Source organism: Gossypium hirsutum, chromosome A13 (genome assembly GCF_007990345.1).
Source record: "Gossypium hirsutum isolate 1008001.06 chromosome A13, Gossypium_hirsutum_v2.1, whole genome shotgun sequence".
Taxonomy (NCBI): domain Eukaryota; kingdom Viridiplantae; phylum Streptophyta; class Magnoliopsida; order Malvales; family Malvaceae; genus Gossypium; species Gossypium hirsutum.
In genome coordinates, this window is record NC_053436.1 from 789,970 (window position 1) to 934,148 (window position 144,179).

General features: G+C 32.3%; 14 protein-coding genes, 2 long non-coding RNA genes and 4 pseudogenes across 22 annotated transcripts in view; 9 read left to right on the plus strand and 11 right to left on the minus strand.

Moving 5' to 3' along the window:
• Nucleotides 1–16,558: 16,558 nt before the first annotated feature.
• LOC107959344 (mini-chromosome maintenance complex-binding protein) lies at nt 16,559–21,460 on the plus strand. Its single transcript, XM_016895379.2, has 12 exons — nt 16,559–17,211; nt 17,366–17,482; nt 18,262–18,306; nt 18,977–19,093; nt 19,215–19,373; nt 19,625–19,699; nt 19,807–19,920; nt 20,004–20,206; nt 20,323–20,458; nt 20,596–20,823; nt 20,896–20,963; nt 21,065–21,460. Exons 1-12 carry the CDS (start codon nt 16,807–16,809, stop codon nt 21,177–21,179), a joined length of 1,782 nt encoding a protein of 593 aa, XP_016750868.1. The 5' UTR covers nt 16,559–16,806; the 3' UTR covers nt 21,180–21,460.
• A 3,330-nt stretch (nt 21,461–24,790) lies between these two features.
• Nucleotides 24,791–26,135, plus strand: LOC107959345 (uncharacterized). The gene is made up of 2 exons (XR_001700801.2): nt 24,791–25,536; nt 25,817–26,135. It is a non-coding gene; the product is annotated as an uncharacterized lncRNA (long non-coding RNA).
• A 3,644-nt stretch (nt 26,136–29,779) lies between these two features.
• Nucleotides 29,780–31,373, plus strand: LOC121212143 (tRNA (adenine(58)-N(1))-methyltransferase catalytic subunit TRMT61A-like; annotated as a pseudogene).
• A 3,846-nt stretch (nt 31,374–35,219) lies between these two features.
• LOC107959346 (WRKY DNA-binding transcription factor 70) lies at nt 35,220–37,604 on the minus strand. Its single transcript, XM_016895380.2, has 3 exons — nt 37,084–37,604; nt 36,895–36,996; nt 35,220–35,730 (listed from the first exon to the last, which is right to left on the minus strand). The coding sequence occupies exons 1-3, from the start codon at nt 37,437–37,439 to the stop codon at nt 35,271–35,273; spliced, it is 918 nt and encodes a 305-aa protein (XP_016750869.1). The 5' UTR covers nt 37,440–37,604; the 3' UTR covers nt 35,220–35,270.
• Nucleotides 37,605–41,698: 4,094 nt separating this feature from the next.
• Nucleotides 41,699–44,042, plus strand: LOC107959347 (uncharacterized). The gene is made up of 2 exons (XR_001700802.2): nt 41,699–42,046; nt 43,868–44,042. It is a non-coding gene; the product is annotated as an uncharacterized lncRNA (long non-coding RNA).
• Nucleotides 44,043–44,774: 732 nt separating this feature from the next.
• Nucleotides 44,775–47,779, minus strand: LOC107940468 (protein ENHANCED DISEASE RESISTANCE 4). The gene is made up of 3 exons (XM_016873897.2): nt 47,466–47,779; nt 46,966–47,157; nt 44,775–46,748 (listed from the first exon to the last, which is right to left on the minus strand). Exons 2-3 carry the CDS (start codon nt 47,084–47,086, stop codon nt 45,133–45,135), a joined length of 1,737 nt encoding a protein of 578 aa, XP_016729386.2. The 5' UTR covers nt 47,087–47,157; nt 47,466–47,779; the 3' UTR covers nt 44,775–45,132.
• A 7,153-nt stretch (nt 47,780–54,932) lies between these two features.
• Nucleotides 54,933–56,936, minus strand: LOC107919461 (uncharacterized). Its single transcript, XM_016848916.2, has one exon. The coding sequence runs from the start codon at nt 56,934–56,936 to the stop codon at nt 54,933–54,935; it is 2,004 nt and encodes a 667-aa protein (XP_016704405.2).
• Nucleotides 56,937–65,401: 8,465 nt separating this feature from the next.
• Nucleotides 65,402–70,515, minus strand: LOC107952381 (uncharacterized). The gene is made up of 2 exons (XM_016887642.1): nt 70,256–70,515; nt 65,402–66,557 (listed from the first exon to the last, which is right to left on the minus strand). Exons 1-2 carry the CDS (start codon nt 70,513–70,515, stop codon nt 65,402–65,404), a joined length of 1,416 nt encoding a protein of 471 aa, XP_016743131.1.
• A 12,763-nt stretch (nt 70,516–83,278) lies between these two features.
• Nucleotides 83,279–84,025, minus strand: LOC121212744 (uncharacterized). Its single transcript, XM_041086154.1, has one exon. The coding sequence runs from the start codon at nt 84,023–84,025 to the stop codon at nt 83,279–83,281; it is 747 nt and encodes a 248-aa protein (XP_040942088.1).
• A 904-nt stretch (nt 84,026–84,929) lies between these two features.
• LOC121212745 (uncharacterized) lies at nt 84,930–86,068 on the plus strand. Its single transcript, XM_041086155.1, has 2 exons — nt 84,930–85,150; nt 85,345–86,068. The coding sequence occupies exons 1-2, from the start codon at nt 84,930–84,932 to the stop codon at nt 86,066–86,068; spliced, it is 945 nt and encodes a 314-aa protein (XP_040942089.1).
• A 5,729-nt stretch (nt 86,069–91,797) lies between these two features.
• Nucleotides 91,798–93,892, minus strand: LOC121212746 (uncharacterized). The gene is made up of 3 exons (XM_041086156.1): nt 93,321–93,892; nt 92,196–92,701; nt 91,798–92,150 (listed from the first exon to the last, which is right to left on the minus strand). The coding sequence occupies exons 1-3, from the start codon at nt 93,890–93,892 to the stop codon at nt 91,798–91,800; spliced, it is 1,431 nt and encodes a 476-aa protein (XP_040942090.1).
• Nucleotides 93,893–100,064: 6,172 nt separating this feature from the next.
• On the minus strand, nt 100,065–103,605 carry LOC107920149 (protein NETWORKED 4B). 2 transcript variants are annotated; one of them, XM_041084396.1, is made up of 3 exons: nt 103,420–103,605; nt 102,071–102,185; nt 100,065–101,687 (listed from the first exon to the last, which is right to left on the minus strand). In XM_041084396.1, the coding sequence occupies exons 2-3, from the start codon at nt 102,165–102,167 to the stop codon at nt 100,318–100,320; spliced, it is 1,467 nt and encodes a 488-aa protein (XP_040940330.1). In that variant the 5' UTR covers nt 102,168–102,185; nt 103,420–103,605; the 3' UTR covers nt 100,065–100,317. The 2 variants fall into 2 exon arrangements, with proteins under 2 accessions (XP_040940330.1, XP_040940329.1); XM_041084395.1 differs by lacking the exon at nt 103,420–103,605 and adding an exon at nt 103,146–103,371.
• A 4,701-nt stretch (nt 103,606–108,306) lies between these two features.
• Nucleotides 108,307–110,385, minus strand: LOC121212144 (cytochrome b-c1 complex subunit 8). The gene is made up of 2 exons (XM_041084397.1): nt 110,045–110,385; nt 108,307–108,576 (listed from the first exon to the last, which is right to left on the minus strand). The coding sequence occupies exons 1-2, from the start codon at nt 110,212–110,214 to the stop codon at nt 108,528–108,530; spliced, it is 219 nt and encodes a 72-aa protein (XP_040940331.1). The 5' UTR covers nt 110,215–110,385; the 3' UTR covers nt 108,307–108,527.
• A 2,444-nt stretch (nt 110,386–112,829) lies between these two features.
• Nucleotides 112,830–114,740, plus strand: LOC121212145 (G-type lectin S-receptor-like serine/threonine-protein kinase SD2-5; annotated as a pseudogene).
• LOC107920828 (uncharacterized) lies at nt 114,194–115,042 on the minus strand. The gene is made up of 2 exons (XM_016850695.2): nt 114,795–115,042; nt 114,194–114,707 (listed from the first exon to the last, which is right to left on the minus strand). The coding sequence occupies exons 1-2, from the start codon at nt 114,936–114,938 to the stop codon at nt 114,264–114,266; spliced, it is 588 nt and encodes a 195-aa protein (XP_016706184.2). The 5' UTR covers nt 114,939–115,042; the 3' UTR covers nt 114,194–114,263.
• Nucleotides 115,043–116,911: 1,869 nt separating this feature from the next.
• LOC121212747 (quinone oxidoreductase-like protein 2 homolog) lies at nt 116,912–118,921 on the minus strand (annotated as a pseudogene).
• A 1,758-nt stretch (nt 118,922–120,679) lies between these two features.
• LOC121212147 (quinone oxidoreductase-like protein 2 homolog) lies at nt 120,680–123,693 on the minus strand (annotated as a pseudogene).
• Nucleotides 123,694–123,969: 276 nt separating this feature from the next.
• LOC121212146 (uncharacterized hydrolase YugF) lies at nt 123,970–127,121 on the plus strand. 2 transcript variants are annotated; one of them, XM_041084398.1, is made up of 6 exons: nt 123,970–124,238; nt 125,213–125,690; nt 125,768–126,080; nt 126,165–126,263; nt 126,378–126,498; nt 126,609–127,121. In XM_041084398.1, the coding sequence occupies exons 1-6, from the start codon at nt 124,034–124,036 to the stop codon at nt 126,797–126,799; spliced, it is 1,407 nt and encodes a 468-aa protein (XP_040940332.1). In that variant the 5' UTR covers nt 123,970–124,033; the 3' UTR covers nt 126,800–127,121. The 2 variants fall into 2 exon arrangements, with proteins under 2 accessions (XP_040940332.1, XP_040940333.1); XM_041084399.1 differs by having other exon boundaries at nt 126,642–127,121.
• A 2,211-nt stretch (nt 127,122–129,332) lies between these two features.
• Nucleotides 129,333–132,796, plus strand: LOC107920317 (uncharacterized). Of its 2 annotated transcripts, XM_016849971.2 has the most exons (8): nt 129,333–129,975; nt 130,822–130,969; nt 131,074–131,224; nt 131,357–131,482; nt 131,582–131,662; nt 131,766–131,958; nt 132,033–132,303; nt 132,379–132,796. In XM_016849971.2, exons 1-8 carry the CDS (start codon nt 129,778–129,780, stop codon nt 132,633–132,635), a joined length of 1,425 nt encoding a protein of 474 aa, XP_016705460.2. In that variant the 5' UTR covers nt 129,333–129,777; the 3' UTR covers nt 132,636–132,796. The 2 variants fall into 2 exon arrangements, with proteins under 2 accessions (XP_016705460.2, XP_016705459.2); XM_016849970.2 differs by having other exon boundaries at nt 132,033–132,796.
• Nucleotides 132,797–141,964: 9,168 nt separating this feature from the next.
• Nucleotides 141,965–144,179, plus strand: part of LOC107919974 (uncharacterized) — a 5,786-nt gene continuing 3,571 nt past the window's right edge. For 2 of the 4 annotated variants that reach the window (XM_016849429.2, XM_016849430.2), the window contains exons 1-9: nt 141,965–142,084; nt 142,212–142,310; nt 142,584–142,784; nt 142,876–142,987; nt 143,069–143,102; nt 143,418–143,455; nt 143,590–143,627; nt 143,729–143,881; nt 144,058–144,179. The exon at nt 144,058–144,179 is cut by the window's right edge and continues 2,397 nt beyond it. In XM_016849429.2, the coding sequence (XP_016704918.2) occupies nt 142,249–142,310; nt 142,584–142,784; nt 142,876–142,987; nt 143,069–143,102; nt 143,418–143,455; nt 143,590–143,627; nt 143,729–143,881; nt 144,058–144,179 (760 nt within the window). In that variant the 5' untranslated portion in view covers nt 141,965–142,084; nt 142,212–142,248. Of the gene's footprint in view, nt 142,085–142,107; nt 142,311–142,583; nt 142,785–142,875; nt 142,988–143,068; nt 143,103–143,417; nt 143,456–143,589; nt 143,628–143,728; nt 143,882–144,057 lie in introns of those variants that run through there. The other 2 variants (XM_016849431.2, XM_041084400.1) reach the window with 2 other exon arrangements.

Sequence of the window (144,179 nt, forward strand, 5' to 3'; positions counted from 1 at the left end):
ATAAAAGTATATTACAAAAGTATAAAACGATTTAGTCGGGCTCGAGTCTTGACTGTTGAAGCTCAAGCTTGAATCATATTTTAAACAAGCTTAACTTTTTTACCCAAGTCCATTTTTCAAGCCTTGTACTTTTACTTAAACCTTCCCATATTTCAGGTGGGCTTTTGGGCTTGAGCAAATAACCCGACCCATGAATAGATTTAAGTAAGACTCATCAACCATAGGCTTTGAAGTCGGATTATTCGTCCAAGTCCAAAGATTGACTTAATACTTGAAATGATTTAGATAAAAATACTAGAATTGAAATTGTATTTGGACAAAGAAATATTATTCTTGTTTAAAATATGAGTTAGCTTCAGGCTCCAATATTTAAAGCCTAAATATATTAGAAATTTATAATGTAATATATTAGAAATTTGACAAAAAAAAGATAAAATTACTAAATACTAATAAAAATAATAGGAAGGGTCTAAACACTTTACTGAGTTTATACATATAAGTGACTTTAGCAAAATTTGAGAAACACATTATTGAGCTTGAAAAACTGAACTAAATATAATCGATTCAATCCATGAGTACCTCTACTGAATCATAATCTAAAGCTTGTTAATCAAAACAATGTCGTTTTTAGGTCCAACTTCATTAAAGTTTTTATTTATTTATTTATTTATTGATACAATATTAGGGGTAAGAGATAGGGATAAAACAGTTTGAATCCGTACAAAATAAGTGTCTGACAATAATTTTAACCACCATTCTATATAAATTAAGACGAAATTTTTATTTATTTAAATATTTAAAAGAATATTTACTTCATGAATAATTTGAAAAACTCCTTCATACATTTAGGTAAGTGATCTTTTGGTTTAAATTGAGAACTTTTTAAGTAATTTAAAAGCCTTCACATACATCATCACTAATTAAATCTAGAGATGACAATGAAGCGAGATGGGCTGGATGTTGTTAAATTCATCATCTCTTCATAGTTGGTATGTTCTATTCCATCACTTGCCTCGCTTAATTACGAATGTATAATTTTGAAAACCACTATCACACTCTATTACTGTTGGATGCATCCGTCCTCACCTCACACCACTTTTCTTCAATTTATTTTTTGCTACTTTTTATCTTTAATATTTTTTAAAGTCAAGTAAAATTTAAACATAATTATCTTTAAAAAATTAAATATAAAATATACAAAATTTTTCTATAATACATTATGTTAGCAAAAAAGGGCATTGCTGAGAGCAGAAACAACAAAACGAAATTAGTGCCTAAGTTGGTGGGCACTTCTCCAAGCACTAAATGAGAAACAAAAAACACGCTGAATATAAAAAGATGATTATGCAATTCGGTTTTCCTATATCTACGGAGCCTAGCTCAGTAAGAAATATGTACTCTCTTCAACAATTATAAAGTGAACTTACTCAATGGCACAAACCATGATTGTTTCCCTTACCTTTGCACTTTAAAGATAAAGTACTCTCACCACTGTGTACATCGAAGTAATACAATATAATAATAACATATAAGATAAATATGGACTCTTGGCAACTCAACATCAAAATCACAATCCATAACCCTCCCCAACCTATAGATAGGAGGATGATACGCTTTAACGCACTCGAACTCACGTCCTCTTGTATTGGTAATAATACCCATACCAATCGAACTAATACACAATCGACTGATTTTATTATCTTTGATTAAATCAAGAATTTGTTGATTAATTTAAAGTTAACTACAAATAGAAAATGCAAACACAGGACAAACAAAATGAAGAAAAAAAATAGGACATTGGATAAGCTTACCACCAACCTTATTAAATATCCAGTCACTGTCACGGCTAAAACTGTGTAATAAGATAGATGGGCAAGAAATTGGAAATAAGCCTTTGACATTAACGCGGCCTTTTTTTTTTCTTCATTCAAACTACTCTGTTGTCAAAAGATAAAACAGAGGAGCAACCAAAATTGAAAAATACAGCAAGCAAGTTAAGGACACAATCCCACTAACTAACAAAAGCCCCGAGAGATCACCACCAAGCTTCAAACAATTCTGCCCGATTAACACCTGCCATCGCTAAGGAGAAAGTCATATCATTACTATTCTTATCCGCCAAAGAGAAAACGACAAATCCAGCCTTAAGCATAGCAATTTCAATTTTTGAAAAAATTGCATGAAGCGACCAAGGTCTCAAAACCTTATTAACACACCACGAAAACACCACCAATGATCCTAGCGTAGTTTTAATTTTATAAATAAAAAATCTAAGGAAATAATTCTAGAAAAAAAAATCAAAATCCAGTGTAATAATGATAAGAAATTATTACCAGTTAAAAAAATCTTTGGAGTCGTTTGCTACATCATAGTCAACCATCTAAAAAAGCACTTAGCCACAACATACAAGAATTAATGAGAAGCTTGTGTAAAATCCAAAACAATCAATCTTATCAATACCTTTTCTTTATTTTTTTGGTCGAAATCAAGGTGTCCACTGCCGATAGTAATGACTAATCCCCTTGCCATAGGTGCTCTCCAAAGAGGTATCTGGTTAGTTATGAAATGTGCTCTATTCTCATGGGTAGGGATTGAATCCCAACATCATGGTTAAGAGATGAGGTAAGCAACCACCACATCATAACTTATAGTTTATTAATATACATTTTCAAGACGTTTAATGTAAACTAAAAATTCTTTTCCCATCTTTTTTTTCTGTATTGATTTTGAATTATTATTTTTCATTAAAACACTATCAAATTCAGTACTTGTCTCATTGCTTGATCTTTACATGAAATTTTAGAAACATCATATTGTATTTTTGAGAAACTGTGAACCTTGTTTTGTTAATCTGGGTTCACATCAAATTTTATTCCTGTACTTCTACTCATGGTTTATTTGTGGTTCTTTTTTCAGCTTCTTGTGCTTAAAAATGGGTTCTACAAAATTTCTTTTTAGGTGTTTGAGAATGGGGTATTAATGATTTGTCAGTATTGCTACTAGTTATGTATAAAGTTGTTTAAATTTGTGTGTTTAGCCGAAGGGTAGGGGAATCAATGGCATTTTATCATAATAATAAAAAAAAACTAAAAGTTTAATTAACAAAATAGGATGCATACAATATTTTAATGATCATTTTTGTACTTTACTCTTATTTTATCTTAATCCTTAACTTAAAGCCGTGATCCTAAACCCTAAATTAGAACATTCGATAAATGCTGAGAAAAACTATCTTCTCCACCATATTCAAGTTCAATCCTTTGTCGAGTCAAGGGTTTTGATTGAACTATAACTTCAACCAAAGTCGACAATAACTCTCCTAACTCAAATGTCTTTCATGAGAATAGACTTTCTCAAGCGTTGTAGCATCAACCAAGTAAGGAGACATCCTTTAGACAAACCTTAAGTAGGAAGGTTTAAGATGAACCATATTTACGGACAGTCTAGAATATTTCTTTATAGTTGAACAATGCTTCAACACATTTAAAAGATCATGGTCACGAAAGCCATCTAAATAAGGAGATTCAAAATTATCTTTGGTTGAAATTCGAGTTGGGTTGAAATCCTCGACCCAACAAGTGATTGTAGCCGAAATAGGTTAGAGGGAAAAATTGATGAGCATTTATCAAATATTTTAATTTAAGTTTTATGGAAATAAGTTAGGATTTAGGGTACAAAATGTATCGGTTTAGGGTTAAATTTAACATTCAAATTGAAGTTATTGCACTTGATGACCAATTGGGGACATACATTATTCACATACAATCAAATGGGTAGTTCTCAAATCTAAAAGAGATTCAAGACCTTGCTAAGAATATGGTTGATACAAAAAAGAACATTGTTTATCTTTTGGTATATGGCCTAATTAAGTTTCTATTGATTTTTCGAGTTGTCACAAGTGTGTAAAAGGTATTTTCTGCAATGAAAATTGTGAAAGATCGTTTGAGGAATTGGAACGAAGATTAATAAATGAATGATTGTTTTGTTACATGCGTCGAAAAATATTTTTTTAACAGCATTAACAAGACAAAGATAACCCAATAGTTTCAACGCATGAAAAAGCGTGATAGACAAAGAGTACGACTTATTGAAATTTATTTGATGTGCTTTTTCTTTTAGTGACCATTTTAACTGTCCTATATTTAATCATATTATACACTAGTTTATCAAGTGTTCTAAATGCAAAGGAATTTTTTTTTATATAATTCCTACTACTCATAATCTTCAAACTCTTAAACTAGAAGATAATATATGCTTGAGCGCTCTTGAACCCATGTAGATCAACGGTATGAAGTAAGGGTGTGCATTTTTCAATTTTAACCAAATTAGCTAAGCGAACCAAATTAGTTCAGTTAATCGATCATCCATTGAATCTAATTCGGACAAGATCGATTAAAATTTTTTAAATTTTCGATTGTCGGTTAATTCAATTCAAAATCAAAGAATTAGTCAAAATTATAAATAATATACTATAGGCCCAATATAATAGATAAGTCCAATACATCATATGAGCCTAAAATATATATAATGGGCTTAAAAAACTATTATGAAAACAAAAATCATTTGAAAAATAAAATAAAGCTAGAAGTAAACAAAAAGTAATATATATATATAATGTTAGTTAATTTCGAAAATTTCATTATATTTTAATGATAACACAATTTTTTTAATAGAGAAAAATTGATTTAGATGATGGATAATGGCGTTGGTCATTTGTTGTTATTTATTTGAATTGGTGGGTCAACGAGGAAGTCTATTCTTCACCTACCAAAACGGTGAGAAATACACCGACTTAAATTAAATTTCCTTAAATTATTTTCCAAAAGAAGTAAAGTATCAAAATAGTCATTTTTGTTTATTTCAAGTTACATTTTAATCACTTATGTTTGAAATGTTACGTTTTAGTGATTAACGTTATCGTTTTGTTGTAAAATGATCACTTTGCCGTTAAGATCAGTTACCTCCAAAATGGCAGTGCGACACCCTAATACTTGAACTAGAAAAAAAAAAGAACTCTTGGTCTCCTTTTTCTTTTAGCTTTCATTTTCATTTTAACAGAGAAAACCATCCATTTTCATAGTCAACAAATTGTTGAATCGAAACAGTAGAAATCAAATTGAATGTTCTATCAACCAATTGGATTTTTATTCAAAATGGAAGAACAAAAAATTGATTTAATGGAGGGTCCAGGTATGGATTACATTAAGCAATTGGGTTAAGATATTATGGGTTTTCTTTTTGCAAAAAGGTGTTCCATCTTTTCATGTTTTTCTGTATGCGCCGTGACAGACAAAAATGACATACTTCATCTTTGTTTATTTGTGTATTGTGGGCAACCACAATAAAAAACATGTATAAAGGCTGGTGTGTCCATTTTTTCTTCTTCTCTTTCGTTCTTCTATTCTTTAATAGTAACAAAAAAAAACCAATTGTTGCTTCTTTTTAAACCGGAAAAAATTGAGTTTTAGGGTAAAATTTTGTATTCTATTTTTATAATTTTTTTTAATTTTTCTCATCTCAGTTGGACATCCATATTGGCATTTAAAATCCATTTTAGCTGTCATGTCAATCTATCGTTTGGAAAATAATAGATCTTAGCGACAGAGTGATCATTTCATAACAAAACGATAACATAAGTGACTAAAATATAACCCGAGATAAACAAAAGTAAGTATTTTAATAATTTACTCGAAAAGAAAATCAAATTTCGTTAAATTATTAATAATTATAATGAGTCAAGCCTCACTATTAATGCCTCTAATTCGCTGCATTAAAGCTCACAAGACTTCCTACTTACTGGTTAATTTTAAAGCTTTCCTCTTTGCATGTCTTCGACGTACCCCATTTATATACTTTCATAAATAAAAACGTACCATCGTACCCATTATTTATATATCTATATATAAAAGGAAGGTGGTGCTCGTCGTCTTCGTCTTCGTCTTCGTCTTCGTACACGTGTTGGATTCTAATTTTTTTATTATTATAAAATAATAGTAAAACTTCAGTTTGATTACTTTTTTATGCTTATATTTGAGATTTAATTTTTATATTTTAATTTGACATAATTAATATATGAATATTTGTAGTACAAGTGCAAAGGTTGAATCAATTGTAATAAAGCTATAAGAGGATATCATCCGCACATGGACCGAATTTTAAGATGCTAAATATTAATTATTCAATTTTATCTAATCTAGATCAAGAAATTTGAATCTAATTACTACCAAAATTAACTAACATAGTATAAAGATTTTGTTAAACTAAAACAATGAAAATCTCTAAATTTCTCGATCAATTTTAAAATCTTGGAACTCTTACTTCATCTATTTTGGTTAATTAATTATCTCTCGTTCAATTGTTCAACCTATGTGATTACTAACGTAGGATTCAATGGTATTAACTAGACCCTTCTGGTATCTAAATTAATCCCTCGTCCTCTCTGACTATATTCCTATACTAGGCAAGTTGGGGAAGTCACTACAAACAAACCTATCAAGTTAATTAGGGCATCGGGTTTATTTCTATCTTAGCTGCAAATTAACTTGTTCATCGACGCTACTAAAATTAATCTTAATCTATTCAATCTAGATCCAAACCTTAATTTTCCCTTCTAAGATAAATCAAGATTATTAAATTAACACAACTTGGTGATCAAGTAAGCATATTAAACAAGCACAAGAATTAAATAATTATCAAAAATCGAAACAATTGAAGAGAAAATAATTAATCAACTAAAAAACGATCCATCATTGTTCCAAAAATAAAATAAAATTTAGTTCATAATGATTTGTAAAAGCAACACAAAAAGTTCTTCCAAGAAGGTTTTTTGTCACAAATTCATGAAGTGTCTTCGCTTCAAATTTTTGCGTTGTTATGGAGTTCTAAGGCGTAAGAGTGTCGAGGTTCAAACTTAAGGAGCCAATTTGGATGACATTGGTTAAATGTTGTCAAGAACTCTTCCCGATATATCTTCTATGAATTTCACAGATCCTCTTAAAATCGTGTCTGGACAAGGGCTATGCATCACCCGTTTCTTGTGGTGGTCAATTGTTCTAGCAAGGGCTCAACTTATATTTTATTAATTAATTATAAATATTATATTTATGATAACTTTTTAAGATTATTTACAAATATTATATTTAACACCTAGTCAAATAAATTACTATTGCATGTGTTTGAGCTTTAAACCAGGTAACCGAAAGGTGCAAAGCATTTGGATTAGAAATCCTGTGGGAGGCAAAAGCCATCTTTTAAGCTTAAGGGGATGAAATTAAAAAGATTAAGAAAAGCAAAAAGTGATTGAAGAAAAAAAAAAGATGGTGATCAATTGGGAAGAGACAAATAAACATATGGTAATGGTGAGTAGGTGATCCTATGGCCCATGCCTTTTGATAACTTTCTTGGTTATCATATTATAATATGCATGTATATATGTATGTGTGTGTTTCCTTTGATCTTATCCTTCAATTACCACCAACTTTTTCAAAGATTGCAATGAATTACTACTATAAATCTTATAATGGCCATGAAAAGGTTACTTCTAATCTTTCTTTAATTAATGGAATGGTAAAAATTTTGAATTTATTAATAAGTATATCGGAAGATGATATTGTTAGGAGGAGTGTAATCGTGAATTTCGAAAGAATTAATTTTCATAAACTGTAAAATAAACATGAAAGATATTTTGGTCATATAAAAAATTATTTTCAAATCTTCAGTTGACATCAGTTTTAGTTTCAATATCGGGATAATTCTTACTTCTTATCCCCAAGGGTGGCGGGAAGGGGTAGACAAGTGCCTTGGCCCCCTTAAAATTGGAAAATTGCATTTTTTACCTTTTAAATGTATAAAATTATAAGTTAGTAATGATAAAAATTACACTTTCACTTCCAAAAAATGTTAAGATTTTGATTTAATTATTTAAAAAGTTATAAAGGTATTAGCTAATACAATAATGAAATTGCTTTTACCTCTTATTAAAATTTATAACTTAATTCCGGCCCTCCAAAATTATTTTCTAACTTTGCTCGTGCTTATTCTTTTTAAAAAAACTTATAATAGATTTTTTTTTGCAATTTTTTAAATTCACAAACCTTCAGATTTTTTTGTATAATTAATATTTTAATAATCCAACCGTTGAATTTATCAATATAATCGTACTTATCATCCATTAAAATTTTTAAATCGATTCGATATTTTTATTATGTCAATCTAAAATACTGTATATATTAATATTTATTGAACGGTTAAATTTTTTTACATAAAGTAAACAATTAAAAAAATTGTTTACGCCAAATTTAATATGCATGATCTATATGAATGAAATATAAAATATAACAGTTGAATCATTAAAATATTAATCATACAAAAATATATAAAATGATATTTTTTGTTATTAAATATTAAATAACTAAATGAATATATCCAATTAACAAAGCAAAAGTTTAGAAGAATCAAAAATAAATATCAAAGCAGAAAGGACTTAGTGACCCTCAGAGAATCCACATGGCACTAAATTTTATTAAAAGTAGTCTAATTAATGTTTATAAGATTTGGTATTATTTTAGGGTTGAGATCTCTCTTTTTTTAATCCCTTACCTTTTTAAAGTTTTTAATTTACTATTTTTTTTAATATACTAACCACTACCATTCATATGTTATAAGATTCATCTTTAAATTATTTTTTAATAGATAAAAATCAGAAACAATTACAATATTATTCCAGTACCATCGTACATAAACCGATCATCTAATCGTAAATGCTCCACGATCGTTTTTGGGGGTTCCTAGAATATTATCGGTTCATAAGGGAAAGCTTATTCATCATTCTAGCCAATGTATGTGCAGCTACATTAACTTCTCTTGGAATCTGCTTTATGACCACCCTCCATTGCCTCTTTCAAAGCTCTTGGATTCTCAAGGTTAGGCCTCTGTACAATTAACCACCTAATTTTTATTAAATATTAATGAACAGAAAATAATAAACGAGAGCTTCACCTAATTTTTACTTGTGCAAATCAATTCGAAAAAGTTGATTTTTTTTTGTAATTTTAAGTTAATCTAATTGAGTTATTCTTTTTTTTAATAAATTCAAATAAGTAATTCGATTTTTCGAGTTCAAGTCAAGTTGAATTTTATAACTCTATTAATTCGAATAATTCCAATAATAAATTGATATAAATACTCTTTGAGTCCTTGATAGTTTCGAAAATGTGCAAATTGGCCCCTCTAAAAAATTACAAAAATTCAAAATTTTTATAAATTATTTTCCCAAAATTTTATAAATATATATATTCGAAAAATTACTAGAAAATCTTTAAAAATATATAAAAAGGCTAAATTATAATTTTTTTTAAAAATTCCAAACTGATAAATTTGAGGCCTTAAACAAGTAAATTATCAAATCAAGTTTATCAAACTAATTATCTTCTTTTTATTCTCTTATTTTATTTTAAAAGACTTTTCAAATACATATAGTATTTTATTTTATTCGACTCGATTCGAGTCTCATTTAACTCTACTTGATTGAGATAAAATAAGGTTTGAAATTTAATTTTTGTTATCATGCTAAATTTGTTTCTACTTTGGCATCCAAAATTAGCTAAAAATGTTTTTTTCTACTAAAAATATGGTAATTTGAATGAGGTTGCATGTGTATGTTACAAATGTGAGTGCTCTAAATCATAAATCATAACTTAGTTTACGGTCCTATAGAAAAAACATAGTTTATGTTTTCCCCCTTTTTAACTTTTGCTTAAATTATTCTTTGTCCTTTGTAAGATTTTCAACACAATGACTTTTTTTTTCTCCTACAATTTAGGCACTTACTTAGGAGTTAGCATTTGCCCATGTTGCCTTTATTTTATATTTCGCTTGTGATGTTTACAATTTTTTTATGCAATTACAGTATCAGAATGGGAAAGGATTGTTGAAACAATGATGCCACGTTTTAATGTCACATCAATATTTTTATCTTGGAAAAATTCAAATCCATATGAAAATCTTGAAATTCAGGATGAAATTATTGATATGGTATTAAACTATTGGAAAAAGATAATATCCATGTTTCATACATTCCTTTCTCTATTAGAATTTGAACTTTGATTCTTGAGGTGTCAACTAGAGAGCCCCATTCTCTACTTTGAAAAGTAATAACAAGTTGTCTACAATGAAGCATTTGAACTTTATGATTGAAATTTAAGTTGAATCAGGAAAATTCTATTAACAAGCAAGGTCGACGATAGGAGGGCTGACAAGGGCCTTGACCCTTTAAAATGAAAAATTACACGTTTAGCTTTTTAAAATTTATAAAATTACACGTTAGTTCATAGTAAAATTATACTTTTTCCCCAAAATGATAAATTTTTAATTTCATCCTTTAACAATTATAAAACTATAAGCTAATAGAACTGCTAAATTACATTTCAACCCTCATAAAAATATGTAACTTAAGTTCGACCCCCAAATATTTTTTTTGGCTTCATCTATATTAACATAGCCATATTGGAAGTCACTACTTCTACAAACTTAATCTTTTCACCTTTTACACATAATCCTCAAAACTTGTCAATGGAAATGAAGTGTTTTCAACTAAATAGCTAATCAAGTGATGAAGTTTCTAGTAGTTTGAATCATTCACTTGATTAGCTTTTTAAACCATTTCATTTTAGGTAAGTAGATGAGTTTAATTTTCTAAAGTTCTAATTGAAATCTTTGGGATTTTCCTTTTTCCTTTGGGACTCATTTTACATTTTCTTATCCTTTTCTTTTCTTTGCAAGTGGGAAGGCTCCACTTCTTGAATACTTTTGGAATGGATGTCATGAATGGAGACTTATGTTTGTAGTAATTGATTGCTTGCTTTTAACTTGTCAAAATTTTGGCTCTTTTTAGAAAATATCACATTGTTCTTTGTCTTTAATTGACTCTTACATATGGTGGTCCTTGACATTTTACAGCTACAATGCTAAGTTCTGTATATATTGTCATCTACATGAGGGATTAGATCTTCAAAAATTGTAGGTATCATGGTTAGGAAAGTATATCAATGAGTCTAGTTCATGCCTTGAATGAACAAATAATCAATTGCAAAGGCTTCAAACCTTTCTTTGTGTTATACTATACGTTGATAATGGTAGTAGGAATGATTGCATAGCAATAGGAAAGAAAAATAATAACACACGGATTTTACGTGAAAAACCTTTATCAGGAAAAACCATGAGCAGAGGAGGAGAAATACACTAATGTTGAAAAACAATCATATAAGAGGTTTTTTGCTACATACGTTTTAAGGGTTAAACAACTCTTTTATAATCTACATCTAATAGAAGAAGTATAGTTCTATACGAATTTAACTTGTGTGGCAAGGTCCCCACAGATCCCCAATACTTTTTTACCTATAAATACCTAGATTTTAGGTTGATCCCAAAATTTCAAAATTTCAAAATTTTCTAATTGGGTCCTCAAAGTATTAATATCATATCAACGAAGTTCTTCCATTAGCCTAGTCATTAGTTTAGATGTTTAATGCTAGCTCAAATTTGACATAGCGTATATTTAAAAACATGTAGGTCAAAATGGTAAGCAAACACATGAATAACTTGAATTTCACAAGTTTAAAAAGTAAACCTCCTAATTTTAATGGCATTGTCTTTGCTTTTAACACGTCTTGTTAAAGCTATCCATCTGATAAGTGATAACACACGTGTTTATAACTTGGTACACATGTTTCATAAATATTTCAAGTTGGATTTGAACTGGCATTTAGCACCCTAAACTGTCGTCTAGGCTAATAAAAAAACTTGATTGATATAATATTAATACTTTGAAGACTCAAGTACTAAATTTTGAAATTTAAGGACCAATTTAAAGTCTAAATAGGGACATCTGATGAAATTTTATTATTAATTTGTTCAAGTAAATGTGATAATATTGAAAGTATTATTCCATAAGAAGTTTATGCAATTGTGCTTTTAGTTTAATTTTTAATGAAAAAACTTCCTTAATTATGTGTTACAAAATAAGTGTTTTTGAATAAATGTTACTGTTATCCACAACAAAGGGACCAACCATATAATAAGGTTGCCAAATCTATACTACATATACAGCTTTGATGATTAAGGCAATATTTCCTGTCTTAAGTAGTATAATGTTTACATCTTTGACCATCAATCTTTCAAAAAAAGTCGTTAATTTTGTAATGAAAATATTTATTAAAATATTAAATTTTCAAATATAGTAGCCTGAATAGTAATTTACGTGTATTTTATGCTAATTATTTTTATTTTTTATTTGTATAAATTTTAAATTATTTGTTGACCTGACATAGAAGATAAATAGTGTCTACATATCAGCATGAAATACATGTGAACTCCCACGCGAGTTGCCATGCCAACTTTAGCTTTTAAAAAAATAAAGATTAAGGGTGAATTTGGATAGGTCGTGCGTTTTCCTGCTATTAGTTTAAAAATAACGATGACAGTGAAATTAGATACTGTAATGATATAAAATTAAGCTAAACACACTGTACAATTCAAACCCACCCTACATTAAAAAAATTATAAATGTTAAGAGTTAAATTTACAAGGAATAGGTTGTGCAACCATTTTGATAGGACTGAAAGGCAACCAAAATGAGACATTAGAGATAGAGATTATGATTAGCTTTGTCACGCCTGCAGCCAGTTTTATCCTATCTTGCCATGAATATCAGCTTTTACGCACCATATATATATATATAATGATGTTATCTATATAGCTTTTTGTTTTTAGTAATAGTTATATATCAAATTTGATATCTCTCTGAAGTTAAATTTTGAATAATTCATAATTAAAATGGTACTAAAACTGTTATTTTACCTTTAATTAAAGGAGTACCAAGATTACTGTTTACCCTTTTAACTATGCCTCTAGTCATTGATGGGAAGTATGGTGCTACTTGAGTTAGCTATAGTTCATGGGATCGGTTCAAACTCTTCAATTTATCATAGATTTTTTTTATTCAAACATTATGAAATGCTCTCACTCTATTAATTCGTTAAAATTCTTAATAAATTTAGAAGATAAAAACTCGATCGAGAACAATACCAAATTATTGAAAGTAGATTTACAAAATGAAATATGTCGAGTCATTTTTCTCGTGTGTTCTTGAGGTGCACTTATCATGTCATGGATGTGCTGTAGTCAAAAGACAACAAGCACTCATGAGTCATGATAGTAGGCATATGTAATATTTTCCTTCACATAAATTAAATACATATAATTTCACATTTACCAAAAATTTAAAAAATATAATAGGGTAAATTATACTTAATGTTACTAAACTGTTAGTAAACTTACATTTTAGTCATTCAATTTCAAAAATTATAAAATAGTTATTAAACCATTCAAAAGTTTTTATTCAATTCATTGAGTTGTTAAGTTTTATTAAAAAAAAAATCCATCGACAACTAGAAGAATATACCGTATACCCAAATCAATCTGGCTTTGGTTCACACATTCATTATGTTCAATGTTGTTTCATGAAAAGAAACTGGACTATAGAAGAGAAAATGAGGGAGAGCTTTCAATTGATGTAGGTGGTGCAAAACAAAAAAGGTTGACTTAAATGAAAACCTTCAAATAGTTTGGTGACCAATTTAAAACTTACTAATAATTTAATAACCATGAGTGTAATTTATCCAAAAACAAAAAAGCAAAAGTGATACAAATTTCAAATTGATCTTTTATCATTCCATACTCCGACCCTACTTCTTTTCATGAATTCAAAACAAATACTATTTTATAATCTTCATTAACCATAATCATGAACCTCTCCACCAAGCAATGGTGTGTGCTCCTTATAAAGTAACTGAGTTGGGTATATATATATATATCTCAACTTTCTTCAAAAGCTTGTGAAAATTATGGCGATGAAAGAGCACAAAAAACCCAGTTTTTTGCTGGGTTTTGCATTGTTATTGCTTCTATTGATGATGATGAGAAGCTCACAATCCATGGCAGATGCTGAGATGATGAAAGTGAAACCCACAAAAGCAAGAACAAGAAAGGTATTGGAGATGGAGCAAGATTACCCAGGTGAAGTGCCAAGCATCCCAAGTGATTATGATTACAATGATTTCTACAGAAGGCAAGGTGACGTTCCAAGCCCAGGAATTGGTCATTGATATATATATACACATATGTATGTATATGTAAAGGGTACTGCCATGCATGATTTTCTTCTAATTCATATATATGGTTTATTTATAGAATTTTGTTTTAATCATGTCATATCAGTGAAACATTAGAAAAATTTGAAGTGATATATATATATATATTAATGTGTATGTATAGGGATTATTGTAATTGAATATGCCTTTATGATGGATACATTTATGTGATTTGTGAGGGTGAATGGAATAAATTTGTGGTGAATAATGGGTTTATCTGATTTGTATTTTATACATATATTGTTAAACTATATCAACGGAAATCGAGAATGAGTGATGTATACTCTCCTCTGGGAGGATGATTAAGACCCTATTTTCGATCTTTTTTGTTCTAGTTCTTCACCCTTTCCCTCTTATTTCATTTCCGTTGATATCGTGTATCAACAATATCAATGATTTTTTATATATAGTTTGATTAAGTTAATCAACTCAAATCAAGCCTATTAAGTCCTTTTCCCGTTATTTCAATGGGTTGCTAAAAAAAATTAACCTAAAATTATGTGTATAACTTTTTTTTAATTTGTTAATATAAGTAAAAATATAAAAGCCCTTAATTGAAAAATAAGAGGAATTTTTTGGGAATATGAAAAAAGTTTAAAATTTACTATTAGTCCCTATATTTTACAAAAGTTGTGAATTTAGTCATTATATTTTTCGAATCTTGAAATTTTAGTCCTAACCCAAACAATTTTAGTTAAATTCATTTATTAGTATTGTACTATGTGTATAGTTGTAGATTTGGTTCATATTCTCTAATTGGATCATTCTAAGTCCTTATCCTTTTTGTATTATGAAATTTCAGTCTTGAACACAAATCACAGTCGTTAATCCATTAACTGAATTTTTAATAAGTAATATATAGAAATAATAAATTAACATAGCATTACACATGATAATAAATGTTTGGAGTGTCATATTTTAGAAATAACATGATTTAATGAATTTAATAGTTATCATTCGATAGGGACTGAAATTTCAAAAACTGGAAAGTACATAGATTGAAAATGATCAAATTAGATTGAAAATGATCAAATTAAAATATATGAATTAATTTTACAACTTTCGCAAAGTATAGGGACTAATATATGAATAAAGGGCAACTTTACCTTTTGTCTTTTGAGCGGCAAAAAGACAGTTCCTAAGGACTACAATGCGAAAGAAAATGAAAAGTTGGGTAGGATTTTGATTTGACTTTAGTGGGAATATAGTCAATATTATTGTAATATAGATTAACGGTTTTGATGTGAGTTCAAATCAATGTTACATCTCTGCACTTGGTTAGTTGTTGAGTTGTCCCTGGTTGATGTCAAATATTAATTATTTCATAAAGTAAAATAATTATGGAGGAAATTTATATTATGAGTTACATTGTATTTATTTTCTCTATTTGAAAAACGAGTAAATTAGTATATGTATATTAGATTATAAAGTAAATTAGTTTTTTGTTAAAAAAATTATCTATTTCTACTATTAAAAACCGGTCTTTGTATGTCGATATGAGGTAAACATGGTACGTCATGTCTAACTGTTTAGTTATTCCGTCAACCATACCAGTTTTTAACGGTAGAAATGAATGAAAATTTTAACTGAAAGGATTAGCGTGCTCTCTAATTTAATGTATAGGGACTATTTGCTTATTTTTTGAGTAAATGAGTTAAATGCAATCTGATTCCTACTAAAAGAGCTTCTATGATACTTTTACTTGAATTTACGTTGTTAGAAAAGATAGATTATAAAAAAAAATATAATATATTTTTATAATTTATATAATGAATAATTTAACATTTAATCTTTAAATTTGACATTTATAATAATTTTAGTATTTTTGTTTTTTTTATTTTAGCTATTTTATATAATTTCTAGCATTTCCGTCATATTTTAATATTTTAAAAACATGTATAATTTCTTGAGAATTTCTATATAATCCCTAAAAGACAATTAAGTTCTTCTAAAATAATTAAAAATTAATTAAGCCATTTACATCAACCGTGGTGTCATCATCTACCTACACTCGCCATGTCAACATTAATAGTTTGTCGGGAGTTTTAACTGAAATGACAATTTCAAGAGTTCAATTAATTATTATTTTCGAATTAAGAGTTCAGTTTAGAATTTATTTTCGAGCAGATAATATTCTAAAGACATAATAAAAGCTTTAAAGAAAATGTCTTCATAGTGGGCGTAAATTCAATTGTCAGCCTATTTTATTTTTAAATAATTAAATCAAAAATCTTGTAATAAATATGATACAATAAGTTTAAAAATTAATTGTTAAATCGAAATTTAATTTTTATATTTTATTAAAAAAATAATGATTTTTTAATCCAACCGATTCGAGGATGGCTTGATGATTTGGTTGTAAAAAGATTGTTGAAAATTAAACACAGTGGAATATCCACGAGCTCATCTTCCTTCTTCATTACGTGGGCCAAGCTCCACCAATATTTGGACTGTTATAAACATGGTTTCCCTCAGGCCCTCACTTGCCGAAATGGCGGGAAGAACTGGCGGGAAAACCCACCGACCTTCTCCCTTTTAACGCGGGAACTGAGAATCCCTCAAGCAAATCGGCCAATCAGAGGGAGTGAGAGATAGAGAGATGGGAGGTCCACCGTACGATTGCTTGGCGAATCCCCTAGGAGCCGTCCGATTAACATTCGAGAAGGCAATATGGTCAGAATCGGAGACTCCTCCGATCCATCCCTCCGCCTTTAACGGCAAAGATTGGGGTGCCCTTGAACTCTTCCGCCACTTCCTCTTCCAAGGATCAGGGCTTTCCCAGGTTCCCATCCTTAATCCCAAAACATTAAGATGGGTTCAACCCAACAGTCTTGTACGTTACCGTGGTATGATCCAAGACATGTTGGGAAATGAATTCTATGCCGGCGCTTATAAGGATGGGAATTTATGGCGGACCAACAAATTCATGGATGTTTCTCAATACCCAATGGGTTCCTCTCCTGATATGTGTATTTGGGAACGCCGCTTGCTCTACTGTGTTCCTGTTAGTTCTCTTCTACTTATAACTTTTTTAGGGTTTAGGGTTTTAGGGATTAGTGTTTCAATGTTGATCAGTTGGTGGAAAAATCATGGTTTAAAGTTGTTTTATACTCCATTGTTGCATTGTTCATTAGTTGTGATTTTATTCCTTTCTTCAGGTTCCAGGACAGAGTTCATGGACTGAACCTTCTAGTGAAATGGAACCTAATTGGTCATCTCAAACCAGGGAGAAGCGGCGTAGGATGGATGACGAAGATGATGATCCCATGGATTTGGTTGGTCTTGCTACCTCAACCATTTATATACATATATATATATATATTCTTTTCATTGTTTCTCATTGTTTTAACTTGTGTTACATGGACTTGGTTGTGAGTGTCGTGTTCAGGTATGTATATGGTCATTGACGAAGCAGGAAGTTATTTTTGGAGGTTCAAAATTAAATTATAAAATTTTAAAGGGGTCAAAGTACAATTTTATCTTTGTATATGCTTGTTATTTTAGAATTTAAGGGATTAAACTATAAATTTTTCATCTTTGGAGAAGGGGTAAAGTGTATTTTTACCAGTAAAGTAACTTATAATTTTAATGGTTCAAGTGACTAAAATAATAATTTTCCATTTGGGAGGAGGGTTCCTCCCCCCGCCCCCCCCCCTCAAGCACATGAATGGTTAGATTTTTCTAAGGTTTTCCATGTTCAGAAATCCTCGGAGTACATATCTCGATGTCAATGATTCGGACAATAGAGTCTAAGCAACATAGCTTGACACAATCATAAGAATAGGCTAGTTTCTATACTATGTGTTCTGAAAATGAGGTGATGATCTTGCCTATAATATGTGTTTGTTTTTGCCCTAAACTAGTTAGGGTTTTGGTTATATACTTGGTTAGGTGAAAATGTTTCTAGTGAAGGGTATGGTATGTTTAAGTAAAGTTGTTTGGTTAGAACATTTAGAACTCCTCAAGAACAATGCCTAGTTATTTGGTTCCTTTAGTACTGGGTTTTAATGTATTTGTAGTTTGCCTACCTAAACTTGGATGCTGTATATTTCAGGTTCCTGATGATGAGATTAAAAGCTCTCCAATTACCAAGAAGATGGTAAGAAACCCAAATATTTAGTTCCATTGTTATTGATATCCAATAAATACTTTAGCTTTTATGATTGAAGACTGTGGGATGATGTTTGATTTTTGGTTGATCATATGAGCTTAAAGATCACTGCATTCAACAGTATACTGCGTTGTCATTATTGTTGTAGTTGGAGCAGTATGTCTTCTTGGCCCGTTGCTAATTGCCATGGAAATTCACATGATTTTACTGAAGCCATTTCTTGAGAGGTTTAGGAGCATTCGAGAACGTTATCAAACCTTAGTGAATATTCCCTTATCTTACTTGTTTTTCACATTGTTACACAATTTGCTTTTAGGGATTTTTGCAATGTTGAAACATACAAATTTCTTTTATCGGAATTGAGTGACTGAAAGAAAATGGAATAGAATATTAGGTTTTGCCTTTTTGTCTGATGCTTGACATTAGTTTGTGACATCAGCATATTAAGTGTCTTTGAATTGGACTAAATTTGTGGCTTCAGTTACCACATTTAGTAAAACTAGAACCAGAGGCCGAATTTCACATTTCTCGAGAGTACGAGGAGTGTTTTGGAATTGTCAGTTGAATTTTGCTTCTTGTCCCTTTTCTTAATGTTATCTTGCATGCTATTTCAGAGGGAAGATTGTACTTACCAGATTTTTTTTCCATTTTTTTTTAGAGAGAAGATGGACTTCCTTCCCCTTCACAATCTATGGATGCTAAAACTACAAGCTCTTCTTCTATCACAAGTACATTTCAATCTGTTGACAAAGATAACCTTCCTTGCCTAGTCAAGGTAAACCACTTCATGTCATATTTTCCATTATACATCCAGATCTACCGAAATGGTCTGTAAATGAATGTTTTTATTCGTCCTTTTCAACCAAGTTTGATTATTTTCTGTTTCGATAATGCAGATATATGATTCTCCAGAATCAGAATTGAAGCTGAATGATGTTTTTGAATTTATTGGGGTCCTCACTTTTGATTCAGAGCTTGCAGTTGAGAAAGATGACAATGATGAGTTATCAAATAGTTTCTATGATGATGCCCTGGTCCATTTGCCCCCTAATAAGGTATTTATCTGCTCCTAGCTGTTAAATATTTGTGGCTTCATTATCGGCACAGATTGTTTTGGGATCAGTTAATTTTTTTTGGTAATGAAACTGAAGTTTTTTGGACGAATTTATTGCATAAAATGATTACTCAAATGACAATTGTTAGGATATTTGTATCTTGACATGCAGTACAAGTTAATGATGTCTTTTTGTAATAAATTGGTTTGATTTCTGGTCTTGTTCGGTCTTCCCACTTGTTCCTGTTGCAGGTCCCTCGCTTGCACTGTCTTATACATAGGAAGCTTGCAGTGCAGGACTTTCTGCCAGGTTCCCCAATCATAGAGGTAAATTATAGGAGAAATTTATCAATCATGCACTTTCCCTCACGCTGACTAGTTGTAGTTCAGTTGTCTATTGGTTTCTCATGTGCTTTTAATCTTCATTCTTACAGCCAAAGCCACATTTGGTGAAAGAGACAAGGGAAGCTCTGTTCAGGCATCTTACTGCTGTTCTTGGAAATGATGAGGTAGCTGCTCATTTTGTGTTGTTGCATCTTCTGTCCAAGGTAAAAATCTTATGTTTTGTTGAAAACTATTACTTTCAACTCCCATCTTAGATTGCGAGAAAGTGATAAGATTGGTTGTGCAGGTTCATGCTCGAGTAGATGATGTTGCAGTGGGGAAGTTGTCACTCAATCTAACAGGTTTAAACAAAGAAAGTGTATCTGTTTTTGGTACTCGACTTAGCGATACATTCAAAAACCTCCTACCATTCACGAATTGCATGCCTCTCACACTGGAATATCTGAACACTGCCTCGCTTGCCCCGAAAAAGGATTATCAAGCCAACAGGTATCCCTTTATTCATATCCCTACAACTAGGGAAAGTTATTGCCTGCAAGCATTAAGAAAGCAACTAGTAACCATCAAATTTTCAGTATTTATAATAGCTTCACTTTGTGTTTCAGATTGGTTCCTGGAGTTCTTCAGCTACCCGAAGGCTCACACTTGATGGTAGACGAGACCCAACTAGAATCAGGAAGCCTCAATTCTACTGGAATTGAGAATACAAAGTTGCTGAAAAATCTTATCGAGTTTCAAAAAGTAAGTTGCCACTTTGTTTATTGGAAAATGTGTGCATGTTAGGTTTTGATTTTGTTCTATATATTGGAAGTATACCAGAGTAATACTGGTCTGATCTCAGTTTGAAGTGACGCAAAATCAAAATATACGTGTTTCAGGTGGAGTATGACTTTCAGTACTATAAAGTGGAAATGGCAACGGATGTCCAGTTACTTATCTTCTCGGAGGGGAAATCTAATATTGTTCCTGCTGATGTTATTGTACCTTTTCAACCTTCTTGTCTTGAATCCACTGAAATTCCAGTTGCTGAGGCACTAGAAGCTTGGAGATGGTACTTGGCTACTGTTAGATCGTTACCACATTCCATTGGATCAGAAATACAGAAGGTATGACTTGGTTATGTGCATTTGTTGGCTGAACACTTGCATTACCCTTTCTTATGGATGTTTGGTTTGCAGGTGGTAGAAGATGATTTGGTTGCAGCAAGACAAACGGATAGGAGCTTGGGAAGTCGAGATTTTAGCAGGTAAGAAACAAAGCTTTGATCATGCTGTATTTGCAGCAGACATTATACGTTTTGATGTTGCATTGAACTTAGAATGAGTTGAATATATTTATGATATGTAGATGGTTGACAATGGCTCGGCTCATTTCGTCAAGTTTTGGAGAAACCAGTTTGTCAAAGGAACATTGGGAAATGGTAAAAGAAATGGAGAGGCTAAGGAGGGAGAGACTGAAGTAGAATCCAAAAGTCCACAAGATTTTGAAGCTTTGGTATTTGGTAAATGATTGTTGCCCCAAAGGGTGAAGAAAAAAGCAAAAAAACCAAAATAGCAAACATGGGGATTGTGATGTATGAATGTTGCCCATCACCACTCTTAAATATAATATATCATTGAATGTCTTATGTATTCTAATTGCTGCCAAAGTTGAACTCAAGTTCTTGTGGAAATACAATGCAATCCGAGTCTGAATCCAGTTCATTTTACTGGCAATTGCAGACAAGTGATTCCTTACCTGCAACATCAAAGACCATTTTTTTTTCATTGTTCTGTCCCTGTAATTTTTGCTTGGAACTGGTGCAACTCATTTTAAAAAAGACACCAAAAAGCAGGCAGCCAACATTTAAATCCCATTTTAATTCAGTAACGAGAGGGTCCACTGAAAGATAAAATTAAACATTGAATCTTTCAAATACTAAGACTAAGTTTATTATTACACTTAGGGACTCATGAAGAGACCTTGTCTTTCATAATTCATGGGAATGATAAAATAAATCTAGGAGAATCTAATGAAAAGAATTTAAGTTAGGTGAAATAATGAAGATTATTTAATCAATTTAATTTTTAAGTTAATTTTTTTAACGAATTAAATCAAGTGAAATAAATTTCGAATATAATCAAATTAATTAAATTTGTTCAAAATTAAATTATAATAACTTGAGCAAAATTAAATTAGAAAATCATATATATTTAAAAAATATCAAGTAAAATATTTCAAATTTTAATTTTAAAATTGAATAATTTAATTTAATTAACTCAAAAAAGAACCAATTTTTCATGCATAAGATGAGGTGATAAAAGGTTGGTTTTGTTTGAATTTGTGGCCTTCCTTTCATAGCTTTGCAGGTGCAGCCAACTATCCTCTTTACTTTTACAGATATTAGTGGGGTTTGCAAAAGCAGTGCCCTATTCTGTAGGTTACTTCTTGTCCAAGTTTGGGCTCTAATAATTCACCTCCACATGCAAATTGTTTCATCTTTTCAATTCTATCAATTTTGTTTTATACCAACAAGTCTGTGTCGTCGTTTGTCCTGTCTCACGTAAGATCAAATGCAATACGGATGGCTAAACAATCTGAATTCCATGGTTTTGATTTCATCAACCCCATTGGCATATATATATATATATTTCATCAATTTAGATATCATTTTTACCAATCGAGTCTTAGCTCGATTGGTATGAGTATTATTGTCAATATAGAAAGATATAGGTTTCAGTGCAATAAAGTACAGTATCCTCCTATTTATGAGTTTATTTTCCCTCTCTTCTCACCATCCAATCACCACCAAAATCCAATCACACAAGTTTCAAGTTTTTCCTCTACATAATCCATGGAAACCTGTTTAAGTTATTTTCCTTGTCGAAACCATCCCTCGATTTAAAAATTTTAAATCTAAAAAATGGGGGAAATCGACCTTTGAAAAACAAATGCATGGAGTCGCCACTGATCTTTTTGGTGTGATCGGATCACCTGAGAATGATGTTAGTTTAATAAAACATTTTTGGTCTACTAAAACAACGATTCTAGTCTACGAAAATATGAGAAAACGGGCTCGGGAGTCAGTTACGTATGAGGAAGGATTAGCGCCCTCATTAAGCCCAAAATTGGTACCGAATCGATTAAATACTGTTCTTATGTCTAAGATTTAAAAAAAGTTTTTGAAATGTGGTTCTTCTTTATAACGTTTGAGTAACCCGAGTTGGTTGCCAAAATCTTCTTGTTTCAATGTCCGAAAGTTTATAATTTGAAATTAACAAGAGGATGCCCAACTATTTGGTCCAAAAAATTGAAACCCAGCACAGTAGGGCACGATTCCTTGAACTTCCAAACATCGAACATTGCCTCACCTTAAAAAATATGAGTGAAATTCTAAAGAGATATTCGATTATTTTGGAGAAATGAAAAAGCGCAACCCAACACGATAGGGCTCGATTCTCAAATCGCCAAACATCGAACATCACCTTTATTTTGAAAGATTTTAGAAAATGTGAGTGAAATTCCGAAGGGATGTTCAATTGTCTCGAACCAATGAAAAAGCGCAACCCAGCACGATAGGGCACGATTCTCAAATCGCCAAACATTGAACATCGTCTTCGTTTCTAAGAAAATTTTTTTATAAACATGAGTGAAAATATAAAGGAATGTTCGATCGTTTTGAGCAAACGAGAAATCACAACCCAGCACGATAGGGCATGATTCTCGAATTGTCAAACGCCAAATATTGCCTTTGTTTTAAATAATTTTTAGAAGATATGAATGAAATTTTGAAGGGATAGTCGATTATTTTGAGCAAATGCGAAATTGCAACCCAACACGTTAGGGCACGATTCCGCGAATTGCCAAATATCGGATCTCATCTTCGTTTTGAAGAATTTTAAGAGACATGCGTGAAATTTCGAAGTGATATTCGATTATTCGAGCAAACGCGGAATTGCAACCCAACACGTTAGGGCACGATTCCGCGAATTGCCAAACATCGAATCCCGTCTTCGATTTGAATAATTTTTGAATGAATGATTATAAAGCTAGTTTAAGATGTATTAATTCGATTTGAAATAAGGCGAAGTTAATCATAAATCTTGGGTTTTAGAACCACATTTCAAAAATCGAGTGGAAAACAATGAACGGGGTAATATGTACATGCGAGATACAAAGCTTAACAAACGAAAATATTAATCAATTAGCAGAACAAGCAATTAAATATAATTAATCTAAGTTAACCTAATTTCAACCGCGATAATAATAATTGACATATCAACAGGATGAATACCACGTGATGATAATGTATATGCCACAATATAGAACAATCGACGAAATATATACAAAGCGGAATAGAATGCCAAAACATTAAATGATATTGGTTTTTAAAAGAAATGAGGATTGATAGTATGAAAATTTTAAAATATGTGTAAAACATATTACAAATAATAATAATAAAAATGTATAATATGATATAGTCTTTAAGAAACATAACGGTTCTACAAATTATGTGTATATATAAATAATTTTCAAAAATAACTATTTGTGAAAACACGGAAATACATGCATGCTTAAATGAATGTTTTTTAAAAAATAATTTTATATAATGGTTTCAAGAATGTGCTTATATATGTAATAAGGAAAACAACGTAAAATACATAAATTAAATAATATCTATCTAAATCAAACATAAGTATTAACATATACGCATATACATATAATAGAAATAATTTGAGAGATGCGTTTCGTAGGATTATATAAAATACGAGGAAAAATAATTGATAATAGTATATATACATATGAAATGGAACCAACTTTAGTACAAAATATACACGTACATAAACAAAATAGGCTAAAAACATACTAATGTGTGCAAAGTATATTTATTTTTTAATGAAAATATATCTAAGGTTTATATATATATATATATATATATGCACGCATGGATTTAAAAGAAAGAATATATGTGTTTAAAGGTAAGTACATGCGAATTTATAGATAATGTATATGCATTGTAATATATACATATGTACATACATAATAATATAAATGAAACCAATATTTAAAATGTACAAAACATAATACTAGGATTGCTACAAGAAACAGTTTACAAATAATAAAATAATGATTACCCAAGGTGGTTTAAAAATTAAAAAACAATTAATTACAGACATAAAGGACTAGGAATTAAGAGGGTTTAATCAAAATTAAACTAAACAAGAAGGGAAAATTAGGAAATAAAAACTACAATAACGGCAGAGACCCATATGTCGTGCGCGCGAATGGAGAGGGACTAAAACTGGGAATATGCCAAATCTCGAAGTGCTGCGTTTGAGCATGGACCCCATTGCAAATGAGCGCTAAAGACAAGTCTAAATTTAAAGAAATGAAACAAGAATGTGGGTTGATTTAAACAAGGCGCTAAAAAAAGGGGGACCGATATTGCAAATCGCCCTCAGTGACCAAACGCGCGGATCTAGACCGTGTGAGGGTCGGGTCATCGGGCCACAACTCCTCAAACACTGTCATTTTGAGACCATTAGTCTGGCCTAAACGGCGCCGTGCAGAGGTCCACTATAACTACCGAAACTAAACCCTAAGACACTAGCAACCATTCACAGAAAAAAAAAAAGGAAAGAACCTAGGGCGCTCTCTCAATTCTCCGCCGACCAACAGCCTTTCAAAGGTCTGTTCCTCTGCCCATCCTTTTGACTCATGTGAGAGTCAATCAAGGCCTCCTTGAGTCGAAGGGCTCATGAGCTTCGTTTGTAGCCCCGAATCGCCACTTAGCTTCAATCATGGTGAAACAAGCGTGGATTCAAGGGCCTCAAATGCAGGTGAGCGTCGTTTTCCATTTTTATTTACATTCAATCAAGAAAGGGGCAGATGGGAAGATAAGAGAGAAATAAGGGACGAAGATTGCGAGTAAATCACCTTCTTTTTCGTTTTCTATTGCTTCTGTTTGCGTAAATGCGCGTAACCCGTTACAAGCAATTCTCTTCAGGCTTTATAGCCGAGAGACAAAAGAGAAAAGAAAAGAAAAAAAAGAAAATGAAAAATCATTTCTTTGTTTTCTTGCACGTATTTGCTGTTGTGGTTTGTCCTTTTTTTTGGCAGGTACAGGTGTGCGCTGGCGTACGGGGCGTGCTGGCTGCTGAGACGCTGGTATCGTACGGAGGGCGGGCGTGGCACGACGTGGTTGCTGTTCGTGAAGGCTGCGGTGCGAGGACCCCTTTTGCCCTAGGGTTTGCCGAAGCTTAGCTTGGGTTTCGGGCTGTTTGGGTCTGTTCCAGTTATTGGGCCCTTATATTTGGGCTATGGGGCTACTGGTTTTTTTTTGTAATTGGACTAAAGTATTAGTAATAGAGTCATGCAATTGGACTTATGCTATGTAATTGGACTTTAAGTATTTAAGGGACTGTTATAATTTTATTTATTTTATGATTTTTTTGGTTTATCTGGGCCGGGCAAATTTGGCCCACTACATTCCTCTTCAACCTTTTTGAGTTATTTTCCTTTTCACTTCGGGTTCTTTATCGCTCTTGAAGTTTTTACCTGATCAAGAATGCAAAATTGATTTTTTTTATATTTGATGCACATGTTTATAGAAAATCTTGAACCCCAAGACAAAATCAATGTTTAAAATAAGATCTTTGAAAACCTTTTTCGAACATTACAAAAACTTGCAAAACAATCAAAAACTATCAGAACGAAAAAATAGAAACTATTAGAATATCAATCGGCTACACAATCTCAGAACAATCTCTGAACAAAAAATAGAAACTCAAAAAATCAACAAAAAATAGAAACAGTATATAAGAATACTAATCGACTACACAATCTCAGAAAAAAAAATAGAAAGTTGCATGCATGTTAAACTTTGGGGGTTTAGGGGATTTTAAGCTCAGTTTTTGAATGACAAAGGGAGGAGGCTCTGGTGATAGTGGCCTCACTTAGGTTTAACCCTTAAGCCGCGAGGAGGCCACCATCTCTATAGATTTGGTGATCCCTAAAAGAAGAGAAAATTTTGGCTATTTAGGTTTCCAATTTTTTCTTGAAAGAGAACAAAATAAAGATTTTTAAGGAGAAAAAAAAAAACAAAAAGTAGAGGATGGAGAAGAAATAAAATTTTCGAGTAGTTGCTGCTACTGTTGTTATCTTCATCACTAAGTAGCACCAGTTGTTGAGCGGCTACTGCCATGTCTGTACATTGGGAAAAATTTTTGGAGGGGGTAAGGATGAAAGAAGAATGGAAAATAAGAAAAGAAAAGAAAAAGTGGAAAAGGAAAAAGAGGAAAAAAAAACAAAAAAGAAGGCTAAATAGGATACCACGTAGTGGTGTGCGATTGGTCAGCGTTGCCACGTCAGCAAAAAAATTAACGCCACTAGTATTAGGTACCAAACTAGTGGATGGAAAAAGAGTTCAAGTACCAATCTAGGACAAAAAAAAACCATAAATTCTAATTTGTAAGAAATGGACAAGTTTGGGTACTAATTTTATATTAAACCCTTTCCAAAACGTATTCGAAAGTCATATAATTTCATCACATAAAGGATTCCTGAGCATAACATGCTCCACGGAAAATGTACTTTTACCCTACGGGGAATAGGAAAATTGTTAGAGAAAGCTCGTCCAACTAGACGCGCTTTCCTGCCATGTCAACAGGAAGGCCCCCTCAACAGGGCGAGCTTTCTCTAACAAATTTCCTATTCCTTAGTGTGAAAAGCCTGACGCTTCAAATAATTCAGATGCTTTAAACACGTTTAGAATATTTGATTTACGTTTGAAGTATTCTTGAGTCATCAGTGATGCGATATCGCTCCAAGCCGAACACATTTCATATATCATGCTGAGATGAGATCATTGCCTCCGAAACCTATCTTGGGAAAGTTGGTTTTGGGGTGATTTTACTTTCTACGATTAAAGGTGGAAGTATACGTGGAGGTCTCAATTGACGACCGTTATACAGTCATGGATCGGGGTATAACGGGGGAGATAGTTGACTGTCGTTATGCGGTCACGAGCTCAAACTTTTCGGATACTCGAAAATGTTGCCTTATAAATACCATACAGAAGTTTGAGGGCATGATCATATGGAAAAACTCTGGGGCTTCCCACTATAATCAGCGTAATTTTTTTCTCCATTTCCAAGCAGTCGGTACCTTTAACCTTTCTTCTTATTCTAAGGTCGGCATCGTGATGAACACAAGAGAACTCTTAAGCGGGGAGAGGCTATTGCAATATAGTAAAGGTGATGCTCGTTTCGGGCCTACGATGGTTGTTGTTATTGAACAACCTATTAATAACTACATTCGCTGTTGCACCAGCCCAATTCTAAACTCTATTATGTCGGAACAACTGCTTTCCTCCTAAGAGCCCTCTTGTGTCCACTTTAGTTTAGCCTTTGGATAAGAATGAAAGGTTAAAGATACCGACTACTTAGAAATTGAGAAAAAAATTACGTTGATTGCAACAGAATTCCCTAGAGTTTTTCCATATGCTTATGTCCTTAATCTTATGTACGATATTTATAATGCATCATTTGCAGGTAACCCAAAAACTTGAACTTTTAATTGCGTAACAACCGTCACCGGGCCCCAGGTTATACTTGAACCTGTGACCGTATCACGACTATCGATGGGACCTCCACCTAGACTTTGACCCTTGATCGTATCAAGCACTATTGCCCTCAAAACCAGACTTTTCGATGATGGATTTCTCAAGTGATGGTCCTACCCTGTTATGACAAATGAAATGCATGTGTTTTGAGACACGTTATCACATCCTCGACCCCTCAAAACTACTTAAGAAATTTTGTCATTTTAGTCAAAAACCTTAAATAATTTCAAAATACCCTAATCCCCCAAAACTCAAAACCTTGAAAAATAAATTAATCCTAACCTTAAAAATTAAAAAATCCTAACTCTAGAGAGAAAGCGCACCCAATTGGATGTACTTTCTCTTTCTATCTCTTAAAAATGATCCATTTTCTTAATTAAAGTTAAAAACAGCTTAAAAGCCTAATTAAAAAAAAGGATATATTTCTCTTATTTAGTCGAAATTCAGAGAAAAATATAAAACACTAAAAAAAAGGCCACAACAAATATATGGAGAAATAAAAATTCTCCCGCATATCAATTTATAAATTCAACATAGGCAAGTGGGAAACACACTGATCTGTGTAATCCAAACAGCCTTAAAGTGACAGTTGGATTCACCAAAAAAAAAAATGGTGACCATTGGAGATCTAAAAAATCTTCGATTTTGGGGTAGTAACGGGTAGGAGAAGAGCCTTGTTGGCCGTTTTCCTCAGTGATGTCTTTTCATATCCTACTTCCTAGTCAGTTCTCTCTCTCTCTCTCTCTCTCTCGATATTTACTGTCTTTCCACGTCCGACTTCTTCCCCATCAATCTAAAATTAAGTGCTCATTAAATATTTATCTTCCATTCATAAAAATTAGGTTTCATTAACCAAAAAATTGAAGAATTAGCTTTGAATTTCCACTTTAAAAGAATTAACCATAGAAGTTAATAACTTTTTGCAGGAAAAATTTATTGAATTAGTTTCAACTTTATTTAACTAATAAATATAATTTCAAAGCTCAAAAATCAGATCCACCATAACCAAAATATCAGGTTTGATGCAATTTAATCAATTAATAATATTAGTTCAAATTAAAAATTAAAAATAATAATTTTAAATATTCATTTCTCTTTATAATTCAAAATTTTAGGTTATTTTCTCTTTTATATTTTTAAATATAAATTTTATTAATTTTCTAACAATAAAATTATTTATAAATTTGCCTTAAAAATATATAGGTAATAACAAATTTGACATTTAATATTTACATTTTTTTTTAAATTAGTGTTAAATTGTTATTTTTAATAAAAATATTAAAATATTAAACATAACAATTTATATGTATTTTATATTAATTTTTATGATTTATATATATATTTGAATCAGTCAATTAGAAGCAAAAAATTTCACTATAGGCCAAAAACACGCACCCGGGACAATAGGAATAGAATTTTCGTGAGAGCAACTGAGAGTCACTTCAGGTACGAATCTTTACTACAACATTGTCTTTTCCTTTTCATGTCTTTTTTTAGTTTTCTGATCTATTCTTAGCTACTTCTATTTCAGTGGGTTTTTTTAGGGTTTTCAACTTTAGAACAAGTTTGTCTTTGCCTTTTTCATCTCTGTTTTAGTTTTCAGATCACTGCTTCCTTACTTAATTTTTCAGTGGGTTTTAGTGTCAGAACTCGGTCTGGTTCTTTTTGTTTTAGTGTCATTCATCTTACATTCTTTTCCTAATTATATATACATATATATTTTAATGAATTCAGGTCTTCCTGGTATTCTAGATGATAGTTTATTTTTAATAGAACTTTGGGTATGCGGTAAATATTTTTGTTTTGGGAGTAAATTTTGGTACAGAAATTGCATATTAGTCCAACATTATTGTGTATTCAATTGAATGTGTTTCCATCTTTTTAGTATGTTGCTTATGGATTCCTCGACGAAGATATCTTTCAATCGTTGCATTAGAGATGGAGATTTGATTATTGTATATGAGAGGCATGATGCTAAAAGCTGTTAAAGTGTGTGAGAATTCGGTTCTTCAAAATCGTTTCGGTGTATTTAAACATTCGGATTGGATCGGGAAGCCATTTGGTTCTAGTTTTCAGCAACAAAGGTGGATTCGTTTCCCTATTGGCTCCGACACCGGAGTTATGGACTTTGGTTCTAAGTCATAGGACTCTGATTCTTTATATTGCGGATATTAGCTTTGTGATTATGTACTTGGAAGTAGTTCCGGGTTGTTTGGTTCTTGAATCCGGGACCGGTAGTGGCTCATTAACAACATCGTTTGCAAGGGCTGTGGGCCTGTGGCTCCAACGGGACATGTGTATACCTTTGATTTCCATGAACAGAGGGTTGCCTCAGCTAGGTAAGTCTTAATGTTTATCATTTGCCAAAGTGCATTGTGATGAAATATGATATAGTAACTGCTTAGGTGGAACTTGAATTCTGGGTAGATTTCAGAAGTCTGTTTAGGTTGATGTATTCTTTGATCGACATTCTGTTGCTTTCATGGAACCTTGCTTAGGACTCATTTATGACGCATATTTTATCCCATTATATGGTTTCTGTTTGTCTAATTGATAATAGAAAGATCCAAGGATGGTTTTTTTTTTTCCTTTGATTCTTCTATGTGTTGGTTTGCGAAAGAAGGAATGTCGTACGATTTTTCACTCCTTCAACAGAGAGGATTTCGAGAGGACTGGAATAAGCACTTTAATCACTGTGGGAGTCCGAAATATTCAGGGTGAGGGATTTCCCGATCAGTTTTTTGGGTTGGCTGATTCCGTATTTTTGGACCTCCCGCAACCTTGGCTAGCCATTAGTTCAGCTCGAAACATGTTGAAACAAGATGGAACTCTGTGTTCCTTCTCACCGTGCATTGAACAAGTGCAACGTTCGTGTGAAATTCTTAGATCTGACTTTACAGGTAACATATTAGAAACGAGTTGTCCTATCTTGTTCAAGCAGTTTTTTGTTAAAGCATCATGAACTTTGCTTGTAATATGCACAGATAGGGTTTTATTGAACTTCCATTGTTAACCAAATAGGGTTTTATTGAACTTCCATTGTTAACTAAATAGGGTTTTGTTATATACACATGCATAATTGTGCCTACTGAAATGTGACAAGACAAAAAGTCTGCTGCAACTTTGGTGCAATCTACCACCATACATAGTTGTGAATTGTGATAGATACTTATACTGCAAAGCTTGTTGCAAAACAGGAAGGGCTGGAAGATGGCTTCAGGAAGGGCAAAATTGACTTGTTGATGAGTCTGTTGGCTTCAAACAAATGATAACTTGATTCGGAAATCCCTTAACAAAAATGATCTTTATTTAATTACATGAAATAGGAAAATAGTCATAGTTACAACACACACACCACTTCCATCAAATTCAAATGCATTCACAAAATTCCATTTCGAAATTCCTAAGCTTAATTCCAGTGCAAGAATACACATTCGAGATCATCACATCAGGCTTCGAGCAGTATTCAAACTCCATAAAATCCTTTCACATGGCCGAATCCAAGTTCGTAACATTGCTCGGCATCCCTGACATCTCTTCCTATGTTTCCCGCTTTACGATCGAAGTTGTCAGAGCCAGATTCGAACGTCGATCATTGTGTTGTTTGATCAGGGCCATGCAAGTTTCCCCACATTCGGAATCTGAAATGATCTAAGTAGTTCGTGCAAGTGTAGGCTCCGATGTAAGTGGTTTGATACATCTGGGAGCCATCATCTTCTAATCTTTGAACTTGTTTGGTGAGTGCATATAAAGTAACTCCTGTTTTTAATTGGACCAGAAGGAGTTAGTGAACTTCCTTTAATGTGGGATGTGCTTGGTCTTGAGTAATACATGTCACATGATATTTCCACATGCATTGAATTTTTGCCACTTTTCTATTTCTTTTCTTACTAAAAATTGTATCTTTCACTCCATTTATTTACTTACAAGACAAGATATATTGAGACTTTGTTTACAATCTGACAATTATGAGATATCTAAAAAAATTAATTTAAATTTTTTTTTTATAAAATTTTGAAACTTTAAATCTTAAAGCCTGGAGAGTTAATATTTAAACTATAAACTTTCTTAATAAGAAGGACAATTATTTGATATACGAGGGGTGAAATTTTTGATGAATTACAAGAAGAAAACAAAATCTTAACAACAACATGACTGGCACGACTCGAACTCAAGTCACACCTGGAACGGTGAGCACCCTAACCATCAGCCCAGCATATGAGGTTCAAGAGGTGAAATTTTTAATTCCACAAGTAATTTTAAAAATGAGTCATATGTCCTTAATTGATATTTAAAATAAATAATGAATTAAAACAACTTTACCATTAATATATCAAATAATAATACTTAAAAAATAGTAATAAATATATATAAAAAAGTCACTCATGATAACTTCTTTTTTAAACATTAATCTTATTATAAGTTCTTAACATATCCACTCTTTTGTGTCTTGAAGTGTTCTTGATGTGTATGTATAACAAGGAAAAAGTTTGAGACTGTTTATAGTCGTTGGGGATAATTTCTTGCCACTGTTGCCACTGGAAGCATTGTAGGTAGACTTGTATTGATACAACCCATAAGATGTATGGGTAGAAGTGGACTTGTATCGATACATTGCACATAATGTATAGGTAAAAGGTCCCCCAGAGTTTCACAATTTTTCTTACTGACTTAGTTGTACAGATACAACTAGATTAGGATATCGATATTACATCCTAGACTTATATAAAATAAGTTTAAAACATTTAAAAATATTTTGGATTGACTCAAAAGAATATAAATAAATTAAAGCACATTCAAAACATGTTTTTAAGTACTTTTACAGTTCTTTGAAATGCTTTAAAAATGTTTAACAAAATTTTCAATAATTATTTTCACCAAATGACTTAGGAAATATAAATAAAAATTTATTTTAAATATTGAATATCAAAAGCTTGGAACATCAAAACTAACAGCAACGTGCAACGCAATTGGCATATCTAATTGCTAAATTATACTCCGAACTCGAACACAAATCTATAATATGATAGCCATCCATATTCTCCAAATCTATCGTAATTCTATCAATGTGAAGTTACTCTAATCATTTCATAATAATTACTTGATTCCAATCTAATGAAAAAAACTTGACAACATAATATATTCATTGAACTCGAGATTTATAAATGTTGAGATATCCCTAAAAACACATTATTTTAAGGGGGACTTATGTTAATAAATAATAATAAATGGGTAAATTATACCTAATGTCACTAAGCTATTAGTAGGTTTACATTTTGATCACTTAACTTCAAAAAGTTACAAAATAATCATTAAATAAATTTTATTTAAATCATTGGGTTGTCAATGAAAATTTTCAAATAATGCAGTAGCATTTTCTAATTTTTGACATTAATTACTATATAAATTTACTAATAATTTCGCGAAATTCGCCTTTAAAAAAATTACTATTTTCAAATTAAAAAAAAAACCCAAAAATGTAATACAAATTCACGAACTCCCATGAGATGACATAGAAAAAGGTTGGTTCGTTTCCTTTAAACTTGTGGCTTGCCTTTCACAACCTTCAATAATTTCCTTATTCCCCCTTTTCGTACGTTTCCATTCCATAGCTTTTGTTTTAGAAAAAAACAAGTCAGGAAAGCACTATCCCATTCTTTGTGCTACTTTGTACAAGTTTGAGCATGCTTTGATTAGATTCGATTTAGGAAAATCTTTTATTTTAGGGTGGGGCTATTGCGAACATCCTTGGTTCCTCCCTGGGTCCACTCATATTTAAAGATAGCATCAGGCGGGTTAATAAGGGCATACTCTCTTAAAATAAAAAAATTATACTTTTAATCATTTGAAATTGATAAAATTATAAGTTAGTATATGATAAAATTATATTTTTACCTCAAATGATACAACTTTAATTTAATTAAATTTATAATTAACTCAAATTTTAAATATTAGAAATCCACGTTAATTTGAATGAATATTCATATCTTTTCACATATTTGATAAAATAATTTTAAACTTGGATGAATAAACCGATGTTTAAACTGGTCTAATTCTGCCATCCTCCATCAACATGCAAGCAATGTTTGATCTGTTCAGCTACTATATTGGTTTCTTATGAACAATTAATTTGTCTCTTGTCTTTGTCCCTTGCAACTTGTAATGCCAAATGAACACTGAATCAATGCATTTAGAACACCTCTGACCCACATCTTTTGTTTCTCCAGTAATTTTCTTGCACGTTAAAGTTTGAAAGTTAATGTTTGTCGGGCAGTTACAGCTTTAATTAAATTCAAGCATTTTTTAGGCTGTTCAAATCCACCGTGTGATGTTTCGATTGACAAATCTTTGGATTGCTTTTATCTTTTTAAGTTTGGTATATTTTTTTCTATTCAAAACTTAATTCGGTTGATATGAGTATTATTATTAATATAGAAGGATTTAGATTCGAGTACGTTGAAATGTATTACCCTTCTATATATGAATTGGAGAAGAATTATAAGTAGTTTTAGGCATTATTAAAAAAAATTAATATCATTTTTAATATCATCATAATAAAATTTTTAAAAGAAATTGTTGAGATAAAGTAAAAATCATGACTCACACGATGATAAAGTGATAAAAAGTCGTTAAATCAAGTGGTGGGGTACGGTCTTACACCTTATCAAGCACAAATGTTCATATTTCTTTGATAGGTGGTTGTGCACTAGGCACAAACAACCATTGCTTGAGATGAAGCTAAAAAATTGTTTTAAGAGGGACTAGAAATGACTGCATGCCTCCCCTCCCTTTGCTCGAGTTCTCATCAGAATTAGGAGACAAAACCCCAACTGAGGGCAAAATTGATTTGTTGATGAGTCTGTTGATTTCAAACAAACAACATTTTGAGTCGGAAATCCCTCAACAATAATGATCTTTATTTGATTACATGGAATATGAAAATAAGCATAGTTACAACACACACTCATCACTTCCATCAAATTCAAACCCATTCACAAAATCCATTTCGAAATTTCGAAACTTAATTCCAGTGCAAGAATACACATTCGAGATCATCACATCAGGCTCCGAGTAGCATTCAAACTCCATAAGATCCTTCCACATGGCTGAATCCAAGTCCGTAACATCGCTCGGCGTCCCAGACATCTCTTCCTTCGTTTCCCGCTTTATGACCGGAGTTGTTGGGGCCAAATTTGAAAGTCTATCATCGTGTTGTTTGATCGGGGCCATGCAAGTTCCTCTAGATTCAAAATTTGAAATAATCCGAGGACCCTTGAACGAGCGATTCGTGCAAGTGTGGGTTCCGATGTAAGTGGTTCGATGCATTTGGGAACCATCATCTTCTAATCTTTGAACTTGTTTGGTGGCTCGACAACCTTGATCATACTTGCGAGTGCATCTAAAGTAACTCCTGTTTTTAGTTGGAGCAGCAAGAGTTAGTGAACTTCCTTTAATGTGGGATGTGCTTTGTCTTGATTAAGACATGTCGCATGATATTTCCACAAGCATTGAGTTTTTGCCACTTTTCTATGTCTTTTCTCACTGAAAACTGTTTCTTTCACTCCATTTATTTACTTACAAGATAAGTTATATTGGGAATTTGTTTACAATCTCTAGAGTTACATACAATTATGAGATATCTAAAAAATTAATTTAATATTTTTTTATAAAATTTTGAAACTTTAAATCTTAAAACCTAAATAGTTAACATTTAAACTTTCTTATTAAGAAGGATAATTATATGATATACGAGAAGTGAATTTTTTGATGAATTACAAGAAGAGGATAAAGTCCTAACAACAGCGCTACTAGTGTGACTCGAATCCATGCTACACCTAGGGCGACGAACACCCTAATCATTAGGCCAACACACAGGGTTCGAGAGGTAAAATTTTTAATTCCAGAAGTGATCTTAAAAAGCAGCCATATGTCCTTAATTGATATTTAAAATAAATAATGAACTAAAACAATTTTACCATTAATATATCAAATAATAATCCTTAAAATAATAGTAGTAATAATGAAAAATATAAAAAAAAAATCACCCATGCTAATTTTTTTTTAACATTAATCTCATTAGAAATTCTTATCATATTTGTTATTTTTTTTATAAATGCTTAAAACTACTCATAATCTCTCCCCGGCCATAACTAGGAGGATAATATGCTGAAACACACTCAAACCCACATCCTCTTGATAACAATAACGATATCAATTAAATTAAAACTAAATCGACAATTTTTTAATCAATTTTTTTAGTTATATGTGTTGCAATGAAATCTCAAACTCCAAGAACGCAAATGATTTAAAAGAAAAAAATTTTATAAGTGATGTATTTATATTATCATAAATTAATAATAATAATTTTAAATATTATTAAAATAAATATCGTTATTACATTTTTTTTAAACAAACCACCCACTGTAACATTTTTTATTTACCCTCAAAGCATTAATTATAAATTTCATCATTACAAATCCTAACTTTTTAAACTGTCGGTGCATTTGTTTCATTAATTACAAAACAGGGAAATAAAATGAATAAAATAAAAATAAAAATAAAAATAATATATTACCTTGGGTGTTTCGAATTGAGGATCTCTTTTTGTCCATATTTCCTCCAACCATGACCATCTTGTGTTGTAGCTGAAACAACTGTCCATGCTTCTTCTGCCCTCCTGCAATAAGCCCCATTTCCATTACAATCCATGTAAGAAATTACAATCCAACATTTAAAAACATTAACAAAGGAAACTAATGTATACTTTCTCTTGTAACAGCCTCTCTTATCCTTAGGTCTCAGCCGGCGGCTCTCACTACAATCTTCAGACTTCACCAGTTGGTCATCGTTAGAACCTGTTTGGTTGTGGGAAGAAGAAACATTAACTGATGTTAACTCAGCAAGTGTTTGGTTGAAAGATGACAAGATCTTGTCTACAAGCTGTTCTTTAGTTGATGAGAGATGATGTTCAGTTTGTTGTTGTTGAGAAGGGTTGTTGTTGTTGTTGTGGAGAAGGATTTGCAGCTGGTTGGCAGAATCTTGGCCTTCAACAAGTTGTTTTATTACCTTTTTCTTCTTCTTGGTTGATAAATTTTCAGACCAAGCTGAAAGTGTACCCATGGTTTGGTTTTTTTTCTTGGTCTTTTTTGCTGCTATTAATGCAGTAAATATATGTGTTTATATATATATATATATGCAAGATATCACGAAAATGGAGATAAGGAAGGAAATGAAAGGGGAGGAAAATGTGAGGAATGAGGGCAGAAATTGATGAAAACTTACTTTAAATGGTGACAAAAATTAAAGGTGACGTTTATGCATGATGGAAGCATGATGTCAACATCTCCCCCACTTTTCTTTTGTTAATTTTGGTGTACGGATTTCTTAGGATAAAATTCGAGATTTCTTTTAATTGAATATTCAAAGTTAAAAAGATGATTCAATTATTTAAAATTTTGGACTTTTAAAATTATTGACTTATGGTCTTATATGTTCGTCTACATCAATTAAAAGTTTTTATTCAATTTTGAATGTTACGAACTTGTAAACCAAAATTTAAACAGTATTCTTCTCCAATTTTCGACATTGATCATCAGATCAACTTATATTTAAATTATATTTTTCTACTTGTAATTGAGTACTGATCAATCGTACCAATCATTAAATCGCCTTAGAGCTTGCTAGTTAGACTTAAAAAAATACTTAACAGTCTAATGACTTAATTAAATAAAAACTTTCACATAATTTAAAGACCATTTTGTAACTTTTTGAAGTTGAGTAACCAAAACGTAAATTTACTAATAATTTAGTGACTTTAGGTACAATTTATCTTTAATATTATAAGAACAAAATCAAATTAGTGCATAAACTATTAAATAAATTAATTTAATTTTTGTATTATTAAAACGAATCAAATAAGGTTAAGCTTCAATACAGTTAACATTTACTGTTTAAAAATTGTCATTTATTGTTTAACAGAGTTAATATTATTGAAAGGTTTTTTTTTTTATAATTCTGTGATTGAAATATTTTGTTTGGAGTTAAACTCAAAATTTAATAATAGAGAGACTAATTTAATTCGGTTTATATAATAGAAGAACTTGGCAGGTCCAAACCCGTTTTCAAGATCAACTCTCGACGACCTTTGAATCAAAATCAAATCAAATTCTCATATTTAATAACAAGTCTCAACGATCCATTGAAAGAAATCACATCCTTCCAATGTCAAGTATAAACGACCCTTGGATTGAAACTCAACCGAAGAGAAGAATCAAAAGAATTTTCTTTATAATCAAGAAATATCTAGAGATAATAATTTTGTTCAAAATTGATAAATGAAATTCGATGCTAAATCTCCAAGCCAATAATGCACAAAATTATAATATGAGTTTAAAAGCATAGTTTGCAAATATTATGGTACAATGGTAACGCGCATTATCTTTTCAAGGAGAGACATAGGTTTAAACTTTGAAGACAATATTGTTGAAAACAACGTGCTTGTTTTATGAGTCGAAGCCATCGTTTGACCATTAGAAAGAGCGAAGAAAAAAAGTATTTTATGTATGGAAATTTCAAGTTGGGTACCTTAGTTCTCAACTTATCAAAGATTCTTCCTTTATTTTCTATTTTAAAACCTTGTTGTAAGAAACTATTGTTGTTCCAAAGAGAAAAGAGGAAAGAAGACAGAAAGCGACCAATGAATGAAACTGGTCGTGCATCTCGTTGTTGTAAAATAAAAGCATCTCCAACTAATATTTTAATTATTTTTAAACATCAAATCGGAAGATATTTTTATTAAATTATATAATAATCTGAGCATCACATCAATGATTCAATATAAAATCGTGTTAACTATATAATAATATAATTAATTAATATCGCGATAATCTTTTTACTCAGTGATGAGAGTATTATATTATAATTTATTAAAAAAATTAATGAATTTAAGATCTTTTGAGGGATAGTACGTTCACCTGCGACTAGTACAAAAACAACAGTGATTGTCTAGAAAAAAAGCTAAACGCATAATTAAAAGACATCCTTAGTTTAAATTGTTATATATATATATAAAAATGGAAATGTCAACCCTAACTAGCTGTAATAACATATTATCCATGACTATTATTAGTCATAATCACTATTGTAAAACAGTAGATGGATTAGATCTTGAGGAAATCAATTATTTAATTAATTTTTAAGAGAATTATTTATAAAGAAAAATTATTAAAATAATAATTGGTAAATCGGTTTAGCCTACCACAAATAAAGTAATAATATTTAGAATAAGAGTTAGAATTTTTAGTTGACTGATATTCTTCAATATATTTTTGGGTCTAAAAGGTACACAGTAGGACATTTAAGGAATATTTCTTCGATCAATGTCGATCGACTAGTCACCAAGAGATAAAGTGGCCTAGAAGGCTTGGTTCTAGTCAACCTTCCTTTTTCTTTGAAAGGGTCCTAGTCGATCATCCTTGCGAAATAGTCACTTACTTTCTACGAAAAGTTTTCGTTCGGCACCTGCTCTTCTGTTTTGAACGTGACTCTTTAGGCCACCAAACCCGATGTGGGTCTAATCACTTTGTATCATAGTGTAGAAGGAATGACAGAATACGTTCCATTAGAAAGATACTTACAAGTTCACCACGTTAGTACCATCAAACACGGAACCTCCTCTACATGTGCCCCTTCTCGCGATGAAGGTAGGATCGACCTTTTAAGCATCGTAGATATTGCTCTCATATCTTTCCTTTGTATTCTCAACTCCTTTGCTTAATTCCTATGGCTCTCCGCTCCCACTAAGTGAACCTGCCAATTCCATTAGCACCACCACATCCTCCTTCATGTCTCCTCCCTTGTTTGATCCCAACATTAAAAATTTTAAATTTCAAGACATGATTATCGGATTAAAAACTTATTTGAAGGCAATAATAATAAAGGATGGTTAAAAAATTCAAAACACTCGACTGAACTGAACAAAACTCGCCCTTAACTATTAACAATTAAATATGTATTTAATTAATAATTTATTTATATAAATTATTTTTTCACAATTGTCGGCAACTTCTTAATCTAATGACAAACATTATATTGCAAGACATGAGAAATTGAATTCAAACACCGAGCAATTTTATGCCCCATCCCAATTATCAGAAAAGCACAAATACTATATAATTGTAAGAATCATTTAAAAATAATATTTAATATTTAATTTATTTTTAATATAATTTAATATTTAATTTAAGCCTATATACATAGGGGCCTTTCGCTTTTACGTGGGTACTGGACAAATGGGCTTAAAATGAATCTCTTTTACCCAATACACCTAACACTATATCCATTATACATTGCACAACATGTCAACAGTGCTATGGTGTGATCTCTGCTTATTAACCACAAGGTATGATGCGATGATTTTTCACCTTATCGTTTAATTATGTGATCGGAATTATATTTCTTCATGAGAATAAAACATATTTCATAATCAGCTATTTATCTCTTCTGAAAAGATTTATGATAAAGGAATTATTCTTATTGTCGGTGATGGATACCCTAATTATGATAAAAAAAATTGCTAACCACGAAAATGTTAGAGTTGAGGTAGGTTTGATCGGTTTTTATAAAATTTTAAACGGTTTATAATAACTTTTATATGATTTTGGGTTTTGGTTTTTTTTTGACAAAATGAGATTTGTTTTATATTTCGTTTTTATATTATTTAGTAAAGTTTTAAATTTTTTTATAAATGTTTTTAAAAAATATAAAAATTTCAAATAAATAAATAAAAATCTTATATTATTATTTTTACCTTGTAAAAGATTAAATTTAATTATAAATTAAATAAAAATTTGTATTTAGTTCAATTCAAGAAAAGGTGTTCATAGGTCGGACTAATATCCAATTCTAAGAAAATTCCAAAACCAATGAGGTTCGAGCAGTCCAAATGACCCATTTTATTTAAATTTAATATAAAATATATCAATATTAATTTAAAATTTTAAAAATAAAAATCAGAAATATAGATTTGATGCGGAAAAGCGTATAATAATAAATTCCATCCTTCTATTTTTCAAAAATAAGTCTTCTATTTTAAATTTTTATAATTTGATCCTTATACTTTATAAATTTTGAATAGTTATTTCAATTAAGTAATATTGTTAAACTTTATTATTAAATCATTGATTAGAGAATTAATAGTTCAACAATTTATATGCAATAAGTTAACGAAACTCAACAATTCAACTTCATGTATTTACTCAACAATTACGAGGACTAAATTTTGATAAATTAAAAGTAAATGGAGTAACATTTCAACTTTTATAACGTAGAGGGGCAAAATTCAGAATTGAACCCGAAAAAATGATTGAAGAGGTGAGGAGAGCTAATATCGACCGTGGATGAGAAGTGAGAAAACAATCGGAAGGTTCCAAACAATTGCTTATATATAGAAAGAGAAAATAAAAAAACATTGAAATGGCGCATTAAATCAATCAAGAACATTCCACTTTTTAGATAGCAAAAGAATCGAAAGTACGAGAATTCTGTCACAATTTGTTCTTTAAAAAGGTTAGGGTTTCGAAATCGGATTGAAAGGGATCAAAGAAATGGCAGGGGAAGGTTCCATGTTCAAGTTTCTCAAGCCTAGGCTCCGTCCACACCCTATTGACATCCAGGCCGCCGCCGCGTGGGGCGTCGCTGCCTCCACCACTGCTCTTTGGCTCATACAGGTAAATTTCTTTCTTTTGAACGGTTATTATTGTATTACTATTAGATCCATATGAAAATCTTTTTGATTTGTTAATTTAAAAATTCTGCCTTGGAATAGATCTTTGATTCAATTGATGTGATTGAACTGTTGATGTTAATGATATGTTATTTAGTTTTTGGCCTATTAACCTTTAATTTTTTAAGACTAGTATCATCTTTGAATGTAGGGTTCAAATCATTATTATGGCTATGCCGATATATAAATTGTTTAATTCTGGTTTTAGTCCCTCTATTATGTTGAAATTTAAATTTTAGTGCTCTATTTTGGTAGAATTTTATCCCTCTCTATGATGTTATTTGTAGCTCCGTACTGATAGCCGTCAAAGTGATCATGTGAAAGTAGAGAGATTGAATCTTAATTTTCAGCATAATTAGGACACAAAAACCATAATTATACCTTATTAATAAGAAAATTTGCATTTTCCTGCGGAACATAGAGACTCAAAAACTTGCATGAAAGAGTTGGTGCTCGGAAATGGTTCCAAAATATGGGCTTTCATGTGGGATAACATTTAATCAATTAGGGGCAAAACCAGAATTTTTTTTTTAAAGGTGGTCGGAATTAAGTTTTATACTTTTATAATAGCTTAAATGCAATTTCACAATGTTAATAGTTTATATCTTTATAAAATTTCAAATATTAATTTAAGATTTTATCATTTTTTGGGACTAAATAAAATTTTACCATTTACTAAATTAAAATTTTGTAAAACTTAAAAGGACCAGAAGTAAAATTTTACATTTTAGAGGCAGGCCCCTGTCAGCACCTGGCGCCGCCTCTGAATCAAATGATAAGAAAATAAAATCACCTTTGTATTTTTGGAGTATTTAAAACATTGACAGGAACTTGTGAAGCTTTGAATGTGGATATGATTTTTGATTAGGGTGTTATTGCAGTTTATTAGAGCACAGATTCTCCTTTATGGTCATGTTTTGATTCAGAATGATTTAACATCTTTAGAAGCTGAACAGCTTTTGTTTATCAATAAATGGATTCTTACAGTTGTTTTTTAGGAATAATATGATTTTTGGGCCCTAAACTTGTCAACTAGATTCATTTTGGTCCTTAAACTTGGGTTCTGTTAAGATTTGATTCATTTTGGTCCTTAAACTTGGGTTCTGTTAAGATTTGATGATGTGATCAGTATTCTTGAAACATGGCTGGATGGTTGGTTGGATCGATTGGATTGAGAACCAATCGGTATATTAGTCTAAACAAAGAAATTGAATCAATTGAATTGAAAACTTCTCAAATTTGTAAAAATAAAAAACTGAGACAAAAACCCGTAGTTTATCAGGTTGAACCGGTTTAATAATTTTTTTGAAAACACTTTATGAATTTTTAATTATTTATTCAATTATTGTTGGTATAGCAATTGAATCGATCAAAGTGATTGAATCGAGAACTATTAGTTTGACCAGTTCAACCAATAGTTCGATTATTAGAACATTGCATGTGACACTCTAAAGTTGTGAAGTGTCACTTCATCAAACTTTTATGATTTTCAAGTTTAAGGATCAAAATAAATCTATTTATGAAATCCAAATACTAAAGTAGACTTAATTGCCAAGTTTAGACACTAAAAATTATATTACCTCTATTTTTAATTTGTTGATAAGGTTTTGATTAAATACTGATAACTGTTTTCCATGATTGATGGAGTATTTTCATTAGAGATTACAGTTGTTGATGAGTTTTTGAATGATTAGCTAATGTATTTGGTATTTATGATTAGCTAATGTATTTGGTATTTACTTTTTTCTATTTTTCCTTTTGCCAGCCATTTGATTGGTTGAAGAGGACCTTTTTGGAGAAACCAGAGTCGGAATAGAGGTGAATGTCTATGTAAATTCTTAGAACGCTTTGAGATTTTGTGAGTGAAACTTGAATGATGATAATAATGTAGTATAACTTTGTGGTTTATTGATATGAGAATGTGGTCTCTTTTGGCATCAGTTCCTTGAAAATGAGTACGTTTGAAAGATTACAATTTTTATTATTGGTTTTCATTAGTTCCTAAATTTGGTAACTTTTTTAATTATAGTTTCTGCGATGACTTATCACTTTGAGATTATTTCGTGGCATCATTTAATTTTTATGTCGGTATAATATCAGAATATCACATCATCACATTAACTAAAGTTGGGAAAAATTATCATTGATCAGAAGAAAATTCAGAGATTAAATTAAAATAAATTGTCAAATTCAGATATCTATTATTCGTAAAAAAATTATATATTCATTAATTGCATAATTAAAATATTCATATACATCTGAATCCTGATGTGATTCCTAGTTGTTGTCACTTGTTGCAACCCAAAATAAACTACGGAGCAAGAACACAAACTTTGAAAGTGGTTCGAATCCAATGGAAGATGATATATAAACAATATTAATTTAGTTTTTAATGTTAATGTTAATTTTTTATTTATTAATTAAATTTAATATTCAATCTTTTAAAAGGAGATAAATTATTTTTTTAACGAAAATATTGATAAAAATATTTATTTTTTAATCATATTGACATGACGGTTGGCATGATATTTCACGTGTACTTCGTGTTAATAAAATAATATTTATTTTAATATTTATTTTACATGTCACTGGCTTATAATGGAGAGTTAATCATGGTTAGATATTTAACCATTTACTTACATTTCCATTAAAAACATATAAACCTTAAGAGCTTTAACTACTAATTATTTCAATAAAGAATAGTTAGTAGAAAAGGTAACACAAAACCAATAAAAGGCAAATGAAACAAAAGCAACATTTAGAAACCTTAAAAAGGGTAGCAAAAGACCAAAACTCGTCTTCAACATGGTCAAAACCATTATGCAAGTGCTGTTTGTGAGGGAATCATCCAATCCCAGTGTAACCCAAAAACCTGTTTCTAACAATAGAAACAAACAAGGGTTCATTTTTTGTCTTCATGTTTGTATCTATCTATCTATCTATCAATGTCTTGATTTGACATTTTCATTACAGAAGCAACCCAAACTGGTTGTTTTGAAGCACAAATCTGTTGTTGAATGACTACGGTTTTCAACATGCTGGCCGCATCACTGCAGGCCTCGACTTCACTTGGTCGACGTTCCTGCTACCGACTGGTTCGTAAGGAATGATATGAATCCCGTTTCGAAGAGAAAACGTAAGTACCTTTAAACAAGCACCACATCTTAGCTGATGGAACCTCTTTTCGGAAAGTTGAAAATCAGTAGGTAACTCCAATGGTTTGAAGCAATGATAACATGTTACGAAAGGTGCTCCGCCGGCCATGGCCCGACATTGTCGCTTAACTGAATTATGTTTCTCCTTCGGGTACCTCTTCGACTTGTGATCACCGGATATAAATTTGTGGCTCCAACGAGAAAAATCGGACTCGAAATATCTTTGGGGACTAGAGGGGTAATAGTTGTTGCAATTATAACAACTAAGACCGGAGTGATGTCTATAAAATCCCCGGTTATGTCTAAACATCGGAGGAGGCAACTGTTCTGATCTTGGCCATGGTCGAGGATAAAAATTTTCTTCCTCAGGATAGTAATATGTAGGAAAATGCTTTTGCCTACAAGGTATATCGATGGAAGCCCTTCCTCGAGATATTCTTCCGTTCAGATTGCATGTTTTGCTAATTTGATCCTGCAGCTCGTGCACCATTCGTAACAATTTCATGTTCTCGTGTTCACGGTACTCGTGGAACTCATCGTGTGAAGGACCAGCGCTTTCGTAAGCCCTTTGAGAGAAAGGTATTCGAGACCGATATTCATCTCTCACTAGTTTGGTCTGGTTTCTGGGAAGACGCTGATGCATTGCAGGATCTAAGGCTTCATCTCGATGACATTTGCTGGATTTCGTAGTGCCATAACGCTTCTTAGCGGATAAATTTAACGAGCGGTTTCTTGCATTACAAGTCATCAAGCCATTGGCAAGCATTTTATCCCTTTTTAGCGTTTCTACTGGAACAAGGAATTGATCATCCATTCCATCATATGAAGACATACTACCATCATAAGCATGAGAGGTTCTTGTGGCAGTGGATTCCAGATCTGGATCACTGAGCTCCGAACTAGGGCTGAAATAATCCAGGGATCCGAGAGAATCTATAGACCTTACATGGTCAAAACCTCGATGTTCACTACTCCAAGGTTGCTCCATATGTTCATTAGGAGAAGAGAAAAAATTATCTGATGAAGTGACTTCCCCTGCTGCTTCTTGTGCAGCACACGGGTCGTCAAAGCTCGATCCTCGGATGTTGGAAGCGATCTCGTTAGTAGTCTTCAATTCCAAATATGCACCTTCTAACCGCAATGTCTTGTTGTTTTCCTCTGCTTCAATAGAAACTTTGCAATGTTCCGAAGGTTCCAACTTCAACCGCCTGCTTCCATTTTGCAGCCCTTCATTCGATCCATTTTCATCGAGCTTTTCACGTTTATAATCGGTATCACCGGACTTATTTTGATCATTATAATGCCCTCCAGTGGATAAGTTCTCATCAAGTTTCCCACTTCGAGAGCCAACTTCACGACTCAAGTGAACCTCTTGAGGAGACGAGCTGCTAGATTCTCCATCTTCAGACACTTGAACCAATATATCCGAACCAGCAGCTGGTGTTTCTTGCAAGAGGGACGTGTTTTCAACAATAGCTTTTCGATTTTTGGCTGCAAACACGAAGAAACCAAAATAAGGAGCAAAATCAGGAAGGTAATCTTCCATTATCCATGAAAGATAGTCTAGCTATATAAGCCTCTCATTAATGTTTAACCATTCTGCGTAAGTGATAAACATCAAAGCTAAAGCTGAACTTCGAGAGCACGGGTCCAAGTTTGAGATTCAAATACGAGCATTTGTGAGTTCCATATTCCGAAAGATACTTACCTACAAGAATCGTATCGCATCCTCCGCACTTATATACGGGAACATCTTCGACTTCATGAAGAAGCAACCGACATTTTGGACATTTAACTAATCGAACTCTAGGAGCTGTTCCTCTAGCCATATTGCTCCAGATAACTATTACTTCTGCAACAATCAACTGTGCTTTTGCAATAAACAATAATCTCCCACAGTCTGCAAACAGAAGAAAACAATAAAACATAACATGTATGCCGACCAGATGAAGAATATAATGGAACATATTCAAAGTCATTTCTCAAAGGGTTTTAGTTGCAATTGCCATACAAATGAGCGAGAAGAACAAATGGAAATAAAATCATGGATCCATGACTTTAATGATTACCCAAAAAGGAAAAACAAAACAAAACAAAACACCCATCAATTCTAACATGCATAGTATAATGCTCATATAACAGCAGCTAGAAAAAAAAATCATGGAAAGAGGTAAAAAGATGGAGATTGAGAGAGTCAACAATAATAACCTTTAGATTCAGATGAAAAGGGCTAAGCCAAAATGGGTTGAAAGAGTGTTAGTTTGAAGACATTAAAGGAAGAAGGTGGGAAGGAAATGAGTAGGGAAATGGAAACAGTGTGTGTATGTCTGTCTATCTGTACGTATGGAGGTGGTCTTTGAGGTCTTTAGTTTTACATGGAAGGAAAAGGGAAAGTTAAAGGTATTTGGTGTTTGGGTCATAATTTCTTGCTGTTTACGGCAAAGGTTTTTAGATTGAGGGTTAGAGAACCATTTATGGTTGTGTCTGGTTTTTTCCACTGGTCTGAACAAAGAAGATGGGAGGGGAAGTGACACTGAACGTGTGTTGTGGTGTTGGTTTTGTCTTTATACGTGGCTACATTTCATACCCCTCTTGTCTTTATTATATTTGAAAGACAAGAAATCACTCCCGTTTAATTAATAACGCGTGACTAAATTTTTGGTAAATTGCAACAAAAGTCATTAAACTATCAGTAAATTTATCTTTTTGGCCATTCACTTTTAAAAAGTTATAAAATAGTCATTAAACTATTCAGAAGTTTTCATTTAAGTTACTTAACTCTTCGAAAGTTTTTTTAATTTAAGTCATTAAGCTGTTAAGGTTTTTTTTTAATTCAGATAGCGAACTCTAAGTAACTATTTGACAATCAATAGGTGGATCAATACCCAACGACAAGTAGAACATACCTTACCTTAGATCAAAGCTAATCTGACGGTCCATATTAGAGATCGGAGAAGAAAATTATTTGGATTTTGGTTTACAAGTTCGTGATGTTCAAAATTTTTTCATTGAAAAAAATGAATTGTAGAAGAGAAGAGAAGAGAAATGAGAATTTTCGATTGGTGCAAGCAGTGCGAACGGAAAATACCATACAACATCAATTTTAATAGCTCAGTGACTTAAATGAAAACTTTTGAATAATTTAGTGATCATTAGATTTTTTTTTTGAAGCATGGATTTTTCGAATCAACTCATTATGAATTTAAAATAATTTAAACTTTATTAGTTTTTCTAAATTACAATAATAAGGTAAAGCTTGAACAACAAATATAATTATCGCGACTCGAACCCAGATTACACCTAAAATGGTGAACACTTTTGATCATCAGGCAAATCACATGAAGTTCAAATTTTAACCGTTTTAAATTTGAATTATTTTTATTTTATGTGAATTCGAATTTGAATTAAATATATTTGAATTATTAATTTTTTATAATTAAATAAATTGAAAATTTGAAGCCAGGTCAAATTGACCGACCAAATTTATTATTGCATTATTTTTCCCTTTTTTTTTGGTGGTACTATTCCTTTTTTGTTTATGAATACTTTTCGAAATTTGCGGCTTGCGTTGCGCTCTCACGTTAAATGTATAAACGAATTGCCGTTTTAAGAGTCAATTTTAATTTTTATATTTTTTCACATTTTTATAAATAAAATAAAATACAATTTTACTCTTAATATAATAACTTTTATGATACTTTTATCCCTACAGAACAATAATTTGAAAAAAAATAATTGGTGCTTAGTGTTTTTGAATGTTATGCTTTGTGGAATGCGATTATCAAGAGAATTATTTTACATCATTTAGTATACATCATAAAATATTGATTAAAATCTCGAGAAAATTACAGTAACACATTTGATTTAGAATTTATGAAATTACTTTTATTAAATAAAATAAAATATTTATATATTATAATAACTTTTTAATATTAACAATTTTTATTAAATAATTAATCATAATATTTAAAAATATCATTTTAATTAACAACAAAAACATTTAAATTGTTAGAGTCTCTTTCAACATTTTCTTTATTTTCTTTCATGTAAAACTTTTTTTAGAAAGTATAAAATTTCAAATTTTCTTAAAAAATGTAATTAATAAAATATATTTTTCCTATCATACTCAATTCATGTTCCACGTTATATTTATATTATTTTCTTGAATTATTATGTTATGCACTCATAGTTGTACTGCAGCTTTTTAAAAAATAATATATTTTATTTATTATTAAATATAAATTAAGGATTTTTGAGAAAATTTAAACTTTATCCATTCATGAAATTGAAAAATATATATTATCAAAAAAATAAATTGATCATTTCTGTTAAAAACCAATATAGTTGGCGGAATAACCACAAAGTAACGCGTGGTATACCTCATGCTGACGTACAAAGACCAAGTTTTAACAGTAAAAATAGATACAAAGTTTAATAGAAGGGTTACTTTGCTTTTTAATCTAAGGTACAAATAATATTTTGCCTTTCTTTTAGTAAATAATATAAAATGCAATCTAGCTACTTTTACCTTTTATAGGATTTGAATCGGACTTGACCAACTAAAGTACCCGATCAAAAAATGACTTTAGATTTATTAGAGTAGAAATCAATACAAACTAATTAAACCAACGAAAAAATTGATTGAACCGATAATCTAACCAATTCCACCACCTATTAAATTCATTTGTTACCGTTGGAAATCCATTCCCCCACCAAATTCCACCATCATGTAACACATAATTTAAATTTAAAATTAAATAATCACAATAAATTATGAAACATATGAGAGATTATTTGAGATATGATTAAAAATATATGAAAAACAATTAAAACATGTCTTGTCTTAAAATAATATATGTACACACTAAAAACCACATTATTAGCATTTAAAATTTTATATAAATTTAAAAATATGATTATTTTAGATTTTTCTATTTAAAAATTTTGAAATAGCAATTTTTTTATATCCATTTTACTGTCCATGCTTAAAGTTAATGGCTACCCCTCTTAAATAATGTCGTCTCCAAATTTCGAACTTAAGTTCTCCCCTTTAGACTACAATTTACCTTACTATTACATCCTACCGCTTGTCTGTTTCTTTTAAAAATATCTCTTAGATTATTCTCCATTTTTTTCAATTAAATAAATTTATCCCTTTTGAAAAAAAAAATCATTGTACTTGTTTAGACTTTTATAATATTATAGATTTTTTATTTTTTAAAAAAATAAAAAATCAACCAATCATATTTTGCCATGTGTCATGTATTAACAAAAATAAGAGTTAAAATGTAATTTCATCCTTGTATTGGTTTATATATTGACAATTTTCAAAAGGACTAAATTGAAATTTTAATATTTTTATGAGGCCAAACTATAATTTTACCATATATTAATTTAATATTTTTTAAAATTCGAGAGACTAAAGCAACAATTAGAAAGATATAAATTCCAACATTTTTAAGCAAATATTTTTTCTTTAATTTAAAATTTTGAAACAAATTATAAATAAAAGTTAATTATATTATACTCGAAAGTCTATTCATAGTCATAAATTATTCAACTTTTGCAGCCGACAATATCAAGAAAAAAATTGTTCCCCCAACAATCACTTTCTTTTATAATTAAAAATTGAATTTTGATTTTAGAAGCCCTTAATATTTCAAACAATTTGGTGGAAATTTCCAAATCAGCCCTTTATTATAAAGATTTGTTTGAATTAATCTCTATATTATCAAATGAATTGATTTAGTCCATGTACTATTAAAAAGAATTAAATAAGGAAAAATTTTAATTTGATTCAGTCCCTATAATACAAGGAGCTCACGGAACAAACACAATAAATTTGATGCTAACCTATGAAGTTTTGAAAATTAAAGTATGCAATTATAAAATGATACATGCCTAGTTGACTATGTCAAAATGGGAAGTAAGTGAGATAAATTTCAAAATTATCAATGAACTTTGATTTAATATGCAATTGTATACATGAACTTTATTTTGGCGCAATGATGCATGTGTAACACTAATTGTGGTTCGAATGTATATTTGAAATTTTAATTTTGATTTAACCATACACATTTAAAGAAATAACTACATATTTCATTTTTATATTCGATAAATATAATTATTTATGTATGCAAGATATAAACATAAAATGATGTTATATCAATAATCATGTTAATAATTTACAAGAATTGGATCAAATTAAAATTTCATGTATATAATTGCACATTAAGTCATAGTTCATATATAATTTTAAAATTTATTCATAAATAAAATTTTAATTGGATTCAACCTCTCTTTTGTGCATATTATAATTTATTCATGGAGGTTCACAAAAAAACATGATCGTAATCAAAATCAAGATTATGGAGTTTTAAATGATAAAAGCTTTTTGAAAATCGTGATATTTTAGATTTAAATTTCATCATTAGTAGGTTTGATGTTTTTAGTCTATTAGTTCATGATACTAACTTGATTAGAAATTTTCACTTGGAACAATTTGTCCACTTCAATTGTACAAACTACTAAAGAAACCCATAAATATATAAATATATATTCAACCATAAATTTATATCGATTCATAGATCAATCGATCCAACCTCTTATTTCGAACTGATACCTTAATTAGAAGTGTCCATGGGTCTTGCAATATACATGGCGTATCTACACAGCTCACTCCCGATCAAGCAAGCATCGAATTATTCGAAACCGTGCAGCATTAGTAAGGAGACATTTTTTCAAAGCGAGGCATAAGAACATTCGGATTCTTTGTGGTCCCTCATGCAAGCAACCATAAAGGATCATGTTGCTTCCAAGAGATCTTCCTTAGTTCGTTATATGCACTCTTAACAGTGAAGTCACCATCAAATGATTGCGAAGTAGGTCCCAATTCCATGAGTTATCATCCATTATATAGTGTGCACAACACCGCTAAGTTATGACCTTCATGAAGCAGGGAAAGCGCTATCGAGGGCGGAACTTGAAGGTGTTCTGTTTTTTGTTGAACCTTTTTTGTTTCATGTCAATGGGAACTTACCCAATTGGCAATGGTGGGAAAACAAAGTTTGCCATTTTGATCCATTTGTAAAGGCAAGTCACTTGGCACTGGGGGTTTCGCAGTTGAGTGGCAAGGGCTATAGAGGAGGAAGCTCCCTTTTGTCTGTATTTTTTTAGTTTTATGTAATTTCGTTGATAGGATAGAATGGTTAAAGTGATATGTTCAGGGTGAGAATCCAACTTGAGTAATTGTTCTCCTGTACTGAATAACTTGTATGATGAATGACGAATGATATAAATTTATCTATGTTGAAAATTTGAGAGTTAAATGATATTTGTGAAAATTGTCATTGTTGAGAAATTCAAATTCTTGGTGTTATTTTGTTGGGTTGAAGTTTGATGTTAGATGTATGTATTTGTGTATGTATGTTTTGTATGGTAGATATTGAATATGGTTGATATTTTAAGTTGTATGGAATTTGGCTCTTTTGGAAGTAAATTATTTAGGTCAATTTGTTGAGTTGAAATATGTAGGATATGGCATTTGAAATTTATGATTCCTAATTGTGGAGCAAGATGAATGTATGATTTGATAAAGGTTTGAATGCTAATGTTTGAAATGTGGTGCCAATGAGGGCTATATTGGTTAGGCTCTTAGATTGTATGAAATTGACATATTTTCACTTGTTTTGAGGTATATTTGATGACATTTATAGACTGGTTATAGGCTTGGTTTGGTAGCCAAGATAGGTGTGAAAATTGCTTTGTTTTGGAAGCAAAAATTGGTGCACATGACTAGGGACATGGGCTATACACAGTCTACCCACACGGGCATGTGTTTTAATGATTTTAGGTGCAGGGCACACACGGTCTAAGACACAGTCAGCAACATGGTCGTGTGACCCAACATCAAATGCACACACGGGCAGGCACACGGCCGTGTGACCTTAATTCGAATATACACACGGGCGGACACACTAGCTGGGACACGGTCATGTGTCTTGACTTCGAATGTCCACACGGTCTGGGCTGTGACACAAGGCCATTGTGTCCTTTGTTTTCAAAATTTTCATCTTTTTCCTAGCTTTTCCGTTTTGTTTCAAATTGACCTCAAAATGTTTTCAATTTATTTTCAGGGCCCCGTAAACTCAATTTAAGGCTCGTAAGTGTATGTTTATTGTGATTTAATTAGTTGTAATTATACTGAATAATTATTTTTAAGTAGTGTTAAATGTTTGAAATGTTATCGTAATACTCTGTGACTCCAATCTGGCGACAGACATTGGTTAGGGCTGTTACATATTTTTCTTAAGTTTAAATTGTCTTTTATAAATTTTAAATAAATGCATGAAAAATAAAAAAATACTTTATAATAATATTTATTAATCATTAAAACTTGGCTTTTTAATACTTTTCTTGATCGAGTTAGTGTCGAGCTAAGTCATGATACTGTCTAAATTCATGACGCCAATTCAATCATACACTTAAATAACAGTATAAACGTTATTGTTTATGAAAAGATCAAAATATCAATGTTGAATCCCAAAATGAAATCAACAGTTAAGATTTGAAATATAAGTAGAGATGGTAATGGAGTGGGGCAGAATGGTTTTTTGTCCACCCGACCCGATACAGCTCTAACATAATCCGACTTTGATCCAACTCAAAACAAATATTAATTTACTTATCTTGAACCTGACTCGAAAAATCAAAGTTATAACCAATTTTGATTGATATACCACTACTTTTAATTGTTTTTATATATTTTTATTAAAATAGAATAATAGTTTTAAAGTTTTTAATGATAACATTTTTTTTGTAGTTATAGTTATGCTAGAGAAAATTTTTTTATAAATTTTTATTATCATATATTATAATCTAATATTATATATATAAATGGTTATTCTGGTAATTACGAGGCAAATTTTTCTAAATCGAAGAAAGAATTGTATGAAATTGTGATTTTACGTCATCTGTATTGTTTTCTAATATGAAAATGACAAATTAGAATTTAAGATTTAATCCATGTACTTTAAAAGTTAAAATTTCAATTATCCTACCTCTACGATTTAAAATTTCTAGTTCAATTATTATTACATGTAATTTTTTTGTCAAAAAAATTCAACCTAACATGTTTATTTTTTTATCAATCATATGAAATATTATATGATGCCAATCTAATTAACATGTCAAATTGGAAGATTTGATGGAAATTATTAATAATGTTAAAGATTGGAATGAGATTTTTAAATCAGAAAAGTAAGAGGACTAAATTTCAAATTTTATCTAACTCAAAGGGACTAACAACAAATTTTCACAAAAGGAATTGATAGACTAATTTAGGTTTTAGACTAAGCAAAATTTTCATATCCAACTATATTCAACTTATATAAATATGGAAGCTAGCAGCATATAAGGATAATAATTTTTCATGGAATCCAAGGACAAAAAATAATTAACATACTAGCATGTAAGAAAAAGAAGAAATAAGCAAATCATATAATTTTTATTATCATATAATTATAGTTCAAACCTCACAATTTTCAACATAAAAACATTACATTGTTTAAACACACAGTTGAAAAGCCAAATAAAAATAGCAATCATTAACAACAATCGCACACTATTCTTTTGTGAAATTGAAGCCGCAATTTTCAGCACCTATCACAGCATCACTCATTTTCCGCATTTCCAATGAACAATATAGTTGCATCCTGGTTCTGCACATTCAAGAGAAAGATCTTCACAAGGCTTACCACATTCAACACATTTAGGGTAGTAAGGAAATTTCTTGGCAAAAGTGAGAGGGTGTGGATGGTCTCTTTCATTGTAGGTGCTGCCTAGTTTGATCAATGGATATTTTCCAAGAACGCAATTCACGTGAGCAGAAGTGTCACAAGTTTCGCAATGGTAAAACCAGTACTTTGGATCCCTTTTTTCCTCACAAATGTCACAATAATGATATTTTTCATAATCATTAATCTTGTGATAAGTGAGTTTAAGAGGATGATCATCGCAATTGTGTCCGACTCTAGTTAGTCGCACAACACAATAAAGGCATAAACCAAAGTTACAATCCTTACAACGATATGCTTTATTGATATCCGTCCCACAACCACTGCACTGCCCCTTATAATCATAATAGAAAAGAAGAGGGTGTTTATGCCCTGGAATTTTTACTTCAAATTGGAGAAATACACATCGAACGCACCTGTGAATTCCACATTCATTACATTTATAAGAAAATCCATTAGAAAGGTAGGTGCATAGTTCACATTCGAACATGCAGTCTGAAGTAAGGATGAAGGGTTTTAATCCAGCAAAATGCTCTTCATCACAACGATGATCAAAAATAAGCTCGATCTTAGATAATTCAGCACAAGATTTATGAAGAAAGAAATCACACCGCAAGCAATGGTAGAACTTAGCGGAGATCAATAACAAGCACCCATCACAACATTTATCACCATGCTCGCTGATTTTGTCACTTAACATCAAGTAGTGCTTATGCTTGCAATGTTCTATGAGTGTGGCTTCTCCAGCATCATTCCTCTCAAGAACCTTAGTGATGGAGTTAACAGGTATATCAAGAGACTTGTCATCTTCATTTTCCTGTGTTACTATGCAATACCACTCCTTTTCTTTCAATGCACAATTCACATGGAATATAACATTGCAATCTGCACAGAAGTAACTACCGTGCTCTGTATCGACAACTTTATAGCACCATATGCAATTCAAACTTCTAAAATATTCCTTGTGAATGAAATATGTGTGAAAAACACGATGGTTATGCCACGCGTGTTGCATAATGCGTGGCAATGAAATGCATTCTTTATGGACCATAATACTGCATGTACAACATGCATAGGCAACATGATGCCCTTCAGTGCCACAAGCATCACAAATGAATGGAATTTGTCTCCAAAATAAGGTGAATGGGTGTTGATGACTTTTATCTTCAATAACTGGTAATGGCGATAAACAATCAATGTGAATAGCCAAATTACAAGTTGAGCAACCATACACAAGTCCTCTATCTGGAGTTACTTGGCATATCTTGCAAGAAAGCCGTTCACTATTAAATTGCAGAAGAAGAGGATGTTTGCGATGGCACACATGACCCATTTTGGGAGGAAGCTCAGCACATTTCTTATGCAAATTAAACCCACAATCAAGAGAGAAGTATGTATACATTGCTAATGGTTCCCAACACACAAAGCACTTACCCAGGTTTCCACCATCGTTTTTAGAGGAAAACGATGGATCCTCAAGGGCAACATGCTCAAGCTCTTTCAAATTTCTTTCAGCAATATTAAATGTAAACAAAGCACATTTAATATGAAAGTCCAAGCCACAAGAGCAATGGTAAATGAATTTCTCACATGTTTCATTACAGAAATCGCAAATGCACCTTGTGCCAGGCTCAAAAGTGTAAGGTGGATTCTGCAGAAGCAGGAGAGGATGGTGGCGATGAAAAGGATGATTAAGCTCCAAAGGTGCCTCGGCACATGTCTTGTGGAGGTAAAACCCACAGCACTCCACACAGATAAAACATGGAGCTGACACCTTCTCCCCACACCTTGAGCAATCAACAACTCCGTTGCCATTGCCAATCAACTGCTCCTCATTTAACATCAACAGTGGATGTTGATGCCCATAGTTCTTTAGCTCTTCCATTTCTCCTTCCTCTCTGTCTCTTTCGATGTGGTAGAGAAAAAAAAATTTGAAATTGAAGAACTAAAAGAAAGCAGAAAATTAGAAGGGAGAGATTCCAAATCTTTATTTGTATGAATCTCTTTTAACTTGCTATGGTATTTTGCTTTGCCTATATATGTATCTTCTTTATAATTACTATGAATGTGATGCAATGGGTTTGAGTGTATTCTAAGTAAATTATCAAAAAAATTCCTTTATTCTTTGCTTTGTGGATAAGATAATGAATATTGATAGTGAAAGTGTTTTGATATTGTTTGTGTGTAAAAAAATAAGATAATATCAGGTTAACAATCATATTATTCTAAAAAAAATTAAATTAAATCATTTATCTAATCGAAAATTAAAATCCTATTTAATATATTATGGTGATTAGAATAAAAAATTTGAACAAAACTAGATAGACTAATTATACAATTACCGAGCCGCCAATTGGCTCTCTTAAGATAATCTGTTACAGAGATGACTCTAACTCCCTCGGTATTTGCTCAATGGGGTCATCGTTCATTAAACTAACCATATAATTAGATGTGAATGAGACATCTCTATTACAGGAATGATCCACATTCACTATCCTGCAGTACAAACTGAATCTACAAGCTAATGATAGAAACATAAACCAAAATATATAGTACATTGTTTGATTAAAATTGAAAACATGGTTCATATTTATCCATTGCAGTGCTCACATGTTCAATAACATGCAAAAGATATATATATATATATATATATATAGTCTAATGACAGCTTCAAGTTTATCTAAGCAAATACACATATATCACCCAAAACTTCCCACAGAAACTAAAATTTAAGTACTAACAAGTTCATAAAACAAGTTAAACGAAAGATTACATCGAGGAAAAAAGACAATCAAGACAACTAACCATGCCGGTACTCGTATTTAATCAAACTCACAAAGCGATAACCGCGTGTCGTTTGTACTTGAGGAATGTCTGAAACTCTTTATAACCACTCCTGTAATGGTCCAGACTGAAAGTAAGCTGTCTTATTACCTCTCTTTTCTCTTCAGACACATCTAAGATCATGTTCCTTTGCTTATCCACTTCCTTCTCAAGGTCCTTTATCTTCATTTTCAACTCATCTTCTACATTCTTTGTTAGCTGCATATGTTCCTTGCTTAATTGTTGTAAATGGTCCTCCATTTGTCTGATCTGTAAATCACGAGAACGAACCTCGGCTACGAATTATATTTTGAAATGAAATCTTGTGTTTTGAAAGAAAATTATATTTTCAACACATTTTTTATATTGTTAACTTTGTTACAAATTAGACAGACTTGAATTTTTTTGATAGTATAGAGACTAAATTTATTTATTTAATAATAGAAATTTTAATTTGATCTAGTCCCTATAATACAAGGAGCTCACGGAACAAACACAATAAATTCGATGCTAACCTATGAAGTTTTGAAAATTACAGTATGCAATTATAAAATGATGCATGCCTAGTTGACTATGTCAAAATGGGAAGTAAATGGGATAAATTCAATATGCAATTGTATACATGATGTAACGCCCCGTACCCGAGACCGTCTCCGGAGTCGAACACAAGGTGTTAACGGACTTAATTCATTACTTAAACAGCTCAAACAATTTATTTTTAAAACTTCCAGAGAAGCTGACAATCTGCGTCACAGTTGCTTAAAAATTCATATCTCGAGTTACAAAACTCGAAATCAAATTCCGTAAATTTTCCCTGAAACTAGACTCATATATATATCAACTAATTTTTTTCTAGAATTTTTGACTGGGCCAACTAGTACATTTTATTAGTTAAAGTCTCCCCTGTTTCAGGGTTTGACTGCTCTGACCTCTGTGTATTACGAATCAAATATCTCCCTATACAGAGTTCCAATTACTATGAAGTTTATTTCTCATAAAACTAGACTCAATAAGGAATCTGTACATGTAAATAATGACTTCTAATTATCTTTGTACAATTTTTGGTGAATTTCCAAATTCAGAAAAGGGGATCCAGAAATCTCTCTGGCCCTGTTTCACAAAAATTTAAATATCTCATAAAATATATCTCATTTACCTATTTTGTTTCTTCCATTTGAAAATAGACATAATAATCTTTGATTTCATACTTATTCATCATTTAATTCCATTTCTACTATTTTTAGCGATTTTTCAAATTCACGTCACTGCTATTGTCTGATTGTTCTAATTTCACCTTTTTCATAATTTCCATGGAATAACTAGCATTTAGGCATACATAACACCAAACATGTCTTTTATTAGCCATTCCAACAGCTAATCATTATCAAGCATTTACATACCAATCATTAGCCATATCATAAGATCATACACACAAAATGGCTACGATGCTATACATGCCATACTCAAAATGAAACGTCTAGCTATACCAAAATAATCCTCGTGATAGTGTGCCCGGACTTCCAAAGTACTTTACGATCCCCGAGTTAGCTTGACAAAACTATAAAAAGAAGGAAAATAAAGGGGGTAAGCATTAAGCTTAGTAAGTTTGCATGCAAATAAATAACAATATTCATAAGAATTATCTTACTACTTGGCATGATACTACTTAATGCAACTTCATTAATTGTCATAGACATATTTAAAACTTCTTCACTTACTCACTTACTTAAATACTTACTTACTTAATCAAATTTATTAATACATTTTACTTACCTTTTTCCTTATCAAGCATACATGAACATTATGTACTTACCTTTACTCTTCTAGCATGAACTTGTCTTACCTTACCTTACCTTGATATTCTCTTTAAATTTTCCCGTTGAACCACTTGGAATACTAAGGATACACGGGTACCTTACCATTGCCATGACTTGTCATGGTCTTACGTGGTATCCTTTTGAAACTTACCATTGCCATGTCTTGACATGGTCTTACATGGTAGCCTTGCCTTATGAACTCACCAATGCCATGCCTTGGCATGGTCTTACATGGGACCTTTGCCTTATAGTAACTTATCAATGCCATGTCTTGACATGGTCTTACATGATTTCCTTGCCTTAGAAACCTTACCAATTGCCATGCCTTGGCATGGTCTTACACGGTATCCTTAAACCCTAATGTCATGACATTTGTATCCTACACATTCCTAAGGTTCAACCGGGACTTTCTGAAATTTCTTCTCCGTCAATTCATGCTTTAGTCTTCTTTGAATAATTTCATAAAATAAATATACACATGCTGGAAATTAACAAAATTAACATAAAATAATAGAATATTGCATTTATTTACCGCAAACTTACCTCGAAACAAAATACGATCAACTATATCGATTTAGTCCACTATCTTTTTCTTTCCCCGGTCTAACTCCGAATTTTGTTCTTCTTGAACTATAATCAAAAATTTAGCTTATTTAATACTCACATTTATTAAAACAGTCCTTGACCCAAACTTTGGCAAAATTATATTTTTGCCCCTAAACTTTCACATATTTGCACTTTTGCCTCAAGACTCGTAATTTAAACTTCATCCTATTTTCTTATGTTTTATGACATGCTGGTCATTTTTCCCTTCTATGAAAACATCAAATTCACACTCTAACATGTACTTATGACTATTAGGTATTTTTACCGATTAAGCCATTTTACTCGTTTTCACTTAAAACCGAGTAGCACAAGTTGTCTAACATAATTTAAAACCACATACTCTATCATAAAACACCAAAATACACAAATTTAACCTATGGGTAGTTTTCCAAATATGAACCCTAGGTTGAATTATTGCTAGAATAAGCTTAATCAAGTTACCGGGACTCCAAAAACGTAAAGATCATTAAAAACGGGGCTTGGAATCACTTACTATGGAGCTTGAAAGCTTGAAACAAACCCTAGCTATGGAGAACCCTTGAAATTTCGGCCTAATGAAGAAGATGGACAAAAATTGGCTTTTAATTTTGTTTTTAATTCATTTTAATAACTAAATGACCAAAATGCCCATACTACTAAACTTTCCCAAAAATTCCATCCATGTCCAATTTTTGTCCATAGACTTAGAAATTGGTCAAATTCTATTTAAGACCTCCTCATTAATATTCCAAAGCAATTTCATACTAAAAACTTCTAGAATGCTAGTTTTGCAAATTATTCGATTTAGTCCCTAATATCAACTTAAGCACTTTATGCATAGAATTTCATCACGAAATTTTCACACAATCATGAAATCATATCATGAACCTCAAAATAATAATAAAATAAATTTTTCTACCTCGAATTTGTGGTTTCGCAACCACTGTTCCGTTTAGGCCCTATTTCGGGATGTTACACATGAACTTTAATTTGGTGTAATTATACATGTGAAACACTAATTGTGGTTCAAATGTATACTTAAAACTTTAATTTTGATTTAACCATATATATTTAAAGAAATAAATACATATTTTATTTTTATATTGGATAAAGATAATTATTTATATATGCAATATATAAACATAAAATGATGTTATATCAATAATCATGTTAATAATTTACAAGAATTGGATCAAATCAAAATTTCATGTATATAATTACATATTAAATCAAAGTTCATATATAATTTTAAAATTTATCCATAAATAAATTGGTTAAATTTTTAAATGTATTCAACCTCTCTTTTGCGCATATTATAATTTATTCATGGAGCTTCATAAAAAAGCATAATCGTAATCAAAATCAAGATTATAGAGTTTAAAATGATAAAGTTTTTTTAAAATAGTGATATTTTAGATTTAAATTTTGTATTAGTAGGTTTGATGTTTTTAATCTATTAGTTCATGATACTAACTCGATTAGAAATTTTCAGTTGGAACAATTTGTCCACTTCAATTGTACAAACTATTAAAAAAAATCATAAACATATAAATATATATATTCAACCATAAGTTTATATTGATTCATAGATCAATCGATTCAACCTCTTATTTCGAACTGATGCCTAAATTAGAAGTGTTCATGAACCTTACAATATACATGGGTACCGATCAAGCAAGCATCGAATTCTTTGAAACTGTGCACATTAGTAAGGAGACATTTTTTCAAAGTGAGGCATAAGAATATTCGGATTCTTTGTGGTCCCTCAAATCTCCGTGCAAGGAACCATAAAGGATCATGTTGGTTCCAAGAGATCTTCCTTAGTTCATTATATGCACTCATAACAGTGAAGTCACCATCAAATGATTGCGAAGTAGGTCCCAATTCCATGAGTTGTCATTCGTCATATAGTGTGCACAACACCGCTAAGTTATGACCTTCATGAAGCAGGGAAAGCGCTATCGAGGGCTGAACTTGAAGGTGTTCCGGTTTTTGTTGAACCTTTTTTGTTTCATGTCAATGGGACCTTACCCAATTGGCAATGGTGGGAAAACAAAGTTTGCCATTTTGATCCATTTGTAAAGGCAAGTCACTTGGCACTGGGGGTTTCGCAGTTAAGTGGCAAGGGCTATAGAGGAGGAAGCTTCTTTTTGTCTGTATTTTTTTAGTTTTATGTAATTTTGTTGATACGATAGAATGGTTAAAGTGATATGTTCAGGGTGAGAATCCAACTTTAGTAACTGTTCACCTGTAGTGAATAACTTGTATGATGAATGACGAATGATATAAATTTATCCATGTTGAAATTTTGAAAGTTAATGATATTTGTGAAAATTGTCATTGTTGAGAAATACAAATTCTTGCTGTTATTTTGTTGGGTTGAAGTTATTGATGTTAGATGTATGTATGTGTGTATGTATGTATGTATGTTTTGTATGGTATATATTGTTTATGGTTGATATTTTAAGTTCGATGGAATTTGGCTCTTTTGGAAGTAAATGATTTAGGTCAATTTGTTGAGTTGAAATATGTAGGGTATGGCATTTGAAATTTATGATTCCTAATTGTGGAGCAAGATAAATGTATGATTTAATAAAGGTTGGATGCCTTTGTATGTGATGTTTGAAATGTGGTGCCAATTAGGGCTATATTGGTTAGGCTCTTAGATTGTATGAAATTGACTTGTTTTGAGGGGTATTTAATGACATTTATAAGTGGTTATAGGCTTGGTTTGGTAGCCAAGATAGGTGTGAAAATTGCCTTGTTTTGGAAGCAAAAATTGGTGCACATGGCCCGGGACACGGGCTGTATACGGCCTACTCACACGGCCATGTGTCTTAATGATTTTAAGTGCAGGGCACACACGGTCTAAGACACAGCAAGTGACATGGTCGTGTGACCCAACATCAAATGCACACACGGGTAGGCACACGGCCGTGTGACCTTAATTCAAATATACACACGGGCAGACACACGGTCCTGTGTCTCTTATTTTCAAAATTTTCATCTTTTTCCTAACTTTTCTGTTTTGTTTCAAATTGACCCCAGAATGTTTTCAATTTATTTTTAGGGCCCCGTAAACTCAGTTTAAGGCCCGTAAGTGTATGTTTATAATGAATTGATTGTGATTTGATTAACTGTAATTATACTGAATAATTGTTTTTAAGTAGTGTTAAATGTTTGAAATGTTATCGTGATATTCCATGACTCCAATCCGGCGACACACACTGGTTAGGGGTGTTATATATTTTTCTTAAGTTCAAATTTTCTTTTATAAATTTTATATAAATGCATGAAAAATACAAAACACTCTATAGTAATATTTATTAATCATTAAAACTTGGTTTTTTAATACTTTTCTTGATCGAGTTAGTGTCGAGCTAAGTCATGATACTATCTAAATTCATGATGCCAATTCAACCATACACTTAAATGATAGTATAAATGTTATTGTTTATGAAAAGATCAAAATATCAATGTTGAATACCAAAATGAAATCAACGGTTAAGATTTGAAATATAAGTAGAGATGGTAATAGAGTGGGGCAGAATGGCTTTTTGTCCACCTGACCCGATACATCTCTAACATAATCCGACTTTGATCCAACTCAAAATTAAATATTAATTTACTTATCTTGAACATGACTTGAAAAATCAAAGTTGTACCCAATTTCGATCGATATACCACTACTTTTAATTGTTTTTATATTTTTTTATTAAAATAGAATAATAGTTTTTAAGTTTTTAATGATAACATTACTTTCTTTTTTTTTTTGTAGTTATAGTTATGCTAGGGAAAATATTTTTATAAATTTTTATTATCATATATTATAATCTAATATTATATATAAATGGTTATTTTGGTAATTACGGGGCAAATTTTTCTAAATCGGAGAAAGAATTATATGAAATTGTGATTTCATGTCATCTATATCTTTTTCTAATACGAAAATGACAAATTAGAATTTAAGATTTAATCCATATACTTTAAAAGTTAAAATTTCAATTATCCTACTTCTACAATTTAAAAATTCTAGTCCAATTATTATTATTTATAATTTTTTTGTCAAAAATTTCAACTTAACATCATATGAAATGTTATATGATGGCAATCTAATCAACATGCTAAATTGGAAGATTTTGATAGAAATTATTCACAATGTTAAAGATTGGAATGAAATTTTTAAATAAAAAAAGAAAGAAGACTAAATTTCAAATTTTATCTAAGTCAAAGCGACTAACAACATATTTTCACAAAAGAAATTGATAGACTAATTTAGGTTTTAGACTAAGCAAAGTTTTCATATCCAACTATATTCAACTTGTATAAATATGGAAGCTAGCATATAAGGATAATAATTTTTCATGGAATCTAAGGACAAAAAATAATTAACATACTGGCATGTAAGTAAAAGAAGAAATAAGCAAATCATATAATTTTTATTAAAATATAATTACGGTTCAAGCTTCACAATTTTCAACCTTAAAATATTACATTGTTTAAACACACAATTGAAAAGCCAAATAAAAGTAGCAACCATTAACAACAACACACACTGTTCTTTTGTGAAACTGAAGCCGCAATTTTTAGCAACTACCACAGCGTCGCTCATTTTCTGCATTTCCAATGAGCAATATAGTTGCATCCTGGTTCTGCAAATTCAAGAGAAAGATCTTCACAAGGCTCACCACATTCAACACATTTGGGGTAGTAAGGAAATTTCTTGGCAAAAGTGAGAGGGTGTGGATGGTCTCCTTCATTGTAGGTGTTTCTGAGTTTGATCAATGGATATTCTCCAAGAACACAATCCACGTGAGCAGAAGTGTCACAAGTTTCGCAATGGTAAAACCAGTACTTTGGGTCCTTTTTTCCTCACAAATGTCACAATAATGATATTTTACATAATCATTAATCTTATGATAAGTGAGTTTAAGAGGATCATCATTGCAATTGTGTCTGACTCTAATTGGTCGCTGAACACAATAAAAGCATAAACCAAAGTTACAATCCTTACAACGATATGCTTTATTGATATCCGTCCCACAACCATTACACTGCTCCTTATAATCATAATAGAAAAGAAAAGGGTGTTTATGCCTTGGAATTTTTACTTCAAATTGGAGAATTACACATCGAACGCACATCTGATATCCACATCTACATTTATAAGAAAATCCATTAGAAAGGTATCTCCATTGATCACATTGGAACATGCAGTCTGAAGTAAGAATGAAGGGTTTAATCCAGAAAAAGGCTTTCCAGCACAATGATGATCCAAAATAAGCTCCATCTTAGGTAATTCAGCACAAGATTTATGAAGAAAGAAATCACACCGCAAGCAATGGTAGAATTTAGCGGAGATCAATAACAAGCACCCATCACAACATTTATCACCATGCTTGCTGATTTTGTCACTTAACATCAAGTAGTGCTTATGCTTGCAATGTTCTATGAGTGTGGCTTCTCCAGCATCATTCCTCTCAAGAACCTTAGTGATGGAGTTAACAGGTACATCAAGAGACTTGTCATCTTCATTTTCCTGTGATACTATGTAATACAACAAATTTTCTTTTAATGCACAATTCACATGGAATATTACATTACAATCTGCACAGAAGTAACTACCATGCTCTGTATCGACAACTTCATGGCACCACATGCAATTCAAACTTTCAGAATATTCCTTGTCAATGAAATACGTGTGAAAAACACGATGGTAATGGAACACGTGGTGGATAATGCGTGGCAATGAAATGCATTTTTTATGGACCATAATACTACATGTACCACATATATAGGCAACACGATGTCCTTCAGTGCCACAAGCATCACAAATGAATGGAATTCGTCTCCAAAACAAGGTGAATGGGCGTTGATGACTTTTATCTTCAATAAATTGTAATGGCGATGCACAATCAATGTGAATAGCCAACTTACAAGGTGAACAACCATACACAAGTCCTCTATCTAGAGTTACTTGGCATATCTTGCAAGAAAGCCGTTCACTATTAAATTGCAGAAGAAGAGGATGTTTGCGATGGCACACATGACCCATTTTGGGAGGAAGCTCAGCACATTTCTTACGCAAATTAAACCCACAATCAAAAGAGAAGTATGTATAAATTGCTAATGGTTCCCAACACACAAAGCACTTACCCAGGTTTCCACCATCGTTTTTAGAGGAAAACGATGGATCCTCAAGGGCAACATGCTCAAGCTCTTCCAAATTTCTTTCAGAAATATTAAATGTAAACAAAGCACATTTAATATGAAAGTCCAAGCTACAAGAGCAATGGTAAATGAACTTCTCACATGTAATACCCTGAAAATTTTTACAGTAAGATATTATCCTTGATATAGTATAATAAGCAAATAAAGTGGGAAATTTTGAGTTATGTCAATATTGAAGTATATTATGATATATTAATTCAAGAAAGGACTAAATTGTAAAAGTGAGAAAAGTTTTGTTGCACAAGAGTAAATATTCATAATTTGAGGGGTTAAAGTGTAAATATGAAAAAGTTGAAGGACTAATAGTGTAAATAATTTAAGAGTGGAATGATCTAGAAACTAAGGAAAATGGATGAATTAGGACCGAATTGAATAGATAAAGAAGTATGAGGGACTAAATTGCAATTTTACCAAATTAAATGATGACTTAAGGATGGAATTTTAAAAGATAATTAAGGGCAAAATGGTCAATTGGAAGAGAGAGAAATCTAGAGTGTAATAATGATGCTAGAGATATTTTGATATTTTATAATTATTTAACTAGATAAATATTATTTTATTAATACTTTAATTAGATATTTTATTATTATTTTATTAGTATATAAAGAAAAAAAGATGAGAAATTCTCATCCATATTTTCCCATGCACTAACGTGAGAGAAAGAGAGGAAGAAAGAAAGTTTTGCTTTCTTTACAATTTGGTCCTTTTACCAAAAATTCACCATTTTCACCCAAAAATCAAATGAATTTCCATAGCTACCAAGAGACAAAAATGTTAAGGAGAGCATGGAGAGTTAGAATATCAAGTTGGATTCAAGAAATAGAAGCTGGAGGAGAGAGAAAATCAAGTTAAAGATTAGTATCAATAGAACAAGGTAAGTATATCAAGATTTCAATGTGTTTTTAAGTTTGTTATTATTGACAAAGCATGGAAATAATGTTATAGTAGAGTTTTCTTACATAAGGTCCTATGTTTTTGATATGTTAGTGAAGAGAAAATAAGAGAAAGTGATGAGAAATGGTGTAGAAAAAGAAAATAAGGGTGTTATAACGTGGTAATTAATAGCTTGCACAAAAACAGTTTAGACAGCAGCAGTAGACTAATTTTGAAAAATCACCATAAATTGTAGAAATCGAATTAGTAGATGAAAAAAATATGGAGTTAAATCCTATTGAGTATAGTTTCTCATAGAAGAAATAATGTAAGCAATGGATTTGTAAATTTTGAGATATAATGAGTTTTGTGAGACAAGGTCAGAATGAATTCGGGTTCCCCTGTTCTGACTTTGAAAAATCTTAAAAAATTGAATAAAAATAATTATGGGCTTAAATTTATATTTCTAAAATCCTGAATGATTATATTTTTAATAGAAATAAACAAGAACATCATTTGAATCCTGTATGAGGAGATAATTAATTTTTGGTGAAGAGGGGTCAAAACTGTCAAACAGCAGAACAGGGGTAACTTTAAAGAATAAACTGTACTTATTGGCTAAAACAAAAATTCTAAAATTTTTATGGTAAGAATATATATGAGTCTAGATTCAGGGAAAATTATCGGATATTAATTTGGATTTCTATAGATCCAGATATAAATAATTTAGTGACTATGATGCAGATAGACAGCTTGAATATTCATAAAAGTAAATAATAAAAATTATGGATAATGTTACTTACAAGTGTGTTATCTACATTAAGGATGTGGAATGGAGAGGAGGAGGAGGAAAAATATGTATGAATATTCATCTAGCATGGCTAATTTGCATATTTTAGGCTCAGGGACTAAATTGAATAAAAGTAAAACTTTATGGGCAATTTTGTAAACATGTCAGAAATGACCAAATTGCATGAAATGGATTATTTTATTATTTAAATTACAAAATTGAATGAAATTATTAATTTAGTTCAAGATTGGGGGAAAACATGTTTTAGGGATTAAATTGAAAAGTGTTGAAATTATAAAAAAATTCTGATATTTTATAGAATTCATGGATTGTTATCAATATATATGAGAATAATAGCTGGAAATAAGGATTAAATTGCAAGAATTTTACTTTCCTGACTCTAAGGATGAAATCGTCATTAATTAAAAGTTTAGGGGCAAAATGGTAATTTTGCCTAGAGCATTAATTAAATGCATTAGAATATGAAATGAATGAAAATGATGATCAAATTTATTTATAAAGATCCGGACTACTCAAATATGAGACTTGATCGTGGAAAAGAAAAGATATCAGATTAATGAAATTATAAACACAAACAAGCAATGAGGTAAGTTCGTGTAACTTGAATTATATTCTTAAATGCTTGAGATTGTATGTTATTTATGTGAATATGATTTGAATGTTCATTGTATGAAAATTTATTTAACATTGATAAATTTGATAAAAGGAGAAAAAATCCCGGTTGAATGAAAGGAAAATTCGATGGATCTCTGAAAAGGAATTGACGGTAAAAAGGATCTAGCCCGGATGGGTGATCCTATCCTGATATAGCCTTCCCGAAGAATATGTGTAAAATGGATTTAGCCCGGACGGGTAATCCGAATTAGGGTCTGAATTTAGCCTGGACTGGTAATTCAGATCCAAGCTCATTAGAGTAGTTATCGTTGCAGGGGATTTAGCCTGGACTGGTAATCCCAACAATATTCTATGAGTTTATATTACAGGGGATTTAGCTTGGACTGGTAATCCCACTGTAAGGATGAGGTTCGCGGGAGTGTGCTCTCTGATATAAAATGTGTAAGACCATGGTTAAAAGATACCATGGCAACCTGTGTGTAAGACCATGGTTGAAAGATACCATGGCAACCTGATATGAAATGTGTAAGACCATGGTTGAAAGATACCATGACAACCTGTGTGTAAGACCATGGTTGAAACCATGGTTGAAAGATACCATGGCAACCTGATATGAGATGTGTAAGACCATGGTTGAAAGATACCATGGCAACGTGACATGAAAAGAATAAGACCATGGTTGAAAGATACCATGGCAACATGACAGAAAATGAGTAAGACCATAGTTGAAAGACACCATGGCATCACGTCAAAGATAAATAAGACCGTGGATAGGAGACGCTATAACATCTGTTGAACAATTGATATTCAGGTAAAATGTATCAGATGACGAATGGTTATATGAAATGGTTGTGTGAAATGTTTACAAGAACTGGTCATATGGAAATATATGTACAAAAGCGTTGTATGAAATAATTATGAAAATGGATAAACGAAATAAGTATAAGTGCATGGAATATAATTTATGTTAAGTTTGATATAAGCTATTACCAGAATAAATATACATAAAATATATGGAAATGATGAAGCATAAAATATTGATATAATGAAAGGAATGATATATGCTTGTGAAGAAACGGTAAGAGCATGATATGTTTCATGGCATGTACATATATGATTATCTTTGATATGTTGATACAAGGAAATTATGTAATTGAGACTATTATTAAACTCAAGTGCGACATGTCGAGAAAATAGATATATCAATGTTGAATTTATATGAGATATGTGCAAGTATACTAACAATGTTGTTGTTTGATGCTTATACAAGTGCCAAACTGTTGATTGAATGGTAATATATTTATTTTATATGATGCATTGAATCGGTAAGTATTTTAATTTTTTTAAGTGATCTGCAAATGGTAGTAATGCTTTGAAACCCTATTCTGGCAGCGGATACGGGTTAGGGGTGTTACATCACATGTTTCATCACAGAAATCGCAAACGCACCTTGTGTCAGAAGTGGAAGGTGGATTCTGCAAAAGCACGAGAGGATGGTGGCGATGAAAAGGATGATTAAGCTCCAAAGGTGCCTCGGCACATGTCTTGTGGAGGTAAAACCCATAGCACTCGGCACAGCTAAAACATGGAGCTGACACCTTCTCCCCACACTTTGAGCAATCAACAACTCCATTGCCATTGCCAATCAACTGCTCCTCATTTAACATCAATAGTGGATGTTGATGCCCATAGTTCTTTAGCTCTTCCATTTCTCCTTCCTCTCTATCTTTTTCGATGCGGTAGAGAAAGAAAATTGAAATTGAATAACTCAAAGAAAGCAGAAAATTAGAAGGGAGAGATTCCAAATGTTTATTTGTAGGAGTCTGTTTAAACTTGCTATGGTACTTTGCTTCAATGGTGGGTGTAGACACTCAATTTTGCCCGGCCCATTTCAGTATTTAAAATAATAAACCCCAAAAAATAAAAATAAAACAAAGTCCAAGTCCAGTACAAAATTACAAACATATAATTTGGCCCAATCAGAATGGGCCATTACTTGAAAAGATTTAAGGTCCATCTATAAGCTTGACTCATATGGAAATATAATCTTTAAGGATATGCAATCTTAGATATGATATGCAATCTTAGATATGATACAATCTTAGATATGATATGCAATCTTGAAGATATGATCTTGTAATCTTGGAGATTTAATTTGTAGATATCCTTTAATCTTAATCGTTGATGTAATTGATCTGTACCGTTGGATTTGGGGAGGCTCAACTATAAATAGAGGCCTCTCCCTTCATTGTAAATGGCTTGAGTTCTGGGAAGCAATAAGAATTCTTGAAAGCATTCACTCAAATTTCTCTCCCTCTTGCGTTCTTACTCTCTGTGGTTTGTTCTTATTTTATTCTTCGTCTATCTTAGTTTTTCAACCTTTTTTTATTTTAATTTCTTCATTTTTCAAATATGTATATTTATTCCTATCTTTTATACATTTGATTATGCATTTTATATATTATAATATTTAACCTTTTTTATAGTTTATTTTCAAATATATATTTTCTATGCATATATATATATTATATTATCATTTCATGTATTTTGAACTATTGCATTATATTTTTATAATTTGTAAATGTTCTATTTATTCATTTTTTTGTGTATGTCATTTATCTTATTTGTGCATAGTTTCATTTTTTTATATGCTATGTTTAATTATTTCTTTTATGTGCTATTTTATGATATATATTGTTGTATAATTTTTGCATGTATTATGTTTTTCTTTTAGTTTACTCATGTTTTTATTTGTTTATTATCTTATATTTACCCTAGTATGATTTTTTTTTTCATTAAACGTATGTTCATGTTATTTAGTTTTGTCATAATGATATTATTTATGTTTGTATGGAAATGTTAGAATATTTTGTATATTTATGCTTCATGATGCATTAATATGTCATCCTAAAACGTCATTTAAAATAATATTCCGAGGTTTTTTAAAAAAGAAAAATAAAAGGCAATGCTTGATGTTTGGAAACTTCGAGAAAGGTAGTGCCCTAACTTACTGGGTTGTGACTTTTCTCGTTGAATTCGAATAGTCAAGCACCCTTCTAAGTGATTTTGAGTTTTCAAAACTTAAACAATTATTTCGAGATTTCAAAACATAGTGTCCTAACTTACTGGATATGGCGTTTTGTTGTTTCGAGATAAAAATTTTCGAAAGACGAGCTTAGTTTCGAAGGTTTTAAAATGTTGCATCCTAACTTACTGGATGTGATGTTTTGACTCGTTTGAAATAAGTGAGCTTTAATTTTCAAAATTGAGACATTCTAATTAAAAGAGGTTTGCATCTTAAAACTTTCAAATTTCCGACATTAAAGACACTTGATAATCAATTAGGTACCAATTTTTGGGCGTTACGAAGGTGCTTACCCTTCCTCGTACGTAATCGACTCCCGAATCCATTTTCTCGACTTTCGTAGACCAAAATTAATGTTTTAAAACAAAACATTTTATAAGGTGATCCAATCACACCTAAAAAGATTGGTGGCGACTCCTGTTTTCGTTTTTCTTAAAGTCGATTCCCATTTTCCAAAACTCGATTTAAAAATGGTTTCGACAGTGGGTTGCCTATATCTATATACGTTTCTTCTTTATAATTACTATGAATGGGATGCAATGGGTTTGAGTGTATTAGATAATAAATTTTGAGAATTTTTTTTTCCTTTTATTCTTTGCTTTGTGGATTAGATAATAAATATTGGATGGGGTAAGTGTTTTGGTATTGTTTGTGAGTAGAAAATAAGATAATATGACGAAACATAATTTTAGACGTCACGAATTTTTTAATTAAAAATAATATAGAATAATCAAATTATTCTAAAAAATTTGAATTAAATCATTGATCTAATTGAAAATTAAAAACCTATATAATTTATTATGGTGATTAGAATAAAAATTTATTGTACTAATAAAATATTGATTTTAGATTATTTTATTAGTTGTTTCTCAAATATTTTTTAAATATTGATTTTATAAAAATAATAATAACTTAAAAAAAGAACAAATACTCTATTAATTCTCAATCTAACCGATCCGCGTTCTATCTTGCAGTACATTGTTTGGTTAAAATTGAAAACAGGGTTCATATTTGTCCATTGCAATGTTCAGATGTTCAATAATATGCAAAAAAAACAATGGTTGTTTTATATCTTTTATAAAAATGTGTAAAATACAAAAATACTCTATAATAATATTTATTAATAGTTTAAAATTTGATTTTTTAGTATTTTTCTTAATCAAGTTAGTGCCGAACTAACTCGTGATATTGTCTAAATTCATGACGCCAATTCAATCATATACTTAAATAATAGTATAAATGTTATTGTTTATGAAAATATTAAAATATCAATATTGAATCCCGAAATGAAATCAACAGTTAAGATTTGAAATATAAGTAGAGATGGTAATGGAGAGGGGCGGATTGGTTTTTTGCCCACCCGACCCGATATACCTCTAACATAATCCAACTTTGATCCAACTCAAAATTAAATATTAATTTACTTATCTTGAACCTGACTCAAAAAATCCAAATTATACCCAACTTCGACCCGATATACCACTATTTTTAATTTTTATATATTTTTATTAAAATAGAATAATAGTTATGGTAGGGAAAGTATTTTTATAAACTTTTAGTATCACATATTTTAATCTAATATTATATACAAATGGTTTTTTTTAGTAATAACGGGGCAATTTTCATCACAAGAAAGCACGAGAGGATGGTGGCGATGAAAAGGATGATTAAGCTCCAACGGTGCCTCGGCACATGTCTTGTGGAGGTAAAACCCACAGCACTCCACACAGCTAAAACATGGAGCTGACACCTTCTCCCCACACCTTGAGCAATCAACAGTGGATGTTGATGCCCTTAGTTCTTTAGCTGAAAATTAAAGGGAGAGATTCCAAATGTTTATTTGTATGAGTCTCTTTTAACTTTCTATTGTACTTTGCTTCAATGGTGGGTTGCCTATACCTATATATGTTTCTTCTTCATAATTACTATGAATGGGATGCAATGGGTTTGAATGGGTGTAATAACCCGAATTTTACTGTTACCGAAACAGTGTATTTTCGGGTCTCCGTTTCTGAAAAACGGATTCGTAAATATTTATTAAAAATATTTACGAAGTAAAATGAGTGGTTAATTAGAGTTTAATTAAGTAAATTTAGCTTAATTAAGAGTAATTAGGAAAAATGACTAAATTGAATAAAGGATGAAAGTTGAATTGTAGATTAAAAGAAAATAAAGAGGACCAAAATGGCAATTATGCCATTTGTCCTAAGTGAGGCAACATAAACATAAAAATCTGAGATTTTTATGTGTTAAAATATATATTAAATTATTATTATTATTTGTTATAGTTTTATATTTAATTATTATTGTTATTGTTATTATTATTTAAATTGATATTATATTATAAAATGAATAAAAGTAAAACAAGTGTGTGGTAAAAAAAAAATTTATATGTGTACCAATGATATACATACACTTGTAATACACATATATGTTTGCTTATTATATAAGTATATTATATATTATTATTAAAAGTAAAGTAAATAAAAAGGAAATAAAGAAAAGAAACAGAATGAAAAGAAACAGAATGTCGAAACGAAACAGAGAAGAAACAGGGGAGAAAGAAAGAAAGAAAAAGAAAAAGGAAAATTTGGGGTTTCAAGGTTCAAAGTTAATTTGATAAGGCAATTTAGCCCCTTTTCTTGTAAATTTTGAGTTTATGGAATCCTAGAGATGAATACTACTTGATTTAAGTGAAAATTTTGAAAGTTGTTAGATTTTTAGATATTTTTCTTTTTGAATAAAAAGATGAATTAAGGGCTAAATTGATAGAAATTCAAGTTAGAAATGAAATAAGGATTAAATTGTAAAGTGATTCATAAGTTTTATGCTTTAAGGACTAAATTGAAAGAATTTCGAAATTATGGTTTTATTATGAAAAATAGATAATTATGTCTAAGTTTGGTTAAAAATTGAATAGAAATGAAGTATGAATTGAGATAGAAAAAGTAAGTGAATCTAGTTAAGATTAAATTGAAATTAAAGTAGAAATTGAATAAAAATTGTATTAATTAGATATAAATTAGTAGTGAATTAACGAATATGAATTGTTTTAATTCCCGTAGCTAATGTTGTCTCAAGAAGTTTCGGCTTAGTAAGGAAATAGCAAAGTCGACGAGGAAAAGCTTGGAAAAGCTCGAAAAATACGGTTTGTATTTCTATAATCCGAACTCAGTCATTATTTGTTATATTTATATACATATGACAATTGTTATTGTTAGAATTATGATGTTTTACTACTGAAATGGATTGATTTTGGTATGTGATGAATTTATCAAATTTATATTGATTGAAATCATTTTGATTGAATTTATATTGATTGAAATTATAATATATATATATATATGATCTATGTAAAAATTTGAAAATTGAATGAATGTTATATTGAAAAATTGTATTGATTGGAAATATGAGGGAATTGATATGAATATATGAGATTTGTGATAATTGAATATTTGATATTGAAAAGTGAATTGAGTTATATTGGATTATGAATTAATGTGAATAATTGAAAAATATTGTTGAATTGAATGAAATTGTATGAATTGTGAAAATGGGTGAATATATGTGATTATCAGAATGGTATATTGATGAAAGAATTATTAAATTGAGAAAGTGAATGAAATACCCTATTAACTAGTCGGGCTGAGTCGGATATAATTGGCATGCCATAGGATCTGGAAGTGTACGGGATTTGCCGGCTTTATCGATCAGGCACTTTATGTGTCATATTTCAGGCACCTTGTGTGTCGTATCAGGCACCTCGTGTGTCGTTTTAGGCACTTTATGTGTCGTACTCTAATCAGGTACTATGTACCGTTTTAGGCACAATGTGCCGTACTGGTGTGTTTAGGTTGGAATCCGTGTATCCGTCAAAGTCCGGGTTTGTTAATAGGGGTAAATAAGTGAAAGATAAATCGAGTGAATTTGATTGATTGAGTTATTGGAATGAAATGAGAAATTGAATTGAGAATTGAAATTGATATATGAGATTGAAAACATGAACCAAAAGGTTCATGAAATGAGTGAAGTTCAAATGGATGATGATTGATGTTAGAATGAATTAAAATGGTATATTGTTAAGAAGTAAAGTGTGAATACAAGTAAATTGTGAATATATTGTATATAATTTATACTGTAAGTAAATGAAAAGAATTGAACAAATATGTTATTGTGTTTGTTATATGACTTGTATAGAATTTTTATGGTAAGTAAATGAAATTTATCTATAAAACAAATAAATGAATACTTATAATTGTTATTGTGATTTTAAGTTTAATTGTTATATTATTAAGTGTTCGGATTATGGAAATACCACTGAGTATACCATACTCAGCGTACAGTTTGTTTCCGTGCGCAGGTTTAGTAAAGATAGAACGTTGAATCAGCATCCCGGTTCGATCCCGAATTCATTAAGGTAAAGTGTGTTAATTATTGGTAATGGCATTTACCTAGGATGTCTTATGTGTGTGTCATTTTGAAATTGTAAATGTAAGGATGAAATGATATTGTGCATTTAGTGAATAATAGTGGTGAATGAATAAATATGGCCTTGGCAGTTTTGGGTTACTGCAGTAGTATAAATTTTGAAATTCACCATAAATTGTGAAAATTGAATTAAGGGCTGAATAAAATATGAGATTAAAGCCTGATGAGTCTAGTTTCATATAGAGGAAACGATGCATGCAATTGGATTTTATGTTATGAGATATTTAAATTATTGTGAGACAGAGTCTAAATGACTTAGAGATCCTCTGTTCTGAATTTATAAAATCATTAGAAATTATAAAAAAATAATTATGAGTTTTAATTTATATAGTTAAAATCCTTATCGAGTCTATTTTCAAGAGGAATAGACAGGAACATCATCCGAGTCCTGAATTATGAGATAAATAATTTTTAGTGAAGAGAGGTCAGAACTGTTGGACAGCGAAACAGGGGAAACTTTTAGAAATAAACTGTACTAATTGACTAAACCAAAAATTCTGAAAATTTTATGGAAGAAAGGTATATGAGTCTAGTTTTAAGAAAAATTAACAGAACTTAATCTGGAGTTTTATAGCTCCAGATATAAATATTTTAGTGACTATTGCTCAAAAAGATAGTTTTGACATGAACATAAGAAAGTAATGGAATTGTGTGTAATTATTCTGTAAACTCCAGTAATGCTCCATAATCCTCTTTCGGGATGGTTTGGGGTTAGGGGGTGTTACAATGGGTTTCAAGTGTATTCTAAGTAAATTATAAACAAAATTTCCTTTATTCCTTGCAATTGATGGCGAAAGTGTTTTGGTATTGTTTGTGTGTAAAAAAAATATAATTTTACAAGTTACGAATTTTTCAATTGAGAATGATATCAAACAATTAAATTATTGAACAAAGTTAAATAGACTAATTATACAATTACCGAGCCACCAATCGGCTCTCTTACGATAATCTATTACAGAAATGACTCCAACTCCCTCGATATTTGCTCAACCATTTCAATCCCAATGAGTCATCGTTCATTAAACTAACCATATAATTAGATGTGAATGAGACATCTCTATTATAGGAATGATCCACATTCACTATCCTGCAGTACAAACTGAATCTACAAGCTAATGATAGAAACATAAACAAAAATATATAGTACATTGTTTGATTAAAATTGAAAACGTGGTTCATATTTGTCCATTGCAATGTTCAGATGTTCAATAACATGCAAAAGATATATATATAGTCTAATGACAGCTTCAAGTTTATCTAAGCAAATACACATATATCACCCAAAACTTCCCACAGAAACTAAAATTTAAGTACTAACAAGTTCATAAAACAAGTTAAACGAAAGATTACATCAAGGTAAAAAGACAATCAAGACAAGTAACTATACCGGTACTGGTATTTAATCGAACTCACAAAGTGATAACCGCGTGTCGTTTGTGCTTGTGGAATGTCTGAAACTCTTTATTGTTGGAACATCGGCAGCAACAATACATAAAATAACAACCAATTTGCTTAAGAACTAAGATGAAACCAAGAGCAAAACAAAGAACTTGAGCACTGAAATGGATGAGAAAAATCAGAAGCACTTTTCATTGATTGATAATGAAAATAAATACAAAGTTAACAAGTCAAATGACCATTACCTAATAATTTACCTACTCCCACTAATAAGAGACTTAAGCTAACTTAAATTACAAGACAAAGCAAGCTGGTATGGCCAGCCTTACCTCCATCAAACTCAAATCAAAACTAAACAAAAATACAAACTTTCATGTCAAGTTACAAGCTAACTTGATCAAATTACATATGAACTAAAATAACAAAATGAAACAAGACAGCTAAGTTAGTTGCTGCTTTTGAACTCAGCTCGATCGTGCCCTCCAGGCTGAGCTGCTACTGCTTCATGCATCCCTCCAAGCTGCCAACGGTCCAATGTTGCATTGCAGGCCAAATCTCAACACTCCTCCTTGGACTGTATGCAACAAACACCTATTAGCTTCCTTAGTGTTTCAAACCTTGTTGTACCAAGTGGCTTAGTTAAGATATCAGCCAATTGGTCTTGTGAACAACAATGCACTAAGCTGACTTCTTTAGATTGCTCAGCTTCTCTAACAAAGTGGAACTTTATCTTAAAGTGCTTGGTTTTGCTATGAAAGACTGGATTCTTGGCTATGGCAACAGCCGACTGATTGTCAACCATGATCTCAGTAGGATCACATTGGTTCTCATTTAGATCATGCAGTAATTTTCTGAGCCAAATGGCTTGATTCACTGCTGCTGCTGCTATGTATTCTGCCTCTGCAGTAGATTGAGCAACAGTTTGTTGCTTCTTTGAACTCCAACAAAACACACTCGAGCCAAGGGTGAAAAAGTACTCCGACGTGCTTTTCATATCATCAGTACAACTAGCCCAATCGCTATCTGAATAACCAACCAGTTTCAGCTCCTTTTCTTTCTTAAACAGCATACCAAGCCTCAAGGTTCCTTTAATGTATCTCAGCACCCTCTTGGCAGCCCTGAAATGCAATTCATTACAACAATGCATAAACCTTGCCAACAAACTCACAGCATGCATCAAGTCAGGTCTGGTTGCTGTCAAATAGAGCAAGCAACCTATTAAACTCCTATACTCCTTCCCATTGACCTTTACATGATCACCAATGCTTGACAGCTTCTCTCCTTGAGCCATAGGTGTGTTTACAGGCTTGCAATTTTGCATGCTAAACTTGTTAAGTATCTTCAAAGCGAATGCATGTTGGCTGATGAAAATCCCTCGATCAGTTTGGTGAGGTCATGACCCCCAAATCAGTCATATCAAATACCTCTTGCATTTGTACTTTAAACTCATTGACCAGAACATTCTTGCTTCCAGCCACTAGCAAGTCATCAACATAAATCGAGACAATTAGCAATGTCTCATCCTTGGATTTCTTCACATAGAGGGTTGGCTCACTCAGGCTTTTTTCAAACCCGAGCTTAGTCAGGTAAGCATCTACCCTATCATACCATGCTCTAGGTGCTTGTTTCAGCCTAACAGAGCCTTCTTTAGCCTATAGACCTTGTCTTCTTATCCTTGGACTTGGAAGCCATTGGGTTGCTTTATGTAAATCTCCTCATTGAGAAAACCATTCAAGAAGGCTGACTTAACATCAAGTTGATGTATCTACCATTTCTTCTGTACAACCAAAGCAAACAGTAGCTTGATGGTATCCAATCTTGCAACTGGGGCAAAAGTCTCCTCAAAATCAACTCCATACTGCTGGCAATACCCCTTAACCACCAACCTTGCCTTGTATTTATTCAATGAGCCATCAGCATTGAATTTTGCTCTAAAGACCCATCTAACTCCAATAACCTTCTTTCCTGGTCTCTCAACCAAGTCCCAAGTCTGATTCTTTTGAATCATGTCCATTTCAGCTTCCATAGCTTTCTTCCAATTCATGTCCCTAGCTGCTTCTTCATAGTTCGAAGGCTCTACAATGGCCACATTGCATCTCTGATAAACATCAGCAATGGACCTAGTACCTCTTACAGGAAGGTCATCAACATTGCTATTACTAGGCTCACTTTCAATTAGCTCCAAGTTGCCTTCAGCCGAATCCTCTTCAAACTGACTTGCATTCGAACCATCCCAGTTCCAAATCTTCTTTTCATCAAATCTGATGTCTCTACTTACCAAAATCTTCCTTGTTGAAGGATCATAGACTCTATAGCCTTTCTTGTCACTACTATAGCCCACAAAAATACAGGGAACAGACCTATTCTCAAGCTTGGTCCTTCTTTCTGCAGGTACAAGGACATAGCACACACATCCAAAGACCTTCAAATGAGAGACAGATGGTTTGTGTCCATACCATGCTTCAAAGGGTGTCTTATCCTTGACAGCATGTGTTGGGAGCTTGTTGAGCAGGTACACCGAGCTGTTGATAGCCTCTGCCCAAAATGAGTTTGGAAGCTTACTTTGGAACAGCAAGCACCTAGCCATATCCATCACAGTCCTATTCTTCCTTTCACATACTCCATTTTGCTGAGGAGTGTACACTATGGTTAGCTGATGATGGATCCCAGCCTGCTCACATAACCTCTTGAATCTATCAGACAGATACTCAGCCCCATTGTCTGTTCTTAATGTCTTGATCCTACAACCAACTTGGTTTTCAACCATGGCTTTGAACTTTCCAAAAGCTTCAAACACATCAGACTTCTGTTTCAAGAAGAAACCCCAACAAAATCTGGTCAGATCATCAATGAAAAGTACAAAGTACTTACTCCCATTTAGTGAATGGGTCTTCATTGGGCCATAAATGTCAGAATGCACCAACTCAAGCTTCTCTCGAGCTCTCCATGCTTGATCAAATGGAAAATGAAGCCTAGCTTGCTTGCCAAGTTGACAGACATTACAAACACCTTCAAGTGGCTCAACCTTGGTCATATCCTCTACCAAACCAAGCTTATGCAGCAAGTTAAGTGACCTGAAATTGGCATGGCCTAGCCTCTTGTACCATAGACCAGTAATATGCCCTCTTTTCAAGCTGACTAACATCCAACATGAAACACTTGTCTGCCATAGGTACAATGACAACTTCCTGACCAAGAAAATCTTCAATAACGCAAGAATCACTTCTAAAGAACAAAGAATAGCCTTTTTTAACCAGCTGACCAACACTTAGCAGGTTTTGGTCTATATCGGGCATATACAACACATCACTAATCAGCTTGTTGCCAGAGCTTGAGCTGATCAACACATCACCCCTGCCTTTAGCTTCAATTATGCTCCCATTGCCAATTCTAATCCTTGAGCTAAAACTCCTGTCAAGCTCCTTAAACAGGTTCACATCAGTAGCCATGTGATGTGAGCATCCACTATCTACAAGCCAACTACATTTGCCTTTGCTTGTGGTTGCAAGGGTAGATGCACTGAAAACATACTCTTCCTGAGCTTGTTGATCCTCAACAGGACGTGTCTGATCTTGTTGCTGTACTGGTGCTTTGCCTTTGTTCCTACAAAGTTTCTCAACATGACCATATTGCTTGCATTTCCAGCATTGAACATCTGGTCTTCTCCAACAGTTTCTTTTTTAGTGTGTGGTTCTTCTGCAATGAGTGGATGGTGGGTAGCTCCTCTTACTTGAATCCTTTCTGAATTTATCCTTCTTGTCAAGCCAAGGCTTCTTGCCTTTTTGATTTGTACTGCAACTATCTTTGGCCCTTGCTTGGAAGGCTCCCTTAGAGTGTTCTTCCTGTCTATTAGCCCTTCTCTACTCTAAAGCATAAAGTGAGTTCACCAATTCTGATAGAGAAATGGTTGTGAGGTCTCTCGAGTCCTCCAATAAGGATATCTTAGACTCGAATCTCTCAGGAAGTGTGGTGATAACCTTCTCAACCATTCTACTTTCAGCAAAGTCTACACCAAGCAACCTTATATTGTTCACTGTGGCTATTATTCTATCAGCATACTGCTTAATGGTCTCAGCATCTTTCATCTTGAGATTCTCGAAATCTCTCCTCAGATTAATTAGTTGTTGCTGTCTAGTCTTCTCAGACCCCATGAATTCCTCCTTTAACCTATCCCAAGCTTGCTTAGATGAGTCACATGCCATAATGCGAGGAAGATCACATCAGACACTCCATTCTGCAAGCATGCCATGGCTTTAGGCTTCTTGGTAGTCACCTCAACATGCTGTCTCATCTGAGCAACGATGGGATTGGCTCTCAATGGAGGTGGCTCGGCATCATTCTCCACTACACTCCACAAATCGTGTGTCTGAAGGTAAGTCTTCATTTTTACCACCCAAATGTGGTAGTTCTCACCAGTGAACACAGAAGGTGGAGGTGGTGTGAAGCTCATCCTACTGCAACAAGTTCAACAGCTTCGGTTTCCTACTTTCTTAAGCTTGATTTCACAAACAGACAATAACCAATAAGAGAAGGCCCTCAAAGACTTAGGCTCTGATACCATATGTTGGAATATCGGCAGCAACAACATATAAAATAACAACCAATTTGCTTAAGAACTAAGATGAAACCAAGAGCAAAACAAAGAACTTGAGCACTGAAATGGATGAGAAAAATCAGAAGCACTTTTCATTGATTGATAATGAAAATAAATACAAAGTTAACAAGTCAAATGACCATTACCTAATAATTTACCTATTCCCACTAATAAGAGACTTAAGCTAACTTAAATTACAAGACAAAGCAAACTGGTATGGCCAGCCTTACATCCATCAAACTCAAATCAAAACTAAACAAAAATACAAACTTTCATGTCAAGTTACAAGCTAACTTGATCAAATTACATATGAACTAAAATAACAAAATGAAACAAGACAGCTAAGTTAGTTGCTGCTCTTGAACTCAGCTCGATCGTGCCCTTCAGGCTGAGCTGCTATCATGCATCCCTCCAAGCTGCCAACAGTCCAATGTTGCATTGCAGGCCAAATCTCAACATTTATAACCACTCCTGTAATGGTCCAGACTGAAAGTAAGCTGGCTTATTACCTCTCTTTTCTCTTCAGACACATCTAAGATCATGTTCCTTTGCTTATCCACTTCCTTCTCAAAGTCTTTTATCTTCAATTTCAGCTCATCTTCTACATTCTTTGTTAGCTGCATATGTTCCTTGTTTAATTATTGTAAATGGTCCTCCATTTGTCTGATCTGTAAATCACGAGAACAAACCTCGGCTACGAGATTGTTTACTATTACAGTAACACAATCTTTTTCTGTCATAAGCATATCATATTTCAATTTCATTTTGTCAAGGTTCTTTTTTAAAGCTTCTATATGTATACCTTTCTCATTAAGTTTTGTCATCAACTGATTGATTTGACCTTGTAAGTTGGTTTCTTGTACAACAAGCAAGCTTTCGATTTCCCATTTTTTGGTTTCACATTGCCTTATTTTTCCTCCAATACACTTCCATGTAATTCCCATTCCTTGAGTCTTGCTTCTAAGAGAGTCTCTTTTTCTAACAAATCGAAAATTTTGGATTGAAAACTTGCTTTCTGCACAGAGAAATTATCTCTAGCATCACATAGTGCACCCTTTAGTTTTTCAACTTCATGACCGCGGTTCGATAGATCATTTTCGTACCTCAAAATTTGTGCATTTAACATTAAAATCTCTTCTTCTGATGCTTTGATATTTTCTTTACATGTAGAAAGCTCCTCCATCAACCTCATAACTTCAGAGTTCGAGTTTGAAAAACAAGCTTCGAGCTCAATTATCTGTTTTTTCAACTCCAATTCAAGTGACTCACTCTTCTTGAGTTTTGTATTCAACTTCACAATTTCCTCTTCTACAATTAAGAGTTTTAGGTTCGAATCCCTTAACTCTTCTTCATACTTACTGAACTTTTCATTCAATTCTTCATACCTTCGATTTTCCCTCATCTTCGACTTATCAGTATCCATCGCCGAACTCAAGTAAACATTGATAGATGAGATGAAAGATTCAGAGTTAGAATCTGATGAAAACGAAGATGATTCAGTCCCTTCTTTTTCAAAACTACCACCAACAGAACTGAAAGACGAAGCTTGTTGAACAGGTTTATCAGGTGTAACCACTGGAGAGATTTGATGTTGAAGTTGGCCTGCATGAAGCACATGAAGCAGCCAATGAGCAGACCATGCAACGCAAGTCATGCGGATGAAGTGCATGCAACTCGTAAAAGATCAAGCTGTTGTATGTTACCCGAATGAAATACAACAACATGCAAAAGTACCATATGTTATCTGGATGAAGTACGTTTTTTTTGTAATAGGAGACTTGTATCTATATTTGATTTGACAACTTTTTACCTGGATAAAGTTTAGTAAACCTAAGCAGCTTTAGACAGTCAGCAGGTTACTATTGAGCTGTTTTTGTGCAAGTTACTTTTTAGAAAATTTATTGTTCCTTCAATGTAATAGTTTAATATATTTATCTTTAAACAATTGTATGAATGTGAAAGTCAACTTTTTTTTTTGTTTCTCCTTCAACATTTGAGTTTTGCTTCTGTTTTTCATCTTTCAACACAAATTTTAGTTCTTTTATTTTTTGTTTTGTTATCAAAAACCCAACAAATGGTATCAAGAGCCTGTTGTCTTTGAGGGCCTTGGTTGTATTTTGTTTGTGAGGGATTAGTGTTTGAAAGAAAATAAGCAGGAGCTGTTTTTGCTAGCTTATTTAGTTGCCGCAAAGATGAGTTTTTCACCACCACCACCACCTGTTTTTTTTTGTGAAAACTACAACATTTGGGCTATGAAAATGAAGACATATCTACAGGCACATGACCTGTAGAATATTGTTCTAAATGACACAGAGCCACCTCCCTTGAGAGCTAATCCGACCATAGCTCAAATTGGGCAACATAGTGAGGACACTGTCAAGAAGTACAAGTCCATGTCGTGCCTTCAGAGTGGAGTTTCAGATGTCATCTTCACAAGGATAATGGCTTGTGACACTCCAAAGTAGGCCTGGGACAAACTCAAGGAGGAGTTTCAAGGGTCAAACAAGACCAGGCAGCAACAACTGATAAACTTGAGAAGGGACTTTGAGAATATAAGGATGAAGGAGTATGAAACCATCAAGCAGTATGCTGACAGGATTATGGCCACAGTCAACAACATAAGACTGCTTGGAGATGAGTTTAGTGATAAGAGGATAGTTGAAAAGGTCATTACAACTCTACCAGAGAAGTATGAGTCAAAAGTCTCTTCTTTGGAAGAATCGAGAGACCTATCAGCTATACCCTTAACAGAGCTGATTAATGCTCTTTATGCTCAAGAGCAAAGGAGAGCCAGCAGACTGGAGGAGCATCAAGAAGGTGCCTTCCAAGCCAAAAGCAGACCAGCCTCGAGCTCCTCTGCATACAAAGGAAAAGAATCCTAATCAAGCAAGCCTAGATCAGCTAGTGAAAAAAGATATCCACCCTACCCACACTGCAAAGGGTAAGTCATCCGGGTGAAGTATGTTGGTTCAGGCCTGATGTGCAATGCAAATTCTGCAAAAAAATGGGCCATGCTGAAAAGGTCTGCAGAAACAAAGGCAGACAGAGACCAAATCAAACTCAACAGCCAAGAGCTGAAGCTCAAGTGGTAGAGGAAAACAGTGACCAAGAAGAGCAAGTTTTTGCAGTTTCTTGCTCAGTAGCTAAAGGAAAAGCCATAAAGGGATGGTTGATAGACAGTGGTTGCACAAACCACATGACCTCTAATGCTGGCATTTTTAAATCAATTGACAGAAGCTTCAAAACAAGAGTGAAGGGTGGAAATGGACACTTCATCAAACCTGAATATAAAGGAGATGTGCTGATAAATACTCCTACAGGTACCAAACTTGTTACAAATGTCTTGTTTGTGTCTGATATTGATAGAAACTTGCTTAGCATTGCTCAACTGCTTGAAAAAGGATATTCAGTAGTATTCAAAGGCAAAGAATGCCTGACCAGTGATCCAAGTGGATCCAAGCTCGTGTCAGTGACAATGGCTGACAAAAGCTTTGTTGCAGACTGGAATTGGGACAAGCATGAGCCAAAGGATATTACTGAAAATCTTGCAACAGATCAAGCTGAAGGTAATCAAAATGGTCCTGAAATGGACATTGATGATGAACCAGTCAGAGGCACTAGACCATTGGCTAAGATTTATGAAAAAGCTCAAGTGGCTGTAGTTGAACCAAGCTGCTTTGAAGAGGCTGAAGCTTAACAAGGCTGGAAACATGCTAAGGTTGATGAAATCAGTATGATCAAGAAGAATCAGACCTGGCATCTAGTTGAGAGACCAACAAACATGAAGGTTATTGGAGTGAAGAGGGTGTTTCGAGCCAAGCAAAATGCTGTTGGTAGATCAAACAAACTCAAAGCAAGGCTGGTTGTAAAGGATTCAGTCAGAACTATGCAGCATGCAAGCCAATGAGGAGTGCTGAAATTGGCCTGCATGCAGCACATGAAGCAGCCAATGAGCAAACCATGCAACGCAAGTCATGCGGATGAAGTGCATGCAACTCGTAAAAGATCAAGCTGCTGTATATTACCAGGATGAAATACAGTAACATGCAAAAGTACCATATGTTATCCGGATAAAGTACGTTTTTTTGTAATAGGAGACCTGTATCTGTATTTGATTTGACAACTTTTTGCCTGGATAAAGTTTAGTCAACCTAAGCAGCTTTAGACAGTCAGCAGGTTACTATTGAGCTGTTTATGTGCAAGTTATTTTTTAGAAAATTTATTGCTCTTTCAATGTAATAGTTTAATATATGTACATTTTATCTTTAAAAAATTGTATGAATGTGAGAAGTCAACTTTTTTTTGTTTCTCCTTCAACATTTGAGTTTTGCTTCTGTTTTTCATCTTTCAACACAAATTTTAGTTCTTTTGTTTTTTGTTTTGTGATCAAAAATCCAACAGCCTTGAGTTTTACACAGTTCCCCGGTCAAATAATCATACCTCTCGGCCAAATTTCGATAAATACGGTAGAGTTCTTGAACTTGGACAATCACCTCAGATTTAGTCACATCTTCACTATTGTCTTCCACCAATTTCATTATTTGTTTAACATTCAGGTCCATTTCTGCAAGTCAAGAATCATTTTATCATTTACAAGATACCAACAAGAATCCATAACAACAAGAATAGTGAAACATGGTAAAAGTACAAAGACCCCTAGGAGTCAAATTGCATTTTGGCCTTTTTACTCAAAAAATAGGTAAATTAATCCCTATACAATAGATTAAAGAGCAAATTAATCCTTTCTAACCAATTCCACCATCAATTGAATTCATTTGTTACCGTTGGACATCCATCCCCCCACCAATCTCCACCATCATGTAACACATAATTTAAATTTAAAATTAAATAATCACAATAAATTATGAAACATATGAGAGATTATTTGAGATATGATTAAAAATATATGAAAAACAATTAAAACATGTCTTGTCTTAAAATAATATATGTACACACTAAGAACCACATTATTAGCATTTAAAATTTTATATAAATTTAAAAATATGATTATTTTAGATTCTTCTATTTAAAAATTTTGAAATAACAATTCTTTTTATATCCGTTTTTCGGTCCATGCTTGAGGTTCGTGGCTACCCCTCTTAATAATGTCGTCTCCAAATTTTAAACCTAAGTTCTCCCCTTGAAAGTACAATTTACCTTACCATTACATCCAACCACTTGTTGATTCCTTTTAAAAATATCTCTTATGTTATTCTCCATTTTTCAATTAAATAAAATTATCCCTTTTGAAAAAAAATTAATCCTCATACTTGTATAGACTTTTATAATATTATAGAATTTTTATTTTTAAAAATATAAAAAAATTAACCAATCATAATTCGACATGTGTCATGTATTAACAAAAATAAGAGTTAAAATACAATTTCATCCTTGTATTGATTTATATATTGACAATTTTCAAAAGGACTAAATTGAAATTCTAATATTTTTATGAGGCCAAATTATAATTTTATCATATATTAATTTAATATTTTTTAAAATTTGAGAGACTATATAAATTCGAAGGCTTTTAAGCACATATTTTCTTCTTTAATTTAAAATTTTGAAAAAAATTATAAATAAAAGTTAATTATATTATACTCGAAAGTCTATTCATAGTCATAAATTATTCAACTTTTGCAGCCGACAATATCAAGAAAAGAATTGTTCCTCCAACAATCACTTTCTTTTATAATTAAAAATTGAAATTTGATTTTCAAAGCCCTTAATATTTCAAACAATTTGGTGGAAATTTCCAAATCATCCCTTTATTATAAATAATTTGTTTGAATTAGTCTCTATATTATTAAATAAATTGATTTAGTCCATGTATTATTAAAAAGTATCAAATAAGAGAAACTTAGAAAATACTTAACATTTACTATATAAAAAAATGTCATTTATTGTTTAACAAGATTAGTATTTTTTTAATTTTTACAGTTCTGTAAATGAAATCTTGTGTTTTAAAAAAAATTATATTTTCAAGACATTTTTTATATTGCTTTGTTACAAATTAGAGAGACTTGAATTTTTTTGATAGTATATAGACTAAATTTATTTATTTAATAATATAAATTTTAATTTGGTCCAATCCCTATAATACAAGGAGCTCACGGAACAAACACAATAAATTTGATGCTAACCTATGAAGTTTTGAAAATTAAAGTATGCAATTATAAAACGATACATGCCTAGTTGACTATGTCAAAATGGGAAGTAAATGGGATAAATTCAATATGCAATTATATACATGAATTTTATTTTGGTGCAATTATACACGTGAAACGCTAATTGTGGTTCAAATGTATACTTAAAACTTTAATTTTAATTTAATCATACATATTTAAATAAATAAATAAATACATATTTTATTTTTATATTGGATAAATATAATTATTTATGTATGCAATATATAAACATAAAATGATGTTATATCAATAATCATATTAATAATTTACAAGAATTGGATCAAATCAAAATTTCATGTATATAATTGCACATTAAATCGTAGTTCATATCTAATTTTAAAATTTATCCATAAATAAAATTTTAATTGGATTCAACCTCTCTTTTGCGCATATTATAATTTATTCATGGAGGTTCACAAAAAAAGCATAATCATAATCATAATCAAGATTATAGAGTTTAAAATGATAATTTTTTTTGAAAATCATGATATTTTAGATTTAAATTTCATCATTAGTAAAATTTTCAGTTGGAACAATTTGTCCACTTCAATTGTACAAACTATTAAAAAAACCATATATATATATATATTCAACCATAAATTTGTATCGATTCATAGATCAATCAATCCACCCTCTTATTTTGAACTGATACCTCCATTGAAAATGTCCATGAATCTTGCAATATACATGGCGTATCTGCACAGCTCACTCCCGATCAAGCAAGCATCGAATTTTTCGAAACCGTGCAGCTTAGTAAGGAGACCTTTTTTCAAAGTGAAACATAAGAACATTCGGATTCTTTGTGGTCCCTCAAACCTCCATGCAAGGAACCATAAAGGATCATGTTGGTTCCAAGAGATCTTCCTTAGTTCGTTATATGCACTCTTAACAGTGAAGTCACCGTCAAATGATTGCGAACTAGGTCCGAATTCCATGAGTTGTCATCCATCATATAGCGTGCACAACACCGCTAAGTTATGACCTTCATGAAGCAGGGAAATCATATGTATGTATGTATGTACGTATGTTTTGTATGGTAGATATTGTATATGGTTGATATTTTAAGTTGTATGGAATTTGGCTCTTTTGGAAGTAAATGATTTAGGTCAATTTGTTGAGTTGAAATATGTAGGATATGGCATTTGAAATTTATGACTCCTAATTGTGGAGCAAGATGAATGTATAATTTGATAAAGGTTAAATGCCTTTGTATGTGATGTTTGAAATGTGGTTCCAATGAGGGCTATATTGGTTACGCTCTTAGATTGTATGAAATTGGCATGTTTTGAGGTGTATTTGATGACATTTATAGCCAGGATAGGTGTGAAAATTGCCTTGTTTTGGAAGCAAAAATTGGTGCACATGGCCAGGGCACGAGCTGTACACGGCCTACTCACACGGTTGTGTGTCTTAATGATCTTAGGTGCAGGGCACACACGGTCTAAGACACAGCCAGCGACATGGTTGTGTGACCCAACATCAAATGCACACACGGGTAGGCACACGGCCGTGTGACCTTAATTCGAATATACACACGGGCGGACACACGGTCGTATGTCTCGACTTCGAATGTCCACACAGCCTAGGCTGTGACACACGGCCGTGTGTCCCTTATTTTCAAAATTTTCATCTTTTTCCTAACTTTTCCGTTTTGTTTCAAATAGACCTCAGAATATTTCCAATTTATTTTTAGGACCTCGTAAATTCAGTTTAAGGCCCGTAAGTCTATGTTTATTGTGAATTGCTTGTGATTTGATTAATTGTAATTATATTGAATAATTGTTTTTAAGTAGTGTTAAATGTTTGAAATGTTATCGTAATACTCCATGACTTCAATCCGGCGACAGACACTGGTTAGGGGTATTACATATTTTTCTTAAGTTTAAATTGTCCTTTATAAATTTTATATAAATGCATGAAAAATACAAAAATACTCTATAATAATATTTATTAATCATTAAAAGTTGGGTTTTTAATACTTTTCTTGATCGAGTTAGTGTCGAGCTAACTCGTGATACTGTCTAAATTCATGATGCCAATTCAATCATACACTTAAATAATAGTATAATTGTTATTGTTTACGAAAAGATTAAAATATCAATGTTGAACCCTGAAATGAAATCAACAGTTAAGATTTAAAATATAAGTAGAGATGGTAATGGAGTGGGGCGTAATGGTTTTTTGTCCACCCGACCCGATATACATCTAACATAATTCGACTTTGATCCAACTCAAAATTAAATATGAATTTACTTATCTTAAACCTGACTCGAAAAATCAAAGTTACACCCAATATCGATCGATATACCACTTCTTTTAATTTTTTTATATTTTTTTATTAAAATAGAATAATAGTTTTAAAGTTTTTAATGATAACATTACTTTTTTTTGTAGTTATAGTTAAGCTAGGGAAAATATTTTTATAAATTTTTATTATCATATATTATAATCTAATATTATATATAAATGGTTACTTTGGTAATTACGGGGAAAATTTTTCTAAATCGAAGAAAGAATTGTATGAAATTGTAATTCCACGTCATCCGTATCCTTTTCTAATACAAAAATGACAAATCAGAATTTAAGATTTAATCCATGTACTTTAAAAGTTAAAATTTCAAATATCCTACTTCTACGATTTGAAAATTCTAGTTCAATTATTATTATTTGAAATTTTTTTGTCAAAAAAATTAAACTTAACATGTTTATTTTTTTTTATCAATCATATGAAATATTATATGATGGCAATCTAATTAACATGCCAAATTGGAAGATTTTGATGGAAATTATTAACAATGTTAAAGATTGGAATGAGATCTTTAAATCAGAAAAGTAAGAGGACTAAATTTTAAATTTTATCTAAGTCAAAGGACTAACAACATATTTTCACAAAAGAAATTGATAGACTAATTTAGGTTTTAGACTAAACAAAATTTTCATATCCAACTATATTCAACTTGTATAAATATGGAAGGTAGCATATAATAATTTTTCATGGAATCTAAGGACAAAAAATAATTAACATACTAGCATGTAAGAAAAAGAAGAAATAAGGAAATCATATAAATTGTATTATCATATATTTACAGTTCAAACCTCACAATTTTCAACCTAAAAACATTACATTGTTTAAACTCACAATTGAAAAGCTAAATAAAAGTAGCAACCATTAACAACAACCACACACTATTCTTTTGTAAAACTGAAGCCGCAATTTTCAGCACCTACCATAGATCGCTCAGACTAGGCATTTCCAATGTGAAATATACTTGCATCCTGGTTCTGCACATTCAAGAGAAAGATCTTTACAATGCTCACCACATTTAACACATTCAGGGTAGTAAGGAAATTTCTTGACAAAAGTGAGAGGGTGTGGATGGTCTCCTTCATTGTAGGTGCTCCCAAGTTTTACGAATGGATATTTTCCAAGAATGCAATCCACGTGAGCAGAAGTGTCACAAGTTTCGCAATAGTAAAACCAGTGCTTTGGATCTCTTTTTTCCTCACAAATGTCACAATAATGATATTTTGCATAATCATTAATCTTGTCATAAGAGAGTGCAAGAAGATGTTCATCGCATTTATGTCTAACTGTAGTTGGTCGTAGAACACAACGAAGTCATAAATGAAAATTACAATCCTTACAACCATCTGCGCCATTGAAATCCACCCCACAAGCACTACACTGCCCCTTATTATCATAATAGAAAAGAAGAGGGTGTTTATGCCCTGGAATTTTTACAACATCTTGGAAATGGTGAGTCATACATCGAAGGCATACTGGACTCCCACATTCATTACATTTATAAGAAAATCCATTAGAAATGAACCAGCATGATTCACATTTGAACATGCAGTCTGAAGTAAGGATGATGGGTTTTAATCCAGAAAATTGCGTTCCTCTACAAATATGAGTCGGAACAAGTGTCATCTTAGGTAATTCAGCACAAGATTTTTGAAGAAAGAAATCACACCGCGAGCAATGGTAAAACTTAGCGGAGATCAATAATAAGCACCCATCACAACATTTATCACCATGCTCTCTGATTTTGTCACTTAACATCAAGTAGTGTTTATGCTTGAAATATTCTATTACTGTGGCTTCTCCAGCATCATTCCTCTCAAGAACCTCAGTGATGGAGCTAATTGTTGGAATATTTTCAAATATTTATAGTATCCCAATAACTATAAATGAATGGGTGTAATTAATCAAAAGATAAAACTTTTGGTCATTGGTCAAAAGTTATATCATTTGATTTTTTAAAAAAGAATTATAACTATTCAAAAAATATTATTTGAATAGTTACAAAATTAAATGAATAATTATTATTATTTATTTATTCATAAAGACACCTATTGAAAGATGTCTCTATGAAGAGACATGAAAATTCCTATAAATAGGAATGGGATTTCATTTGGAAATTAGATCAACAAATTCTAATATTATTTCTTCTCTTCCTTCATTTTCTAATATTATTAGATTATTCTATAAAGTATTGCTGCAGAAATCCTTTGTAGAAATTGAGTTTTTGTTATACATTACTCAGTGCATAGTGGACTATTCTCGTCAGTGCAAAACGCAAATAGTCATTGGCTTCATTGTATCCTCGAGGTTAATTTGCTTAGAACTCGTTTGCACACTGAAGATAAGTGGGGGCGAATATAACCTTAAAGATAGTGGCTTGATACACGCCTTGGAGCCTGTCCTATTTCTTCTTTTTCTTTTCGAGTTCCGATCGTGTGTTCGAGTTTTTTCCTTACCGGAGTTTTGTACTAACACTAACAGGTATATCAAGAGATTTGTCATCTTCATTTTCCTCTGAAACTATGCAATACCATTTCTTTTCTTTCAGTGCACAATTCACATGGAATATAACATTGCAATATTCACAGAAGTAACTACCGTGCTCTGTATCGACAACTTCATGGCACCATATGCAATTCAAACTTTTAAAATATTCCTTGTGAATGAAATACTTGTGAAAAACACGATGGACATGCAACCTGTGTTGGATAATGCGTGGCAATGAAACGCATTTTTTATGGACCATAATACTGCATGTACCACATGTATAGGCAACATGATGTCCTTCAGTGCCACAAGCATCACAAATGTTTGGTATTTGTCTCCAAAACAAGGTGAATTGGTGTTGATGACTTTTATCTTCGATGTCCGGAAACAGTGACGCACATTCAATGTGAATAGCCAACTTACAAGGTGAACAACCATATACAAGTCCTCTATTTGGAGTTACTTGGCATATCTTGCAAGAAAGCCGTTCACTATTAAATTGTAGAAGAAGAGGATGTTTGCGATGGCACACATGACCCATTTTGGGAGGAAGCTCAGTACACTTCTTATGCAAATTAAACCCACAATCAAGAGAGAAGTATGTATAAATTGCTAATGGTTCCCAACACACAAAGCACTTACCCAGGATTCCACTATCGTTTTTAGAGGAAAACGATGGATCCTCAAGGGCAACATGCTCAAGCTCTTTCAAATTTCTTTCAGCAATATTAAATGTAAACAAAGCACATTTAATATGAAAGTCCAAGCCACAAGAGCAATGGTAAATGAACTTCTCACATGTTTCATCACAGAAATCGCAAACGCACCTTGTGTCAGAAGTGTAAGGTGGATTCTGCAGAAGCAGGAGAGGATGGTGACGATGAAAAGGATGATTAAGCTCCAAAGGTGCCTCGGCACATGACTTGTAGAGGTAAAACCCACAGCACTCCACACAGCTAAAACATGGAGCTGTGTTGAACATGGACTGTAAAGCAACAAAGGAGCAACTTGGTGCATTTTGTTTATTTTGTTTATTTTTAATATTTGTAATGATAGCTATAATTGAAACAAGTTGATATGCAACTTGGTTTCATAATAATAGCTAATATGCTTTCATAATGATAGCTATAATGCTTTCATCTTTTTAATTATTAATTGGCAAGTTGCCAAATTTAGTGGAAATTGTTAGGTAAACATTCCAGCTATAATGCTTTCGTCTTTTTAATTATTAATTGGCAAGTTGCCAAATTTAGTGGAAATTGTTAGGTAAACATTCCACTTTTGTAATTCTTATATATTTTGTAATGGAAATGAAAGTGTGTACTTCTCATTCGGCTATTTTTTACCCTATCAATTTTTGCTTGCTGTTTTCATGAGCTTATGCTCTTTGTTGTTCATTGTTGCTGCTGTTTTTTTTCCAACAAATGGTAATCAGAGCCTCTTGTCTTTGAGGACCTCTGTTGTTTAAGTTTTTTTGTTTCAAAATAAACTCAAAAATCGTGTTTGTCAAACCAGTTTCAGCAACATGAGCTTTGCACCTCCTCCACCACCAATTTTTACTGGAGAAAACTACCACATTTGGACAGTTAAAATGAAAACTTACCTCCAAGCACTTGATCTGTGGAGTGCAGTTGAAAATGATGTCGAGCCACTACCATTGAGAGCAAATCCAACCATTGCTCAGATCAAGCAACATAGTGAGGAGCGAGCCAAGAAGCATAAAGCCATGGCCTGCCTACAGAATGGAGTGTCTGATGTAATTTTTACTCGCATCATGGCCTGTGACTCACCCAAACAAGCTTGGGACAAGCTGAAAGAGGAGTTCATGGGATCAGACAAGACAAGGCAGCAACAAGTAATTAATCTTAGAAGGGAGTTTGAAAATTTGAAGATGAAGGAGTCAGAAACTATCAAGCAATATTCTGATAGGATTATGGCTACTGTCAATAATATTAGACTCCTTGGAGAAGATTTCAGTGACAGCAGGGTTGTTGAGAAGGTTATTACCACCTTACCTGAAAGGTTTGAGTCAAAAATCTCCTCATTGGAGGACTCGAGAGATCTCACAACCATTTCTTTGTCTGAGTTGGTTAACTCACTTTATGCACTTGAGCAGAGAAGAGCAAGTAGGCAGGAGGAAAGTCCTGAAGGTGCTTTTCAAGCAAAGGTCAGAGAAGGCTCTAGCTCAAGTCAGAAAGCTAAGAAGCCTTAGTTTGAAAAAAGGGAAAGATCAAAGAAAGATGTCGGTAGAAGGAGGTTTCCACCATGCATTCACTGCAAGAAGACTAACCATTTGGAGAAGTATTGCTGGAACAAACCAGACATCCAATGCAAGAGCTGCAAGCAGTATGGTCATCATGAAAAGATTTGTAGAAATCAAGAAAAGTCACAAACTCTGCCAGTACAAGCCAAGACTGCTGAAGATCTTCAAGCTCAGGAGGAGCATGTCTTCACTGCCTCATGTTCTACAACCACAAGCAAATCCAAATGCAGTTGGCTTATGGATAGTGGCTGCTCACATCACATGGCATCAAATGAGAGCCTGTTCAAGGATCTTGACAGGAGTTTTGCTTCAAAGGTCAGAATAGGCAATGGGAATCTGATTGAAGCTAAAGGCAGAGGTGATGTTGTGATCAACACTAGTTCAGGTAACAAGGTTATTTCAGATGTGCTTTATGTACCTGAAATAGATCAAAATCTACTTAGTGTAGGTCAGCTGGTTAAGAAAGGCTACTCTCTAGTTTTCAAGAATGATTCTTGTGTTATTAATGATATTCTTGGTAGAAAAGTTATTTCAGCACCCATGGCAGATAGGTGTTTTATGTTGGATGTGAGCCAACTTGAGAAAAGTGCCTATACAAGCTCAGTTGACAATACTGATCTTTGGCACAAGAGGTTTGGCCATGTTAACCTCAAATCACTTGATTTGCTGTACAAAATGAACATGACAGAGGACATGGTGAAGGTTAGTGCAAGTGAAGGTGTTTGTGAAGTGTGTCAGCTTGGCAAGCAGGCCAGGTTACCTTTTCCAGTAAACCAAGCATAGAGGGCTCGAGAAAGACTTGAATTGGTGCACTCAGATGTCTGTGGACCAATGAAGACTCCTTCACTGAATGGCAGTAAGTATTTTATAATGTTTATTGATGATCTGACTAGATTTTGCTGGGTTTATTTCATGAAACAAAAGTCAGAAGTGTTTGAAGTTTTTGGAAAGTTCAAGGCATTGGCAGAAAATCAAATAGGCTGCAGGATTAAGGCCTTGAGGACAGACAATGGTTCTGAATACTTGTCTGAAAGATTTCAGAAGCTATGTGAGCAGGCTGGGATTCATCATCAATTGACCACAGTGTATACTCCTCAGCAAAATGGAGTATGTGAAAGGAAGAACAGAACAGTGATGAACATGACTAGGTGTTTGTTGTTTCAAAGCAAGCTTCCAAACATTTTTTGGGCTGAAGGTGTCAACACCTCAGTGTACCTGCTCAATAGGCTGCCAACACATGCTTTAAATGATAAAACTCCTTTTGAAGCATGGTATGATCTTAAACCAACAGTTTCCCATTTAAAAGTGTTTGGTTGCATGTGTTTTGTACTTGTCCCTGCAGAAAGAAGAACCAAGCTTGAGAAGAGATCAGTTCCTGGTATATTTGTTGGCTACAGTAGCTACAAGAAGGGCTACAGAGTATTTGATCCTTCAACCAAGAAGATTTTGGTAAGCAGGGATGTCAAATTCGATGAAGGAAGGTTTTGGAGTCTAGATGGCTTTAACACAAGTCAGTTTGAAAAAGAGCAGATTGACAACAATCTGGAATTGGCAGAAAATGAAGTCAGTAATGCCAATGTAGATGATACTCTTGTGAGAGGGACCAGGTCTATTGTTGATATCTACCAAATATGCAATGTGGCCATTGTTGAGCCTTCAAGCTATGAATAAGCTGCAAGAAGCAAGAGCTGGAAGAAGGCTATGGAGGCTGAAATCGACATGATCCATAAGAATGACACTTGGGATCTGGTAGACAGACCTGATCAGAAGAAGGTCATAGGTGTCAAATGGGTTTTCAGGACCAAATTCAATGCTGATGGCTCTTTGAACAAGCACAAGGCAAGGCTTGTGGTGAAAGGGTACAATCAACAGTTTGGCATTGATTTTGAGGAGAATTTGCTCCAGTAGCAAGGCTGGACACCATAAAGCTCCTGTTTGCTTTGGCTGCACAGAAACAGTGGAAGGTCCATCAGCTTGATGTCAAGTCAGCTTTCCTGAATGGCTTCCTTAAAGAGGAGATTTATGTTGAACAGCCTGATGGATTTAAAGTCCAAGGAAAGGAGGACAAGGTTTACAAGCTGAAGAAGGCACTCTATGGACTAAAATAGGCTCCTCGAGCCTGGTATGACAGGATAGATGCTTACCTGTCTAAGCTCAATTTCGAGAAAAGTTTGAGTGAGCCAACTTTGTTTATAAAGAAGTCCAAAGATGAGACTTTGCTGATTGTCTCAATATATGTAGATGATCTATTAGTGACTGGAAGCAGGGTCGATTTGATTCAGGAGTTCAAGAAGAATATGCAAGACATGTTTGACATGACAGACTTGGGAATCATGACTTCCTTCCTTGGTATGGAAGTAGACCAGTCTGATCAAGGCATTTTTATCAGCCAGCATGCATTTGCCTTGAAAATTCTCACTAAGTTTCATATGGAAAACAGCAAACCAGTGAGCACACCATTAGCTGTGGGAGAGAAACTAAGCAGCTTTGGAAATGAAGAAAAGGTAGATGAAAAGGAGTATAGAAGCCTGATTGGATGTTTACTTTACTTGACAGCAACCAGACCTGACCTTATGCATTCAGTTAGTCTACTGTCTAGATTCATGCACAGCTGCAATACAACTCATTTGAAAGCAGCAAAGAGAATACTCAGGTATGTCAAAGGTACTTTGAAGTTTGGTGTAATGTTCAAGAAAGGAAGTGAGCTGAAATTAACTGGCTACTCAGATAGTGACTGGGGTGGATCAGTTGATGATATGAGAAGTACTTCAGGCTACTTCTTTACACTTGGTTCGGGAGTTTTCAGTTGGAGTTCAAAGAAGCAACAAACTGTTGCTCAGTCTACTGCTGAAGCCGAATACATAGCAGCAGCTGCAGCAGTGAATCAAGCCATTTGGCTTAGGAAGTTGCTATGTGATTTGAATGAAGAACAGCTCAAGCCTACTGAAATTTTGGTGGATAACCAGTCAGCAGTTGCCATCTCTAAAAATCCTATTTTTCATGGCAAAACCAAACATTTTAAGCTCAAGTTTTACTTTGTTCGAGAAGTTGTCCAATCCAAAGAAGTGAGTCTAATACATTGCAGCTCACAAGATCAATTAGCTGACATTTTGACAAAGCCTCTTGGCACAATCAGGTTTGAATTTCTAAGGAAATCAATTGGTGTTTGTTGCCTACAGTCCAAGGAGGAGTGTTGAACATGGACTGTAAAGCAACAAAGGAGCAACTTGGTGCATTTTGTTTATTTTGTTTATTTTTAATATTTGTAATGATAGCTATAATTGAAACAAGTTGATATGCAACTTGGTTTCATAATAATAGCTAATATGCTTTCATAATGATAGCTATAATGCTTTCATCTTTTTAATTATTAATTGGCAAGTTGCCAAATTTAGTGGAAATTGTTAGGTAAACATTCCAGCTATAATGCTTTCGTCTTTTTAATTATTAATTGGCAAGTTGCCAAATTTAGTGGAAATTGTTAGGTAAACATTCCACTTTTGTAATTCTTATATATTTTGTAATGGAAATGAAAGTGTGTACTTCTCATTCGGCTATTTTTTAGCCTATCAATTTTTGCTTGCTGTTTTCATGAGCTTATGCTCTTTGTTGTTCATTGTTGCTGCTGTTTTTTTTCCAACAAGCTGACAAGTTCTCCCCACACCTTGAGCAATCAACTACTCCATTGCCATTGCCATTGCAAATCAACTGCTCCTCATTTAACATCAACAGTGGATGTTGATGCCCATAGTTCTTTAGCTCTTCCATTTCTCCTTTCTCTCTTTCGATGTGGTAGAGAAAAAGAAATTGAAACTGAAGAACTAAAAGAAAGCAGAAAATTAGAAGGGAGAGATTCCAAATCTTTATTTGTATGAATCTCTTTTAACTTGCTATGGTACTTTGCTTTGCCTATATATATTTCTTCTTTATAATTACTATGAATGGGATGCAATGGGTTTGAGTGTATTCTAAGTAAATTATCAAAAAAAATTCCTTTATTCTTTGCTTTGTGGATTAGATAATGTATATTGATAGTGAAAGTGTTTTGATATTGTTTGTGTGTAAAAAAATATGATAATATCATGTTAACAATCAAATTATTCTAAAAAAATTTAAATTAAATCATTTATCTAATCGAAAATTAAAATCTTATTTAATATATTATGGTGATTAGAATAAAAATTTTGAACAAAACTAAATAGACTAATTATACAATTACCGAGCCACCAATCGACTCTTAAAATAATCTGTTACAGAGACGACTCTAACTCCCTCGGTATTTGCCCAACCACTTCAATCCCAATGGGGTCATCATTCATTAAACTAACCATATAATTATATGTGAACGAGACATCCCTATTTGAGGAATGATCCACATTCACTGCGGTACAAACTGAATCTACAAGCTAATGATAGAAACATAAACCAAAATATAGAGTACATTGTTTGATTAAAATTGAAAACATGGTTCATATTTATCCATTGCAATGTTCAGATGTTCAATAACATGCAAAAGATATATATATATAGTCTAATGACAGCTTCAAGTTTATCTAAGCAAATACATATATCACCCAAAACTTCCCACAGAAACTCAAATTTAAGTACTAACAAGTTCATAAAACAAGTTAAACGAAAGATTACATCAAGGGAAAAAGACAATCAAGACAAGTAACTATACCGGTACTCGTATTTAATCGAACTCACAAAGCGATAACCGCGTGTCGTTTGTGCTTGAGGAATGTCTGAAAATCTTTATAACCACTCCTGTAATGGTCCAGACTGAAAGTAAGCTGTCTTATTACCTCTCTTTTCTCTTCAGACACATCTAAGATCATGTTCCTTTGCTTATCCACTTCCTTCTCAAGGTCCTTTATCTTCATTTTCAACTCATCTTCTAGATTCTTTGTTAGCTGCATATGTTCCTTGCTTAATTGTTGTAAATGGTCCTCCATTTGTCTGATCTGTAAATCACGAGAACGAACCTCGGCTACGAGATTGTTTACTGTTGCAGTAACACAATCTTTGTCTGTCATAAGCATATCATATTTCAATTTCATTTTGTCAAGGTTCTTATTCAAAGCTTCTATGCGTATACCTTTCTCATTAAGTTCTGTCCTCAATTGATTGATCTGACCTTGTAAGTTGGTTTCTTGTACGACAAGCAAGCTTTCGATTTCAGATTTTTTGGTCTCACATTGCCTTATTTTTTCCTCCAATAAATTTCCATGTAATTCCCATTCCTCGAGTCTTGCTTCTAAGAGAGTCTCTTTTTCTAACAAACCGAAAATTTCGGATTGAAAACTTGCTTTCTGTATAGAGAAATTATCTCTAGCATCACATAATGCACCCTTTAGCTCTTCAACTTCGTGACTGCGGTTCAATAGATTGTTTTCGTACCTCAAAATTTGTGCATTTAACATTACAATCTCTTCTTCTGATGCTATGATATTTTCTTTACTTGTAGAAAGCTCCTCCATCAACCTCATAACTTCAGAGTTCGAGTTTGAAAAACAAGCTTCGAGCTCAATTATCTGTTTTTGCAACTCCAATTCAAGTGACTCACTCTTCTTGAGTTTTGTATTCAACTTCACAATTTCCTCTTCTGCAAGTAAGAGTTTTAGGTTCGAATCCCTTAACTCTTCTTCATACTTAGTGAGCTTTTCATTCAATTCTTCATACCTTCGGTTTTCCCTCATCTTCGACTTATCAGTATCCATCGCCGAACTCAAGTAAACGTTGACAGATGAGATGAAAGATTCAGAGTCAGAATCTGAATCTGATGAAAACGAAGATGACTCAGTCCCTTCTTTCTCAGAACTACCACCAACAGAACTGAAAGACGAAGCTTGTTGAACAGGCTTATCAGGTGTAACCATTGGAGAGATTTGATCCAAACCACTATCAGGGCCTTGAGTTTTACGCAGTTCCCCGGTCAAACGATCATACCGCTCGGCCAAATTTCGATAAATACGGTAGAGTTCTTGAACTTGGACAATCACCTCGGATTTAGTCACATCTTCACTGTTGTCTTCCACCAATTTCATTATTTGTTTAACATTCAAGTCCATTTCTGCAAGTCAAGAATCAGTTTATCATTTACAAGATACCAACAAGAATCCATAACAACAAGAAGGGTGAAACATGGTAAAAGTACCAAGACTCCTAGGATTCAAATTGCAATTTGCCCTTTTTACTCAAAAAATAGGTAAATTAATCCTTTTTGTGCCACGTCTTCCTCATGCTGACATACGAGGATCATATTTTAATAGTAAAAATGAATGATATTTTTAACAAACGGATCAGTTTACCTTTTTATCTAATGTGCAAAAAACTAATTTGTCCATTTTTTCAATAGAAAAGACAAAATGCAATCTAACTCGTGGCATAAAATCCTCAATTATACTTTTACCTATAAAACATAAATGCAAGAACTTCAAAAGTTAATTGTTTTACCTTTTGAATTTTCAGCTAGCCATTCAGAATTTTCAGGATTGAGATGACTATCCCACCAACATGATTTCAAGTTCTTTGAATCAACTTTGTTCATCATATCTACTTCCTTTTTTGTCTTCAAAACAATATAAACATCGTTGTATAAGATTTCCCAAAAATAAACTCAGGGAAGAACAATTCCAAAAGATGATAGATTAATTATGTTCTTGGTGTCACATTATTGAAACAACAAACACATCTGATAAACCATAAAATGCCTCGAAAAGGAAGAAAAACACAAGTTGGCACCTTAGAAACTTCGAAACATTATAGCAATAATACTCCATAAAAACAGCCATGCTCAATAAGAGAGTAAAATAACAATAACAACGAAAATAAAAAATCGAGCACACTCCTTAGAATCACACCTTAAATGCAAGATCATATCTTAACGTAGACAACATAGAAACTCCGAAACATTATAGCAAGAATACTCCGTAAAAACAACCAAGCTCAACAATAGAGTAAAACCAAAATAACAACGAACACTCCTTAGCATCACACCTTAAATGTAAGATCATCCCTTAACATAGACAACCTAGAAACTCCGAAACATTGTAGCAAAAATACTCCATAAAAACAAAAGAAACACAAAAATTAGAAATCGAGCACACTCCTTAGCACCACTCCTTAAATGTAAGATCATACCTTAACACAGACAACCTAAAAACTCCAAAAAATTGTAGCAAGAATACTCCATAAAAACAAAAGAACGACGAAAATTAAAACGAAAATTAAAAATTGAGCACACTCGTTAGCATCACAAAACATCAGATCCTGTATTTTTTTTCGCAACACTAAAAAGAAATTGCAGAATGCAGACAATACAGTACAGATGCTTGAGCTGACCGTAGCCCACGGTATATAAACATGAACAAAAAGCTCAAGGGTTTAGAAGAAAACACCCCCACAATAGTAAATTAGAAACCAAACAAGCAATCTAAATTACAAACTTAAACTTTCACAGAAAAAAAAAAGGCTATAAAGGATTTGTATACAGCTACTTCAATTCATAGATAAGGTGAAAACTTGGAACCTCGTAGAAGATTTGTACTGATGAGTGATGATTATACTTTATCTTAAAGGAAACGATTATAAACCCCAACAAACAAGTATAGCCTTCAGCACAAGCCTTTTTCTTTTTGTTCATACATAGAAAAGAAATCTAACAGAAACCCAGTTTTTGTTTCAGCATTCTCTATATCAACTTCCATAAAATTCAATCGAAGTAACTCAAATAACATGAAATCTAAACTACAATTAGAAAGAAAAAAGAAAACTAATAAGTGTATCATATAGGGAATAGATACCTTAGTGAAAAGAATGAAAGTAAGAGCAGAGCAGAGCAAAAGTGAAAGATAGGCTTAGAACATGGCTTTTGAATTAACTTTGAGAGAATTACAATTATAAAGAAACAAATAAATAACATAAAATGGAGAAAGAGGACAAGGAGATGAAGGGTGTGAGAGAGAACAAAGGCTATTGAAATTGAAAATTGAAAGACAAGCAATTTTGGACTTTTCTTATTTTCCTTTTCTTCACTTTTCAAATTTCCCTCTTCTTTTCCTTTCCTTTCACTCTCTCTTTCTTTTCCAAATTTCAAAACTTCCAATTTGACTATAAATTATTTGCTTTGCTTTTGTCTAAGAATTATTATAATAGTTGATTAAGTCTTTAACTTAATTAGCACCGGCATTATTGTTAGTACAGGAAAAAGTGAATTTTGAATGCGTTAAAACGCATTATCTTCCTATTTGTATTGTATTAAAAAGAACTGATACCTTAAAAACTTATAAATATTAATTTGTAAACAATGATTATTAAAGTTTTTATTAAACACTCGTTTGACATTGGTTTAATCCGTATTACCCATATAACTTAATATAAAAAGAAAGTAGTTAATGAAGTTTTGTCATTACTTACAAAAAGTAAGTTCGAGTTTCATACACAAATCTCATATGTGAGTACCCACTCATTTTATTTTGGGTTTAACTCTTATCATGCATAAGTGTTTTCTAAATTTGCAATAAGAACAATTACTTTTTTGGGGGGTTTGAGAACTTACAATATCGAATAATCACAATAAATTTAAAGTTCTGTTAAATTTTTAAACGTGATAAATTCTCCCAACGATATTTTCTTTTTCTTTTTTTACAATCTAACACGATTATAAAATCTTTAATTAAATTTAATATGGAAAATTAAATATCATCAATTAATTTTTAAATAAAATTATATTTGATATATATATATTTAAAAATAAAATTGAATTAAGTAATAGCCAATAAATTAATTCAAAATTGAAATAATTGGAAATATATATGTTCAACCAACCCACCACCTAATGAGTTGATTAGAAAAGAGGCGGGAAAATGTAGGGCCCATGTGTTTGATATTTAGCATTTGGAAATATAATAATTACAACTGTAAATGGGCAAATGGACAAATATCCCCATCACTCACCATACAACTAGAATCCTAGGCCTTAGCTTTGAAATTTTCAACTTCACTTTATTACAAACAAATAGTATAGATTGAATGATTAAAAGGAAATTTTTTTAATAATATTAATAAAATTGTAAAGATTCTTTTGGATAATTAAAATGAAAATATTTTAAAAATTAAATGATTGATTAAGTATTTTATTCTAAAAATATAGTAAAAATGGACTAAATCATCGATTTTCAATTCAAATGGTTTTGAAAAAATAGAATCTAGATAATAGTTAAAACCACCATAAAGCAAAAATAGAAAATTATTACCGCTATGTATTTTATCTACTAAAGAGGTTCGACAAGGGTCTTAGTCTCCTTAAAATAGAAAATTGCATGTTTGGCCTTTCAAATTTTATAAAATTATAAGCTAATATATAATAAAATTGTACTTTGCCCTCTAAATAATGAATTCTTAATTTAATCTTTTAAAAATTATAAAGTTATAATCTAATAAAATGGTAAAATTACAATTTAGCTCTCATAAAAATATATGACTCAAGTTTGGTCCCCTCCCAGAAAAGAAATTTCTAGCTTTGCCCCTGCCACTAAAAGTCGACACTAAAAGTCGAGATATAAGTGTGAGAGAGAATAGATAATCCCAAAAATCAAATCTTAGAAGCATGGGTAATATAAAGCAAAGAGACGGCAAGAAGCAAATGGTAGCAACTAATGATGAGGACAAGCTAGAAGCAAATGGTAGCATGTTATACCTTGCTAGAAACATACCTTACCCAAAGCACATTTTGCTCACCATAGATATTTTGCCGTATCGATTATACCTTATTAAGGAGTTATGCCTAAGATTGTGCAATTAACATGCTTTGCAAACCTTAAGAAAGACTTATGAGCTTCACTTGGCTCCATCAGAATTTACTACTCAAGTAAACATGACCACCCATAGCTATTGAAGATGTGCCTAAAGGACACCATGACTTATCAAGCCAACGAACTAGAGGACAACTAGCAGAACGGGAACTATTGTAATAGACATAATCTTAGTGTTTGATACAACATCAACTCAAGGATTGATAAACATGAAATTAACATGGCATTAGAGTCTATTTACTCACATCGCCTATCTCATTAGAAAGTCCAACCCAGTCGATTTATTTAGCCAAACCTCTTCGTTGGAAAGTTGTGCATGTGACTCACACACGCTATCAACAACTTTTTGCTTCTTTTATATTCCGACGTGTGAGCACTTTCTTGCCCACTTTCTTCTATTAGCTTTTTTCCGATATCTTACACAATGATTTTAACTCTAGCAAAACCCTCAATTTAGTGTTTTAACTCTTCTTAATTTTTTAGTATTTCTCAACATGCTCGAAATTTTAGGTTTTCTTGGACCTCTATTCTCTACTGTTCTTGGTTCACATGCTATTACTACCATCAAATAACAAGGTAGCAATAATTATGTTTCTTGGGTCACTTTTATTGGTTTATAGGGCAAGGATACAAGGATCATTTAGAAATAAGATGCTAGTAAAATTAATAAAAATAAATGGTTAGGCCAAAATTGATGTACTACCATGTATTTTTATTGTGGAATTCTCTTGAGCCAAAGTTACTTCGTTTCACTCTAACAAAATCTAGTATGAAGTTTAAGCTAGGTCCGAGACTTTATAAATCGATTTTAGTCGGCAAAATTATAAAGTTGTCTCAAATCTTGTTCATTTGCGGCAAAATAAATAGAATATGGCTTGGCATTTGGGTCATGTTGAAACTTTCAAAGATGAATCCAATGTTATCAAGGGTGAATCTAAAAAAAAATTCAGAATAGATTGAGATTGAATCATAAATTTTTGAGAGGTGAATACATAATTTTATTATATATTAGTTTATGATTAAATTATTCTTGAAACTGACTAAATATATATTTTTCATTTTAAGGATAAAGTATAATTTGTCATATACAAAATTATTATTTAATAATTTTAAGAGGATTAAAATGTAATTTTTTTATTTTAAGAAAAAGAGAAGTCAAAAGCCTCTACCTGCCTCTTTGCAATTGCTCTTGAATATTGTCATGCAATCAACAGGTACATTTTTCAAAAAACAATTGTTCTTCAATCAAAATGTATCCATTCAAAATTCATCAAATTGCCACCATCATAAAAGAAATAAAAGTGGAAAATGCAAATTGCAAAAGTAGCACTGTCTCGCACTCATGGATACAACCAAACATGGCTTCACTCCTTTCTTTGCTGCACACTTTACAAGGTATTATATACATACACCTCAAATTGAGCAATTAAACAAGCAACATGGTCCACCAGCAAGATGTCGAAACCTAAAGTATGGATACAAAGATGTGACATACATACCAAGTGATATCAACATTATAAAAAAAATTATACAATCTTTAGAATTAAGTATAACCTCTCTCTAAATCTTAAATAAGAGGATAATGACACATTAACGTATTTAAATTTACATCATCTTATATAGAAAACAATATTAATACCAACATTCAATCACCTTACAAATTTTTTTATACATTATAATGCTCTTACAATAAAATGTAAGAAGAAAAATATTTTTTTTATATAATAGATGTGACATTATTTGAATGAAGTAATAAATATTGGTGTTACAAAACCCGATTGACATGCAACCTCAACAAGTTGTCAGCCTCACATCAAATGCTTTCTTAGGATTCCCAATTAAGATGCTCTTAACAGTTGAACAAAGAAAGCAATTGGCTTGAATAATTTCCAAATCAGTAGCTTTAACATTTAGTGCATGGAAGGCTTCAATGTCTAATCCAATTTTCAGCTTCTATCTTCTTGTTTGTAGGCTTTTCATTTGCATTATTAATTTAACAAGATCATGGCCTGCCTTCCTTTTTGATAACCACCCTAATCTTTATCACTTGCATTTTCAGCCATATATGCAATGGTTTGTAAACCAAATATATATTCTACCTAAAGAATCACACAAAACAATTTTAACATACTTCATATCTATGTTTGTTACTCCATGTATTTGGCTGATATCCTTATTCCGAGATTGAACAAATTAATCCTTAACTTGATCAATTTCGAAGCATTAAAATGTTTGTTACTCCATGTATTTGGCTGATATCCTTATTCCGAGATTGAACAAATTAATCCTTAACTTGATCAATTTCGAAACATTAATGCTTTTAGTTAATTGCACATAATTTTAATTTGTATAATAATAAACTTAACCCTCAAAACTTACACATTTGGTCAAATTGGTAATGATGTATCAAATGAAGCCTATCAAATGAAGCCTAAAACATTTTTACATAAAATGTGTAAATAGTGAAGATAAATTGGTTGATTTTTTAAAAATCTAGATCAAATTATACCAATCAAAATTATATACAATTGACTAAAAATATTAATGTCATCCTTAATTGCCCACTTTCGAAATTGACAAAGATTAAATTACTCCGATATTCTTAAGAGGGGCCAATTGGTTCAATTTGAAATTAAGAAGGACAAGAGAGGTCTTTTTACCCATGTATTTCATTATGAAAAACTTTTAAAAAATTCAAAACCCTCACCCGAATCCGAATATCAATAAAAAACTTACATGAATATAGAAAACATTGATATCCATAACCTTTGTTAAGGTTTGCCACAACCGATGGATTAAAAATGTTTCCTTCCTTTCTTCTCACTTTTATTTCTACCAAACAGAAAGATGGTGAGACTGGATACAACATGCACACAATTGAAAGGGCGAATCAACAAATTTATTTTACCGAAAATGGAGACACTGTTCCATATTCATTTATTCCATATGAATAACAAAACACCAACTCAAACAGTCAGATACTAATCAGATCCCAAACAAAAAACATGGTTCATCATTGGACCGAACCACAATAAATTTGCATCTAAAACGTAAAGGCTCAGAGTTACTCTGATAAAAAGGGACGCTTCCTGAGGTTTTTAATACCTGTGTTCCAATTTCTCCTTTTCTTTGAAGTTCTGGACATATCTGCACACAGTTGCATAAAACATGTAAATTGACTGAGAAGATACGTGAAAGCAGTTATTGTGATCAACAAAATGTGAATGCTATGCATGTAAGTCGGCTCCAACGGAGCTCAACAATCATCATTAAGTATTCTCAGGTCATGCAGAAAGTACACCTAAAATGATGCCGAAACTGTTGCCATGCACAAGCAAGAGCAATCCGTTCCATACTACTCAAGAAGACAGAATGGTCCCTACACACTATAACAAGATGTCATCCCATGCTTGCAGACATGTTCCAACAAATGCAGATGGAATTAGAAACAACAAACTAGAAAGTTATTGCTCCACTCTGAAACAACAGCTCTAAAACCATTTCTTTCTTCTTTCTTTAGTTTGAAGAAATCAATGCCTCAAATATAAATAATTATTTACTATAATTAGTAGCAAGAACTAAGTTAGAAATTACTTTTTGTTGCAGTTAAATTAGATATATCTACAGTTACATCATCATTAACCACCTTTTACTTTTTCCTCCACTTTAGTTCCTCCAATAAGAAGACCAACAGCCAAAGAATGTAAAAGCACTTAACACCTTAAGCATGAAAAACATATTTCAATGGAAATTTCAATGGAAACTGCCAAAGTTGTGCACAGAAGGCATGTTCCCAATTTTCAAAAACAAGTGCAGTGGCATCTGCTTGGGTAGAAATTCAGTATACCCCATCTAACTCTTCTCCTGTCCAAAGTCTAAACCCTAAACCAAATGAGAAACAAACCAAGCAACAAAGTCTAGTTATATTATCCCTCAAATAAAACCCTAAAATCAGAAGTCCAAAATTAGACTTTGTACTGACTCCGGATGTTGGTCGAACAAGAATAGAGACAATCTTCTACATATATAAATAAACTAACTAGGTAGACAGCGTTGGGACTGAACCAAATAGAAAGAACATAAACTTGATAGCTATATTCTTCTATAAATAGGTTTGTTGAGCAGTACGAACCTTCAACATATCCAGTATTATCCCTTATCAGGGATGGTTTTATTCAAAAGCCCTAGTGGATTCACCAAGTAAGACCCGATGAGACCAATGGCATATACGGGAGCATGCTACCACTGGTGTGCCTCGGCTCTGCCCAGGGCCATACAGGTTCACAGGCCAAGGAATACATCAACAGGTTCACATTTAACTACGACTTTCTTTTTTCATGTATAATAGCAATTGGGTAAGATCGAATTTCAAATATAAGAAATCATGAGAGGCGAAATCATCAAAGAAATCCATAAAACTAATAGATAGATGACAGATCCATAAAGCGATTTGATGAAATGAACCCCAATTGAAATTAAACAAAACGAAAGATATGTTAAAAACCCTAAATTTAAAAAAAAAGAAAAGAAAAGAAAGAAGGGAGAATGATTATATTACGGTAGTGATTATATTACGGTAGTATTCACTCAATAGCAATAGAAAAAGGGAAATTACGTGTACGTTCCAACGAGAGGAGCAAGGAGAAGAGTAGCGCTGATCCAATTCTCGGAAACCTTGTGAGAGATCTTGCCCGGAAGATCCTTCCACAGCCCACCCATAATCTTCTGTTGAAACGGCGACAAAGCGTATACCACCGCCCTCATCTTCACCGGCTGTTTCCCCATTTTCCTCTCAAAGTAATTTCACTATTCGATTATGATTTGATGGAAGGCAAAAGTCCAATGGTTCTCAATAAATTCTAGGGAAAATTTGTAAAGGCGTGCGGTGCCTGCTTGTTCTTGGACTTGGTTAATTAACCAAACAAATCATGGGCTTTGGTCTTTGGGTCCAAACCTAAACTAAGGCCGCTGTAAAAGGGTTTATAACGTTGTTGCTGAGTTTTTGGATAAAATAAAAATTAGTTACTTAGGTAATTTTTTATTCAGCCCTTTTAATTTTGAAATTGAGCAAATTGGTCCCTCTAAAAAAATCGGAGCAATTTATTCTGTGTTAATTTTGAAAGTTTAGCAATTAAGGATAATTGATCATGGTGTTATTGTTTTCCGTTAGTTGTACATAATTTTGATTGGTATAACAACAAATTTAGTTATTAACATTTACATAATGTTAATTTGGTCTTAGTTCTAAAAAGTTCAACACATTTTAGCCTCGACATTTACATATTTACATAAATTTTGTAGGCTAAATTTGTTAAATCGGGGGCATATAAACCGAATGTCTAAACTTTGAGAGCTAAATTTTTTATTATGCCAATCAAAATTATGTACAATTGATAAAAATCATTAAGGTCGTCGAGACTAGTTGTCATTAATTTCTCACTTTTGAAAATGACATGGATTAAATTGCTTCAATTTTTTTAGATGGACCAATTTGCTCAATATTGAAATTGAGAGGGACTAGAGAGGTCTTTTTACCATAATTTTTTAATTTTGGTCTTTGAATTTTTGTTATCAACGTTAATATTTCCTAATTTAGTCCTTGCACTTGAATTCCATTAAAGTATGCTCACCTAATTTTTAAAATTCTTTTTTAGATTTTATATAATATTTTTAAATTACCAAGTGATGATGTGTCACAGTGTTAAATGTCACGTTCTCAAGTTTAGGGACTAAATTAAAAAAAGATATCAAAATTAGGGATTAATATGAAAAAAATTAGGACTAAATATATATTTTTATCTCTTTCTTTTATTAAAGTTATAAATTAAAGGAGAAATTTCAATTATAATCCATCAGTGTATTCATGATCGGAATTATTGAACTGATAAACTAGAATTCTTATGGGAAATTATTACTCATGCATAGTGAAATTTGAACTTTTCAAGGTCTCATTAAGTTAAAGTTCCATAAGTGTGTTTTGCTGACTTATACACACTTTAGCCATGGTTAATATATATATATATATACATACATTTATATCTATATACTCTATATACTCTATTTGAAGGGTTGATCGAGTACGTGGTTGATTAAAAGTAAACCATTTGTGAATCAAGTGTTCTTTCCCTCACCCTCACCCCCACCACCACACCTCTTTTCTTGGTGATTCCTTAAAAGAACAATAATGAATCTTTTTCCACCAATATGATAGCATGAATTCTTTAGTTTGTCATTGTTGCAGCTAATTTGTTCTTCCCTGCAAAGCCATTGCCTGTCTTACTTTGCAATGATCATGAAGACGAATGTCAGCAGCTACTTTCCGATGATCACACTTTTGATTCTCCTCCTCATTCCGTCTTCATATCTTGGTGACGCTGAAATCATAGGTTATCCATCATTTGTTAATGGCCCGAATCCATGGAGAAACACTCCTTCATCCGACTTTAGTTTCTGGGGATCAGCCGGTGTGGGGCCGATCCTTGTTTATGGGAAGTTTGTCTTTGGCTTCCAATGCAGCTTTGAGGGTGACGACTGCCTAATTGTTGTCTCCATCTTCAAGACCAGTTCTGATGGCAATTCTAGATTTTCTCCACAAGTGGTATGGGCCGCTAATCGGAACAATCCAGTTGAGATTCAAGCACTGTTGGAGCTTACTTCTCAAGGCCAACTTATCTTGAAAGATGCTAATGATACTTTGATTTGATCCCCAAGCACTGCAAGCAAGTCCATTTCAAGGTTAACCTTGGGTTCTGAGGGGAACCTCAAGTTGTTAGACAAAACCAACCTCACGGTTTGGCAGTCATTTGACCACCCTACGGATGTTTTAGTTCTTGGTCAAAAGTTAGCATCAGGACAGAAGTTGAGGTCAAGTGTATGGCCATTCGATTCTAGTGAAGGTTTATTTGCATTTAGTATCATTGATGGTGTATTCAATGCTTATATAGATTCAGATCCTTCTCAAATGTATTACAGATCGTTTGTCTCCGAAGATCAATCCTATGCTGAATTCCAAACTGGAGGCTTCGGGAGTTTGATAATGGCAGGCCCAGCTAATTTTATACAGTTGGGAAGTGATGGCCACTTGAAGGCATATGAGTTCAAAGAACAAGGATTGAAGTGGGTGGGGACTGATATGCTCGACACTGATCAATGCAGTTATCCATTGGCATGTGGAAAATATGGCGTTTGTTCAGAAACGGGATGCAGTTGCCCTGATGATGCAAGTGAAAACGAAACAGCTTATTTTAAGCCAAATAATTTTACAGCAGATGATGGATGTCATGCCATTTCACCAATCTCTTGTGAGCTATCTCTTTATCATAGTTTTCTGGAGCTCCGAAGAATCAATACTCGATACTTGGATTATATCTTGTCCTCCAAGACATTACAATTAGAAGATTGTAAGGAAGCCTGTTTAAAGAATTGTTCTTGCAGAGCTATCATGTATAATGGAAGGAACAAATGCCTTCTTCTATCTCAAGTGTTCTCCATGAGAAGAAAGAAGGTTTTGATTATGCCACAACTTTTATAAAGGTGCAAAGTTCTCCAATATTTTCACAGAGACCTAGCAGGAATCCTTCATCACCCAATTTCCCTCGAAGGAAAAGGCAAAATACAATAGTTATTGTGGGCTCACTTCTTGGAACCATCTTTGGTGTGTTTCTAATCTTCTCTTTCCTTTTTCTAAGATTTAAAAATGGTTTCCAAGAATATGAGGAAGATTATCTAGACAACATGCCGGGAATGCCAAATAGATTCTCTTACGAAGAGTTGAAGAACGTCACCTACAACTTCAGCAACAAGCTTGGCGAAGGTGGATTTGGGTCTGTTTTTCGTGGAATCCTACCTTCAGGTTCTGAAGTTGCGGTGAAGCATCTTGTTGGTTTTGGTCCAGTTAAAAGTCCTTCACAGCTGAAGTTCAGACAATTGGAAGCATCCACTATTTCAATTTGGTAACTTTGGTTGGATTTTGTGCTGAAAAATCCAATAGGCTTTTAGTTTACGAGTACATGGGAAATGGCTCCCTAGATCAATGGATCTTCAACAAAAACCAAGAACCTGCTCTTGGATGGCAAATTAGAAAGAAGATAATTCTAGATATAGCCAAGGGATTGGCCTATCTTCATGAAGAATGCAACCAAAAGATACTTCACTTGGACATCAAATCTCAGAATATTCTTTTAGATGAGAATTTTAATGCTAAAGTTTCAGATTTCGGGTTATCTAAGCTAATTGGAAGAGACCAAAGTCGAGTTGTAACAACTATGAGGGGAACCCCTGGTTACACGGCTCCTGAATGGTTAAGCTCGGTCATAACTGAGAAAGTAGATGTCTATAGCTTTGTTATAGTAGTCTTGGAAATTCTGTGTGGGCGTCAAAACTAACAGCTCTCAACAAGAGGAAGATAGACATTTAGTCGGACTTTTTAGGAGAAAGCAAGAAATGGGGCAACTTATGGATTTAGTCGACAAGTGCAACGATGATATGCTATCGAATGCAGCAGAAGTTGTAGAGATGATGAAGGTTGCCGCATGGTGTTTACAAACTGAATATGCCAGGAGGCCTTCTATGTCCATAGTTGTGAAGCTTTTTGAGGGCTCAGTTGATGTTGTAGGTAACATGAATGAAGATCTTTTAAATGGATTAACACATGAAGCTATGGAGACCTTTGCTTCAACAGTTCTACCCTCAATGTTATCTGGGCCAAGATGATGATCATGGAGATGAACATCAATCTTCAAATATATTTCATCAAGATAGGATGTAAGTTAAGGTATGGAAACTCTTAATCAGCTTAGTAAATAGAATTACAAAAAAAAGGACAAATATGAACATTAATCAGCTTCTTGTAAACCACCCAATACAACCGACCCCACAAACAAACCAGCAGCACCGACGACAAGTGCTCCAGCCACCACCACTTGCACCGCCACTAACCCCACCGAATCATCCGGTATGATCACGATCGCTGCCAACGCCGCCACTAAAGCCGGGAGTGCAGCAGAAGCCAAAGTCGAAGGGGATACACCGGCCACCTTCTCCAACAAGCTGAGCAACCCAAGCTCCTCTGCTTTAGAGAAAACACCGAGTTTCTCTATCGATGAAAGGGTGAAACCAAGCTCCTCCGCCTTCGATAAAAGCCCAGCTTTTTCAACGTTGCTTAGAACTTTTCTCTTCTCAAGTTTCTTAAACACATCCACTTCAATTTCTTCACTTCCTTCGTAAAAAATCCCTGCTCCGAACCATTGTTTTTCCCATTCTGAGTCGTATTTGTTTACCTGAAAATGAATAAATAAAATCAAATAAAAAAAGAATTGATGGAAAATTTTCTTTCTGTTTTTTCTTGGGAACCAAGCAGGGGGTACCTTCTTTTTGGGAGCCATGGAGACGACTGTTAATGGCTTTTTGGCGGGAGAAAAGGGGTTAAATTGGAGTTTTTTGGAAGGAAACAGATTGGTGTGTTCAATTCTTGTAAGGTAAGAGACTGGGGATGGTGTAGAGACCGCCATTGATGAATCAAAGGTGACCTGAGTAGGGAAACTTTTTCTTTATTATTTTTTATTGGTGATGGTTATTGCCACGTTGGATGATATATGTAATCTCCACTTATGTCATGTCGGATTCTCGGCCAATCAAAATAGTCTTTGTTTTATCTGGGAAACAAAGATTTTGTCAATTAGGTTAAATATGTCATAGATCCCTATATTCTTCATAAATTTACAATTTAGTCCCTGTATTTTTATTTCTAGGACTTTAGCCTTAGTTTTCAAGTTTCAAAATTCAAGTAAAATTTTCAACAGTGTTAAATTTGTTGGTATGAAATAAATTTAACAAAATAAATTTAATAGTATTAATAGTTGGACTTGAATTTAAAATTCAAAAGTCGAGTGACTAATTTTGATATGTACATTAGATTAGAGATCACAGATCCATCTCAATTTTGATATTGAGTAAATTGATGCCTTTTAAAAAAAAATTAAAACAATTTAATCACAATTTCAAAAATCAGCAACTAAGGCCAATTAATCACAATTAATTGTACATATTTTTTATTGATAAAATAACAAATTTAACCCTCAAAATTTATATATTCTATCAATTTAGTCTTAGTTTAACAAATTTAACTCACAACATTTACACATTCTCTCAACGATTACATAAAATACATAAACATCAAGCACTAAAATTTGTTATTTATACCAACCAAAATTATGTATAATTGACAAAAAAATTAGATTAAGGACTAATTCAAAAGTAGAGGGATTAGATTTGGGATGGAAAAAAATTAGTAAAAAAACCTATCAGATCCCTCTCAATTTTGATATTGAGTAAATTGGCCCCTTTCAAAAAAATTAAACCAATATTTTAATCACTATCAATTTCGAATATGAGCAACTAAAGCCAATTAATAGCAACATTAATATTTTTTATTGGTAAAATAACAAATTTAGCCCTTAAAATTTATATATTCTATCAATTTAGTCTTGATTTAACAAATTTAACCCACAATATTTACACAAAATACATAAAAATTGTTATTTATACCAATCAAAATTATGTACAATTGACAAATAAACATAAATGTTATGATTAATTGTCTTTAGTTGTTCATTTTCGAAATTGACAATTTTCTTTACATTGAGTTTCAAGATGAATTTAATTGTAAAACTAACCGAGCTCCATGATAACTATCGGAACACCTTATATATAATTAATTTATAATATATGATGACAAAATGTATTAATATTTACTCCTGCATAATTATATCTAGAAAATAATTAATAGTATCATTAAAAAATAACAACTTGAAGTGACATTAGAGCAAAGTCTTGAACTTGTTTTAATCATTTAGTCATCTACATATGATGATTAAAATAAGCTTGCATAAATGTTTCTTACTGAGATCTCTAAGCTTAATACAATCATTGATGGTTGAGTATGTAAATCACTTAAATCTTAGAACTTGCATTTCCCTTATCATCAAAAACAATCATAACTTTTCCCATTGCTTTTCTATCTTTAATTGCTGCGAATGCAAGGTTGGCCTGTCATACACAAGTAATCCATAAGCTTTTGATATTTCGACCCCAAAGTAGAATACTCGAAACTACGCCTCTTGGAACACTAGTAAATGCATATTTTCAGGGTGATGTTTGGTTCAAAATAGTTTTGAGAAATCATCACGATCTATGTTACTCGGACTCTTCATTCTTGTTGAAGTTTGTGTCCCATAATGATACTGTGTTGGAAACAAATTAGTGTATGATACTCACACCTGAATCCGAGTAACGTAGATTAGGACACTGGAAACAACATGGATCCATCTGCCCAAAAATGAACACAAATGAATGTTACTTCACTTGGATCAAGATGTAACTCTAATGTGATGAATAGTACTTGGTTGGTCCCAAGGCTCTAAGTAAGTCACTACGTGCAACTCAGCTAGTGTCAGCTTCTTTCACCAAAGAACGAAAGAATAATTCATAAAGGAGGAAAAGGAGGAAAAGGAGAAGACCGGTGGGAGCCCCTCACCTCTGATAGACTGTAAGTATGAGAAACGTGAACGGTAATCAAGCCCTTTTCCATCCAGGAGAATAACTTCCGGACCGAATCCTCAAGCACAGCTGGTTGATGTATTATATAGCTACCCCAATAGAACCCATGGACTGTCCAATTCTGCAGAATAATAAGATAAACGCTTGAGAAGGCTATTGAAGACAAGCAACAATTGATGAGTGACTGCATTGTACAACTAACTCGTTTAACACATTTGCCACCGAGATCTGCTGCATTAAAGCTATAGACTCATTGCTGGTACTCGCGTCTGAATAAGTATCAGACACAGGTAAACATTTAAGAAAACAGGTGACATGCCTTGCCTAAACATTAGCAGACCTATCTTCCTCGTTACTATACCATTCCGTAATAAAGGTACCATATTGGACCAAAAAGTAACACAGTAGAAAAAAGTGTCAAACTTGGGTACCAAATATTAAGCATTTGGAATATGATGCATCAATTTGAGAAAAAAGAGAAAAGGTGAAGTACCTTAACAAGAATGATATTAGTTGGGATGATAGGAATTTCACCGCTGGCGAATCCAATGACAAGAATCTGAGCACCCCAGTTCAAGAGCTTCATAGTTTCTTAAGCAAGGTTGCCACCAACAGGATCATAGAGAACGTCAACCCCTTTGAGGTTCCTTGACTTGAGGAACTCCTTTACACTTGCGGTTACATTTTGATTCATCAAGTCTACCACATGATCAACACCCAAGGACTTTAACAACTGCACCTTTTCAGCTCCCCTGAAAAAAATATGCAGTTTTGATATACCCTTGGCCTACAAATCCGCAAGGCTCTCAGCCAAGCCGAAGCACATTAACTTAAGTGATAGCATGCTCCTCCATCAATAACCTCTATGCCATTGGGTTAGGGATCAAGTCAAACCACGTGCAAACTCTTCAGTTTGCCATGGTTCTGCTTACTCAAGCACTACAAAACATTTATGGGGATCCTATCTCTCAACAGATACCAATGAAGCTAATAATCTAAGGGAGAAAAAAAGAGAAAGAGGCACCTGGCAACAGCAATGACAACTGCACCGCAAATCTTGCCAATTTGAACAGCAGCAAGGCCAACGCCTCCTGCAGCACCAAGAACCAGCAATACCTGCAATAGTTGCTATCTCCATTAGCAGTAAAACCCAGAATTCTTTTTCGACTTTACAGTTACATTATAGCCTCAATCAAAATCAATCATTACAAGCACTGAACTATCTCTTTCCACAATAAATCCCATGACTTCTTTATATCTATAGTTTCAATCAAAATCATTACAAGCATTGAACTAATTAACTTAATAACTAACTAACCAAAAGCAAGTAAGAAAAAGGGGGACATGCCTGAGAAGATGTCAAGTTAGCCCTGTGAACAAGAGTTAAATGCGAGGTCACAAAGGCAATAGGGAGTCCAGCAGCAGCCACCAGATCACACCCTTTCGGCACTTCAAACCTAATCAACAATCAACATTAATTAACCATTTTCTTTTTCAAATTAGAAATGAAGCCGAGAAGGGCAGAGACTGACAGTTGGGATTGATCTTGGACGATGAAGGTGGCATAGGAGCCTACGGGGACAAAGGCACAGACGTAGTCTCCAACCTTGAACTTGCTGACGGAAGGGCCAACAGCATCAGCAATGCCGGCATAATCAGAGCCTGGGATGAAAGGCAAGGGATGCTTCTCCTGGTACTTGCCTTGTATCTGAAGGTAAGTACCGTAGTTCAAGCTGGTCGCCTTAACTTTGACTCTCACTGCTGTGGGTGAGTCCAACTTTGGGATTGGATGGTTCCTGCTTAACTCAATAGGCGACTCAAATGAGGATGTTGGATCACCCAATCTCTTGCACAACAGAGCTTCCATTTTTTCTTTTTTCTGTTTATTACAGGTATTTTGGTTCCTACAAAGATTTTGACAACAGGGTTGAAAAAAAGGGGAAATATTTTATAAACACAATGAAGTAAATAAATACTCTAAAAGTATCTCCACTGAATCCAGTTAGTATCTATCTCATCGCCATCAACCTCGGTATATCAGGAATTGTGCCAATGCAAAAATAATTGTTAAAAGTACCATAACAGTCCTTGTACTACACCTTAGATTACATTTTGGTCTCTCTATTGAAAAATAATGGCAAATTAATCTCTATATACTTAAATAAATGAGCAAAATGGTTCTTAATTATCTATGAACAAAAATAAAAAAAAATGGAGTGGCATGCTTGTCTTGATGAATATGAGATGGACAGTGGTTCATGGATGGTAAGCTGAATTTTTTCATGATAAAGATTTTGAGGATGAAATTGAAACTATTTATAAATTTTGAGAGTTATTTTTTAAAATTATTACTAAATTGATATAATATGTAAAAGTTTAGGGCCAAATTTTTTATTATACCGATTTTTAACCGTCACCTCACCCTTCCTTAAGGGGTTTAATGGTTAAATCTCGAATAATTTGGTGACCAAATTAAAAAAAATGATAATTGGGTGATAAAAAAGAAAAGAGGCAATAATTGGGTTATTTATGGTGTAGCTTACCCAGATATTTTCCTATACCAAAAATATATGAAAATATTTATATATATACTAGGGTTTATATTCGAAACATGTGGTAATTCCTATCAATAATGTCATCTTCAATATTTGAACTCTTGAAAATACAATAATCACACTATTGCACTCAACACCTGTTGATAATGTTATCTAATAGAATCATTTTACTTCTTTGTATATGTATAAGACTAATCTATCTATTTTTCAATAAAGGACTAAAATGCGATTTGTAATATAATGTAGGGATTGCTATGTACTTTTATCGAAATTGTTCAATATTATTATAATTTTACCGCTAGAATGGGTGATGAAATGTGTATTATTAGAGGAATGTTGATGAGTTAGATAGCTCGTCCGACTGGAATTGAATAATGATTTTCATGTTTTTATCCGACTTGGCTTGATTCAAATTTTGGAACCAGCCTGGTAGATGATTATATGAATTTTTTTTAATGAAGAAGATAAGGGTTGTTTAAGGATTGAATATAATTTCTTTCCTTAAAAAAGTATTCTTCTTTCTCTCTAGGAAGTCCCTATACTTCTATCTTGTTTTACAATCTCAAGGTGGAGAGCATCGATGCCGGCATTAGTCAATTCTTCCGGAAAGGGCTCTGTTCCTCTGTTGCTCAAATTTTTGATATTTTGACACTTTTGTTACCTCAAACACCTCTATTTCACTCGCTCTATTGGTTGGAAAGGCCCTCCGGCGACCTGTTGTTAGTTTCTCCATTGCTGCACTGGAGGTTAGCTAGTGACCCACCCTACCATCACTCGGATCTCCAAGCAAAGATCTTGAGTGGTTGAGTCCTCGGGGTTTTAAGCCTTAGTTCTTGATTATTGTTATGGTGGTGGCCAATTCCCTGGCTGTGGAACAACTGACCGCCATCCCCTTGCAACCATGAGCTTCACTTGATGCCGAACTCCAGCCATTTTTTTATAGGATGAAGACTAAGCTTCGGAATAATAATTTTTGTGGTCTAAGTTTGGGTTAAACTTGAATCTTGTGGGGGCTTCACCCTTCCCAGCAGCTAGGAATGTGGTCATTTGGGGGGCTTGTTTTCCCTCCTATTTTCATTCAAGCATTATTTAACAGCATTTATGGAGAGGTTAGATATACTGAACAAGAACATACGATATACGCAATTTTTCAAGTTCTTTTCTTCTTCTAATGTCATATGAACTTACATTTTCTTTTGTACCAAACAGATCTATAAAGGATTATAAACATTAAAGCTTAGATCTTACAGTTCCCAAATCATCAAATACAATCATAACTTTCCCAATTGCTTTTCTATCTTTAATTGCAGAGAATGCAAGGTTGGCCTGTCATAGACAAGTAATCAATAAGCTTTGATATATCAACCCGAAGTAGAAAACTTGAAACTATGCCTACAACAGTGAAATTTTCAGATTATCTATTAACTTGGAAGGAAAAAGATAAAATCAACCGAATAAATCAATTAATCCCTTGTAAGCACCCATCATGAGATTAAGCTATGAGCCTATGAGAAACTACAAGCTTTCATCTTGGAGCACAAGTAAATTATGATTGTTCCGGGAAATCGTCAGGACCTATGTTGCTCAGACTGTTCATTCTTTTTTAAGTACTCATATCTGGACGATTGAAACAAAACCGATCCATCTGCCCCAAAGTGAACAACCCAAATGAATGCTACTTCTTCGCTTGGATCAAGATGTAAATCTAATGTGATGAATGGTACTTTGGTTCGTCCCAAGGCTCTAGTCACTACATGCAACTCTAAGCATTGGTTAAACCGGCTTTCAGCAGAGCTACTAGGCTTGTATCAGCTTTCAGATTTAAGACATCAATTTCGTACTTCCTCTATATCATTTCTATAGTTTTCCTTTAAACAAAAGAATAATCCATAAAGGAGGAAACTGGTGAGAGCCCCTCACCTTGGATAGGCTGTAAGTATGAAAATGTGAACAGTAATCAAGCCCTTTTCCATCCATGAGAGTAACTCCCGGACTGAATCCTCGAGCACAGCCGGTTGATGTATTCTATAGCTACCACAATAGAACCCATGAACTGTCCAATTCTGAGAAGAATAAGATACACACTTGAAAAGGCTATTCTAGACAAGTAACAACAATGAGTGAGTGTATCGTACTACTAACTCGTTTAACAGGTTTACCACCGAGATCTGCCGCACTAAAGCTATATTTACCGTAAACTAGTAAGGGTAGCATAGTTTGGCATGTGATGGATCGATTTGAGAAAAAAGAGAAAAGGTGAAGTACCTTAACAAGAATGATATTAGCTGGGATGAAAGGGATTTCACTGCTGGCGAATCCAATGACAAGAATCTGAGCACCCCAATTCAAGAGCTTCCTAGTTTCTTTAGCAAGGTTGCCACCAACAGGATCATAGAGAACATCAACCCCTTTGAGGTTCCTTGACTTGAGGAACTCCTTTATACTCGTGGTTACATCTTGATTCATCAAGTCTACCACATGATCGACACCCAAGGACTTTAAAAGCTGCACCTTTTCATCTCCCCCGAAAAAAAAATTTATAGGATTGATGTACCCTCTTCATGTAAACTCGTAGGGCTCTGGACAAAGCTAAAGAACATTAGTTCATAGGTCAAGGGTCGAGTCAGGTCATACGCAAACTGTTTGGCTTGCCATGGTTTTGTCTACTCAAACACTATCAGAAGCCCTACCTCTATGAACCTATGAGAACCGAAGACAATATCTAACATGTAAAAGGCGAGACCCCTCGACAGATAGCAACATGAAAGAAAGAGTTCAACGCTACTAATAATCTAACAAAGCAGCAATGACAACCGCGCCACAAATCTTGCCGATTTGAACAGCAGCAAGGCCAACGCCTCCAGCGGCACCAAGAACCAGCAATACCTGCTATCTCCTTTGGCAGTAAAACTCAGAATATCCTCCAATCAAAATCAATCATTATAACTACGAAATAACTCAACTCAATAACTAACTAAGCAATGAAAATGCACACATGAATTCTCGAATTTAGGTGCTCAAAGTCTAATGGCCTCAGTCTTGCAACACAAGCAAAGTCCTCATAGGAAAAGCAAAATTAAATTTGTAAGGGGGAGGTAGACTCTTTCTGGAAAAGTCTTCAAAATGTCATTTGTTGTCATTTGTTGGGCGTTGATGAACCTCCTCAATTACTAGTATTGTTGTCAATTGAGGTTTTGTCTCTCAAATCCACGAAGATCTCCAGTGTCTTGAGAGGCTAATGAGGCTGCTCTTGCTCTATGAACCTAGAGACAAATATAAGACGGGGCAGGCGGGGTGCCTTGGCCCCAGAAATTCAAACTTTCAATTCAATCCTCTTATAAATAGAGAAACTATAAATCAATATATAGTGCAATTGCACTTTGATCCTATAAAATGAAAATTTTTTAATTCAGTCCTCTTATAAATAAAAAAATTATAAATTAAAATATAATAAAATTACACTTTAGCTCCCCTAAAAATAAAAAAAAATTATTTAGTCCTTTGAAAATGATGAAATTATAAATTAATACATCATAAACTTATATTTTGATCTATGAAAAATGGGGGGCATGCCTGAGAAGAAGTCAAGTTAGCCCTATGAACAAGGGCTAAATGCGAGGTCCCAAAGGCAACAGGAAGACCAGCAGCTGCCACCAGATCACATCCTTTGGGCACTTCAAACCTAATCAACAGATCAACATTAATTAACCATTTTTTTTTAAAAAATTCACATTAGGAATGAAGCAAGGAAGGGCCGAGACTTACAATCGGGACTGGTCTTGGACGATGAAGGAAGCGAAGGAGCCTATGGGGGAAACGGCGCAAACATAATCACCAACCTTAAATTTAGTAACGGAAGGGCCAACGGCATCGACAGTGCCGGCATAATCGGAGCCTGGGATGAAAGGCAAGGGATGCTTCTCCTGGTATTTGCCTAGTATCTTAAGGTAAGTAGCGAAGGTCAAGCTGGTGGCTTTAATTTTGATTCTTACTGCTGTGGGTGAGTCCAACTTGGGGATCGGATGGTTCTGGGTTAACTCAATTGGTGGCTCAGATGAGGATGTTGGATCACCCAATCTCTTGCACAACAGAGCTTCCATGTATGTACTTGAAACTGGACTCAACCTTATTAATTTCAATTATTGCACGGTAAAAAATTAGAGTAATTATTGAGTTTTACTTAAACATCATCGATATTATTGTCAGTCGTGAATTTAAGTGCCACGAAACTTATTATCCATTGACTACAAGTAACTCTATGATTCGTATAAAGAAAAATAATGGATATTAAATAAAAAGGACACACTCACTGGTAGTTGTGTTCTATTTTGGTTGGTGTTATCAATTATTAGACATCGACGGGTGTTGTTTCGGATTTGGTTCCAGTTTTTTCAGACCCTACAGTTCAGACAACAACAATGGTGGACATGGCTTTCATCTCTTGAATCTTTATAAAAAAATCGGCTTTAAATTGAATTGAAGAACTAAGAATTATGAGTGTAGCAGCAACGGTGTTTCAGTACCACTTTCAACATATACCAAATGGAATCGCCATTAGCAGAAACACCCGAAGTCGTCAACCATATAATGTTTTTTCCCATCCCAGTTCCGGTCACCGGAATCTAACTCTAGCGACCACCGTCCCCCATGCTTTTTCTCTTTCCGGCTCCGGCGCCGGTGCCCAATACTCGTCAGCAGGTACGGTTACTATCCTTTGTTTTCCTCTTTTTTGCCTTAAAACATGTCGTGATGATACACGGGGAGTGGTTTGGGATTGTTTAAGACAGTTGAGAGGATTTTCAGACAGAGTGAACAGTATGGTATCTTGAGAGTGCTTTCCCAGGTAAATTAAAGGGTGAATATACTTGAGAGGTCCCTCCATTATAGAGACTTGATCCAATTAGTCCCTCTGTTATTAAAAAATCAATTTAGTTCCTATATTATTAAAAAGAATCAGATAAGGATAAATTGGAGTATAATTAACATTTACTATAAAAAAAAGTCATTTACTTATTCACAGGGTTGATATTTTTAAAGTCTTTATGTTTTTGTAAATATAATCTTTTATTTGAAATTGAAGTGCAACTGAAAAAATAATTTTCATTACATAATTCTGTTACAATTTGGTACAAAAAATTAATCTATTTAATAATAAAGAGACTATTTTGATCCGGTCTCTATAATATATGAACTTCACGGTGCTTTAACCTTAATTAAAGATACTTAGTTCTTCATAGCTCCTATGAAACTAGTTAGCTTACTAAGTAGGAGATTTGTTGAGTTATGGTAGTCTATTGACCTGGGGAAGCTAGAAAGGTTTCGGGCGAGAAGTAAAATATAAATGTTCGGAGGGGTTAAAATGAAATTTTATCACTGTATTAATTTATATTCTTACAATTTCTAAAAGGGTCCTAAAGCTATTTTACTAATTTTGGGAGAGTTCAAGGCTACTACCAGCCTCCTTTAGCTTCGCCACTGCTTTTGACAAGTGTGTCTGAGTTGTCAATAACCACGTAACACGACCCAAACGAGTTGTTTTTAATAAACGAGCTTCTCTGATTAAAGTGGTTGATTTGACGAGATAAGCAGTTCTTTTGTATCACATACAAAGTGTTTATCTTTGTTTGAATTCCTATAATAATGTCTCGAAACGTACCGTTATATATTTGTAGGCGAATTAGTGGATACCGGAAGGAACGAGAGAAAGAAGAGAATTGCAGGCGTTGATCAAGATGAGTTGTTGGATCCAAAACACTTAGCTGATCCAGACAGTTGCTTTTGTGAGTTTCAAGGGGTCGAAATTCATCACAAGCTATATGAACCGGAGTCACGTTCTTCGGATAACTCCTTATATGGCCAACACGAGGCTCAAACACCATCATTGGAGCTCGGTCTTCCTATGATTCTTCTACACGGTTTTGGAGCTTCTGTTTTCTCGTGGAACAAAGTTATGAAGCGTTTGGCAAGCCTCACAGGCTCCAAAGTTCTCGCCTTTGATAGACCGGCATTCGGCTTAACTTCGAGACACAACACTTTCGAGACTCAATCTAGTGATGCAAAACCTTTGAATCCATACTCCATGGCATTTTCGGTGTTGGCTACCTTATACTTCATCGATTTCTTGGCTGCTCAAAAGGCAATTCTGGTGGGGTATGTATCGTTCTTGTTCGATTGTTTCTGTTTTTCAGTTTGACTTTTATGAACACTAATACCCTTCAGCATCCCAGGCATTCTGCCGGTTCTCTTGTAGCAGTTGATGCATATTTTGAAGCTCCCGAACGTATTGCTGCTTTGATACTCGTTGCCCCGGCAATATTAGCTCCCCGTGCAATTCCTAAGGTTGTTGACACTAAAGGAGACGGATCAGACTCGAACGATCAAGGGAAGCTGCGGTTCAAACTTTTCGAAATTTTACACAAGTTCATCAAATATGTCACACAATCGATAATACAAATGATGAAACGGATGGTGGACATGCTCAATTCTCTTTATAAGAAAGCGCTTTTGTCTGTTCTTCGATCCGCCTTCGCTGTAATGCTGGTATTATGCACCATACTCGAATCACTTACAGGCTTTTGGCTAATGGAAGTGCAATGAAGCTTACTATATATATTTTCTTTCTAGGTAAGGATGATAATCGATAAATTCGGTGTTGCTGCTGTAAGGACTGCATGGTATGATTCTAAAAAAGTCGATGAACACATCATAGATGGCTATACGAAGGTGATTTATTCTTCATCCCGGGTAGATGGAATGAATGCTTAGATGATTGGTATTATTATTTGCTGTTACGGTCGTCAAATCGTAGCAGTTAAATCTCGATTTTTGTCTATGCAGCCATTGAGAACTAAGGGTTGGGATAAAGCTCTTGTAGAATTCACTGCAGCAATGCTTGCAAAAGGCGAGTCTGAAACGAAGCCCCCATTGTCGAAACGACTGCACGAAATCTCCTGCCCTGGTAATATTACTCGAAACCATAAACTCATATACTACTAATTGTTTCTGTAGTTCGACACAAATGTCCGAATATTACCGGTTTCACTCTTTTACTATCTGAATGAAACATAGTTCTGATTGTTACGGGTGACACCGATCGAATAGTTCCTTCTTGGAATGCCGAGAGACTTTCACGAGCCATTCCTCATTCGAAGCTCGAAGTAATTAAGAATTGCGGTCACTTGCCTCACGAGGAAAAGGTCGACGAGTTCGTTAGAATGGTCGAGAAGTTTCTGCAACGAGCTTTCGGTGGTTTAGTGTAACCATCTCTACAAGTAGTAACCTGAAATCTGTATTAGGATAACATCATGTCTCTTAGAATTAGACATCACTGTGTTCATGTTATAGAATACATCATGTCTGTAGATGCTGAACATTTTGTAAACAATGGCGGATGGCCATTGAATGAATTCTCTTAACGATATCATTGTAAAACATAGTAATGGAGGGAAGTATTGTCCCGTACCCATGGATGCCTAAAATAAACTTGAAAAACGAATGGTAGACACCGGCAACAACATCCGGTATATTCGCACTCATATATAATTTACTTTGTAAAACAATGATATTTTAATTATTTCTCAATTGAATTGGTGTAGCTTACAAATATGGTTTATATTTACAATCTTATTTTATTTTGGTTAAATTTTGTAATTAGTCCTTGTGTTTTGTAAAAATTGTAGATTTAATCCGTGTTATTTTATTTGGTCATTTTTAGTATTTTTACTTTCCAATTTTTAAAATTTCATTCCTCATTCCACAATAATTTTTAAATTTATTAAGTAAACTTCTGTTATTTTTAAAATTTGAAGTTTCAGACATATTATCATATGTGTAATGTTATGTCTACTTATTATTTTTCGCATATTATTCACTAAAATTCTAGTTAATGGATTAACCACGGTCATTTGCATCAAGACTAACATTTGAAAATTCAAAAAGTATAGGGACTTAGAATGATTCAATCGGAGAAAATGGACTAAATCTATAATTGTACTCGTAGTACAAGATTAGTAATTGAGTTTAACCAAATAGATTTAATTGCTATTGTTTGGATCAAGATTAAAATTTCAGAATTTAAAAAGTATAAAAATTAAAAGTTACCGATTCAAAAAGTATAGGGACTAAAATAGATCAAATAAAAGTACACGAACTACGAGCCCGTTCTGCATAGCTTCTCAGATGAGCTTTTACAATAAAAAGCACTTTTTCCTTAAAATCATTACCAGCCAGACATCATTTGAGAAAATTTTTTAATTTAAAATAAGTGCTTATTGACAGATGAAAATTTTAAAATTTTTAACTTTTTCTCAACCAAAAGTGCTTTAGGCTAATATTTACATTTTTAAGCTTATTTTTGTCTTCTTCCAAAAATGTTAGAATACCATGTCTAATTAAATTTAATAAATAATTAATATTAATTACTTAAAAATTTTAAAATTAATATTATATATTAAAATATTAACAATAAGTTGTAATAAATTATTTTTTATATTCTTGCTAAAATATCATAATACTAACTAATTTGAATATTATTTAAATGTATATTTATTACTTTATAATATCATGTCTAAATAGACATTTTATTTCTTAAAAGCACTTTTTGACAACAATACTAAAGATTCAAATTTTAAACCAAACTTCTCAAAATCACTTTTTTCACAACACTTTTCAAAAGCATTACCAAACTAGCCATATATCTACAACTTTTGCAAAGTACGGAGGCTAATAACAAAATTTTGGACTAAAATTTAATTTTTTTAAAACAATATATTTATTAATTAAAAAAACTTGAAATAACATGAAATAAAAATTACAAATTTAGTCGAAGGGTGGTTAATAATTATTTGGAAGTACAATTATCAGTTAATTCAGTTCGAAATTAGGTAATTAATTAAATTAACCAAAATTAATGATTAATAATACAAATTATGTGTAGTTTTAATTCGGATAATTCGGTCAAATGAACATTATCAATTTTTTAAAAATATGTTTTATACTTATTTTAATAAAAAAATATAAATTTCGATTAATTCGGTTAATCGACCAAATTAACTGAAATATTTCAGTTCAATTATTTTTAAAAAAACATATAAATTTCGATTAACGGTTAAATGATTAAAAAATCACTTAATACTAGTTCAATTCAATTAATATTTAAATATCTCTAATTATTTCAAACTTTAGCTCATTTTGGTAAATTATATGTTTGCGACCATAAATACCACCTTCTGCCATCTGGTGATTATTGGAAGTCCATGGTCTGCATAATATAAATGAAATATGAATCTTTATTCATCAACATCTATAATCATTACATTACCAATAAGATGTCGTAGATCGATGAGAATATTTCACATCGATTGAAAATGTACATTTTAGTAACAAGTAACCATAAGACTGTTCATAAATATATGTCTCAACTTCCTTACGTAGATTACTATCAAGGCTTCTCCTTCACATCATTAATGGCTAGATCTGCTAAATTGTCATAGATTGATGAGAGCATTACGTATCGATTGAAAACGTACACTTTAACAATAAGTATCCTATAAGAGTGTTCATATGTAATTGTCTCAGCGTCCACACGTAGATTAATCTGTCAAGACTTCTTTTTCACATCATTAATAGCTAGACCTGTTAAATCTTCCATTTTTAAGCATTAAAAGAGTCGATAAAATAATTATAAGAAGAAAAATAAAAGAGAGAAAAATTAATACAAAGTTAAAATATAATAATAAATTTATCTTAAGGTAAAGCAAAATAAAATATAAAAAAAATTGAACTTTTTGTCAAACAAAATTTGAAATTTTAATTTACACATTAACCCATGTAAAAGAATGGCTTAAATCTAATATAAAACTTATACAGCGGCAGTATATTTGAATATAAATATGATTAATTTATTTAGTTTATTCATTTTCCAATTCGAAAATTGAAAAGGAGATCGAAACGGTATGCTAACGGGAATCTGAGAAAGAAGAGAAGATAAGAAGAAAAATTACCTCTTTATCTTCCGGTACGCACTACATAATCGCTTGCTGTACATAATAGTACTAAGCAAGCCCTAGATTTGGAGGTTTTAGGGGGTGGAGGCGGCGGCGGTGGCTGTTAATTTTGATGGGTGCTCAACTGGCAGCACCACCACCAGCAGCGACTATTGGGTGTTTGCTGAATTAGGGTTTTTTGTGTAGACCTTACTTAGATTCGAAGGATAAAACCACAAAAAAAAGGGAAAGATATGGATGGTGGGCGGAGATTAGCGGTTAGCCCAAGGCCTTGTAGCGGAAGGAGAATAGTCGCATCGAAGAAAAGAGGGAGAGCCGATGGGTTTGTTAATAGCGTCAAGAAGCTTCAACGAAGAGAAATTTGTTCAAAGCGACACCGTGCTTTCTCCATCACCGACGCCCAGGAGCGTTTCCGTAACATCCGCTTGCAGGTTCTTTCTTTTTTCCTTATTTAACCTAACCTTATTACTTAAGTTCTTTTGCTATTGCACAACTTTAGCAATTTAAGCTTGATTCTTTGTGTTCTATTTATATGAAATTAGGTTTTCGAATATAAGATCTTAGTTGAGGTTTTCATGCTTCCAAAGAAATGACCATTTTAATTGTGGTAGGAATAAAGGGAGTAAATCTTTTGCATCATTAGTGTTCAAATTGGTTTAATAAACATAATCTCTGTTTAATAGTGTACGCTCTAATCACAGTCATAGATTTGGTTTATAGTAGATGACTAGATTGGAAAGCTACCCTTTCGATTTACCTTATTATTCCTACAAGCCTGATCCAATTTCGTTGTTTTTGAAATTTTGATGCTTTTTATATTTATGGCTGTTTAAGTTTTTAATATGATTAAAAGCAAAAGAAAAAGGCTTGAAACCTTGGAATTTTTGTGTCAAAGGTTCCTGATGTCAATTTTAAAATTACCTTGAATGATAAAGCTGAATTGAGGAATTTAAGTAATATAAGCTCGAATACTTAAACTTAGATGCTTCGTTTCTATTTGCTGGTATTCAGATAATCATGTTACATTCCTGCTATTTAAACTGGTTCATCTTTGGTTGAACAGTGATCTTTGTATTTATCTCGATATTAAGTAGGAAAGCATAAAAGGGCATTTCTTTCCTTTGTTTTGCTTGAAGTCTATCAAGCAAAAGGATTAATTTCAAAGTCAATGGATGATCTGTTACTTGTGTAGTCATGGGGTAGACCTTTGCAGTGCTGTTCTTATTGAGCTTGCTTAATAAATTCCTGTTGCTGATATGTTGCATATATCTTTATAGGAGGAATATGATACTCATGATCCGAAAGGACATTGTTCGATGGTATTACCATTTCTGAGGAAGAGGTCAAAGATTATAGAGATTGTAGCTGCACGAGACATTGTCTTTGCTCTTGCTCAATCTGGTGTTTGTGCAGCATTTAGCCGAGGTGGGAACTGTGCTGTACACTTCTAAACTTGTTTTGGATGGTCTCTTTTCTTTTGCATCAAGAATTAAATTGGAGATCTTTTTATTTATTGTTGTTGGTTGCAGAGACTAATCAAAGAATATGCTTCCTAAATGTCACCGCTGATGAAGTTATACGGAGCTTGTTTTATAATAAAAACAATGACTCACTTATCACGGTCTCAGTTTATGCTTCTGACAATTTCAGCTCCTTGAAATGTAGAAGCACAAGGATCGAGTATGTCTATCTTTTTTAACCTCTTACAAAACCTTTGTCTTATCCTGATTTTATCTAAAAAGAGAAAAAGGGGGAAATTCCTGCATTTGGGGATGTTTTCATTCTGAAACAATACTTCTTATTCCTCGACAGATACATACGGAGAGGTCAACCTGATGCTGGCTTTGCTCTTTTTGAATCTGAGTCACTGAAGTGGCCAGGTTTTGTTGAGTTTGATGATGTAAATGGGAAGGTTCTTACATATTCTGCACAGGATAGGTAAGTACTCACCTATTGAATTTTCTTTTAGGCTAAAATATAACTAGATCTTTAACTAGATTCCTGAGTTTGATACATACTGTTTTTTATTTTTATCAGCATATACAAGGTGTTTGACCTAAAGAATTATACAATGTTATACTCCATATCAGATAGAAATGTTCAAGAGATTAAGATCAGGTAATGCTCCTTTCATGATGGTTATATGCTTTGATGGTGCCGTTTTGCTTTGATAGTGTCACTTTATGTAATTGACTTTATTTCCTTTGTTTATTTTTTACAGTCCAGGGATCATGTTATTGATTTTCACTAAAGTTGGCGGCCATGTTCCTCTTAAGATTCTTTCAATAGAGGATGGTACTGTTCTCAAATCTTTTAGTCATCTTCTTCACCGGAATAAGAAAGTGGATTTCATCGAACAGTTCAATGAAAAGCTTCTTGTGAAGCAGGAAAATGAAAACCTCCAGATTCTCGATGTAAGTATCTTTTGTAACCATTCCAAAAATAGAAAAGCTCGAAAGCTAAAAAAATCTAAACTGCAATCATGCAGGTACGCAATGCTGAGCTAACAGAAGTTCCGAAAGATGAATTCATGACCCCATCAGCATTTATATTTCTGTACGAGAACCAGTTATTCCTTACATTTAGAAATCGGACAGTGGCCGTGTGGAACTTCCGTGGAGAACTTGTGACTTCATTTGAAGATCACCTTTTATGGCATCCTGACTGCAACACTAATAATATATACATCACAAGTGATCAAGATCTTATTATCTCTTACTGCAAGGCTGATTCTGATGATCCATTGTCTGAAGGAAATGGTTCGTATTTTCTTAAATTTGTTTCACCATTATGCGTGCATACAATGAATTTGTTTGACATTCCTCATGTGACAGGCTCCATTAATATCAGCAATATATTGACCGGGAAATGTCTCGCGAAAATACGAGCAAGCAACAGTTTCCCAGTGGAAGAACAATGCAGCTGCAGTGACAAATGTGGTTGCAGTTCAAAAACGCAGAGCAACGCGTCGAGAATTAGAAGCAGGGTCGCAGAAGCATTGGAAGATATAACTGCACTTTTCTATGACGAAGAACGCAACGAGATATATACGGGTAATAGGTACGGTCTAGTTCATGTGTGGTCTAACTAAGGGTTTGATTTTGGTTAGGATGTTATGTAATATTAGTTGAGTGGTTTGTGAATTGGGGCATTGTGATTCGCATGGAACTGTACCATTATTAACTATTATTTGTATCGAAAATTCATTTAGTTTCTGCTCTAAATGATATTCTTATTAGGCTTTATTCACAATTTGGTCCTCTAACTATACCAATTTTCCCAATTTGGTACCTCAGCTTTTTTTTTGTCCCATTTTGGTATCTAAACTATCATTCCATTAGATATTCTAGTCCAAAATATCAGGTATATATACATTAAATGTTTGAAATTTACTCTATTGTCAACCCCTATCTCTGGCAAAAGCTTTTGTTTATCACTGCGGCACTTGAAGCACAAATGTGCCAGTACTTTATTCGAATTCTAATATTAAACTAGTTCTTCAGTAGAAAAGGTAATAGTGCCTAATATGTTACAAGGATGAGTGGTGTTAAGTTGAATGTAGGTTTCGAGTTTCTATGGCAAACTGTACTGTTTATACGTACATTCTCAAAGATTGGCTGATATGCAAGATGGATTAGATGGGGACATAAACCAGGTGCTAGTGTTTGTTTTTTAATACAAACGACCGCAGCTTCACTTGTTATAGTCATCTTGGGAATCCATCCTTTTCTCCACCTCTTTCTTCACGTTGTGAGAGAACGTGGGGAGGTAGGAGAGAGAGTTAAAAAATTGTTCTATTTTAATTTAATTTAATATTTTTAACAATCATTTGTTCAATTTTCATCAACCGAAATAGTCAAGAGGGTGGTTTAGTCTCGGTTGCCTATTCCATTAAGGTAGTTTTTCACAATTAGATTTTCTCAAATTTACTAATTTAATAAATCTTTGATGACAAGACTTAAGCTTACAACTTTTTCAAGATTTTCATCCAAATCTTAAGACACAAGCCTTCTTAAAAGAGCAAACAAAGAAACTATTCTTACAATATTAGAATGTTTGTAAATGAAGTATACAACTAATAAAAACACTTGGGCTAAGAAAATATAATGAATGCTCATAAGTGTTTGTAAGAAAAAGATGAAAAATTTAAGCACAAATGGTTGGCAATAGATTTTTTTTTATGTTTCTTGATAGCTCTTGATCTCTTATAATCTTTCGTTGTTGTAGAAGCTTTGAAAGCTGGTATTTATAGTCTCTCATTGATTTTCGACCCTTGGGAATGTTGGAAAAATGAATTGAGTCGTTAGAAGTGTAAAAACTAAAGTATTAATGATTCTTACAACAAAATGTATCGATACATTTAAAGGGTATCGATACTTCAGACATTTAATGCCTAAATTTAATTATTGTTAAGTTTATATTTAGTAATTTGACAAATAACATAAATTTAAGAGCTAAAAAAAAACTAAAATAACTTATTTTTGAAGTCAAATAGCCAAATCATAATACTCATTGTAAGTTCTTATCTTTAATTTACAAGCCAGTTAATTTCGTGGTTATTTATCTTGAAACCCATATATTTGTTATTTTGTCTAACTTTTGCCTTTTTAAGTCTAGGTGAGAGACAATAGGCCTTTATGTGTTAAGACAAAATAATATAACAGACGGTTTTAGGTACCAAAGATAAGTAACATGGAAGAGACAGATTGTTTATATAAAGATAAAACCTGCAATCATATTACGCATATAGATTCTAAACAAGAAAATAATATTTCGGCCCTTAGTAAAGGATTTAATAGTTTAATGGATATAACCTCCATATATTATAATAAAATATATAATAAAGTCAGTAATATAGAAGAAAAAGTAAATTACATGAGAGATATTAAAGAATTAGATTTGAACAACAAATCTAAAGAAATTTTATCAGAAGTCAATAATAAATTAGATCAGGTTATTAATAATAATATGGAATCAGATATAGATTTATGTCCATTATATTATGGTAATAGTAATATAATTTTAACTTTATCAGATGAAGAAGAAGAAACTTCTTCAGAAGAGTCATCTTCTACTATTAATAGAAATAAAAAATCTAAAAAACATAGAAGAAAAAATATTACTCAACAAAAATATGATTTCCAATCTTATAAAGAATTAATAGAACATTGGAAAGTCAAATTTACTAAAAGTACTGATAAAAATGAAAGAATAGAATACTTAAAATTAATAGAAGAACTTTATGAAAAACATAAAGATCTATTTACTCAGTTTAATTATCACTATATGTTAAATTATGATACTACAGAAAGTAGTAGTTCTAGTAATTCTGATAATCAATAAGATTTAAAAGTAACTAGTTATAAATCTGATGAAGAAAATACTTCAACAGATGAGGATGAAAATATAGAAGTCCCCAAACCTATGGATAATGATCAAACAGATCCTTATGGTAAAAGAAAATTAGAATCCATAAGGATCTGTTTGATCAGTATCCATAGGTTCCGGGACTTCTATATTTTCATCCTCATCTGTTGAAGTATTTTCTTCATCAGATTTATAACTAGTTACTTTTAAATCTTATTGATTATCAGAATTACTAGAACTACTACTTTCTGTAGTATCATAATTTAACATATAGTGATAATTAAACTGAGTAAATAGATCTTTATGTTTTTCATAAAGTTCTTCTATTAATTTTAAGTATTCTATTCTTTCATTTTTATCAGTACTTTTAGTAAATTTGACTTTCCAATGTTCTATTAATTCTTTATAAGATTGGAAATCATATTTTTGTTGAGTAATATTTTTTCTTCTATGTTTTTTAGATTTTTTATTTCTATTAATAGTAGAAGATGACTCTTCTGAAGAAGTTTCTTCTTCTTCATCTGGTAAAGTTAAAATTATATTACTATTACCATAATATAATGGACCTAAATCTATATCTGATTCCATATTATTATTAATAACCTGATCTAATTTATTATTGACTTCTGATAAAATTTCTTTAGATTTGTTGTTTAAATCTAATTCTTTAATATCTCTCATGTAATTTACTTTTTCTTCTATATTACTGACTTTATTATATATTTTATTATAATATATGAAGGTTATATCCATTAAACTATTAAATCCTTTACTAAGGGCCGAAATATTATTTTCCTGTTTAGAATCTATATGCATAATATGATTGCAGGTTTTATCTTTATATAAACAATCTGTCTCTTCCATGTTACTTATCTTTGGTACCTAAAACCGTCTGTTATATTATTTTGTCTTAACACACAAAGGCCTATTGTCTCTCACCTAGACTTAAAAAGGCAAAAGTTAGACAAAATAACAGATATATGGGTTTCAAGATAAATAACCACGAAATTAACTGGATTATAAATTAAAGATAAGAACTTACAATGAGTATTATGATATGAATTCCTCCAAGAACCGTAACTCCGGGGGCCTCTGATACCAATTACAAAACTATTATATCTGAGTGCGGAAGATGGATATTTTATTAAAAGGAATGATTTTTACAAGGAAAAGTTGTTTACAGAGAGAATACTGAAAGTAAAAGGAAAGACTTCTAAACTATTTTTCGATGATCTGTTTAGGCTTTTTACATTGCTATTTATCGTAAAATTTCTAAACTCTATTTGATTTTTCTTAAATCCCGCACAGTGTTTCTGATAAGGATGAATTTGTTGTTGCCTCCACGTATGTTGTCAGTTGTCTTTGTCATATCTTTGATCGTACATGGAGGCCTTGAATTTTTGTTTACCACCAATCTTGAAAATCAGCTTGAAAGTCTTCTTGACTTTCCACGTGGTCTTTGTTTTGTCTTTATCCTTCTTGGATGTTGTCCAGGTTCCATGTTTCTATTTCATCCAGGTGTAAAGATTCTGGTGATAGTCTTGGTGAATTCCAAGTCTCCCACGTGGTCTTGATTTCTTCAATTATTTCTGAAGGGAAATCGTCTATTTCCATATCTGTTATTTTCTTTAGCAGTTGTATGAATTCTTCATCTCTTGATTTCTGAATCATGCTGTTTTTATCAGCTACTATTCTTCTTCCATCGGTAGATAGTTTGTATGTTTGATCTTGAAGTACATGTCGAGCTGTTGACATTAAATCAATTCCAACTTGGATTTGAAAATATTTTGGATTATTGTAACACTTGTCAATGGTTTTGGTCAAGTGTTTTTTATCTTCTTTGGCTGCTGATAAATAAGGACTATCAAACATTCGTTGAATAATCCATATTTGATATGGTTGATAGAATCGCTCTTTTTCAGCAATTCCAATAAGACTACTTATTTGGATATAAAAATAGTAATAAAAATCATCTTGATATACTAAAAGTGACAATATAGTTTTTATAATAGCAAGAAAATCTTTTAATAAATGAAAAGAAAAGTTTTGTACTACAATTTCTCTAACGAAACCCCATTCAATACTGTTTATATCAAATGGTTCATGATCTAATCTGAATTTTATAGTAGGAATTTCTTCCCCTATATCATTTAGATAGACATATGATTGTAAAAGTTATTCAGAAAAGACTTTTTTATATTGAGTCTGCTGGTTGCAGATAATTTTATTGATTTTTTCAAAAATTTCTGCTGGTAGTATTTTCCTAGCTTTATTATATAAACATATTCTAAACATTTTATTCATAATGGGACTATTTGTTCCTTTATGAATAAAGTATTGAAATATATCAATAAGATTATTTATCTCATTGATATTTGTATACTCTATTTCGAGTTCTTGCCAATCTCTGTATAAAACAGCTTTTAATAATAATTCATGTGCTTCATTTTCTTTAGTTGTTTTTTCAACTAGAAATTGTGAAAACTTTGTAAGAGCTCGTCTAAAATTTACTCTTTGTTCTAAAATATGGGTTTTCCATATTTCATTAATATATTTATAAATTTCACTTGGTAATCCTGGATTATAAAAATCTTTTATTTCTGGAATTTGTTGTTGTTTCAACAAATTTTCTGCTCCTTTTATAACTTCAAAATAACTGGCTTGATATGCTAAATTCGGATCTTGAGACCAAGGAGATTGAATTATTCTTTTTGAAGGGTATTCGTTTACCATTCTTGATGCATATGATGAAGGAGATCCAGTTGGTTGTCTTACCATTGGATAAGGAACATAATATCCTTGATTAGGATAGAATCCTGTTAATATAGGAGTAAATCCCTGATTGGGAGTCAATCCTTGATTGGGAGTAAATCCTTGATTAGGATTTATCTGCTTTCCTTTGTTGGGTTTTTTATGGACAGTAATCCATTCCCCGACTTGTTCTAGAGGTTTTGTACCTCTATCCATAAGGCCTGCTAAAATAATCAGCAATAATATTATCAGTACCTTTGACATATAAAACTTCAAAATTGAAACTACATAAATCATTCTACCATCTAATTCTTCTTGGTACACTTTCTAGACTATTATTAGTCAGAAATTGTTTGACTGCCTGGTTGTTAGTTTTTATAATAAAATTTTCAGATGCAAAATATATGAGAAAGGTTTTTATTGCCTTTTTAATAGCTAATAATTCTTTTTCATATATAGCATAATTAACTTCATTTGATTTAAATTTTCCAGAACTATATCCACATATTAGTTCTTTGTTTTTTGCTGTTTTAGCTTTTAAAATACATCCCTAATAATTTTCTGATGCATCGGTTTCTAAAATTAATCTATCACTTTGTTTTGGTAAATAGACTTTTGGGGTATAATTTATTTTTGATTTTATATTTTTAATAATTTCTGAGTCTTCTTTAGACCAGCTAAAAGTTTTATCCTTTTTTAATTTTTCATATAAAACACCTAATTTTTGAGATAAGTTAGGAAAGAAGTTTCTTCCATAATTAACTATTCCTAAAAATTGTTGAAGTTGTTTTTGGTTTTTAATTTCTTCTGGAAATTCTTTTATTTTTACTATAATATGATCTTGTAGTTTAAGACCATCAGCAGATAGATTTAAACCTAAAAATTCTATTTCTGTTTTTTCTAATTCTATTTTCTTAGGGCTCAAAATAATTCCATGTTTTATGAATTCTTGAGAGATAATATTTAAATGTTTTCTATGTTTTTCTAGTGTTTCTGAAAATATTAATATATCGTCTATATAAACTACACAAATTTTTTTATATTTATTAAATATAGAATCCATCCATCTTTGGAAGATTTGAGGTGCATTACATAACCCAAATGGCATTACTCTCCATTGATAATGACCATTAGGTGCACTAAAGGCTATTAATGGTTTAGATTCATCAGTTAGCATTATTTGCCAAAATCCTGATTTACAATCGAATTTACTGAAGTATTTTGCATGTTTAGCTTGATTAATCAAAACATCTTTTCGTGGAATAAAATATCCTGGTTTAGTCTTTTATAATTAATTACCATCCTAGCTTTTCCTCTTTTTATTTCAGCATGGTTTCTTACCATAAAGGCTGGACTTGGGTGTGGACTATTAGTTTTTTCTATTAATCTTTTTTTCCAATAATTCTTTGATTTGTATATCAAATTCATCTATATCTTATTTAGTATAGATCATAGGTTTAATTCTAATTATTTTATTAGGATTCTTTAATCTTATTTCACAATATCTTGGACTATTTTCCCATAATTTTAATGGTTCTTCACTAAAATTATTTTCTAGAATTTTAAACAACCAATGATTTGTTTCTGGTTGTTTAATTTGTTCTTTTCTTATTGGTCTAAATCCTTTATCACATACAAATTTATGGTTTTCTATTAAAGGTATATCTACAAAAGTTTTTTCTGTTGATAATATTACTAAATTTTTCTATCTATAGCAAACGGTAGATGATGATATATAAAATTATTTCCGAATAATATGTCTCCATGCATTTCAGGAAAACACAATATTTTAGGAATTACAAATCTTACATTATTTATGTAAATTGGTATATTTCTGGCTTTAAATTGGATTATGGTTTCTTTACCATCAATTCCTATAGCTCTGATTGGGTTTTTCATTAATTCCTATTTTTCTACAGAAATGGCATTTTCTCTACAACTACTTGTGGTAGCTCCAGTATCTAATAAAGCATGCAAAGAATATGTTTTATAGTCTCTAAATTGAAGTGTAATTTCTATATATGTATAATATTTTCTAGGTTGGAAATTTGAAAATGTAATAATATCATTTTTTCGGTTTAATGTAAATATCCACATTTATATATAAATTGATTTAATTCAAATAAATTTATTCAACTCACGAATGAAATTTCCCTTCATTCGAATGAATTTAATAAAATTCAAAAAATTAAAATTTACGGAACTCGATTAACTCATAATTTCTTACTCAATACAACTTGATTGGATGAAGTAAATGCACTCAGTTGTGGTGTGAGTTGAACTCGACTTGAGTGTGATGGAAGAATAAGAAGGCAATGGGCCATGCAATGATTATGAAATACCCTCTTCTTCTTTTTTGTTTGTTTGTTGTGTTTTATAACTACTTTACTATATAAATAATTATAAATATAATATAAACAATTAAATATTAAAAATATAAAAGTAATATATATTAAATGTATTTTTTGTTCAAAATATTCTTTTTACATATACCTAGAATTATCAACTCATAAATAAAAGAATAATGCGCTTCAGCACACTCGAATTCACGTTCTCTTATATTAATAATAATATTCTTATCAATTAAATTACGACTCAATTAATTTTTTAATTTAAATATTAAAATAATAATATATTGTATTAATTATCGTATAAGGTAAAGCTTATTATGAAATCTAAACAAAGGAAAAAGATGGTTGTCGGTGATGAGATATGATGATATAATTGATCAATTATTAATAAAAATATTATTATTTTGTTTTTATTTATTGTAATAAAATCACGTGCTTCGTCACCTTTTTTCTTTTCATAAAACTGGTGGTAATAATAACAGAATTTGAAGTTGTTAAAAGATGTATTCAATAAGTTTGGTATTGGAATCCTTACTAACGCTAATTTTCAGAACAGTTTAAAAAAAAAAGGTTAAATTTTGATTTCAGTCCTTATATTCTTTGAACTTTTAAATTTTAACATTTACTTGAAAACATGGTTAATGAATTTCTGTTAAACTTTGAATCCAAGTCATTTTAATATTTAAAAATTTAATGAATAACATATATGGTCAACCCTCGTTTTTATAATCTCATTTGTTTGTTAAGATTTTGGCCGTTATAAAGAGATGGATGTTATACAATTATAACTGGTAAAAATAGCATAAAGACTCTTGTAGTAGGAGTCAGATTACATTTTGTCATATCTTTTTAAAAAATGAGTAAATTAATCATTATATGTAATATTAAAGAATAAATTGGTCATTCTTTTAAAAATTTTATCTATTTTTTATTGTTAAAACTTGGTCTTTGTACGTAAGTATGGCGTACATATGTCACGCCACGTGTTACTATTTGGTTATTCAGTTAGGCACATCAATTTTTAACATTACAAATAAATGGAATTTTTAACAAAAATGAGTAATTTGCTTATTGATATAATGTACAATAGACTAATTTTCCTACTTTTTAAGTAAGGGGCAAAATGTAATATGACTACTAGTACAAATGAGATTTAAATTATATTTTGATAGAAATTACAAATATAATTTATTTATTAGAAAATATTTTCATTTAATAGATTGTGGTTAATATTTTATTTATGAAAAATTTAAATATTTTATTGAAATAATATCTTAATTAAAATTTATTATTTATATTTTATTTAGAAATAAAACTAATTTTACTAAAATTTGAGATAAATGATTGTTATAGAAAACTAGTTTTAAAAATAATATAAGCTATTATAAAAGGTAAAAATAAAATATCTAAAATGATAAAAGTATCATAGAGGCTATTGTATTAAGAGTTAGATTATATTTTGTCCCTTTACTAAAAAAATTAGGCAAATTAGTCATTTTTATTAAATCAAAGAACAAATTGATCCATCTGTTAAAAATTTCAACCATATCTACTATTAGAAATTAGTTTATGTACGCTAGTATAGGTACTTGTGGCACTCCATGTGCAATTTTTTGGCAATTTTATTAACCATGCCAATTTTTCAACAGTAAGAATGGATGAAATTTTTAATAGAAAAAATTGATTTTCTCTTTGACATAACGTATTGGAACTAATTTTCCCATTTTTTGAGCAAAAGGGGTAAAATGCAATATGACTCCTAATGCAAGAACCTCCATGAAACTTTTAGCCATAAAAAATTCAAAATTCTAAAGAAAACAGGGATTGAGAATAAAATTAAACCAAAAGGCATTTACCCCATCCTTCCTATCCGCGTTTGTTTTGCTTTAAAGTGACTTCGAACTTATTGCGTATATTCCCACTTTTACAAGTGAAATACCGATAATGGACATTAATTATTCTCACTATTACAACTATAACACTACTCTCTCTCCCACTCTCACAAAATTAAATTCTAAATTTTCATTTCAAAAAATTTCTAATTTTCCACTTCAAAAGCTGAAAGCTGAAGGTGTGAAGAATCTGCATTCTTTTGTTTTCCGATTCTCTTCAGATCTGTTCAGCTTTCAAATCATTCTACGTTTAACCTAATCTAATTCTCGATTTTTACTTATTTTTTTGGGATTTTCTTTTGGTAGAGAAACAAAAAAGAACAAGAAGAAGAACCCATAGAAGATGGACGGAGGAGATGCGATTTTAGATTACGCTACCATTCAGATTCTGCCTTCTCAAAACAGGTTATTTCTCTTTTTTTTTCTTTAAATTTTCTAAAATGTTGCTAGTGTTGGTAAGTTGAATCATGGGATCTTAAATGTTCAGTCTCATTATGTAAAAAAGATCGAGTGTAGGCTTGTTAGTTAGTCGAGTTTGGTTAAATTGAGTTAATCTAGTATTTTAGTGCTTGTAACGGTTGATTTCGATAGTTGTCAAATCAAAATCAAAATCAAAATAGAAAATTGTTTTAAATTTTCTGCAATTTTTCAATAAATTTATCTGTTTATTTTTTCAAGCTATGAGGCATATGCATGTCTTGGTAACAATGTGGAGAAACTGGGCGTCGGGGTTCTTCGAAAAATCTTGCCTCATTTGCCCGAGTTAAACAACTTGTACACCCATGGATCCAATTCTAATTCCAATGCTGCTAATTACAAACTGCAACCCCCCAACAATCTCAAATCTCCCACATGGTTTACTCTATCTACCTTCTCCAGGTTCTTATTAATTTTCTTATTCTACAAGTTATGTTGTTGGAAGAGCAATGGGTTCCTTCTTATTTTCCATTCACCCCTTTTACTTTCTCAGATTCCTGTGTATTGTGGGTTCTACTGATTGTTTGGATACTGCTAAAGTTATTGAAGCTGAGATGTCTCAGTTGGAGGAGGCCAAAAAATTTCATCTTTCTCTATATGCTCAGGTAAATATCCTGTGTCTTTAAGCGTTTGGATTTGTTTATTTTATGTAGGAGATCTCACTTGTTAATCTTTCGTCTTCTCAGGGTCATCAAGATCATAATCGAAGTAGCGAAAATGGTAAAATCTCATGTTCAAGGGAATTTATGGAGAATCCTTGTTCATGACCTTGATATATTCTCTGTTATAATGTTCTTTAAATACTTTGACATAAGAGAAGTACTATTCCTTGTTTTGCTGATTTTTCTTACGTATTCATATAGAAAGTAGACCAGAATCTGCAACTTTAGTTTTTGATTGAGGTTTCTTTTTTAAACTAATTGAGGACAGAAGTAGTCTCCCTTGTTTGTCTTGCCAATCTCCTTAATGTTGTGATGCATCCATGCTATCTAAAAGCCTTGAGAATCTTAACTGTTCTCTTTCCTTGTTCAACAGATTTCCACAACTCAATAGACATGGTTCCAACATCCAAAGTAACCTCCATTCTTCACAACTTTTCTATTTGGTCTATTTTTCCTCTAGGTCCTTTAGGAGGTGATCTTATGATTCTACATTATATTTCACATGATAATTTATTGTGGCCACTAATATATGCATTTGACCTTAGCAGTTTGAAGTCCAGAATTCATCATCAGAAACGTCAAAGTATGTTCTCTCCATTAGTACATATTTGTAATATTTAGTTAATGTGTTTTAGACTTTTAGTTCTCCTGCAAATCCAACCAACCTTTGGCATGCTTTGCTAGGAATGAGCTTTTGCGTGCTATGGACTCGAGACTTGCATCATTAAGAAGTAAGTTAGTTGCAGCTTTTAACCAAGCGGTTGGAGAAACCTGCTCCAATGAAGAAGTCACTCATCTAGCGAAGTTTTCAGAAACTTTTGGGTCAAATGATGTAAAGTAAGTTGCCTCCCAAAAGAAAAGTGCATGGATCCTCTGAATTCTGATTTGCTCAAAGATTTTCCTTTTTTGGATAGATACTCAAAGAATTTTTAAATGCATACATCCCTAAACTTTTGCAACACTTACTGAGATGAATTTTAAGCAACAAATAATCTTGTTAATATCTACTGCAGGAATTTTTTATGCATGATTCTGGAGCTGAGAGACAAGTGCGAAATTGCTAATCCTCTGAATGATGTAAAGTCTTCATGCACTCATGCTTCAGTTAATGGCAGCATAAACAAGACTGATGGAA

Bases quoted from the DNA above. Each gene is read 5' to 3' on its own strand.
- LOC121212146 (XM_041084398.1), top strand. From the start codon at position 124,034: ATGAGTGTAGCAGCAACGGTGTTTCAGTACCACTTTCAACATATACCA. The intron at 124,239-125,212 runs GTACGGTTACTA...ATATATTTGTAG, and splicing joins TGCCCAATACTCGTCAGCAG to GCGAATTAGTGGATACCGGA. The intron at 126,499-126,608 runs GTAATATTACTC...AATGAAACATAG, and splicing joins GCACGAAATCTCCTGCCCTG to TTCTGATTGTTACGGGTGAC.
- LOC107952381 (XM_016887642.1), bottom strand. From the start codon at position 70,515: ATGGAAGAGCTAAAGAACTATGGGCATCAACATCCACTATTGATGTTA. The intron at 66,558-70,255 runs GTGCGTTTGCGA...TTGCTCTTGTAG, and splicing joins CCTTCCACTTCTGACACAAG to CTTGGACTTTCATATTAAAT.
- LOC107920828 (XM_016850695.2), bottom strand. From the start codon at position 114,938: ATGGCGGTCTCTACACCATCCCCAGTCTCTTACCTTACAAGAATTGAA. The intron at 114,708-114,794 runs GTACCCCCTGCT...ATTCATTTTCAG, and splicing joins CCATGGCTCCCAAAAAGAAG to GTAAACAAATACGACTCAGA.
- LOC121212746 (XM_041086156.1), bottom strand. From the start codon at position 93,892: ATGGGTCATGTGTGCCATCGCAAACATCCTCTTCTTCTACAATTTAAT. The intron at 92,702-93,320 runs GTAAGGAAAAAA...TCCAACAATTAG, and splicing joins AGTGTTAGTACAAAACTCCG to CTCCATCACTGAGGTTCTTG. The intron at 92,151-92,195 runs GTAATTTTCATT...GACCAACTACAG, and splicing joins CGCAGATGGTTGTAAGGATT to TTAGACATAAATGCGATGAA.
- LOC121212744 (XM_041086154.1), bottom strand. From the start codon at position 84,025: ATGACTTGCGTTGCATGGTCTGCTCATTGGCTGCTTCATGTGCTTCAT.
- LOC107959344 (XM_016895379.2), top strand. From the start codon at position 16,807: ATGGGAGGTCCACCGTACGATTGCTTGGCGAATCCCCTAGGAGCCGTC. The intron at 17,483-18,261 runs GTTGGTCTTGCT...TGTATATTTCAG, and splicing joins ATGATGATCCCATGGATTTG to GTTCCTGATGATGAGATTAA. The intron at 20,459-20,595 runs GTAAGTTGCCAC...TACGTGTTTCAG, and splicing joins ATCTTATCGAGTTTCAAAAA to GTGGAGTATGACTTTCAGTA.
- LOC121212745 (XM_041086155.1), top strand. From the start codon at position 84,930: ATGAAGGAGTATGAAACCATCAAGCAGTATGCTGACAGGATTATGGCC. The intron at 85,151-85,344 runs GCAAAGGAGAGC...ATGTTGGTTCAG, and splicing joins AATGCTCTTTATGCTCAAGA to GCCTGATGTGCAATGCAAAT.
- LOC107959346 (XM_016895380.2), bottom strand. From the start codon at position 37,439: ATGGGTACACTTTCAGCTTGGTCTGAAAATTTATCAACCAAGAAGAAG. The intron at 36,997-37,083 runs GTATACATTAGT...GGCTTATTGCAG, and splicing joins AGAGGCTGTTACAAGAGAAA to GAGGGCAGAAGAAGCATGGA. The intron at 35,731-36,894 runs GTAATATATTAT...AACTAAAAACAG, and splicing joins CTCAATTCGAAACACCCAAG to GAGTTACTTTAGATGCACTC.
- LOC107920317 (XM_016849970.2), top strand. From the start codon at position 129,778: ATGGATGGTGGGCGGAGATTAGCGGTTAGCCCAAGGCCTTGTAGCGGA. The intron at 129,976-130,821 runs GTTCTTTCTTTT...ATATCTTTATAG, and splicing joins TCCGTAACATCCGCTTGCAG to GAGGAATATGATACTCATGA. The intron at 131,483-131,581 runs GTAAGTACTCAC...TATTTTTATCAG, and splicing joins ACATATTCTGCACAGGATAG to CATATACAAGGTGTTTGACC.
- LOC107920149 (XM_041084395.1), bottom strand. From the start codon at position 103,259: ATGAACAAAAAGAAAAAGGCTTGTGCTGAAGGCTATACTTGTTTGTTG. The intron at 102,186-103,145 runs GTTCCAAGTTTT...ATTGTTTTGAAG, and splicing joins CAGTACAAATCTTCTACGAG to ACAAAAAAGGAAGTAGATAT. The intron at 101,688-102,070 runs GTAAAACAATTA...CTTGACTTGCAG, and splicing joins GCTAGCTGAAAATTCAAAAG to AAATGGACTTGAATGTTAAA.
- LOC107940468 (XM_016873897.2), bottom strand. From the start codon at position 47,086: ATGGCTAGAGGAACAGCTCCTAGAGTTCGATTAGTTAAATGTCCAAAA. The intron at 46,749-46,965 runs GTAAGTATCTTT...TCGTGTTTGCAG, and splicing joins ATGCGATACGATTCTTGTAG to CCAAAAATCGAAAAGCTATT.
- LOC107919461 (XM_016848916.2), bottom strand. From the start codon at position 56,936: ATGGAAGAGCTAAAGAACTATGGGCATCAACATCCACTGTTGATGTTA.
- LOC121212144 (XM_041084397.1), bottom strand. From the start codon at position 110,214: ATGGGGAAACAGCCGGTGAAGATGAGGGCGGTGGTATACGCTTTGTCG. The intron at 108,577-110,044 runs GTAATTTCCCTT...AACTGTGTGCAG, and splicing joins CCTCTCGTTGGAACGTACAC to ATATGTCCAGAACTTCAAAG.